The following is a 144,179-nucleotide window of genomic DNA, read 5'->3' as shown; positions in this document are numbered from 1 at the left end:
TCCATATGTGAGTCCAATTGAACCAAAATTCTAAGAAGGTCAAGATCTGTACCTAGTTTCATCATATGGGTCCATAACATCGATCTATCCACTTTATCAAATGCCATGAAAGAATCCATGAATGCCAAATCAAGATTTCCTTTCTTTACCCTGTAGTATTTCACAATCAGGAGCGATAACTTAACACATTGCATCTCTGTCCCCACACCGGCTCAAAAATCTTCAAGGACACATTGTTTAGTGATATGGGGCAGTATCAGCTAGAAACATCTCTAGGTTCCTTCTTAAATATAAGGATAATTGTGCTTATATGCCATGTATCAGGTAATTTACGAGACACCAGAACAGCTCTAATTACATAACATATCAGGGGGTCCAATAGCATTACATTAGACATCTATAGATCATCCGGCACCCCATCTGGACCAAGGCACTTTGAGGATAACCAGTTGCTTAATAGTATCAGTATTCTTAAGAAATGAAAAGTGATCAGCTAATTTCTACAGGCTATATAAATTGTTATAATCATCAGCCCACTTTTCTCCTACGTGGCCATATGACGAGCTGAAATATCTCAACCATTCCTCAACAGATATGTTACTATATCCCAGAAATGACTTCTGAAGAGTCATCCTTATGCCCCCTGCGTAACCATTCGCCAAACATTTTTGGAGTCATTAGAGTTAAAGTACCCCATCGTTCATACCATTTCTCCTCCTCATAAGCACACCTTGCTTAGTTCAGTAGTGTTTTATACTTCCTTTGCGCTGCCACAAGAGGCTCTATCGAGGTGTCTGCTTTTATAGGCCACTAGTAAATCATTCTTAGTGGGCCTAGAATCTTTTGAGTACCAACCGCTACCTACAGGCCTCACCCTGTGGGTAATACTATCTCTTTGTTGATGTCATTAAATACATTAAAATCCTCTACAATAACCATTAAATTAATATCAACTCATAAGCATGTCATCGATTGATCAATATATTGTTTTAAAATAGATTTGGATAGAAAGTTTCTATTCGAGTATTTGATCCTTATTCTCATAATAATGGTCTCAACATTCAGCTCCACCATGCTCCCATTCCTAGGAATATCCAGTGTCAGTCTGAACTGTAGAGATAATGGAGCATGATCACTTTCTAATCACTCATCCACCCTCATATCAATTACTCTCCACCAGTCACAGAATCTAATGAATAAGTAGTCTATAGGCACTGTTGCCACTCTATAAAAGGTACCTTTAGCTGGTCTGTCTGATACGGTTCTGCCATTAATACAACATAACATGTGTTCAGCACATATGTTAGGAGACAAACTCTTTGCATGTTTTGGAATTCATTGTTGCTTGCAATCTCTGGGATGCTCCACCTTTTCTCTTCATTAACACCTAAGACATCATCCCCCACATCTAACCCAACTCTAGCATTCATATACCTCCTATGGTGATGCACAAATTAGTCTCTGGTAGCATAACAAAATCACCCACTAGTTATGGTAATATATACAAAATGTGAAGGGCATACAAGGTGAAAGTACAGTTATTGTTGACAGCACAGTTGTTATACACATTAAAGATGTAACCAGGCTATTCAGTCAAAAACGATTTTTACATATAAGATGCAAATCCATTTTTACAGTTAAAAGCACACATCTGCACATTCAAAATGCACACTATTTTTCACCTGAAATGCCTATGTTGCAAGAGACACATTTGAAAATTAATAACTAACCTTATTAATAACTAACCTGACTAATAAAACTTCATTTAACATAACCCACTAATAGAAATGTGTCTCCAATGCAGAATTAGGCCTACTATGAAAGTGAACTTTTAAACGCACATTCATTTTTTTCTCTCTGCTGCTCTGTCCACATAACTACAGGAAGCAAAGAGCTCGAAGGAACAGGAAATCAGTTTGTTACAATTGCCACTGTAGAAGTGAGCCATTGTGTAGTGAGGGAGGAGATGACATGATTGATTCTGATTGGAGCAGCGTCATAGCAAGTATCATGCTAGAGGCTGTGATTAGGACTTTGCTGTTAGGACTTGCATACACAGACTGGAAAAGTTTACATTTCAAGCTGTGAAAATTGCCTGTAGATCCGGTATGTAAACTAAAACCTACAGCAATGTCCAATTCAATCAATATCACCAGTCCCCCCTTAGCCTGACATCTGACTATGGGAATAGCAGAATGGTGGGTTGTAAAACAAATGTCATAACTTGATATAACCCTGGACGCTCCGGTGGCCAGGTTTCCTGAAGTAAAATAATGTCATATTGGGATCTAAGAGCAGATCAATCATGGGCCTTCGGTTTGTGTCCCAACCTGCTATATTCCACGAGAGGAATGCCCACATATTTGCATTGGCACTTAACGTGCCAATGTTACAACATCGCTACTGTTGGGGTTTAGCACTGGCTCCATCTTAATTACAGAAACAGCCGCTGTTACCTCCCCCCTAACTCCACACCGACATGAATATCATCGGATTGGGACCCTTCTAAGGTATCTGTAGTTGACCTACAATTCCAATGAAAATCATTTGACCCTTCTACCTTTCTTGGTTTGTCTTCATTACCAAAATGCTCCTTTAGCTCATCACGAGCATCTGCCAGAATATCCTTAAGCAATACTGACAAATCCCTGTTAACTATTTTCGCTTTACTTTGGGTGGACTAATGAGAGACTGGTGACTACATCAATCAAAAGAAGTCAAATTCCTCTCCACTAGACCTTCATTATGTATACCATTCACCTTGGCAGGATTAGCACTGTTGGAATGTTCAAAGAAAATATGGGATGCTCTCAGATGAACAGAACAAATTCACAGGGGCACCCCTTTACCCTCATCTAGTGGGAACAACTTGATCACAGCTCTTGATTGAAACCCTTGTCTTGCTGAAGCTGCTGACTGTGCCACCAACGCTGAACCTAGAAGCTGATGCCAGTTCTCTGCCAGGACTCCAAAGACCCTCCCTGTCTATCAGACCGGGCAATCCTAACTGCAGGATATCAGGTAAGTTCTCTGGAATCATCTCTGTGAACTGGGAAGCTCCAGAGTCTTGTGCTGCCTTGACGCCTACAACCTCTCTGCTGAACTCGCCTTCCAACTCCACTTCCATGGCTGGCTCCTTTCTGGTGGGGCTCTACAAGAAAATCAGAAACAATCTTTCTTCCTGAGGATCTCCTCTTCATGACTCAAGCCTCAGACGCTGAATAATTTGCCTGTGGATGAAGTGGGAACCCGTCATCTTGGAGAACCGCAAGCAACTCACATTTCCACTCTCATAGGCCCAAACCCTGAGTTGAAAATCACTGGATCGAGAATAATTACACTTTCTAAAGGTTTTGACTTCCCTCCTGCAACTGTGAATTATTGCTGGATCCCTTGGTGGTCACTGAACAAGGTGTTCTGCAACAACATTTGGAAACTGCTGAGAGCGTGTTTCAGAACTGCTTCTTTGGTCGCAGTTTATTGCTCTCATGATCCTCTGGCACAGCTGGCATCTATTTTCTTCAGATCATCCTTTATTCCGGACCTCTTCTTCATCTTCAGACATTTTTGAGGGCAGAACTCCAGCAATTGTGCCCAAAATTAATGTTTGCCCGCCCAAGAGCACCTGACCCTATTCACACTACTGTGCTGTCTTTGTTACTGCCTTCCCCTTTCTACCAGGGACTCTAAGGGACTCTTGCTTAAATGTGTTTCTACTTATCTGTTATATTGTGAAACAGAATATGCAACAACCTTTATTTACCTGCGACTGCATTTTTTTCTCTTTTTGCTTTTTGCTTTTGCTTACACAAATATAATATTTGTATAACATATAATGTGTGGACCGTCTCTCAATTATGTATACATGAAATGTGCATTCTATACTTGTGAATCACCCCACTCCACTTCGTGAGACATGCACTCTCTGTCATAACTACCACTTAGAGAGCCTGATGAGCTTGAGGGAATCACTGGTAGAGCCTGAATGAGGAAGATATACTTGTGGCCCTGGCCCATAGGCCCTTAAGCAAAGTCCCCCTTACAGTCACACCATTACAGAAGAGGCTACATGCAAGGACTTCAAATCACTAAAATCAAGTGACATATAGTGCCAGATGACATCACAGGAAATGACATCATCCGAACCTTTGACCCAACTGGTGGCAGATGAATTTCGACCAGGTATCACAGGACAAAACATCACAACATTAATAAAATAAAAAGTTGCCAAAGCGGACAAAAGTTTATTTTGGTTACTAATCACATATTAGAGTGATGTATTGTATAGTCATGCCTTGCTAGGCAATCTTATTATTTAAATAAAAATGTAAGTGAAGCCTGAATATGAAGCCGCTATTTGACAGGTTCACACCCAGAAGAATGTGCATAGGCTACGCCCACTACAGTCTTAAATGCTAGCAAGCCATACAATGGAAGATGCAGCCTCACATGCTCGGTTGATGTAATTGAATGCCAGGTACAATCCCAAAAGTCAAAGTACTGCAATTTTGTTGACAGGCAATGCCTCATATCCACGTATTGTAATAACATGCAAGATACATCGTCGTAGGCAAGGTGTTGACTGCCATCATAATGCCTTAGTGCTGTCACCATACACCAGGTAAGGACTCCTGTGAAGGACACAGTTCTCATTATGCAAAGTAGAGCACTAGTGGTGTTGCCATGATATGCCATGGGCCACCTGAAGTGTCCAGGTGCCGACAGCCAGGTATAGTCATCTTATTTAGATGACACCCTTACAGGCCTAGTTGCTGCCATTATATGTAATTTGTCATGGAGAGCCTCAAAAGTCCAAGTGCTGCAATTTGTCAGGAACATCGTTAAATAAATGGGGTTCAAAATGTCCACTTCACCGTACCATTCCCCAAAGAAATAGACTTGAAAGCATAGGTTTCATAGGCATTTCTAAACAAGACGTTATGAGATATTCTCATACTTCAGGTCCTGACGTAGTAGCTATCTCTACCTGAAGCATCCAGTCAACGTTGGTGTATCAGAAAAGTATGTTCTCCATAAAACACTGATATGTGAGTGTCACAGGTTAAACAGTGCTTCTTTCATGTACTGTGTCACTTCATCATGGAGGGCAATAATAAATGGAATGCCAAAAGACACCACTATTGAAACCGGTACCCCTATTTGATGTTTGTTCTAGTCTCGAAACTACACCATTCAGGGCTAAGTGATTAGGCCCACCAGAGAAAAATATCAGGGTTTGAAAGAAGGGAATGTGGAAACCTCACTGTTCACCCCGCTCTTATCTGATGCATTCCATTCTACAACAAAATTACCATTATGGTACTGGGACCTGTGTGCAGCGCACCACAGACATAATTACATCACAACAAAGCAAAGTCAATGGACTGACTTCACCTCCCATCTTCTGACCTCTACTTCTAAACTCCTCCACCTTGGAGACTTCAACATCCACCTAGACTCCACTGTTCCTGCCTCCTCACCCTTCCGTGACCTCTGTACCTCTCCCTCGCTATTCTCCCTTCCGGCCCGACCCACTCTGCCGGACACACTCTTGATGCCTTCATCCCCGCTGATCTCCCGTTCTCCAACCCTCTCACTACCCCGCTCTCCTGGTCTGATCACTCTCTCCTCTCTTCTCATCTGGAACCTCTCAGCCCCCTGACCGAGCCTCTACCAGCACTGCCAGCCTCCTTCACGGTCATTCGACTAATGAAACGAGTGTCAGCAGCTGCGTTTGCCTCCACTTTCATCCCTCTTCATTCCCCTTCCCTTGACTCACTGAACCTGTCCTTGCCAATCTTCATCTTGCTATCACGAACACTCTTGGAATTCTTGCCCCTGTCATGAGGATCCCCCTGAAACCTGCCTCCAAGCATAACAGCTGGTACGACTTCGATCCGGCTGCCCTGAAATACAAGTACAGAGTGGCTGAATGGAAGTGACAGACCTTAGGCACATCCGCTGACAAACTGGCCTGTTGCCTACTCCAAAGGCAAAACAGACTCTCTATCCATTGTAAGAAGAGGGCCCACATCCAGGCCTGTATCTCTGGAGCCTCTAATAACATGGATGAACTGCAAGGAACTAGCCAATCTATCTACAGTCTCCACCTTACCTCTTCCTTTTCAGTCCGTCTATACTGCACTGGCCAACCATTTCAACAATAAAACTCAGGATATGCTGACCTCTCTCTTCTTCCCCTTCCACCACTCCTCCCCTGTACCCCTGCCTCCCTTGGCCTCTATTACACCCCCACCCACTCACCCAGCGTTTTAACCTATCACAACAGACAATATATCTAGAGATGTCTGCTCCATGAAGTTTTCATCCAAACAGGTGTCTCCCTGTTCTTCCAGAACCATTAAGGACAACATCTCCTCCCTCGCTCTGGCTCTTTCTGACTTCTGTAACCACTCCTTAACATCTGGCTCTTCCCCTTCTTCTCTCAAGCACTCCCTCGTGCATCCCCTCCCAAAGAATCCTTCAGCAGACCCCTCGTTTCTGGCCAACTACAGCCCTATTTCTACTACACCCTTCATTGGGAAAGTCCTGGTGAAGCTGGTCTTCCCCCAACTAACCCGACACACTGCGCTTGTTGGTTGATTACACAACCATCAGTCAGGATTCTGAGCATCCAGATGCATGAAATATGCTCTCCTGAATATCCACAAAGAACTGCTCGCAAAACCACTCTATACTCATAAATCAGCTCCAAGATACTCTTGTTATCTCACACCGGCCACTCGATTGGTTGACCTCCTTCCTCACTGACCAGCCTTCCCAGGTGCTCCAGGGCTTCTTCTCCTCCACCACCCCTCTCTCCACATGTAGCATCCCAGATGGCTCTATCCTCTTGCCCTGGCTTTTGAGCATATATCTTACACCTCTTGCTCAACTGATCTATGGCTTCTCTCCTCTTTTCCAGTGCTATGCAGATGACCCACAACTCTTCTTCAGGCTCCCCTCTACCTCTTCCTACTCTATCATCCCTCTTCAGCTAATCCAGAATAGGGCTGCAAGACTTATCCTTGGCCTCAAGCAAAGGGACCACATCTCTCCAACCCTAAAATCTCTCGACTGGCTCGTGGTTGTTGCAAGGATCAAATTCAAGACCATTTGCATCATTCACAAGGCTGTTTGGGGCCTCGGAACATGCTACATCCAACTCTCTCTGTGTAAATACCTCCATGGTCTTCAAGCTCTGATTCTCTGGAGATCAGACACTTCTCCAACCAGAGAGTGGGGGTAGATCTCTCTCTTCCCCTGGAGCCTCCCTCTGGAATGAACTCCCTGCCCTTCTCAGGCTTGAACCGGAGCTCCTTAAGTTCTGGAAGCTCCTCAAGACACGCCTTGTCTCTTCCTCCTTCCCTCTCCTCCTGCCCTGCTAATACCCCCATCTGCAGCAGTTGACTGGCTGCCTGGTTCCGTCTGAGTCCCACAAGGTACCAGGACCTACACGCCCTGTCCACCCCTGTCCTTGCACATATCATGTGATCCTCACTCCCTGCACTCCCTGCTTTCCCTGGCACTTGGCCACCTGGCCTTCTCTTAGCACTTGCCTAGCCCTAGACGCCCTCCCTCCCCATTCTCCTCTCCCTAGCACCTCTTGTTACTGCACTTGCACAATCCGATTGTCACAAGGCCTAATGGCACCATGATTGTTATTTTCATCCCTGTTCCCCCCTTTTTTTGTTTTGTAGCACCTTGAAACACCATTTGCTGTATTGTGTGCTTTATAAATAACCAATACATAAATAAATGGTACAAGAACCTACTCATCTAATTACCTACACATCTAAAAGCAGTGCCTGGGAAATGCTCAATACTTATTCACAAGCCAAATCTGTTGGTTTGCCAATGCTTGTTTTTCACAGGACTTCAGTGTTTATAAATTAAGTGGCTGAAGACAGACCTGGTGAAAAAAAAATGTATTACACCAGTACCGGTTTACAACGCCAATTAAGTCATTAACTCTCAGAAGACTGCTTTGAAAAAAACACTGCAGGCACTTTAAGTGCAACGTTTGATTGTAAGGCTTGATTAAAGCAAGTTCAACGAGTTCCCATGAGGAGGTGTTTTGGGAGGGAAGGGCAAGCACTGGGTGGGAATGGTCATAGTGATTAGCATGGCCATTGGTAGTCAATGGGTGGGCACATAACCAGAAACACCTGCAGGCTCTATCTCATTACTCCCTATCTGTACTCTCATGCAATAGTTTCAGTTTATAGGTGTCACAAGCCACACCTAAAAGCCCAAACTAAAAAGGCCATTGCCAGTTAGGTTTGGACAGTCACTCTGGTCTGTATGCCACCCAATTTGGTTACTTGGGGACACTGCTCTCAATACTCTCCAGACACTGCAGGGGTCCCACCACCCAGGGATTGTGGTGGCACTGATGGAAGCCTCAAGTCCATGTTGCCTTGCGACCACCGACAGGTAGCTCAACACTTCTATCCTTTGTGATGAGCACATGCTGCAGAAAAATGCTCCTCCACAGCCTCCTTAAATAAAGCAGGCTGCCTTGGGTTTTTGGCATTGCTGGCGCGTTTGCACTTACTTTGATGGCTGGCTGCCATGGACCTCGTCACACAGAAATGATTTAATCATAAAGAAGGTCTAGCACCCCAAGGCCCTGAGAGAACTTGAGACCCCAGGCTACTCTCTGCAAAGCGTACCAGGGATTGTGCACACAGACAGCACATGTGCAAGCTGAGCATTTAGGCGGAGTGCAAGGCCTCTGTATACACACGACCGTACTTGCAGAGATGCATTCCTCACTAATGGGCAGTACATGCATAAAAAGCCTTGAATGATTGATGTGTTTATTATCTTTGTCCAAAGCACCGCACGGTTGCCCTGCATTTCCCTACAGCAAACTGAGAAATATGTGCCACCATAAAGCAAAGTTAAACTGCATAAATGATGGTTTGGATATATTTGAAATTTGAGGTCTCATTTGAAGATCCAATCTGACCTAATATGGATTCTTATTTTGGATTAGATGAAGCTTCCTGGATGCACCAGCACATCCAGTGCTTTTCTAATTCACAAAGGAGTTGCTTTCTACCATTACTAACTATAGAGCCAGTAAATAGTGGTCATTGACTAACCCTAACTTGCCATTTCAGCCCAGACCACAAGCAGGTGTGCATATACATGGCAAGTAACTATGCCAGATGTGACCGACAAGGTCAACATTGCAATGGGCACATATATTTCAAGCCACTGCCACATCTTTCTGCCCCCATTTTCTCTTTCTATTCATTGCCATTACATTTATGTTACAACCCAACCTTGCATGAGCCTTTCATAGAAAAACACCCCACTGGATTTGGCAGTTCAGAAGGGAAGACGTGTGATAGAACTCCTGTGTGACTTGCATTACAGTTACAATTAGAAATTTGTGGACGACCCATTGGCTTTGTCAGTATGTGGCAGAGGTGAGTGGGAACTGCGCTCCTCCATTATTCTTCTTTGATTCTTCACAGTTTCCATACTAATGTTTTAAAAATAAATCATTCCAGAATGGTTTCTTTTTTAAATAAAATTAAACACATTTAGAACTCACTCATGAAACACGCGATACTGCCCTGCAAAGCCTTTGTGAAATTCCTGCCTCAGCCGTCATGTTACGTCAAGACTCCCTTGGGCCTAGGCAGGGGCTAGAATGCACATGCAGCCTGAACAGACATTGGTACTGCCATCATGGTGCCACTGGCCTGCTGAAAAGTGGAACATCTAGTTTCTGTTTGCAGGCCCCACAGAGGCAGCCTGGGCATTTGTAATAACATGTGCAGTTGTGCACCAACCAAACACCCCAGCAATGATATTTGCATTTACAAGTGCAAAGGTGACATTTCACACTTGTTGGATTGTGCAAATGTGAGTACCAAATACTTCAGCAATAATGCAAAACTCCATAGTTCCGCTACTATTCTTTTCACTTTGACCACTGATCATCACAATGATTTTCAAAATCTATTAACTAACCCAAAAAGCGCATAATCTCCGGACATCCTGCAGCGGTCACAGCCTTCTTCATTCTTTAGACGGACGTGAACCGTTATCGGGACACCGGCACGCTTTAAATCGGACCGGTTATTGGCTATGCTCTCATTTAAAAAAAATCCAATCTGCAGAATTAACCCAGGAGTTAAACAATCATAGCTGTGGACTGGCAGCAGTCACGCAAAAACACCACATTCTGCAACGTGATAAAGCAGAAAGTCAATGTAACGGAAAAGCGTGCTTTCACACATGGTTGATGCAGCTGGCTGGAAGGTGCCAGTGGTAAATGTTGCACACGGGAGGACGTCACAAGCGCTCATCAGGTTATGTGCCCAAAAAGAATTCTGGGTAGAAATGACGCTTTGGTGAAGGGACGGCTTCTGCAGCACAAACTTTTTCACACCAAATGAATAGTACATATATCTTAAGATCGGTAGATCAAACTGAATAGCCTTTTACAAAAATATAGGAGGGTTTATTTGCCTCCAACAAGCCCATGTCATGATCACAATCGTTAATAAAGTGATGAGATCATGTAATTTAAGGGATGTGGCATGCACGCAAGTGAATACGTATGAGGAGAAATGCATAGCGCATTACAGCAAAATGAACTGCATTTAGGCTCTTACACAATGAGGAAAAATGGGCACAAGTGCAACAAGGGTCATATTCTCCGTTTCTTTCTCAGATACAGGTGATTTGGCTCGGGAAAGGTGTAGTCACCTTTCAAAGTGTCAGCTCTAGTGTAGCTGAACAGGGGTTCAGCAGTTTGTTATATAACTGCTGAGTTACTCATGGCGCTTGCCAGTGGATACACTCAAGGGTGTAAACCTTGGCCGTTAATCTGAATCCCAGGGGACGTCATGATGGAGAATGGAAGTGATCAGGAACTAGGCTTTCCTACAGGATATAGATTTGGATGCATACAGCTTGGTGATTTCAAGGTGGGAGACTTGACTTTCCGTATTAAAAGCTACAGAGTTTCTGTAGATTTGTCTCTGGTCAGAAGTTCCGGAACTATTACTTAACCCTTTTCTCCAGCACCTGTTACTTCATATGACCTTGTCAGGAAGTTCTAATGCAACAGAGGTGACAGGTGTGAGGGGAATATTATCGTTTCTATCTTTTAGTATGGGTAGACATGCAAAGCTGAGCTACTATTAGCGCAACCATATACGACAAACATTCAGCAACTCTTGCATAACATTGCCAACTCATGAGTTGTGGCCTGTAGGGGTTTTTATCTTTTGGGGCAATTTCTGGATTTGGCAGTATTTTCTTACTTTAATAAGTTGGTGGTATATTGGCGGTAAACTGTTACTAACATTAGAGATAGTTCAGTATTACCCTATTTTGATGATAATATAGTATTATCTTATATTAGCGGTAATTTTAGTGGTATCTTATTTTTGGTGATATTTTTAGAATTACCTTATTTTTGTGGTATAGTGGTGAGCATGATTTTTATACTATTGCCCCATCATAGAACAAACTTTACCTCATTACAATTATGACCCACCTTTGGCTTATTGTAGGTACTGAGTGGACCTAACACCTTTAGGAAACCCAGTGAGTTCATTCAGAACGCTACCTATTGCATGTAACTGGTGTTACTTACTTATTTACATCCAGTAACCTATGTGTCTTCGATGACACCACTTTCTCTTCTGCATGCAGAGAAACACACACTCAAAACGCATACACACACCTTCGTACCTGGCAGATAGATATATCTATATACCTTTTCTTGTTTACTACTTTTAGCACTTGTGATAAAATGGCAAATGCTTTAGTGCCCCAGCATGAACATTAAACCCTTAAGGTTTCCCTTCCCCTTGGAAAAAAAAACAACAGACGCATGAAATGTTTTCAATTTTTCATAATTGGAAGTGTGTGCTGGTAAAATCTAGTGCTTCATGATTCCACCCAGAATTAAGATGCATGTTTGCGTCGCCCTAGTTGTGGTGGAACTCGTATTGTCTGTCCCTTTTACTTTATCTATATTTTCTGTTTTTCAGTGCACACTGAGAAATCTAATCAAACATTGATTCTTCCAAGGTCATGATTGATCAGGCCACTAAAGTTTCAATGTTGCTCAGGGCAACCATCTTCAAGGTTCATTCGCATACCCTACTTTGAACCCACTTTTTTTGCAATCAATAATTCTGAATGTGTCTTCTCCTGCTTTTTGGGCACACTTTTGGGGATTTTTGACTTACATTCAAATCACATGTTTGAGCAGGTGTCACACACTCATGATATGGTGCTGTTAAGAAAGATTTGGAGCAGTACCCTTTGGGTGCACTACAACAACCTTGACCTCCTGGCACTAGGGACCCAACCTTTGGTATAAGTCTGAACTACTCAGGTTTGTAGTGTGGCTGAGCAGCCGGGCTTATTTCAAGAGAGGTCAGTATGAGCTTTAGGGTAGTTACACAGAGATTCACATTGACAAGTATCCAAATAAACTCTTACACTCAAGGTTTCTTGATTAAACAATTATTTATTTATTTAACAGTCAGTTTGAATAAGTCTTCTTCAGAAGGGGCAATATAATAGTTACACACACATACACTCCAAAATACACACTCTTAGTTTCTCTAAATCAGCAAATACACTTTTGGGATGGCACACTGACACTTCCTACACCCTCAGGAGACTTATATAGCTAGGACACTGTGGACCTTAATATATCGCTGATACATTTCGAGCAATACTCAGATGAGTGTCAAAGTAAAGATATTTCAGAATAGAACAAGAGATCACACAAACATTCTGAAGTAGGTAAGTACTTTTGAAACCCCCAATGCAAAGTAAGTTTACCCTTTCCTGGAAGGAAGGTAATAAAACTCAATCAGAGTAGAGAAGAGTCATTCAGGGAGCCAGGTCAGCCAATGTCAAGTGGGCAAACGTCTAGGTGAGCGCAAGCACTTCTTGCAGGTAAGTAAAAGTCTTCCACAATGTTTTAGAAGTTCTTGTAGAAACAGTAGAATCAAAGTAGGGTCATAAACTGGGAGGCTTGTGAGAGGTACAAGATGCAAGCAACTCTACAGGGGTAACCAAGACAGGTCTCAACTGAGATCAAGTAAGGCTACAAGACAAGACGTAAGTTCTCTTAGACTGTACAGTACCTTTGGTTAGAATAAATGGTTCCAGCTGGCTTCTGTTCCTGTGTGGCTCTGTAGATCCTGTTGTTCCTGGGTCTCAGTCGTGGGGACAAGAGGGAGGATTTCTGGTGACTCCTACAACACAACGGGACGGTCAGTGGCAGAAAAGGACCAACTTCTAATCAGCGGCACTGCGTGGTTTCAGCTCCTCGCGTCTCAGCAAATATCACCACCACAGTCTCACAGATACTACTTTGGACTTTCCTCGCATCTGGGGTCCAGCACTCTGTTGAGATGGCTCAAGCTTTGTCAGTCCTGCTTACTGGTAGTCCGGAGAATCTTTCAGCAGCTTTGGTCTGTCTTAAAAGTGATGCACTCTGTTTGGTGTTCCTCTCTCTGGTACTTCAATTCCAGCAGCAGTAGCAGTGTAAGTACACCCAGCTCCGAGAAGATGTCCAAATGAGTTCACTTTGGAGTTGATTGTCCCACCAACTCAAGGGGAGAAGTCATCCTTGCAGGGCTTCTCTAGTCGAGGCGTATTTGGAGCTTCAGCACAGCAGCAGGGCTTCACCGGGCAACCAACGATCCAGAAGTTGCAGCAGGTGTCTCTTCCAAGTTCTTCTTCAGATTCCTTCAACCAGTGGTCGACTCTGCCTTCCAAGCCAAAAAGCCTTGCTTTTTGTGCAGGTTTCTCCCATTTATTCCAGCCTAGATGTCCATCACACAGCAGGGTGGCTGTCCTTGCCGGACAGCCAGCCAGCCAATCACCTTTGGGTGCATTCCTGTAACCAAGAGGATTAAGCACAGGGAGTTTTGGGCACCTACCTCACTTCCTGCCCCTGCCAGACATACTGGAGCCAAAGGCAGGCTTCACTCGTGAATCCTGCCAAAGACGAAATGAACAAAGGGACTAAACCTGGTTTGTCGCACAGAGAAAATCTCAAGAAGGACATTTTCAGCAATAAATGGTGAAAAAAGAAGACCGGGCCATTTTGACAAAATGGACATGCATGGGTGCATTACTGTAGACGTGATCAGCCCGTAATAAAAACACACAATGGTATTAAAACATAAACCACTACCACCAGCCATTAATTGTAGAAAGGGTAACATTAAAAATGTTACATGAGAAACTAGACAAAGGGGATACTAAGTAACCCCACCAGCACCCTAATTTAAGATAGTGTTTGCTGGCTCTAGAAAGTTACAAATGTAAGTAAAGTCAATTTCACTTTACTGCTCTTGTAAACAGAAGTTTATCCAAGAGAACGTATTTAAACCTTTGGGAAATCTAAGAGACTTCCCTGTGCCACTGCACTGAAGGTGCTGTGTGTCACAATGCAAAGATGATGCCTATGGAGTTTGTCAGACTCCAAAACCAAAAAGAAACACAGTGTTAAAATCACAGAAAAATACATGAGAGAGTGGTAAAAAATGCTCACTCTCTCCAGGTTGGAAATTCCTAGAGTCCAGCAAACGTGCTGGGGGTCTCTAAGCTAGAGAGTAATTAGCACATTTCTGAGAATAATCCCTAACAGGCCCGCTAACAGGAAGTATTTGAGCCAGCTGGGGATTAGCCTTCTAATTCAATTTTTCAGTAGCTGATACAGATTCATGTTCTTGAGTCTTTTTTTCACTGGAAATCAGTACCAACAGTGGGATTGGAGGTATGCAGCAGTGTGAAGGTGGTCTTGTACACTTGTGTGGTAAATTCAAAATGGAATAAAGGAATTGTAAAACAAATAACTTCTCACTCTGAGCCCCCAAACACATATCTTCTAATTCTTGCAACCTACTCACAAAATGGGGGGGGGCATAATAGGCTGTACGGAATCCATTGCAAGTCTTCAAAGTCATGCACTAAGTGGATAAAGTATAACATTATTTGAACTGTAAAAGCATCCCATTCCCTGTTAATTTGTAACATTCTTATTTAACAATAGTAGATTGTTGAGGTGATAAAGGCCCAGTTGAGAAAAAATGATAGATTACAATTTTGTTTTTCCAAATTTGGTTAATTTAATGTAACCAGAGCTGCTTCCATTTTTTTCAAGAAGTGAAATATCAATTTAATAAATTATTCAGAGTCATGCAAATAATGGTAAATTAAATAATGGTGAATTATTTTTAGGGTATACGGGTTACCTGCCACATATTTTGTCCTTATCCGCTCCTGGATTCCCCTCAAGTTGCAATGGAACTGTCACATTTTCATGGCAGGTTGTCTTTGAGGTCTGAAGATGGACATTGCATTATAGCTGGTTGTGAAATAGAGTGTAAAGTGGGTCTGCCTCTCTGGTAGTTGAATGAAACTCTTATAATTCAGCTAAAGCCACCTTAACTTCATGCCCCCTGTTGTGCAGCCTATGACCACAATGATGACATCACAGATGACATCTCTGATGGCATCACTGGTGACATCCCTGATGACATCACTAATTACATTATTTATGACATCACTGATGGCATTGCTGGTGGAATTGCAGATGACATCACTGGAGACATCACTAATTACATCATATTTGACTCCACTGATTACATCTGTGATGGAATCAGACATCACATCATGTATGACATTGCTAAATAAAGCTTTCATTAACTAAGTAACAATTTAGGCTGAGGGCTCTCGAGTGGGTACCTTCCCAAAGAACAGGCCAAAGAACAGGCCAATGGGCTGTGTTTGTTCTCGCAGGGGGGCACCTATGGACTATTTTTTTATTGTTTAAGAGATTTAGGTTTAGTCACACTATGTTTCCTAGGGACAGCCAGACATGGACCCCTTACTCACTGTGCTCAAAGAGGCACAGCTCCACCTCACTGATGAGGCCCAACAAGACTGGAACATGTGTAGGGGGTTGCTTTTGGTACTCTTGTTCAGAAGGGAATTGCCATAGCATTTCGGTGCTGGACTGCCCATGTGTGCGGGACAAAGACTGATATGCAAATGGATATTTCCCATCTGTGAAAGGCACAGTGACCTAAAGTGTGGCTGCAGACTCTTGAGTAGGTACCTTCGCAAAGAACAGGTCAATGGGCTGTGTTCGTTCTCGCAGATGGGTGCCTATGGACTATTTTTTGATTGTTTAAGGACTTGGGTTTAGTCACCCTAGGTTTCCTAGGGTCATCCAGAAGTGGACCCCTTGCTCACTGTGCTCAGAGAGGCAAAGCTCCACCTCACTGAAGAGGCTCAACAAAGCTGAAACACATGTATGGGGTTTCTGTTGGTACTCTTGTTCAAAAGTGAATTGTCATAGCATTTCGGTGCTGGACTACCCATGTGTGCAGGACAAAGACAGATATGCAAATGGCTATTTCCCATCTGTGAAAGGTACAGTGAGCTAAAGTGTGGTTGTGAACTTTCAAGTGTGTACCTTCCCAAAGAGCAGGTCAATGGGCTGTGTTTGTTCTTGCAGAGGGGCGCCTATGGACTATTTTTTTTATTGTTTAAGGGACTTAGGTTTAGTCACCCTAAGTTTCCTACGGTCATCCAGACGTGGACCCCTTGCTCATTGTGCTCAGAGAGGACTGCTCCACCTCACTGATGAGCCCAACACGGCTGAAACACATCTATGAGGTTGCTGTTGGTACTCTTTTTCAGAAGGGAATTGCCATAGCATTTCGGTGCTGGACAGCCCATGTGGGCGGGACAAAGAATGATATGCAAATGGATATTTCCCTTCTGTGAAAGGTACAGTGAGCTCAAGTGTTGCTGCGGACTCTCGAGTGGGTATCTTCTGAAAGGACAGGTCAATGGGCTGGGTTCGTTCACGCAGAGGGGCGCCTATGGACTGTTTTTCGATTGTTAAAGGGACTTAGGTTTAGTCACCCTAAGTTTCTTAGGGTCATCCACAGGTGGACCTCTTACTCACTGTGCTCAGAGAGACATATCTCCACCTCACTGACGAGGCCCAACAAGGCTGAAACATGTGTATGGGGTTGCTGTTGGTACTCTTGTTCAGAAGGGAATTGCCATAGCATTAGGGTGCTGAACTGCCCATGTGGGATGGACAAAGACTTATATGCAAATGGATATTTCCCATCTGTGAAAGGTACAGTGAGCTAAAGTGTGGCTGCAGACTCTCGAATGGGTACCTTCCCAAAGAACAAGTCAATGGACTGTGTTCATTCTGGCAGAGGGACGCCTTTGGACTATTTTTTGACTTGGCTGCATCCTCTGCTATGGCCAAGGATAAATGCCTTGGCTAGTGGCTACTTAGTGTTGTACAATGTACACCGGGCACAGCCGAAGGGCGTGACCACTGGTTATGGCTGAAGGCCATGGCTAGTGGCTGGTTAGTGTTGCAAAATCTACAGTGGGCACAGCCGAAGGTCATGGCTAGGTGTTTGTTAGTGTTAGAAAATATACAGTGAGTCTGGCCGAAGTCGCGCCCACTGGCCATGGCTGAAGGCCATGGATACTGCCCTTAATGTGTTCAAATATACATGGGGGATGGCCAAGGGCCATGGCAAGTGGCTGGTTTGTATTGTGAAATATACAGTGGGAACAGCCTAAGACCGTCACCAGTGGCCATGGATGAAGGCCATGGCTACTGGCCCCTTAATGTGTAAAAATATGCAGTGGGCATGGGTGAACACCATGGCCAGTGGCCCGTTAGTGTTTTACAATATACAGTGGGCACAGCCAAAGGTCGTGCCACTGGCCATGGCTGGTTATTGTTGTAATGTAATAAGTGATGCCATCAGTGATGTCATTTGTGATCATAGGCTGCGCAACAGGGGGCATCAAGTTAAGGTGGCATCCGCTGAATTTTGAAGGGTTTTGCTGCGTTAAGTTCTCACCTTAATGTCCCTTCGACTAACGTTTTTTCCCTGAATTTCAAAGGTTTTGTTACAATGTACTCCTCACTTTAACATCCCTGCATCTAAATGCTCTACCTGGATTTCAATGGTTTTATTATAGCATAGTGTAAACATTTTATTTGTTAAATATTGTGTAAAACTACTTAGAAAAAAAATAATGAATTTGCAAAAATATTAATTAAAAACAATTCACAACCCAAGCTATATTTTTGTCTCTATTTTGTCACCTGTCGAAGAAAATGGAAGTATAAAAAACAGTAGTAACACTTTTTTTTCCATACTCATACTATATGAATACTGAATGTATTTTTAGCACTCAACCAATTAAGGCAGTGACATCATGTTATTGTAGAGGAAAACACTTCTTGCTGGAGAGAAGAAAAACCTCTACTCACTGAAATAAAATATGGGCTAAATCTTACTTTTAATTCTAAACTGTTTTCTATCTGTACAATACTAATACTCTAAAACAATATCAGTAATACACATGAATTAATTATACAACATTTTCTAAAAAAAAATCAAGACTATATCCATAAACATTTGCTAATACATCCATTTTCTACATGATTCCCGTTAACAAAACAAATATTTACACACAAATTAAATTCACTCTGTGTTTGCAGGAACCACACTGGATACAATATTAACTTTATAATAAATCCACATTAGATGGCTACATCAACCATGTACAACATGGGGCACAAGTTACATGCCGAAGCAAAGGGAGGACCCTAACTTCAGTTCTTCCTGCTATTACTGGCTCAATGTGTTGTAAAATTAGCAAAAGCATGCGTATGTGCATAAACCAACTGAGCTAATAATATTAGGCCTATAGCCTGCTGCATTAGGGAATAGGACTGACAGCCTATTGGAAAAGAGTACTGAATGCTGCTAAAGTTGGATTATGCTTTTTTTATATGATAGCTTAGTAGCGCTTAAACACCTGGCACTCAGTGAGCTATATTCATCACAGATGACATGCGCCCTCATGAAGTTGCTCACAGAGGTTTAGTCGCAATACTTGTATTCAGCTTCCACTTTCGCACGAGGCTTCACCGTTCATTGTAAACAGACACAGAATTGCACAGGAAAAAACAGAGTTGAAGGCACGCTGACCCAGGCAGGTGCTGATAAGGCTGCATTCCCAAGAAACACTTTCCCAGCCATGGAGGTGGGAGGGGTAAGAGCAGGTTGGATACGTGTGGAATTGGATTTTTCAACTAAAACATGTTTTTCACCACACAAAGATTCTAGAAATGTGTGTCACTCTGACTGACATGTCTGCCTAGTAAAAGTATAAACCCATTAAACATGAGGGACTGTCTGTGGGCTTCTCTTTGTGCATGCTTGAAGCGACAGTAATTACCAGCTGCTCCAGTTGAAGAGGTTCCTAGCCAGTCAAATCCCACCTATGTACTGGTTCCAGTGAGGGGCAAGGCCAATCCCAGGGAAGGGGTGCCAGGCACAAGGGTGGCTTGGGTCCGAGATCTGACGGTGTTCCAGAATACCTGTTCCAGTATACCTAGGAACATAATCCTTTGTGGTCTAAGAACTTGTGATTCATAACTTGCATTCTTTCCATTTTACTAAAAGCGTTGTTCATTTATATTGCATGAGCATTATCAAAATAAATGCAAGTATACCATATGTTGGTTGAGTTTCTTCCAGAATGAGTTCATAGTGTGTCGCATTAAGTTCGAACCTGAGAGGGGAGGTGGGTGTATGTGTGCTGGCCGCAGAAGTGAACTCACACCCTTCATAATACACTTGGCATAGTCTTAGCAGATTTGTGAGCACTATGCAATTCTGGAAGAAACAGGGAAAAGTTGAGCACAATGCTGATGGTGGGCTGCTCTGTCACATGTTCGGGTGGCCAGTGTCAAATGCATGGTCATCGGTGGCAGACTTTCTGCATTTGCTCTCTGCCCCTATGGCATGGGGCATGCTGCAAAACAATGTTTCCCCTTTGGTAATCAGTGAATGCTTGGCTGAGTTACCACTTGGGAAAAGTAAAAGGGATCAGATTGCTGACGGAAATGAGTGTTGGTTGTTCTTACAGGCGCTCTATGAAATACATGGGAAATAATTAATTAAGGATGCCCAGATACAAAAATTAAGCAATGAGATTTCCCTGCTAAAAGAGTAAGAAATCATTATACATGCAGACACTCGAACCATCAGTAAAACGGGCTGACCTGATGAAAGATAAATGCGCTACCATAGCTATGCGTGTTGCTACACGCAAACGCCGGCAGAGGAAAAGTGCTCCTTCCAAGATAAGAATTTGAGCACTTATTAGGAAAGAACATTGGGACCCAAATGTATGATCGGGTGATATAAACGACAGTGATTCAGAACAGACTTTTGAATGAGATGAGCTGGTAGAGGTGAGATTAGTAGAAATTGAAGATTTTGAAGGGAAAGAACAGGAGAATTCTCAGAGAAAAGGGTGCTTTATTTACAAATAAATCAAAAGGCCAAGCCGGGGGAGAAAACTTTCAAAATACTCGAATCATCCAAGATTACACTCAGACGGAGCTTCTAGATATTGCTAAACTATTCAGACAATGATCAGGATAACTGATGTTTAAATGGTTGTTCAGAACATGGATACTGGGACTGATGGAATATCCCTGTCCCTAGACGAATTGTTAAAAACGGGATCAGAAACTACCAATGTAATGTTGGGGCAGACCATTTGAGGAGCGTTACGAGAGCAAGGAAAACATTCATTGTTTAGCTGGCTTCAGACTGCTTTAACAACGTTATGTGCAAGTCCAATGGAAATGGAGGAAATTTGGGGTGAATGGAATTCATTGCTAGAAGCTACAGATCAATTTAGGGAGATGAGATTACTGTGTGCAATATACAGTGCCAATTTTTCAGGACCTGATATGAAACTGTTTACAGCAGCCACGCAAGCCTGATTATTTTGCGAAATCTTCCTGGCCAAATGAAAGGGGCATTGCTATCATTGCTAGGTCTAGCACAATCAGTGAGGTCACACTGTTATTTGGGCAATAAGAAGGTTTGGATGAGAGAAAAGCTGTGTATTTAGTTGAATCAGGGGAAAATTCAGACAACAAATCTGGCAAAAGTACAAATAGCAAAGACAAAGCTCACACCATTGGAGTAACGCAAAGACAAATGTGGGTTGATTAGCTTAAAGCATGGATACCAAAATAAACATAGATGGTAAACCGACATCTGTGTTGCTTGAAAAATTGAAAAAGATGAAGAAGGGGGGCCAGGAAAAGACTAATCCTAGGGCGCCCCCTGAGGAAGAAGTGTTGAAGCCTAAAGTGTGAGCAAAAAGTGATCCTAATTTGTCAAAGGGGAAATGGTAAGTCCCTGGCCCTGTCTTTGATTGAAGAGGTGACTCTGTCATTGAGGTACAGTTAATAAAGAGAACTAGTCCCAGAGACAGGCACCCTTTAGTCCCACTCACATTATATTTGACAAAGTGAAACAGGTTTTAGCCCTGTTAGACACAGGGGCAGAAGTAACCAGACTTAATCATAATCCAAACAAGTTATCTGGCCCCAGAGTTCTGGTCAATCCATATGGTGGGGCAGAGACAGTCACAAAACCTTTCGAATGAAAATATCAATTGGCAAGGGTTTACCTTTTACTGCTGATGTTTAGATTGCTGATATCCCCAAATACATTTTGGTGATGGATGTGTTGTTAGGAAAAAGCGTAACTACTGACTTGTATGAATTTGTCTTTGGCAACCACAAAATCCATGAGAGAGTGGTGAATTCTGTTTTTGTTGGGCGTGCTAAATGGACTCTGTTACATTTAGCTCCACATGCAGTGCCAGTCTACATGAAACAGTACAGGTTGCCGGGAGGGTACAAAGAGATTGGTGAAACTATTGAATCACTAGAGAAATCTGGCATAATGAGACCAGCGGTCAGTCCATATAACTCACTGTTGTGGCCTTTGCACAAACCGGATGGCTCTTAGAGAATGGTTGTTGAATTTTGAGCATTTAACCAAAAGGTGGCACATTTGGCTTTGGCTGGCTGGCGGTAGCCGTGCCTGTAATACAGGCACAGCTGCTGCCGGTATTTTTTTTTTCAGCGCCCAGAAATGAGCAATTACCGGGTCATTACACCCTTGTGGCACCTAGTATTTGACCATTCCTGGGCACCAGAAAAAATTCTTCCCCATTCCCATTGAGTCCCATAGGGCTCAATGGGAATGGGGAAGCCGGATGCCCCAGCACTGTTATAAACACTGCCGTTGCATCCGACATGCTCTGCTCACTGGTGCCGTTACGGCCGACAGGTCAGACCTGCCGGACGCAATGGCACCCATGGGCAGAAACTGTAGTTTGCCGGTCCGGTAACTACGGTACTGGCATGCTTATCGGTACCATAGACCCCGGACCGGCAAACTTATAATGAGGCCCAATGTTACATTGCTTGAGAAAATCACCAGAGAAGTGGGTGAATGGCACGTAGTAATTGATTTGCCCAATTCATTTTTCTCTATTGATATTGATGCTGAAGCCCAGAACCAATTAGCCGTAACTTGGGGGGCAGACAATTTACATTCACTAACTTGCCTCAGGGGTACTTGCCCAGTCCCACTCTGTGTCATTGATTGGTTGCCAGAGACTTGGAAATGGTGTAGCTGAATGATGTGCATACAGCACACTACATGTTACTTCATGAGCAGATCCCTGCACTTTCTTGGAATGTATTACCCACCGTCTGTTCTGTATGTGTGTGATTTGTTTTTCAGCAGCATTTTCAACATACATATTCTCACTGCCTGTTAACCAATATAGTGGTTAATGCAGTGTGCTGGCAAGTCTGCATTCGTAAGAAACGTTTCCCAGCCATTTATTTATTTTTATTTTGTAAGACACTTATACAGCAAGTAAATTGTGTTTTAAAATGCCACACGGCAACAGGGAATGAAAATTCAATCAAAACAATGAAGGATCAATGCGGACCTACTAGGCCTTGTGAGCATTCAGAATGTACAAGTGCAGAGAGAGGAGAAGGGAAGAGGGAGTGGGGGATTGTGCTTGTTGTGCCCAGAGGGAAGTGCTTGGGAGTGAGCAGCTTTGCAATAAATAATTAAGTGCAGGTCTGTGGTGGCAAGGTTCCAGTGGTGCCCAAGGCAAGTGCTGTGAGCGGTGGAGGTGGGAAGGGTAATAGCAGGTTAGATTAGTGCGGAATTTGAATTTTCCATCAAAAACATGCTTTGCACCACACAAAGATTCTAGAAATGTGCATCACTCTGGCTGACAGGCCTGCCTAATGAAAGAATATACACACATTAATTGTGAGGGACTCGTCCGCATGCTTTGTTGTGTGCACATGTGAAGTTCCCGGAACTAACAGCTGCTCCAGTTACAGAGGTTCCCATCCAAACACAACCCACCTCTGCGCTGCCTCCAGTTAGGGGCAAGGCCAGTCCCAGGTAAGGGGCACCAGTCACAAGGGTGGCTTGGGACCTAGATGTGACAATCTTGTGCTATAAGTACTTGTGATTCATAAATTGCATTCTTTTCATTTTACTTAAAGTGTTGTTCATTTATAATACATGCACATTATCAAAATAAATGCAAGTATACCACATGTTGGTTGAGTTTCTTCCAGAATGACTTCCAAGTGTGTTGCATACCTTTTCGAACCTGAGAGGTGAGAGTGGTGTATTTGGGCTGGTTCAAGAAGTGAACTCAAACCCTTCATAATACACATTATAGCACATAGAATGTTTAATTATTGGAATTCGTATCCTAAAGCAAACTCTAAATACACTAATACCTCTCTCCAGCGCTGCTATGTCTGCAGCAGTGACTTGAGAAAGTCAGTATTGCCATAAAAAAGAAAATCAGGCATTCAAAAAATCAATTTTTATATCAGTGAATGAGAAAACTATAGGGCCTATATTTAACTGTAGTTAAACCTACATAAATGATGAGATTTCGATTCAATTTGGTGCACACTAATCCAGTAATAGCAGGCTGTAACTCAAACGGAAAAACAGATAAAATTTGCAGATTCTGTAAAAAAGATTCAGTAAAGGAGACCTTAAAACATATCTTAATTGAATGTGAAGCATTAATAAGTACTAGATATGAATATTTTATTAAATACTTTAGAGATTATAAACCAGTTACACAAGATGGTGTATGATTGATGTGCCATGCACAACACATTTCTCTAAATCTAGCGGTTAATAGATACTTAGCCGAACTAGGAATAGGCGGGGAGTAAGAGATGGAAACAGAACTAATAATCAGAATGAATAATTAACCTCCCTTGTGGAAAAGTCTTTACAATACAAATGCTAACTTTTTACACTCTGGTCTCTTTTTCTTTTTGTTTTACCTTTTGTTTTCATCTTTTGTTTCACAAGATGTGTTGTTGGTCAGCAATGATTTTATTTGGAAAAATGTTTATAGTGGAGAATATGCTATTCAAGTTAAATGTTTTTAGTGTTTGCTGTTAATGTATTAGTATATGTATACACGCTATGTAGGATGTTTGTAAAGTTGCATTTGCAACTAAATCAAATTAAATAAAACACATTTTTAAAAAAAAACTGTAGTTAATGTAAAGAGTGTTATATTTAGAATGAGGTGTGGTGTGGAAGGGCTACTTTATGGGAAAGAGTAATTAAAAGAAAGAAAACAACACTATTGGGGGTTCTAAGCACTTAACTTACTACAAACCGGGTATTCCCAACTTACTACAAACCTGGTCTTGCTTCAGCAAATTCCAAATGGGTTTACAGCATTGTCGATGGTTTATACACCTGGCAAAGGTAGCATTATAGACACACCTTATGAAAACTGTCCCCCTTTTTAAAATCCCACTTAACAATTCTTTTTTTTTTACTGGATCTTTGCTCGCTCTTAGTTTTTCCTGTCTTTCTGAAAGTGTGAGGAAGACAAAGGAGCTGTTTTGCTGCGTTGGTGTCAAAGGGTAATGATTCTCGTCCACTTGGGGAGTACTCAAGTACCCTCGAGTATTCCTCCTGCACTGATGATTCCTCTTCGATTTCACAATCAGGCACCTCATCCAGCTTCTCTATTCCAGAGTTTTCAATGATGTCCATGGGCTCACTTTTTTTGTGGACTTTATCCTGTATTACTTCAGCTGTGGATGTTATGGAGGACTTTTGGTGGAGGATTTCTGCTTCTTGTACAATAGGCTCCATTTAGAATCAAACCGTCCGTAGCTCTCAAAATCCTTTTGATTGTGAGGGTTCATCTCTTGTCCCATTTATGGTCACCTCTATTGGCACCCTTAAAATCAATTCTCCTTGGGTCCCTTTGATTGTTACTTGCTCGGTGCCATTCCTCTTCTTTGCGGCTTCAAAGGGCGGTCATAATTTGATTTGGCTCATAGTTAATTCATTATAGTTATCTGTTTTGTGTAAGCTTGATCTGGGTCTTTGCTAGCTCTTAGTTTTTCTGAAAGAGTGAGGAAGACAAAGGAGCTGTTTTGCTCCGTTGGTGTCAAAGGGTTCTGCTTCTCGGCCACTTGGGGAGATGTAACCTCAACTACCCTAGAGTATTCCTCCTGTATTGATGTTTCCTCTTCTTCATAGACTGATAAGTTCATCAAGTTTGCCACACTAGTTCCCATATCGCCTTGTTGGGCATTCATTATGTGCTTCTTTGATGGACATTCGGCCTGCATGATTTGACTCGTCGGCCCTGACTTGTCTTCTTTCCCCCTCCTTGCTGACCTCTGGCTGATTTTTCTGTAGATTGCGCCTTCAAGTTTCTCTAAAAACCACATGGTTTCCCCTTTGTTAGCTTTGTCTTGTTTTTAGATTTGTTTGGTTTTTACCCTCGGATTTGGATACTAGCCCCTTTTCTATATTACTTTGATCTTGATCAAAGATGGAAAAAGGATTTTGACTACGGATTTTCCTATCACGCACCTTATCCGGCTTCTCTATTCCAGAGTTTTCAATGATGTCTGCGGGCTCACTGTTTTTGTGGACTTGAACCTGTATTACTTCAGCTGTGGATGTTATAGATGATGATTGATGGAGCCTTCAGGTGTATGTTTGGCTTGGTCCGCTTCTTGCACCATAGGCTCACAGCCAGCGGTTTCCTGCCTCTTCTCCCCAACCCTTGTCGGGTCTATTGATTCAATTACCAGCACCCTTATTTCCGGACCGCCAGGCTTGTACTGAGGCCCTGATTGTGCTTAGGATTTGCCAGTTGGCAGTCATCAAAACCAGCACGTTGGCACGCATCCCCATTGGCAGCCACTTCCAAAAATTAAGAGAAAGTATACATTCCTTAACTAGTGTAAAACAAACAGTTTACCTAGGCAGCTAGAATCTACGAATGGCACAGCACACAAAGCTAGTTCCCGGTATATGTTGTCCTCCTTAAGGCTTTGTGGTGGTGTCATGAATCTCTGTGTCATTCTTTCAAAACAAATTGAAAATTCATTCAACTATTGGATTGAGTCCGAAGTGCACCTTTTCCCACAATCGATATATATGTTGAAAATAAATGTCATCATTCAGCAAGGAAGGATTCATACATACATTATGCAACACTAGTCCCTCTTAAAAGTCCATCTTCAAGTGCTCAGATCTAACTATGGGCTGCCTGTGCCGCCCAACTTTCCATCTCAGTATCCTGATATCCACCTACTACAACTATGCAAACTCAAGTCATCCTCATTTTTTCAGTGCCTTGCACTCCCTGCACCACCTCCCTCCTAGCTCCACGCCACTGGAATTCACCCCACATTGCCCAAAAAATATAAAGCTGTACCAATATCCAGGACATTAAAACATCTTCTCATGTCAATTAAAGGAGATCTAAAAATCCCAGTGTAACGACACCTGCCTCAATACTGCTGTCCCTATCCTTAAAATGCATGACTGCTCACTATGTATCTCTCTGCACATTTCTTATTTCTCTGGGCCCTTATTCTTATTGACTGTGCCCTTAATATGTATTGTATATACCGTCTTGTTGTGTTACGCATCCCTAACTCCATAGCCCCTCTCTCTCTTTCCCTCGCTCGCTCTGTCGCTCTCCTCTTTCTTTCTCTCTCTCTTAAGGTGTGGGAGGGTGGTGCTGTGTTTTTATATTTAAAAGTAAACTGTGAATTACAGAAATAATGTTTCCAAAGGTGGGAGACTTTAAACAAAGTACATTCGTTTTCAAGTAAGAAGCTGATTTAAAACAGCACCAGACAAATCAATGATATCACTTAATGCATATTATTATAACTACTCCTTTTTTAATAAAGTACATATTTTGAAACAAATCATCAATTTGTCGAACATATTTTCTTTAAATACCCACGACCCCCCATGTCACCCTTTTCTGTATCAGGGAGTCCATTGGGAGGCAAAAGGCTCCGGATTTAGCACAAACCTTGATAAGTGGGCAAGGACACTCTTTTTCCAAACCCCTTTGAAGGCAGGCTACTAGGAGTTCCTCAAAGCACTTTTGCAGTTTTTCTTTGAGACGTGTGAGCAGGGGTGTTGCTCGGTCTGGAAAAGACCCGGGACTACGCTGATGTTGGAACTGTCGGGATTGGGGGCTAGCTAGCCTTTTTGGTTGTAGATCCTGAGATTCTATCCGGGGCTACAACGAAAAGACCAGGGGCTATAGCCTTCTCAGACCCCCCGCCCCCTAGCAAAGCCTTTGAGTGTGAGTTTGTCGCCTGGACCATTACGTGGGAAAACGAGTGCGGCATGCAGTTTGGCTTTATGCTACTTTTCCAGATGTTATCATGTGTTGATTTGTACATGCCAACATGAGGTGGGCCATCTGACTTTCTCGCCTTGCAGAGCTCCAGACCATGTCCAGCATCTGTCTCAATGGTCCCCAGGATCCCGATGAACTGACGCAGCGCGTGGAAAAGGAGCGGGAGCCCTACATCCCGTATACATTGGCCAAAGCCTACATCACCAAGGTAACAGCTGCAAGCATTTCTCCCACTGAAGGGATACGGCTTTCAGGAATTTGCAGACTTGCCACGCATTCAAAGAAGTAAAGATTTGTTGATGATAGTCGATTTTTAAACTTTAAAAGCCAAACAGTTGTTCATATCTCAATAATCACATATCTTCAGTGGTACATCAAAGAAATAGATACTTCAGAAACGTATTGCTTCCTCCAGTCACTTCATTCATGAAAAATGAACTAAACGTTTGCATTTTACCATTAAAAACCAATGGCAGGCTGATATGCACAAGTATTGACACGAGTATTCTGTGCATTGTAGTATGGGTGTCTGTTCTTGAGAAAAGAAATGTCACTTATCTCTTGCATATGCGCAAGTAAGATAGTGTGCATTCAGCAAAACAAAACAACACATAAATACGGCTATATGCAAACTAAAAACACAAAAGCGGGTGGGGAGGCGAAAGGTCCAGTGAAATGTGTACCTCTCAGGGGAAAGACAAACCTAGAAAACTCTGCATACACGCAATCCACAAGGCATACGCACACGCCCATCAGTGCATGGCATCCAAGAAATAAAGGTGAAATCCCGTATGATATCTAGCAGGGATATGGGGACCAGATTTAAAAAGTAAAAAACCGAGACTGGGAAACTAACATAAAAGTAGGACTAACTCTTGAAAGTGGCTGCCAAGGCAATACACTTCAGTAGCATTTGGAGGAGAAGGGGGTTTAAGTGTTATTGTTCAAATAAACACATATTGTAATTAATTTATCACAAACTAACACTATCTTAATTTGTAAAATGCAGCATTCCTTCTGTGCGAGATTGTGCATTCCTTCCTGCAAGCTATGAAGACAGACTACAAAAAACCGGGACCACTGCAGTTTCCAATGGAAACATAATGTTGAGAAAGGGGGACAGAGCACCAAATTCCGGGACAGTCCCGGCAAAAATTAGGACCTCTGGTCACCCTAAGCAGGGGGCAATTCATATATTGCACAAACGCCAATCGTGGACTTCCTAAGAAAGAGCAATGAAGAAGTTCTGAAAAGGCTGTATCTCCCTGGGAGTATTGACCCAGATAGAGAACCCAACTAATGCCCCACTGCAGGCTGCCTAGGTTTCTAGGCTGACAAATGGCCACCCTTCCTCAAGGACAGCCGTCAGTGCCACGAAGGACAGCGCCTAACAGACTTCATGCTCACAAATCCTACAAGTTTGGAAAAACACAAAGCTGTGTCCTTTGATCAACTCCCTGTGAGTCCCTCTCTATAAGGGTATGTTAGGGTAGACACACATACCATGGTCTTCTTTATCATCTATCCCTTGAATGTTTTAAGGAAACCCTGAACAAACAAAACAATGGCACTAGAGCTGAAAAGGTACTATGAAAAATCGAGGCCTAGGAACTCGTTTAGATAGGAACAACCGCTGGTCGCCATGGGTGAGGTACCCATGTAGTCACTGGCTGTCATGTGGGTCTAGAGAGAGCAGATTCAAGAAGAGACTGAGCTGGGCATCCCAGAGCCTAGTATCTGTGCCTTCGGTGCAGGTCCTGCAGGCATCTTTCGGGAGGCGGTGTTTGGGGCAGGCGGGGGGGGGGGTGGAATTCCATGCTCTTTGCCTGATCTATGAAGGTGACCTGTGGATTTCTTGCCTTTTCCAGATTGAGAAGGACATGCAGTGCATGAAAAGTAATCACCTGAAAATTGTTGAAGACATGCAGTTAATTGCAAAGGAGAACCAGGTAGCAGTTCAATTGAACTTGTTGTTAATGTGCTTCTACCTGAAAGCTACACCATGCATGGCTATGTGCTTGCTTATGTAGTATTGGCTTACTAACAACTTTCCACATTGTCTCCTACATGATTAAATAAGGAACATATAAGTAACGGTTTACAGTGGTATAAACATGCTTGAGTACATTTCTAACAATCAATGACATGTTCATGCAAATAATACATCTAGCATCTCAGGAAAGCTCTTGTGGGCAGTGTTATGGCTCCCCATCTGACGATTCTTCCTTGGACCAGGGTTCAATGTATATCATGTATATCATGCTATCCCCCTTTTCATTAGCATGACTAGGTTCTGCAACATTTGGTTCTCCATATATTTTGGACTACAGTAAAAGTAAGTAAAGTAAAAGTAAAAAGCATCTGGGAAACCGCAGGTTGCAGACCACTAACATACAGTAGAGTGGCTATGTCTGCGGCTCTTGTTACAGGAATCAGCTTTTAGTCACATTTCTTTGCGTTTCAGGAAAAGGTTTTATTTCTTCGTTTTTGGTTTCCTGCTTGTACGTTTTCCATCTTTTGTTGCACATGTATCTTAACAATGTTCATACTTATTACATGCCTAAAGTGACTCTGATGCTGTACACGCAGGCGAAACAGAAGTCATGGTGGGATAGCTTGAGTGTGAGGGAACCCAGAGACGCAGCAAATGGACTGTTAATTTCAGGCTTCCTAGTAAGGTCCTTGCAGTGGGAAACGGGTGTGCCATGTTGGAGGGTGGTGACTGCTGGTCTTGAAACAGCATAGTGAAGACTAAGGAAAGACTTGTGTTTCTGTGGGTTGGTCAAAGCTCTCATGTTTCCCAGTTCCATCCTTGCGAAGGGAGCCATGTCGTCAGAGTTTGTTTTCTTGGAATGTTGGAGTTTGCAGTTGTGTCTTTTCCATTTTAAATTTAGGACTACAAATTCGGGATTTCTAAGAAAAAAACAGACTGGCTGACTATATTGTGCACAGTACTGAGAAACCTGAGCGCTCTGGCTGGATCCGTTTTCCAGTGTCTATGTTGTTGTGCCCAGGAGTCACGCACATATTAAGCACAACCAAAAACATGATATTCTTAGAAAGTTGTCTCCCTGTTTCTCCCTTCTCCGGCGTGCATGCTTCCCATGTCATTCCTCTTATCCCCGCCATGCTAATGTAGGAAAGTGTGACATCAGTTTCAAAGTGTCGTTCTAAGAGAATGCCTCGATTACTGTTTTACTCCTAGTCCTACTCTTCCTCGTCCCAGGGTAAATCACATGCTCGCACTTTGCTCGTGGCCCTTCTATGCCCTGCTCTGAGCATTCTAGCCAGGAGCCAGTGACAGCCAGTCTCACCCCCTTTCATGGCAGGTTGCATGAAAGAAAACTTCCAAGCAACGGGTGGCGAGCCTGCACCTCTACAGAGAGTGGTAGGGGATGGAGAGCGGATCAGCTCAGCAGGTCCATCCACTTGACTTTCCGGAAGGACAGAGAAATCAGGTGATGGCTTTTTTGTGCAGGGAGTGCAAGGGTGTTAGACTTAAACATTTCTAGAAACTTTTAATGGTTAATCTGTTGGAAGGATGGGACTGGTTCAGAGAGTAAAAATACTGGGACGAGGAAGATGGACATGGAGGCAATGTTAGACTTGAAGCTGATTTAATTGGCTGCTGCCCCATCTAGTGACTGAGAGGTCGGTGGTGAGCCCGTCCCGAATGAACTTCAGGCTGGTATTTAGAACATACATCCTATACAGATACCCACAGGTTTGCAAAACGCAAACAGTAACATATTAGCAACATCACACAATTGTAGATTCCTGATGGACTGCCCGGACTATTTATATTAAAATATGGGAACTGGGCGAATTCAACAACTGGTATACTGATGAAGCTCTATCTAAAATATGTATAGCTACCTAGCTTGTGTATGTGTTTGAGTGCAGGTGTTTGCTTATGGAAAAACATCTGTGTGCTTGACACTGTGTGACGCCTTTGGGATGTGAACTTTCATTTTCCTATTTAACCACTTAGTGGCAGAAGTGAGCTATGTTTATTATAACAATGTGTTTAAATGAAGCCTTCATGATGTACGAAGAAGTGTGATACAAAATCTGGTGTCATGTTTGTGGATGAAAGGTAGTGAGTGTTTGGGTAAGCCGAAGATCTCTTGCTACATGCCACATTCAGACTCTTCATGAACATCATGTTCATTCTTTTAAAACCTGTCTTTGTCTAGGTGGTTGAGATTGGTTTTCAGTAGAACCCGTTATACACCCCAAGAAACGTCCTGTAGCTCATGCAACATTACTCACAATAGAAAATGGTGTAGTATGGGCTACAACCCATGCACACATTTATAATATGAACCGTAATTGAGGGCTTTTTTTCTTATATGTTTTCTAGACACCTATCATTTTACATCAAAATTTATTTTTGCATTATCTTGAACTAGTGGTACTGTTGCTGACATGCACGTGGGAGTCTGCTATAGCCTTGTGTATGTTTTATTGTGACATAACTTCCTATTTTTGAAAAACCGCAAAATCGTCAATCTCCCTAAATCACCTATACTGATAGCACAGGGCCGGGATCTGCTCCATTCCTGTGCTGGGTAAATGCCACTATCGCCAGTACATCCCAGACTGGTAGGTTGACCTTGTGTCCTAACTTCCTGTTATTGGAAAAGTCGCAAAATCAGCAATCTCCTGAAATTGCCTATACTGATAGCACAGGGCTGGATCCCGCCCCCTCCGCAGGGTGAATGGGTGGGGTTGGCCAGATTTCACTAGCACCGGTGCACCTCCCACTGGTATGCCAACCGCACGCTAGAATATCAGCCCACCAACTGTTGTGCGGCTGTAGCCAACAATTGCAACATCAGCAATCTCCCAAAATCGCCTATACTGATAGCAGAGGGCCAGACCCCTCCCTGTGCAGGGCAAATGGGTGGGGTTGGTCAAATTTAGCGATTACCAGTACACCCCAGACTGGGGTGTCAAGAATTCGAACATCTGCATGGGGAGAGTGTGCTCGCCTGGGCTTTTTTGATTTTTTTTATAATGAAATGGAATGATGGGAGACCAACCTCCAAGGACTGTGTGAGGCCATTCCACACACAGTCCATCTGCTTCCCTCACAAATTGCATAGTCACATGTACTCTTGGAAGACACAGCCTATAGGGCACTGTCTTCCCCTGTCATATTCAGCTGGAATGTGACAGCCCTGGGTAGATCGAAGTATCTCAAGGAGGGGGAAGGCACATCTTCCTCCAGCATGGGCAGCCTACATTTAATATCAAAGGCCCCAGGGATCTACTCCGGCAGGTGGCAGTGCATGCTAATGAGAGCTAATTGAAGCAAGCCTGAAGGGTTGTTGGAACGGACAACAGAAAGGTGGGGCTAACACCTTTTTGGTATGCAATGTGACAACTTGAAGCTAGTTCAGACCCTCGCTTTAATCAAGTCACAGAGGGCTCAGTTAACCAGAGAGACACTTTGATATACAACAGATAGGGAGGTAAGTGGGATGTAGGTATATGTTGTCACCCCCTTGCCTGTCCTGTTGCAGAGCACTCTGGTCCTGACCTTATGCATAACAGAAGATTGTTGGTGGGGACCCAGGATTGGTTCATTAAGGTAAGGGTAGCCTGCACACATCAGTGGGGCCCGTTTAGCTTTAAAAGAGGGCTGAACCCCTCACTTAGGAGATCATCTGAACACTTTGAAAGGAGTAAGAAGAAGGACTAATTTGGACTCAAGCTGAAGGTACAGTCTACCTTACATCTTCCACCAGCAAAAGAAGGCCAGGAGTTCCAAGAGGGAAGCACAATCCCTCCCCTAAACATCTCCCAATGAATAGAGGGAGATCCCAGACTCAGAGGACCTGTCCAGTACAACACGTGCCCTGCTAGGTTCTGCCAGCAAGCTTCCTAGGTGGGAATTGCCAGAGAGTATCTGAACTAAGGACAAGGCCGTTGCCTGCAAACTCTCTCCTGAGCTTTGGGCCGCACGCCTTGAAAGGACACAAGCCCTGCGAAGAAGCTAGGATGAGTGCCACACAAGCATCATCCAGCGTCCATCTTTTAAGGACATTTTTGAGACAGTCGACTCCTCGAACTGCATCTGGCTGCACCGCTGACTGTTGTCACGTTACAGTCACCAGAGCCATCCGAGACACCATGACCAGCATTCCAGAACCACCTACCAGCTCAGAGTCAACAATTCTTGGCCCCAAGCTGCCACACCGGACCGCCTGCAGATTTCCATCCAGCCTCGCTTGGCAAACTGCCTGCCGCCTGATACCTGCAGCTGTCTACCGGCACTAACGGTGTCTCTAGGGCTGCAAAGCGCCCTGGAACCACCTCAACGCTATTGAGCACCAAAAACCTCTTCAGCACCAGGCACATTGTGGTTCTGCCCACCTGGTACTTCTCTGAAGGCCCCTATAGACAGTTACAACCCTTTGCCCCCTTGGTGCTGGAACCGAATAACCTTCAATAGTAAGACTGATTACTTTATTAACTACCCTCCTGTCAGTATCCATAGTGCATCCCTTTCCTTCATGAAACTGTCCTCTGTGTTCCTTTGCAGGGTGGGTCGTATTTGTAGTGTGCTAGAACTGTCTGTTCTAGTAATAATAAAGTAAATTTTTTTTAACACATCTTTGACTGAACAGTCCCTTTTATCATTGGGTAATAATTATATTTTCGTGGTGTTGAAACTAATCAATGATCCATGGCCTTGTGGAGATAAACCTGCCGTTCCGTTCATGTTACCAAAATTGGACAAGGAGGTATTCCAATCTGTTTGTATCCCTTCTGGTGTACTAGCGGTGTGGGGTTGATTGATGGTTTAGAAACCGATATTTATCCCTGGACCACTGGTGACCCAGAAATTGATTCGTCATACTGGTAGGCCGACCTTGGACTAGAATTTCAGCCCACCGAAAGTTTTTGGGTAGAAGCCAACCCCGAACATACAAGCACACTTTCACAAATATGCATATAGATTATGTTCTTCAATCACTTTGTCGCTGAGACTTGGGTGAGGGAATCTTATTTTTTAAAGCAGTACATTTCGCACAATGGTTTCCCATCTGGGAATAAATATTTTCTTTTTTAACAGGATGATGGTTTTTACATGTGCACTTTTACGTGTTGTCACAAACTGTAGCCAAAAACCCATTTGTTGTGTGTAAATGTAGGAGGGATTCTGAAGTGTGGTTGGGTTTGCTATGGAGAATTCTCCAGAATGGCTAATGTCCCTTACCTTTTGAGTCCCTCAGCAGCTTTGCTGGATTTCTAAGGTTACATTTTTTACCTGGTAAGAGTTTGAGCCTTTTTTTCCCCACTCTTACATGTGTTTTGCTGTGTGTTGTACATTTTTATGCTCATGGACAATGGAGTCTCACCCACTCCATAGGCATCATCTTTTTATTGTGTGTCACACAGCACCTTTGGTGCAGTGACACAGGGTTGTCTTTTCAGACTTCCCATTTTAAACTCCATTTTTTGGGACTGACTTCTGTCTCCCTGAACATGTAAAGTTACCATTGACTTTACTAGTCTTTTTAAATTTACAGACCCAGTACACCCTATCTTCCAATAGAGTAGTGGAGGGGTTAACAGTTATCGGGCCTCATTCCGAGGCTGGCGGTAAGGGTTAACGGTCACCGTTAATGGCAACGGTGACCGTTAACACTTACCACCATATTCCGAGTTCCCTTTTGCGGGTTGGCATTTAACGCCTGCTTTTAGCAGGCGTTAAAAATCCAACCCGCAAAGGGACCTTGGAGTAAATTACAGCACCGTAAGTTACGGTGCCGTAATTTACTCCTTCCCCATTCCCATTGAGCCCTATGGGGGCAGGAATGGGGATGGGGAACCGGTATGGTGAATGGGGAATTACCGGTCCCTCCAACCTTGGAATGGACCGGTAATTACTCCATTCACCATGCCGGATTTCCATGGAGTAAATAGCTCCATGGTTGCTTACCATGGTGCTATTTACTCCATGGATAGCGCCAGCCTCGGAATGAGGCCCATCCCCTTTTGTCTGATTCTCATGGAACATTATTATGTTCCCCTTTCTCTAAGATTTGGCTGGTGGCAGTGGTATCTACCATTTTTATTCTACCGCAGACTATGAATATAGCCTTTGGTACCGTTAGAGGCTATGGTGGTAGCCTCAAACTGAAACACAGTAATCCACTTTTATTTTAACTTGGTTCTGGTCGAGTTCTTTTGCCATATCTTTTAGTAAAGGTCTTTCTAGTATTTTACTCTGCGCGGCAAACCAAGTTTGCTTCCTTTGTTTGCCGTCCTTTGGCGGGCTTCTGCACATAAGCCCTCCTTAGGTGCCTAAGTGTCTGGTCGACAGGACGTGGGGGAGGGGTTTGAGGCCCCCTGCACAGGGTCTCCTTGGAGACCCAAGTCGCACTCTTGTTTGATTGGGTAGGCGGCTGCCCCGCCAGGACAGCCACGCTGCTGTGTGATTGACAGCCAGGCTGTGTGAATGGGGGATTTGGTGCATAAAAAGCCAGTCTTTGGGATTGGAAGGCAGAGTTGCCACTGGAACGAGAGAACCGAAGAGAAGCTGAAAGAAGACGACTGCTGCAACTACTGGACACCGGGTGAATCCCTGCTGCAGGTCTGAATCAACCTGAAACTTCGACGAAAAGGAGATCTGCAGGGAATCTTCTTCCCTTGAGCTTGGTGGGACCAACCAGCTCGCCAAACACCAGTCACTGGTCCTCATCCTGGTCGAATTTACTGTGCATCGCAGCAGTAGATCGGATAGCCAGTGGGAAGAGAACCAGTTTGGGTTTTAAGGAGCACACCTTTTATTTGTCGAAGGCTTTTCCTTCTCCTCTCCTTTAAGTAACTTTTCCTCTGAACAACTTCGTTTTGAACTCTTGGCAAAGACTTAACCGTAAACAACTTTGAACTGTGTGATCCTCTGAAAAGACTCTGAACCATTAACATTGGCCCAGGCCTATTGACTTGAATCCTAGTTGTAGTAGCCTTTTCTAGATTGCCCTGCCTATAACTTGTTGGTGTTATTGATTTTGAATAACCTTGTCTTTCTTCACTTTTAAATTGCTGGAGTGCTCACACTTCATTTTGAGCTTAACTTGTCCAGAATTGATTGGGTGTTATTGTAGTATATTAAGACTGTGATTTTCTTCTGCTTTATAATAGTGAACTGTTTTATAAATGATGGTGTAAATAAATGTATATTCTTTTACTCAGAAACTTTGAATCAGTGTTTGTTTGAACCATAGTAATTGTTGTCCTTTGTGTAACCTCTTGTATTGCTCACTTTACTCTTGAGATAAGTCTGGTTGCTCAGCCACCACTACCAAATACTGTGTAGTACGGGCTTGTACCAAAGGTGAATTTGTACTTACACTTGTGGTCTTAATTGTGTGTGGTGTTCCCAAAGGGCTGCAAATGATTCTGCCTAACAAGGGTTCACATAAGCCACTGCTTTAGCCATGTCTCCACCCTCTCCACACCCATAATGTATAGATGCTGGTGGCCAACATGACATGGCCTGGGCAACCTCTGCCATTGGTCCTATTGTGCAATCAGTCATAGTTTGCAAGTACAGGTTATAGAAGGAAGCTTATGGCTGACATTCACCTTGTGTCATATGAATACATGTATCATTACATTGATTTGTGTCAATCTGTTGGTATGCAGAAGTAACACAGGTAGTATTTGAGCTTAATTGTATAGCCTTCTATTTTAGCCAGTATTTACTGAGAAAAAAACATACATATTGAGGAAGAATATTCCCAATTCCTTGTTATGCTTTGGTTCATAGGTGTTGGTAAAGACCTGACAACACCATGGGCCTCATTATGACCCCGGCGCTAAACCATGGTGCTATTAGCACCATGGTCCATGCCGGGGTCCGCCATGGTGAATGGCGGAATTACCACCCCATTCCAAGGTTGGCGGGGCGGTAATTCCCCATTCACCATGGGCCCTTCCCAATTCCCATTTTTGCCCCATAGGGCTCAATGGGAATGGGGAAGGCGCTAAGTACGGTGCCGCAAATTGCGGCACCGTACTTAGCACCAAGGTCCCTTTGCGGCACCCTACTTTAACGCCTGTTAAAAGCAGGCGTTAAGGTTGGGTCCCGCAAAGGGACCTTGTAATCAGGCGTTAAGGGTTTAATGGCGCCGACACCTTTTACGGTGCCGTTAAACCCTTAATGCCAGGGTCGTAATGAGGCCCCATGTCATCAGGAATTTTATCTTGATGGAGTGAAATGCCCAAAGCTGGAGAGTCCATTAAGTAGGCAACTCCATTACGGCATATAAGGGCATCAGCAGAGAGGGGCACCCAGGCGTCCTTCTTTGTCATGGAATGGGCAGTGACCTTATATGTCATACCAGCAAACCAATTTGAAAGAAACCGCAGCCGAGCTACCCATGACCTGCTTGCAGGGCAACCCATCTCAAAAAGTTCAAAATACCTTCCGAGATCCGTGCAGCAATCAGAAGCAGCTATTACCACAGCACTCCAAAACAACCTCATACATGAGAGAACTAGTGAAGTAAGGGAGGAAATACCAACCTTCGATACTCATAGAATAGAGGCGTTCACCATGGGCCAGGAACATAGCATCCAAACCTCAACCTATTGGTACCCCATAACCCAAAGATACCTCCAGTGATTTATCTTGGAACCAATTTTGAATCAGCTTTGATCCATTGATCACCAAACACTGCTCTTAAACCAACCATCACTTGATTCAGTCTCAGTCCTCATGAGGACCTTCTCTGCCTCTTCAAAGATTAATCCAACAAACACGAGAGAACACACTGCATCATCCAAATTACCAAAGAACCCAAAAGGACTCCCCTGGAAGCAGCCACATGGACGTAAAGCAACGACTGAACTAGATGCATCCTCTCCAACACTCACTCCATATGCAAATGTAGGACAGATCTCTATTATGACATGTTTGGTGATGATAGCACAGATTCACTCTGTCTCACCAAACCCTGTTAAACAGATTATTACTCTGTTGTATTACCTGTGTCCATCCTGTCAGAATACACGATTACATTTGTCAGCCTCCCTAAGAAGAGGGGAGGACAAATAGCACTTGGACACAGAGACTACATTGATGAAAATGTATTAACCTATGACTCCATCCTGGACTGTGAATCCACGGTGTTAGACAGAGCAATCTCACTAATTTCACACTTACTTTTCTCTTTATCTAAAGATCACTCTCATGCAACCCTTTTCCTGTAGACTATGTTACGAATGTGCCAGCCAACTTATCAGTCAAACACCAACATCTAACACTCCCTGGAAATGTGATCCTTTAAATTTAGGAAAAATAAAGCACACCTACCATCACTCTGTCAGTTAATGTGGATGCCCTCCACCTTACACATTCAGTGGAAGTAACCACAGATGCAAATAAACACATTCTGGGAGGACATTTCTCTAGCACAATTCTTACTGCAGTGGCACTACACCTAACCTACCCTGGGGTGACCGCCTGCTATTTCGCTCTCTAGACTTTCCTCAGCTATTTCTCTACCAAAAAGCAACAGGACCCCATAAAAAACTATAAGACCATGCAGGAACACACAAACCCTACTACCCCATTAAATGGATGTCACAAACTCTGGATGTGCTGGGCCCAAAGATGCCAGACAAATGCTATAAACAACGCCATTAGATGTATACTGCTAGCCTCAAATGCCCTAATAAAGGAAACAAAATTCTGGACCAAATATGAAGTAAAAAATGCCTTGAGACAAACAAAGAAGGGTACCACCACAACTTTACATACACAAGGTAGCGATGGTAAAGGGTAATAATGGCCATTACTCATTCTGCGTTGATTGTTCTGTTATGTCAAGAAGCTTTATACTACTCCCATCACCACCGTAGTGGTCTTATGTTGCAGGGGGATATCTGGAAAATATCGCATTGTTCACCCACCCGGGATAACCAGATCCTGGTCTCTGGAGGAAGGAAAACGTGAGAGGGAAGAAATAATGCGAGGGAGGATAGGAATCAAACAGACTAACAATTGCAAACACACAAATGAGTCGAGGGAGAGGCAATGTGATTGTAGTAGTAGGGATGCTTTTGTATTAATTGGCCATTGATCATACTGAATGCTGATCAGACAGAGGGAACATAGAATATTTCATGATAACAAGCATTTTCCACTAATGAAAGTTTCTAGTACTTGAAGAATGGAGCTTGATTGTCAGTTAACAATTGTAGGCATCTCCTACCAATCCATAGGAAATTATTCTGGGCCTGCCAATACAACTACTGGAGGAGACAGTGCTAAGATTTGGCTGTGGCCATGTAGAGGTGAATGCAGGGAGCGCAAAGGGAAACATAAGCAATACATGTATGGCTTCTCACTTAGGGTGGGTACACTAATATGAATTGTGGGTATAGTGCTGTAACTTACATAGGTGTATATACCACCTTGACATGATGAGGACCTATCTATACCAATTGAGAGGCCCCAATGGGATAAGCAATATAATTATGAAGATCGATCTGCCACTCTGGGCCTCTATCTTACATTTATTGTTTCCGAACATAATGTCGGAAAGATTAATACTGCGCTTGTGGCAGAAATCAGTGATAATTCCAATTCATAAAAGAGGTGATATATCTGCACCCACAAACTGCCGTCCCATCTCCCTGCTTGACCCTGAGAGTAAGATCTTTGCATCTCTGCTTCTGGTAGAAATAGAGAACTGGGTCTCATCTGCCAGGATTCTAACTAGTACAGAAACTGGCTTTTGCAGAGGGATGGGAACTAACATAAACGGTTTGTAGTAAATTGGATGGAAGAAATGGATAAGATCGCTGGTGAGGCTCCAATTTATATGGCAGCGATTGATCTATCGCAAGCTTTTCGATACCATCAACTGGGATAGGCTGTGTGGATGGCACATCCCAGAAGATCTATTGACAATTGATATGCCCATCCATGCAAATCCTTCAGTCCAGGTGAGGTTGAATAGGCTGGGGCAGTTAAAACCTTTTGAGGCTTGTGCCAAGGTTGTGTACTGGCACTTTGCCTGTTCAACCTCTAACTGTCAGATGTATCTGATTATTTGGAAGCCACAGCCTTTGTCCTGTTTAAACTGGGAGATCTGGGGGTGTCTTACATGTCCTATGCATAGGACATCATTCTTCCAGACCGTACACAGGTTGGTCTGCAAAACGTTGATAAATGCTATGGTCTTGTAGGCAAAGGAGAACAAAATGGTAATCAATAGCAGACTATTACACTCAGGTTTTCTTCTTATTTAAACAATCCATTTAACTGCACGTGCACTGTAGGTGGTCTTGTTGTACCTCCTTCCTCAGACATTATATATATAGGGATATCTTTCAGAGCTAACCCAAGGAAATCTGACATTATTGATTATCTTAAAACTAAGCCGTCTCTCAGTTGAAATTGTTCTATGCAAGGCATTGCAGATTCACTATCAGGCCACTTCTGGATTACTATAAACAAAAATGTCCTGTCCCTCCACTACGCGAGACATAAGTTGGAATGAAATGGATTGACTCATTTGACGGAAGAACCTAGGGCTACCAACATGCGTCCCAATGGGCACTTTGCGGTTTGAATTGTGCATGATTTCTTTAGAGACTTGGTAACACTGTTGTGTTCTGTCATTTTTTGGAACATTGTTCAAGTCCTCCAGGGGCTCCCCATTCATAGATCTCCAGGGATATGTATTGGCAATGAATATGCTGACTCCAACTGGGTGATTTTGTCACTATTAATTTTATATCCTAAATACAAGTGTGCATTGACTTACTTATTACAATGGCTTTCCTGGTCAAGAAGCTGCTTTTTAGAGGGGATTGGATTGAAATTATCCAAAAATTAGATCATATACCCTTTATAAGAGCCTGACCTGGATTAAAAAGCCTTTGAATGTGCTACCAAACTATCGAGCACCTTTTCCCTACCTTTCTTGGTGTCAGCAATTCATGCGCTTCCGGTTGAATGTGCTCCTGACTTGTAAAATGTGGTTTATTAGATCAGGAATCACCCCAGCTTGAGAAGCGTGTGACTTTTGTCAGATCCCAGGTACCAGTCAGGCTAGACAGCACCTGATTATCGAATGTAATGTCATACAGGAGTGGAAATCTAAGCATTCTCTCAGGTTTGTGAAGAACAAAGAGTGCTTACAAATGGAGGAGTTACATTACAGAGTGGTGGGGGCCAGGAGGTGAGCCTAAGCATTGCTTTGTTGAAATTCCTTGGTGCAGTGGGCATATTGCCTATTAAAGATACGTACAATCTTCATGAACCCTGTCTAAGGGCCACAAACCCTATTATGTAAATGGAATTGAACAGATGCTTTTGATATAAAAAAAAAATAAAACTGACGTGAGGTAATGATTGGACACCATGTCCTACGGCCATGATGGCAGGGACACTTTCAAATTTAGTCTGATTTGCTTGCTTATAACGGGTTACACATTTGGAGTCCAACTTAAATCTGGTTTACTTATCCTTTTAAGTACTGGATTTAATATCGATGTATTTTTATTTGTTTGCTACTCTGTTTTTTATTGATTTTAGAGCTTACAGATTTTAGAGTTTATAGTGTTTGTGGAGTTTTATACATGTACTGTATGATGAACCATGAATGAATTATCAATATTATGTAAATGTCTGATTCATTTTATGGAAGGCCATCTTGTTTGGCCAATTTATAAATAGAAAAATAAAAAATTGAGAAGCCTGCAATATCCATTAATATGACTTGGCAAAGTAGTCAAGTAGAGATTATTGAAACATAACATTTCCTAGAATAGGGTGCATAGGCCCTGTTACACGGCCAAGGTGCAGAACAATGATACAGTGATTAGTGTTTAGCCTTTAGGCAGGCTTGTTGTAGGCCATGATTTCACAGCACCAGGCAGTTTGACATCCTGCAGAGAGCGAAACATGCAAGCTCGTCACACCCACCCAGACATTTTCAGAATTCTCAGAAAAGGGATATATTCAAGAAAGGGAAAATAATTATTCAGCACAACCTTCCGCCTACCAGTATGCACCCCGTGCAAATGGTCCACTAGCACTACACAATATCTGCATGAGCAATGCATAGGACAATACTAAGGTTGACCAAAACCAACCTGGAGTTAGCACCCAGACTTCATGTTATAATTCTAAGAAATATAGAGGCTACTCCAGGCATGGAGTGAGGATGAAGCCACCAACATCAAATAGTGTAATTATCTTATACTATGTTGTAATATGTTGCCTGGGAGTGTAGTTGCTGTACAAATGTGGGTACTTGCACAGAAGGCTGCATTTTCTCACGTTCACCCAGAAGCTCAATATTACCTGAGCTCTGGTTCTCTCTAGGCTTGACTACTGCAATAGCCTTCTCTTGAATCTACCCTCTTTCTCTCTTCGACCCCTCCAGCTAATCCAGAATATTATTTATCTTTGGTGTCAATCCCAGGGACCACATCTCTCCTGCCCTAAAATCTCTTCACTGGCTCCCGGTTGCTGCAAGGATTAAGTTTAAATTCCTCTGCATCATCAAAAAGGCTGTCTGGGGCCTGGGACCACACTATCTGCAACTTGCTCTTACTAAATACTCTCCCTATAGACCGCTAAGCTCCTCTGTTACCAACTCTTTGTGTGTCAAGCATTTTGCTAAACAGAGGGATGGAGGCCCATCTGTTTCCTCATCTGGCTCCCTCTTATGGAACAGCCTCCCCCTTCCTCTTCATATTGAGCCGGACCTGCTCAAATTCTGGAAGCTCCTCAAGACTTTCCTCTTCACCCCCCCTCCTTCTTTCCATACCCTGCTAATCTTACAGTCGATGTGATTGGTGACCAGGGCCCTTGTGTGTCCTTCGGGCCCTAGCCTCCCACACCCAATCGTCACTTGCCCTGGCACTTACTGGCCTCTACCTCTGTAGGCCTGCACTTACCCATTTATTTTATTTATTTCTTCTACAGATTAAACTTCCCAAGCACTTCCTACTCTGGGCTCTTACACCCGCTGTTCACTCACAAGCATGGGCAGTTCAGCACTTACCCCCTCTACTTCTTCCCCTCCCCTCTTTCTTCTGCGCTTGCACACTTTGAATGCTCACAAGTCCTAGTACGTTTGTGTTTATCTTCCAGTGCATTATTTATTTCTATCCCATGTTCCCTCCCTGTTGTCCTGTGGGCGCTTTGAAATGCAATGTACTTGTATAAGCGTCTAACAAATGCACAATAAATAAATAAATAAATACATTTTCTACTTTACTGTCACGAATAATACAATATGTGCATAGTGCTTTATGGCACAGTAAGGACACATCACAGTACTGAGGGTAAGGTGCCAGGAGGAAATCTTGGCGGTTTCAGGGCTACACTGTAAAGTTCCTGTGTGTCAAATTTCCAGTTCTATTGTAAGGATAGGTTATTGACCATCAAGTGGCATTTTGTATGTTGATATCCTGCTCTGACAACAAACCTGAGGCTGCTGCTTGAGGGGTCATTGGGTTTTGCCAACAAACCTAAAGGGATTCCTCGGACACAGTGGATACTTATTTTAGGGATTTGCTGGCCACCAGGGGGAATAAACTGCACATAGGCCACCCCTTTCTGTATTCTTCCCTGAACTGTGCTTGCCTAGCTTGATTAACTGGTGTCATTGGGGTAAACGCATAGAACTGTGTGAGAAAAGCTCAGTTTACTTGACTTCCTGCTTTTTATACAGCTTTGAAATGAATCAGCACAACTGTGGGACAGTGAGAAAGAAAGAAGTAAGGTGCGGTGCAGGTTGAGGGTGGACATGTGCCAAACTTACTTGACTACTATTGGAAAATAGGTTTCTCTGAAAGGGCTGTAGGTCAATTCCACTGAATCGCTGGAAGTTTATATTTCTGGTTGTGGCAGAATATACAGGTAGGCTGGGAACGTGCCATGAGTCTTTATGCCAAAAAAGTGGCGAAAATGTGATTGAATAAAAAATGAATACGCTATACAATGGACCCATTGGCAAGAAAACGTGTGATCTGGGAAGGGCATACACTTGGAAGCCCTTCCAAGCACAGGTAAGACAACATTTGCTCCAAAATAAACTCCCAGACTCGAACATTTACAAAACAACAGGTTAAGTTGTCATTTGGACAGCAGATAGGCTTGACAATCCTTCACAAAACCTCTAACAAACACAGGCACAATTACATTAAAGACTGTGGAAACACAAATTAATTTGCTCAAAATGTTACTCCCAGCATAGGCACCTTCCATAGAGGGAGGGGGGATGTTACGGTATAGAATGTGCATAATGTGCTTGAAAGGAAATATTCAAAATCACCAAAATATTCAAGAACCCAAAAGAATGTACGACCAAACTGAGCTCATCATGACAACTCTGAGAGAGTTTGGAATTTGTGTGTGTGTGATATGCGTGTGTGGTGGTTTAGTGAGGTCTGTTCAAGGGTGTGAATGTACAGTAAGTTCTGCTGCATTGTCTGTGTGCATTGTCTGTGTGAGACATACTTCCATTTACAAGCACCGATAGTGGGTGTGTAAGCTCATTCCATGTGTGTTGTTGATGGTTATGTGTCTGTGTCTGGGCTTTTGCATAGCTCATATGGGAACCCTTGGTTAACGTTATTCTAGGTTTACGTGCAGGTGTGAACTGTTGATCAATTTTTGGGATATTTAAAAGTGGCTATCTTGAGCTATAATGATGCGCTTCTAGAATGTATTGCTGTGTGCACACGTCAGCGGGACGTGGTAGTAGATGTGTGATAAATATATCAGAAATCAGAGCAGGCAATTTCAAAATATGCGTTACTGAACAGTGTTTTTGGTTGCATGGAAAACCCAATGCTAAAACACCTCTGTATAACATTCTTTCTTTGCATGAAAACATCATTAAACCTTCAACAAGTTTGGCTTGGTTGTTTGGATTGGGCCGGATCAGCTGCTTGCATAAGAGCTCCTGGCATAAGAGTGCATGTTGTACGAGCATAACAGTGACTGTAGTAAGAGTATAAGCGATATGTCGCAAGAGTACATGTTATAAATGCATATGTCGTAAGAGTGCATGGCATAAGAGTTATTAGGCATATGTCATATGTGTTTATGAGTGTGTGGCATAGAAGTGTATGAGCTTATGTCATAAGAGTGTTTTTTGTAAAATTGATGTCATAACAGTGTAAGAGTTTATGCCATGAAAATGTAGTGTAAGAGTGTGTGACTTAAGAATTTACATTGAAAACGTGTGTTTGCATGGGTGTATGTAATACGAGTGGGTGGCATATGAAAGTATGAGCTATGCCCCTACTGTATTGCATAAGAGTGTATGTCACAAGAGCATATGAGTGTATGCTGTATGGGCCTCATTACGACCCTGACGCTCCTGTAATGAAGGGTGCCGGTACGGGACCGGCACCGTTCATTACAGGATGCCTCATTACGAGGTCCCCTAGCAGGACCTGCACAGAATGTCTGGTCACACCAGACGTCCTTAGCGGGTCCCGCAAGGGGACCAGGGAGCTAATAACCAGCCCGTTATTAGCTCCTTCCCCATTCCCATTGAGCCCTATGGGGGCTCGAATGGGAATGGGGAAGGGTTTTTTCAATGAGGAATTACCGGGTCCTCCAATGTTGGAATGGCCCGGTTATTCCTCATTGAAGGAACCCGGAGCTGGAACTCGGTATGGGCATGGCTGTCAAGGGTATGGCTGCCTCCATACTCGTAATGAGGCCCTATGTCATACAAGTTTGTGGCCTAATAGCGTATGATCGAATGCCCAAAGTTTGTCGCATAAGAGAGTGTAGCATAACAGTGTGTGTGCATAAGAGTGAATGCATGTGTGCCATAAGAGTGTATGGGCCTCATTACACGGATGGCGGAGAACCATGGCACTATTAGCGCCATGGTTCATACCGGTAAAATACCGGCACCGCCTTGGCGGAAAGGGGAATTACCGCCCCATTCCAAGGTTGGCGGGGTGGTAATTCCCTCTTCCACCATTGCCCTTCCCCATTCCCATTTTTGGCCCATAGGGCTCAATGGGAATGGGGAAGGCGCTAATTACGGTACCGCAAATTGCGGTACCGTAATTAGCTCCCTGGGTCCCTTTGCGGGTTGGTTTTTAACGCCTGCAAAAAGCAGGCGTTAAATCCCCCAACCGGCAAAGGCACCTCGTAGTAAGGCGGTAAGGATTTACCGGTACCGGTATTTTACCGGTAAATCCTTACTGCCATCCGTGTAATGAGGCCCTATGTGTGTGTTTTCAAAGCAAATGAGCACATGAGCATATGTTGTAAGAGCGTATGTCAAAAGAGCATATGAGAATGTGTCATAACAGCATATGAGAGCCTATGTCATAGGAGTATGTATCATAAGCATGTAAGAGTGTAAGTTTTAAAAGTGTATGTTTTAAGAGCATATGAACATCTGTCATAAGAATATATGTCATAAGAGCGTATGATTATGTGTTGTAAGAGCACATATCATGCTGATGTCTTAATAACATATGTTTTCAAAGCCTATATCATAATAGCCTATGTCATAAGAGTGTAAGAATGTATGTCATACGTACGTATGAGTGTGTGTGGTGGGAGCATGTGTCATAAGACCATGTGCCATGAGTGCGTATGTCATAAAAGCATGAGGGCATATGTTGTAAGTGTGAATGCGATACGATTGTAAGGGAGTATGAGCATACGAGGTAAGAGCAGATGATCTAAGAGTGTAAGAGTGTATGTCATAAGAACATGAGTAGTAACATCATATGTTGTAAGAGTGAATGTCATAGGAGCGCATGTCATAAGTGTATGTTGTAAGCGATCATGTTGTAAGCGATTAAGAGCATTTGTCGTAATAGTGTCATAAGTGGGCTTGTCATAAGTGTGCTTGTCATAAGATTGTATGCCATAAGAGAGTATTTCATAAGAGTGTATGTCATCAGAACATAACACCACATGTCTTAAGAGCATAGGTCATAAGAGTGTATATTGTAAGAGCGCATGTAGCATGGGTACATGGCATAAGAGAGTATGAGTGTGTCTCGTAAATGTTTTAGTGCCCTCAGTGTTCTATCGAATAGGACTACATTTTCAGCATAAGCAAGGGTCGGTATTAAACACCTATCTACGAGATCACAGAAATGGATGGCCTAGTAATGAGAGGCGAACAAGTAATACCCACAAGAGGCATCCACAGAGTGATTCTATGCAGAGCTCATGCAGGTCATTTAGGCAGTAATATGACACGACGGAGAGTGCGTGACGCATACTGGTGGCCTTCATTGGCCCGTTGGACGGTATGTCAAGTGGCATCAAGTACAGGGTGGTCATGGTGGACTATCTTTCCGAGTTGGTGGAAGTTGAATTCGTGCCGGACATCACCACGGGCACAGTCATTGAAGTACTCAGTTCCGTCTTCCAAAGAGAAGGACTCCTCAAAGAGATTGTGACAGACAATGGAGTTTAGTTAGTTTCCGGAGACTTGGAAAGCTTTCTCAGGAAGTACAATATCCTGCAATTGAGAGCAAGCCTGTATCACCCAGAAGCCAATGGGCTGGTAGAAAGGGCGAACCAATTATTTAAAAGAGCCTTACAACTGGCAAGTGCATCAGGCATGAGCACCTGCAAAGCTGTCAAAGAGGCCGTGGCGGCACATCGATTGACGCCAAATGTCATAGCAGGCGTGTCTCCATTTCAGATGTTAAGAGCGAGAAGGGCCACATCCACACTGGTACCGCTGTGGCTATACAAGGTCAGACAAGACAACGACATCAACATGAGCGAGATCATGTTCACATTACAGAAGAGCAGAGATCATGAAATCTCAGAGAAACAAATGCAGAGCAGCAAATTGCATGGAGGTCAATGAAGGGGACTTGGTGAAGACATGCCTGCCCCACAAAGACACTTTAACAAGCTCAAAATACAGCCAAGCCATAGAAGTCACACAGAAAGTCACCAACCATATCTATACCAGTGAAGGGAAAAGGTGGAACCTTGCATTGGTGGCCGTGTACAAGAAAGGGGCGTCAACATAGGTCTAGGAGATGGAAATGACCCATGGGAATTAGACACAAGCCCTCAACAGCAAGAGACAGAGGTCAGGGAAGAAGAAACCCAAAGTGAGGGTATCCCCATGAGCCACACACCCTGTGCCAGAGAACCACATGAGAAGCAACCTCAGCAGACCAAACCCCAAGCAACACATCCCGCATAACCATCCATTCCAGAGCGCGACGAGGCAAGAGAGGGGAACAAGGGAGAACAAAAACAATGATCTTACTAGGCCCAATGACATTGAGAATACGCAAGTGTAGGGGAGAGGGAAGGGGGAAAGTGCATGGGGGTCAGGTGGAAGTGTAAAGTGCTGAGCATAGGAATGAGAAACAACAACAAATGGAAATGCAGCCAGCAAGTGCTAGGTTAAAGTTACAGACCAGGGGTGTCTGATAAGTGCAGGGAAAGGTGGGGACTGTAAGGTTACAGATACAGACCCAAAGTGCAAGGGTTGCGAGGGGGCAGTGCAGGTGCATGGCAGGGCAGGCAAGTACCTGGGCACAAAATCAGACGGTAGCCAAAGAGGAACAGATCAACAGGGGAGAGGAGGAGAGATGGCAGAAGAAAAGAGGAAAGTCTTGATGTGCTTCCAGAATCGGAGATGGTTCTCATTAATTTTCAGAGTTGCAGGTAGGCTGTTCCAGAGGGTGGACCCAACCGAAGACAGAGATCTACCCAGAGTATGTTTTCTTTGAGAAATGACTGACCCAGATGGAGTTGGAGGAGGAGGAGCAAAGAGCTTGAGAGGGAAGGTATTTGCGGAGGGAGAGTTGAAGGTATTTTGGACCCAGGCTCCAGAAAGCCTTGTGGACAATGCAAAGGGTCTTGAATTTAATCCTTGCAACCAGTGGGAGGCAATGAAGAGATTTCAGGGCTGGAGAGATACAATCCCAGGGCTTGAGGCCCAGGACAAGACTTACAGTCCTGTTCTGGATGAGTTGAAAAGGGCAGAGAGTAGAAGCAGGTAGATTTAAAAAGAGGCTGTTACAGTAGTCCAGCATAGAGAGAACCAGGGCTCGAGATACAGTGTGCTTCTGCGGGAAGGGGAGGAAAGGCAGAATACCTCTGAGGAGGTGCAGTTGGAAGTTTGACTTTTTAGAGAAGTTCTAAATGTGGACAGAAAAGAAAAGCGTGGAGTCGAAGATGACCCTGAGGTCCTTAGCCTTGCAGGTTTATGTATATGTTTATTTATTTATACCATGCACAATTGACCCATAGGCATGATGGTGCAACAAGACATACAATACAAAAAGTCATGCACAACAAATAAACATGAAAGGCACTATTACTATCCAGAAAAATACAGTCCAGAGCTAGTGGGGGGAACCAATAACAAATGGCTACATCTGAGAGATCAATTCAATACAATGTTCATCTTTGAGATCGATGATAGGTGGTTCATTTTAGAAAGTCTATGTAAAAACATAGGTAAGCTGCTCGATCAGCTTCCCACCATGATACAGTCAGTATTATCCACACTACAACAATCGTCAATATGAATTCTTGAGTGTGGGTGTAGGAGGAAGGCCAAAGGAGGCCAGCCAGAGATTAACAGGGAAGGATGATGAATGTGTGCCGATGAGGTGGATCTCTGTCTTACTGGCATTAAGGCAGAGATCATTGGCGGCACACCACTCCCGAATAGCAGACAGGCAATCAGAGATCAGAAATGAGAGAAGGAGATGAGGTGTTCCAGTGAAGCCTGAACATGAGTTGAGTGTCCCCCGAATAGCACTGAAAATTGGAGCAGAGAGAGGCAATGAGATGGGCGAGAGTTGTCAGGTATTGGGAGAGAGGTTATACCCCTGGGGAACACCGCAGGTAGAGAGGTGGACAGAGGAAAGGAAGAGAAGACGATACTGCTTTGCGTGAGGGTAAGGATGACAGCAGGTCAGCAGGAGAGAAGATCACGGAGAGGGCCGCCACCTCACTTGGAGCGGCATCTCCAGCATCCAGGAATTGCAGTGTCAGGAGTTCAGGGCTCGTGTTGCATGCAAGGGTAATGTCAAGCTACCCGAAAGCTGATAGATAGATCCATTCACTTTCGATTGACTTGCATTTGTGTGTGGGATATGAATGTTCTAGGATGAGGTGGAGGGTGTTATCGAGTTCTTAGGAACTGTCAGACGGTTGCAACCATGGCTTCTTCCCCATGGAACGTGACATGTTCCTGGTGTGTTCTTCAGAAAGGAGACATGAACTTTTCATTGTTTACAGTCGAGAGCACGCTCGCTCTGCAACAATGTGCCCACCGAGCAGGGACTGGATGCTATATACCACATGCATGTCATTGGCATACTACAAAACACCTTCTTCTGCTACCAAGGTGGGAGGAGGAAAGAAGAGACGCTGTAAACTAGGCATTGCGTAAAACCAGTTCCAAAGCTTGTGACGCATGTAGCCTGCAGTATTTGCTGAAGAACACCCATTTAATTTTAGTGATTGTTTTAAACAAACTTTGTTTAGTTTTGCGTACTAGTCCTTCCTAAGTGCTAGACTGCCTGGAAATTGCTGTTCATGAGAAATGTGCGCCAGTGGTGTTGAGGTGGGGATGGGGAGGATGAAGGGGGCGAGGGAGTAACCAGCACGAGAAATGAAAGCCTGTGGTATGTATTTGAATTAAATTGCATTACCGGAGTGCACACAAAAGTGCTGTTCAGCTGTGAGACTCTGCTCAATCCAAGAGAGATTTAGTGCTGCTTGGGATATTGTACTGTGGACTTTACTCAGATTTTTATTTAGTTGATTTTTAAGGCCACGCCCCCTTTGGCTGTATAATAACAGGCACCTGCGCGCACCCGCGTACCCCGGAGTGCACACACTAGTGCTGTTCAGCTGTTCAGCGGTTCAGCAAAAAGAGTGCAGCGGGTTGCTAAGGTTAACTCATTTATTTTATTTAGTTGAATCAGTATACCAGCTGCGTGCAGATCAAACACCTGGAAAGCACGAACGTGCTTGTAATTCCCGATGCAGGTCGAGCTTAATAACAAGTTATTGTTAAGCATCTCTTGCTGTCATGGGATATTTCATATTTGAATAGAAAGGAGGGGTGCTAAGTTGAGATGTACTGATGCTGTCTTATGCTTACACTCTAAAGACAATGACACCACAAAGAGAGGGGATGATAAGGAGAAGACTCCTGTGCTGAAGCACCATGGCATTAGGAAGCAGATACTCTCTCAACTAAAACCATGGCTTTTAGAGCACTGTGCAAAATCTTTGACCTCGGATATTAGAGGAAATTGGCCTAAGGCAAGGAAAGAGACAATACCTCCTACTCCCAAAACAAAAGACTTATCTTTGCATACTTCATTACAACATTCACTAGCTGTACCAGAGGTTCTTTTGATAAACTTTGAGGAAATACCTGACTCAGCCCTGGCAGTGGAAGTTAGACATATGGAGCAAAGGGACCAGGAGAAGGCCACAGAAAATGTGTTAACTGAAAAAAGCCCAGGGAAGGAGGTAAATGGGGGGGAACGGCATCCTCTCCCAACCACGGAAGATCAAGTCCATTTTAGAGAGAATTTTGAGAGGGTTACTCAATGCTCTCAAGATTTAATGGTGACTCCAAAGACTTCCATAAGGGAGGGAGGAAATGAGAAGGTCTCAATTGCTCAGGACATGATTTCATGCTCCCCGTTTGCCCCTGCCCAACTTCTATCTCCCTCTCTGTCAGAGGGAGTATTGGTTAAGAAAACAAAATGTATCGGGATCACTGATCTTATTCCCGGAATCTTTAAATTCCACATCAAACTTCTCCTCAAACTCCTCTATATCCTTTGCTATGCCTACCACAAGAAGGTAATTTGGTCTGAAACCAGTGGCTATCACGTTATTGGAAATATCATTACTACCCATGAATAACGGCATCATGGTGTTGACAAAACTATTTGAAACCATAGAAAACAAATCTGACACACAAACAATTCTATTGAATATGCTTTTGGGACAAATAAGCCAAATTGAGAATGACATCATTCAGCTGATAATTGAGCACACCGCCTGGAGGGAGATCTTAAGGAAGTAAATAGATTGATACCTACATTTACATAAATATGACTTACAACTGAGGTGAATCCAACCAGATCCCCTATTGTGGAGAATGTGCCCATAGAGGACAACGTTCCCCGATTTGTCCATGAGCATTCTATTAGTAAAGTAGAACATTGCGTTAGGCTTCAAGAATGTGCGGAAGATGATAGGGAGAATATGGTTGAAGCCCCTATTTCAAATATTTACAAATCAGAAGGGAGTTTTAAAATCTAAGCAACGTATAAACAATTGAGTGTACCCTTACTGGTGATGAAATGCTCTAGGAAAATGCTTAGTTGGACAGATACAGAGTTTTAGGCCTGTCCACAGGTATTTCCAAGGTATGGTCTCCTAAGTAGCAGATCCAAAAAGTGAAAATCAAAATGTACTAAACACTCACTGTGTTAAAAAATACAGAAAATAGGAAGCAATGATTTATTTGCTAATCATGAAGAAGAACATATAGTGCATAAAATGAAATCTAAAACTGGGAAATGCGACATACATGTGAAAAATAAAAAAAATGAACAAAGGCATCAAAAGACAAATGAAACATATAACATAAACAGTGAAGTAAGCATAAAACACTGTCAGGGTAATTCATGGAAATTCGCACAAAAGTGGCGCAGGCGGCTGGCGCACAGTGTTCCCGTGCGATAGACTGTGCCAGCCGCGTGCGATAAAATCCATTTCAGCGCACAGCGTATTCATGGATTTTAGCCTCCAAAACCAGCCGTGGCGCAGAGTGGCACAGCGACCCTGCAGCAGTGCCAGTTACGCCCCCAAGAACGCCCTCGCGCAAGGAAAAGGCATCAAAATCCCCAATCCAGCGCAAAGGTCTGCGACAACCCAAAACCAGTTTACCGGACTGCCAAACAGCAAACGCTAAGCGGGGAACGTGTATTACGGGTTTCGCGGTAACTTCCACACGCGAAACGGCCTGTGCGAGCGGGGTACATGTATAACTGGGGTCCGTGGGAAGTTTCACACGCGATTGGCCTGGGTACGTGTATTTCAGGGGTGCGCGGGAAGTTTCACACGCGAATGGGTTGGGTACGTGTATTTCAGGGGTGTGCAGGAAGTTGTACACGCGATTGGGCTGGGTACGTGTATTCCAGGGGTGTGCGGGAAGTTGTACACGCGATTGGGCTGGGTACGTGTATTCCAGGGGTGCACGGGAAGTTTCACACGCGAATGGGCTGGGTACGTGTATTTCAGGGGTGCGCGGGAAGTATTACATGCGATCGGGCCTGGGGGAGCGGTGTACATGTATTCCAGAGGTGCGCGGGAAGTTTTACATGCGATTGGGCTGGGTACGTGTATTTCAGGGGTGCACAGGAAGTTTCACACGCGAATGGGCTGGGTACGTGTATTTCAGGGGTGCGCGGGAAGTTTTACACGCGATCGGGCCTGGGGGAGCGGTGTACGTGTATTCCAGGGGTGCGCGGGAAGTTTTACACGCGATCGTGCCTGGGGGAGCGGTGTACATGTATTCCAGAGGTGCGCGGGAAGTTTCACACGCGATTGGGCTGGGTATGTGTATTTCAGGGGTGCGCGGGAAGTTTCACACGCAAATAGGCTGGGTATGTGGATTTCAGGGGTGCGCTGGAAGTATTACACGCGATCGGGCCTGGGGGAGCGGTGTACGTGTATTCCACGGGTGCGCGGGACATTTTACACGCGATTGGGCTGGGTACGTGTATTTCAGGGGTGCGCGGGAAGTTTCACACGCGAATGGGCTGGGTACGTGTATTTCAGGGGTGTGCGGGAAGTTTCACACGCGAATGGGCTGGGTACATGTATTCCAGGGGTGCGTGGGAAGTTTCACACGCGATTGGCCTGGTTACGTGTATTTCAGGTGTGCGCAGGCGTTTCTCTGTACACGGGTGCATGTTACACGTCCAAGAACTGCACGTCCGAGTGTCAGCTCGTGTAATTGGAGGATAGGGCCTTAGCGCGTACACGCGGCAGTGACGTGGGACGTGTGGGCTGGTGCAAAAGGCACGTGTAGGACGTCATTTCCTTGTACGTGCTTTCGTGGAGAACGAGTGGGTGAATTCTGTACTTCTTGTCGGTTCACACGCGATTTACTTCACAGCGTTTCTAGTTCGTATTCCCTGTTACCTCTGACAGCTTTTTTCTGATTTTCTGTTGGGCCTGTTTCCTCAAACAGTGTTCACTTCTTCGTTTGTCCTGTCTCCTCAGACAGTGTACAATTCTTCTTTTGGCGGGGGTGTTGCCAACGCGCACACGCACATATTTTTCACGCTCATTTTCCAGGCAGACGATGAGTCACGCACGTATTTACCAACTGTGCTTGCCCCGTGTGTCGCGTACCCCTTCAGAGGTCATTGTGGGCTGCGTGTAACATGCATACGTTCATTTTTGTGTTTCTGGGTGCCACAGCGTAGTGCGGGTTAATTTTTCCACGCACGTGGTCTATGAGGGGATGCGTGCACGTTATATTCTGTTTTTGGGGTGCCTGTGTGTTGTGTGACCCGTCATCTTTCCCCAGGGGTCACATACAGCCTTGCTAGAGCACTAGAATTCCATCTAGTACCCTACCCCTTTGACACACAATTGCCCACGACAATAGTTTACTGCAACTCCCATACGCACAACAACATCAGTGCCATGGTTGGGAGGTGACCAAGCGGTAAGGGTGGCAAAGGTGGCCGAGCCTCAAGAGGTGGCCGTGGTGGGTGCGGTAGGGGACGTGGCCGGGATTTGCAGGGTACCCCTAGGCCCCCATGTGTGGAGGACCAGTCAGGGACAACCATGCCCTCCCCATAGTTGAGGGAAACGTGGCTGACACCATCTCTGATCAGCCCTTGTTGGACCAGCCCATTGTGGCACCTGACCTGGCAGAGGGTGACTCCAAGGCTGACTTAAGGTTGCCAAGTCTAGGACACGTGTGGCGGTGCAAGTTGGTGTCACCAGGCCACGTGGATCAGGGGCAGCTATGTCATCTGCTGCCCCGAGTAGGCAGGGTGGGGAGGCTGCAGGGGCAGCTGCAGCTCCATCCACCCCAGCTCTGACTCTCCCAGCCAGGGCAGTGTTGGTCCCAGTCCATCTTGCTAACGTTCCCCCTGACTACGCAACACTTCAGCCAATGCCTGCACTAAGTCCCATGCTCAGTGTGCATTCCCACACTCCAACTCCCCAGTCCACTGGTGCTCCTGCCCCTAGTGGCCAGAGCGACATAGGCCACTCAGGATCCCCACCACCTTCCAAAAAAAAGAGGAAGAGTGCTCGTCCACTACAGGCTGATACCCCAGACACGGCTACGCAGTCCAGCACGCAAAGGAAGCCTAGCTTCAATGATGCCGAACGTGATGCACTTGTGCAGTATGCGTCCGCACACGACAGCGAAATGTTGAGCACTTCAGGGTGCAAGACCACACCTGCCCGATATCAGGCACACTGGCAGACCGTCGCAGACATCATAAGTGCCCTTGGATCAGTGAGGCGCACAGCTGGTGAGTGCTACAAGCGCTGGAATGACCTTAAGCGCAGGGCAAAGAAAAAGCTGGCCTCAAGTCATGCTGCTACTCTGGTGACTGGAGGTGGGTCTCCACAAGAGGACATTGAACTCACTGTACATGAGTCTGTTGCTGGGACCTACGCCACAGAGGAACAGATCCAAGGTGTGGGAGATCTGCCAGAATACAAGGCATTGACGGTGAGTGCACATGCATGTGTGTGTGATCCATGTGTATGTTGTGTGTGTGAGGGGTTCTGATTGAGTGCCAGGTGAGGGTGTGTGTGCCTTAGTGGTTTGGGTCACCCATGTGCTTCATCCAAAACATTCTGCGCCCCTGGAGTTGGGTATTACAGTATCCCTTCTGCCCACAGTAGACTTTTTATGCAACATCACGCCAGTTGCCCTTGAAGTGGCATCTTGCTACAACATTGTTCCGTATTTCTCATTGTTCATTCAGGCTGATTGTTTCAATTCCCCCACTTTCACTATGCATATCTGAGCCCTATTGTCAAACAATATGTGACATGCCTATGGTACATGCCATCTGTGTGATGGCATGGTCATGTATGTGGATTGGACATGCCACTCACAGGCCAATGTGTGATGGCTCTGCTAGCCAGCATGCAGCTAATGTGTTGCTCGTCCATCTTGGTGTCATCAGTGTGTGACATTTTCCTCCCCTTCAAACTCAGTGACAGTGCATGCATGGGAGGGTTATAGTCATGTGGGACATGTGTCAATCACGTACTGGTTCTGTACCTCGTGAGGCCTAATTGTGTGCCATGGTGCTAATGCCTGTTTCCATTTTTTGTCTTTCATGTTTCTGCAGGGGATGACGCAATTGATGCTGTTGAGGGTGAGGAGATGGTGCAGACCCAGGAGGGATCTCAGGCACGACCGTGCACCAGTGGGGGACGGGGTGTGGTGGTGGGTGAGAACCCACTCTTGCTGCAGACTGTTCTCTCCAGGGGTGTCTCTGGGTGCACCTCACCAGACCTCCTTTCGGGTGTTGGTTTGGATGATGAGTCCTATGTGGCTTCGCAGGTAGGTGTTTCTGGGAGGGATTCTGTTCTGTCTGACCCACCTGCACCAGGGGTACAGCCCACTATGGGGATGTCAGTGTTGGTAGGTCTGCCTTTGGTGGTTACGGATGCAGGGCCACACTCCGCAACATCTGATCCTGTTCTTGGGCCAGCAGATCAGAGGGGAAATGCAGTCCTGCAGCCTCAGGCAGTGCCGACACAGCAAGGCACAGTTCGCCTTGCCCCAGACAGGTGTGGTGCCCGCCAACGCGGTGGCCGTACGCCACCAGGCAATACCGCATGGGAGAGATCCATATACGGTATGGCAAACCAACAGGCAGCAGCATCTGAGATGATGGCTCAAGCTATGGAGAGGGTGGCCACTTCCATTGTCCCCCCAGAGAGGCAGATGGAGCAACTACAGCAGGCAACAGACTCCATTTGTCAATCACTCAGGGAGGACATGTTGGCGTCCAACAGGGACAGATGGGCGGCCCTGGACACTCTGCGGGAAGCCATTTCTTTAGAGTCCCAGGGCCAGAGGGAAGACCTGAGGGTAGAAGTCCGTCACCTCAGGCAGACTTTTGTGGAGCTTGAGGCTTCCACTGTCACAAGGACAGAACAGCTGCTGGAGCGTGTCACACGTACGCTCTCAGCAGAGATGCAGGCTACTCGGGAGGAGGTCCGGGCATCACGTCAGGTGGTGCATGGGGATCTACGCACTATAATCCACCAGAACGAGACCTTCCACACCCGCATGCTTGCTGCCATGGAGGACCAGACTAGGGCTTTGCGTGGGCTGCCTCCCATAGCACCACCACCTCCTGTGGCGGCAGCAGCACAGGGTGAGGAGAGCGAGCACAGCGATTCAGAATCTCTCACATTAGCGTAGCCGTGCAGGCCATGAGCCCATGGAGGTGTTTTTTTTTCGCAACATCCACACAGGTGGCTGTTGGTGTGCACCTTGTCCTCGGACCTCCTGGGTGGCCTCCCGCACCCCCCTGGCCCCCACATGGCCATTTTTGATTTCTGATTTTTGGATTTTTGTTTTTGATTTTTGATTTTTGCTTTTTTGTTACAGTGTGTTGCCTTGTGTGGCTCCCGTGGGCATCCACTGTATTGCGGCTGGGCACATGCAGGCTTGTCCTGAGTTTGGGTTAGATGCTTGGATTCCTGAGACACACACCCCTCCTGCTTCCCGTTACCATGGGCTTGCAAAGGGTGTGCCCAAGTGACAGCAACTTACACAGTGACGTTGGACTCCCATGACATGTGTGGGCAGTCTGTAGTCAATACTGTGTATACATTCCTAGTGCATATTGTTGTAGTATTGTACACTGCATGGTGTATTGATGTGTGCTTGTGCATCCATGTCTCCCTCCTAATTTGCAGGTTCATTCCACATGTCTTCACAAGGCCGTCTACTTTGTAGATGGAGTTCATGTTGTAAGCAGTGCACTTCCAGATTTGTGTGGCACCAACACTGTACAGTTAGGGGTGGTCGATGTGCTAGCATCACCAGGTTGTAAGTGTACGTATCCTTTTACTTAGTACTGTCATGTGAATGATATGTTTGGGGAGGCTAGCTGCATTGTATCGTGGTAAGTCTTTGGTCATGTGTGTTGTCAGTTCTACATTAATGGGAGCACATTGTGTGTGGCCATTTTCCCATCGGGACACTGTACTTTGTGACACTTGTGTCATGTTTTGGGGATTCCTTTGTTTGCTCTCACATGGCATGACATGCCATGGTGTGTTGGGGGGCGGTGCTGGGGAGGTGTTGGGTGACATCTCACTGTTTTCATGTTGTATCTTGCAAGGGGGTAATGATTTTAGCAGCATAGAAGTGTGTCTTTTGATGACACAGCATTTGTGGTGTTTGTGTAGGTAGGGATGCACACAATGGAACACTACCAGGTGAACAATCTCAGGCTGGTATGGTTGTGACAGTTGACTGTCAGTTGAATCATCATCATTGATAGTCAGCTGGTATGTGCCAGGGCTGTATGCACTCCACAGGGGTGTGATTTTAGGTGAAGTAATTAGCCACCAGCTGCGTACGGGCTGCCTCACCCCGTGCCCTTTCCCCTCCCATGCGCAGCGCGCGTGCATGTGGTTGGGGATGTGGGGGCACCACCATGTCCACGGGCAGGCCCCTGTGTGTTGCAACGTTGTGTAGGACACATGCTGCCACTATGATCCTGCACACTACTGGGGGAGCGTATAGCAGCTGCCCACCAGAGCGGTCAAGGGAGCGAAAGCTTGACTTGAGCACTCCGAATGTTTGCTCCACTATGCCCCGGGTTGCAATATGGGCTGTGTTGTATCTTACCTGGGGTGGCGTGGTGGGGTTCCGAATTGGTGTCATCATGTGGGTGCTCAGAGGGTAGGCACTGTCCCCTGGGGAGGTGGTGATGGGTATCATTAGTGGGGTTGTGACATTACTCAGTATCTGACATGCATGCATGTGCAGTGGCATTTATACTCACCAACCAGCCATGTATCGCCATGCCGCCCAGCTTCTAGGTCCCGGTTTAGGGTTGACATTCTGTAAATGAAACTGTCGTGGGTGGACCCTGGATAGTTGGCATATACTGAGTTGATGATTCCCTTGGCATCACATACTACCTGGACGTTGATGGAATGCCAGTGCTTGCGGTTTCTATAGATGTGCTCAGTTGCCCTGGGGGGACGTAGTGCCACATGGGTGCAGTCAATGGCACCTAGCACTTTGGGGAAGTGTGCCACCCCGTAGAAATCCTGGACGGCAGCCTGCCTTTCTGCAGGTGTTCTGGGCAGGTATATGTGCCTGCGTACTGATGGGCGTGCAGTCATGATGGCCGAGACCTGGTGTAGGCAGCGTGACTGCGTGGCCTGTGAGACGCCCCCAACTATGGCACTTGTCCGCTGAAATGAACCAGTGGCCAAGAAGTGCAGTACATTAAGGACCTTCAGCAGGGGGCTCAGTGCTTGGGAGCAGAGGGTGGGTGATGTGAGGTCATCCTCTCACTCACTGACCAGGTCGAGTATTATGTGAGGTGGAAACCTATACCTCCATACATGTGGTCATCAGGCATCCCAAAAAGGCTGGTTCTGGGTGTAAACATTCTGGCCCTGGCTATCCTCCTCCTCCTCCTCCTGCGGTATCCCACGGCCACTGCTGCTAGGAACGGTATATTCATCCTGGCGTCTGAGCTTGTTTGTTGTTTGCGCGCACTTTTAAGCTGCGCGGGTTGACGTACGCCTGCTTCCTGCTTGCGTACTTATTTCCGGATTAGCGTGACTTTTTTTGCGTGTGCGTGTGGGCGTTCCGTGCATTTCCCTCCTGTACTTCCACGCCCACCACAGTGATACACGTACCCAACTCGGCCAGGCCAAATCGCCTGTGAAACTTCACGTGAGCCCCTGAAGTACACGTACCCCGCTCGCCCAGGCCCAATCGCGTGTGAAACTTCCCGCGAGCCCCTGAAGTACACGCACCCCGCTCGCACAGGGCCTATCGCGTTTGAAACTTCTTGCGCACCCCTGAAATACACGTACCCAGGCCAATCGCGTGTAAAACTTCCCGCGCACCCCTGAAATACACGTACCCAGGACAATCGCGTGTGAAACTTCTCGCTCACCCCTGAAATACACGTACCCAGGCCAATCGCGTGTGAAACTTCTCACGCACCCGTGAAATACACGTACCCAGGCCAATCGCATGTAAAACTTCTCGCGCACCCCTGAAATACACGTACCAAGGCCAATCGCGTGTGAAACTTCTGCACCCCTGAAATACACGTACCCAGGACAATCGCGTGTGAAACTTCTCGCGCACCCCTGAAATACACGTACCCAGGCCAATCGCATGTGAAACTTCTCGCGCACCCCTGAAATACACGTACCCAGGCCAATCGCGTGTAAAACTTCTTGCGCACCCCTGAAATACACATACCCAGGCCAATCACGTGTGAAACTTCTCGCGCACCCCTAAAATACACGTACCCAGGCCAATCACGTGTAAAACTTCTCGCGCACCCCTGAAATACACGTACCCAGGACAATCGCGTGTGAAACTTCTCGCGCACCCCTGAAATACACGTACCCAGGCCAATCGCGTGTGAAACTTCTCACGCACCCCTGAAATACACGCACCCAGGCCAATCGCGTGTAAAACTTCTTGCGCACCCCTGAAATACACGTACCCAGGCCAATTGCGTGTGAAACTTCTCGCGCACCCCTGAAATACACGTACCCAGGCCAATCGCGTGTAAAACTTCTCGCGCACCCCTGAAATACACGTACCCCGCTCCCCCAGGACCGATCGCATGTTGAACTTCCCGCGAGCCCCTGAAATACACGTACCCCGCTCCCCCAGGCCCGATCGTGTGTAAAACTTCCCGCGCACCCACGAAATACATGCACATGCTATTATTCACACAGCGGGTGTCCGTGTTTGTCACATACCCCTCTGTGGCCCTCTAGGTCATTTGTCCTAGAGGGCCACAGTATGGGACATTCAACAGAGCTGTGTATATGTGCTTTTTGTTAGCGCACATTTTGGCGCACATTTTTTTCATGCGCAGGGACGCTACCGCCTGCTTTCGTCTGGCGGACGTGTATGGGCCTGTGCGCTGGTTTGCCCTATTCGATTCCATGAATACGTGTTGTAGGCGAGCGTGTGAGCGTTCCGCGCACTTGCCTCCTGTACTTCCCCCGTCACGCCCACATTTTCACGAGTTGTTCCCCATTCCGCGTGTCACGCCCCATGTTTCGCCTACTTTTGTTATGTGCGCCGCGCTATGTGCGCTTTCGCTGTGGCCTTAGCGCATGCCGTTAGATGACCTGTGCGCCGGCGTGCGCCGCGCACTTTTTCAGCGCACTTCCCTGATTTTACTCGCATACGGACTTCCATGAATCGGTGTGCGATGGTTTCCTTGCGATATTCGCACTTGCACTGTGATTTTCGCTCTTTCACTGCGAATCGCACGTTTTCGCACGCTTGCGCCGAAATGTTCACCGCACATTAATTCCATGAATCGGCCTGTGTATGGTTAATATATAGATAAAGCTCAATTGTTGTTTCATTAGCACAGTAGATATACATGCTTATATGGTCACATAAGTGCTTTGTGGTTGAATCCAAAGGAAAAAAAGAAAAATTAAACAGGGGGGCTATAGATTTGCCCAGGTAACAGAAGAAATCCTAATTATAGAATAATTTCCTATTCATATTGGGTATTTCTTTTGATTATAACAGTTAATGTTACAGGGTCTTAGGGAAAACAAGATATCTTTTTAGCAAGCCTTGAATAAAAAGAAATTTAAGAACCAAGCTTTGTTAATAAAATCATTGATGTATGGTTCAAGAAAGTTGCTAAGAGCGCTGACTACCCCTCCTTTTGTACAAGATGATGCTAAAATGATAATTAAAATTGGCTAACAAGCCAGACAACAAAAGAAAAACAACATACATAGTTTGAAATTGTGACAGAGGAAATAACAATGGAATATAACCAGAGTGAGATTAATTTGGGTGAGACTACAGTGCAATAGGATGATTTTGTAAATTTGACCACATATTCAATAACATGTGATAGAATTAGCCAAGATCCTACTGCGTACGTTCATAATGAATCCATTGAAGTAGCTCAACAGGTAAACTGTCAGATTGGGGAATCGAAGAAGGCAATTGAGAAACAGATGGGAATGTTCGATACATTAGAACAAAGAAGGTTGCACACAATTCAGGACCGTGTAGAGGATTTAGATCAGAAAAGAGATGACCCTTTTACGGGACGTGAGAAGCAGAGGTTAACACATAGGGCTAATTGAAGGTGTAGAGACTCCTCAAGTGAAGATTTGAGGGACTTGTATGAGCATAAGAAAAGAAGGAATGATTCAGCTTTCTCAAATCAAATACAGGTGTCAGGTCAGACATGCCAGCCAAAGATTCATGAAAATCATTGTCTATTTTTGTATAAGAAGGAAAGTCAACAAGAAGAACCAATCCCAAATAGAACAAACATCCTACGATTAATGGCAACTATCCAAGGCCTAAAGGCTAGCCAATCTAGTGATATTGATCATGTGGAATTTCTTGATGATAAGGTCCTGATGCAGTCAGATTGGTGATCCCCTCACAATTGGTTAGGGAAATTCTGTGGGGGTGGGTAAAAGAACATTTTAAAAATGCTAGCTTTAGGATAGATAAAGACAAGTATCATACTATAAGAAAAAACGATTCATACCCGATAGCACTGTCAAACGTGACAAAAGTATCTACCTTTTTGGCTTTAAAATTTCCTGTCAAGGGGGTTAGAGAAGTTGAGTTTCTGGAACTCTGAAGGAGCATTAAGGAACCAGTTTGGTCGTGGATACAGGATGCTCTAATGGGGGGACAGAAATTATCATCAAAACTAATGCCCGTCCATTAAGAAAAGTAGAGAGCTAACCTTGGCCTCCTGGAATACCTGAGGATTTAAGCATTTATGATCCAAAAGAATAACCCCTTAGCAACATTTGACATTGTATTATTACAGGAAACATGGCTCCTTCATCCACCTGTATTGGAGGGACATGCTATATGCTAGATTACGGCTATTATAGCTTTAAAGAGGAGGCTGGCTGCAAGCCTGTTTACAGCCAGTAAGCTAGATACAGGCCTAACGTTGAAACCATGGGTTTCCCCAAATCCATTTATTCAACTAACAAAGCTATCATTCCCTAAGATAAAGGATCAGCTGACAGGGCATTGTGCAATGTTATTTTAAATGTCTATTGGAATCCTCCAGCAATCAATGATGATAGGGCTATAGAGGCTGTTGAATCCATGCTTGCTTTATGTCTGGGTGATGTAAATATGAATACAATATTTATTCCAGGTGATTTGAATATTAAAGAGCATTTCGATGGTTAAATCTAATAAAGAATAGAGGATTTATAATGTTAAATTGAGCACTGAAAGGGGATATTCCTCCTCATCCAACATGGAGATGTTTATCCCTGGTTGCTATCATAGATTATGGGCCTCATTCTAAGTGTGGCGGTCTGGGAACACAGGTGCTGGTAGCAACGTACTGGCACCCTTTCCGGACTGCCATACTACAGCAGTGCCAGTAGGGGTCATGGATCCCCCTGCAGGCCTGACCTGCCGGGTTTTCAGTCTGCTACCGTCATGGCTGTCACTTAAGCAACAGCACCTTTAGCAATGGTGCTGGTGCTTCACCGATCCCCATTTCCATGGAGTCCTACGGGACTCCATGGAAATGGGGACTAACCCTTACTGCTGCTGCTTGTGATATCCCGTTGGCACAGGTATATCAGGTGGCGGTAGGGTGTTACAAGGTTACCGCCACCTCGGAATGAGGCTCAATGTCTTTGTATCAAGAAGCATTTTCTCTGACATGACTGAATTTTAGGTCATAACCCAGCATAGCAGTGATCACAACCTCCTAGTTTTAACTTAGGAACCTCCCGTGATTCCTTTTCGGGGATCATATTACAACCATAAATTGGACATTGGGGGGAATAGATTTAAATGGACTGTACCAAGGCTGGGAGGCTTGAATACCTGCCTAGAGTCAGGGATTTAAAGGGGCAAGGATAGAGAGGAAGTTAATTATGTGGTGGTACTTAGTCTATTTGTTCAAAAAATCCAGTCGGGAGCATGTCCATCATTTAAGCATAAACATGTCTTTGGTTTGGAGGTGAGATATAAAAAAATCAATGCAGGAAAGAGAAATGAGCTTTGGCGTTGCAGGAGCCCAGAATGAGAGGGATCTTGATAAAGAAATTGAAACAAAATAAGAAGAATTGAATAGGAATGCATCCAGCCAAAATGTTTCAACACGATGGAGAAACCATGATTCAAGCTATAGCGTCCAAGTCTACTGCTCAAGTCTGATCGCTGCTAAAAAGTGGGAGCAATGATATGCAATTACCATTGATGATTGACCCAATACAAGAAGAAGTTTGGATGGGCTACTTCACAAAGTTTTCCGGTCTGAACTTATCTGACTCTCAGATAGAGAATAATTGTGATAAGTGTGAGGGTATGATTTTTGATCAGATTAATATCCTAATAAAAATAAGATCGATGAGTTCTTCTAGAGCCCACGGACCTGATGGTCTGACCAATCTAATGTTAAAAGCTCATCCGGAAATATGGGCAAACATTTTGCACTCCATCTTTAGTCAGGTAATGAACTTGAAAAAAGTACCCTTAACTTGGAAAAAGATCAGTGAGTATTCCGATTTTTAAAAAGAGGGACAGAGAGAACCCGATAAACTATTGGTCAATAGCTCTACTGGACGCTCCGGGGAAAATCTTTGCATGATTACTATGAAAAATCTCATGAGATGGGTTAAAAACAAAGTTTATTTCAACATAAACCAATCAGGCTTTGTTCCAGGAATGGGGACGATGATACATTTGTTAATACTATCCTCAATAAAGAAGGGTACGTCAATTGGGCCAGCTAGTATACCTTGCCTTCATTGAATTTAAATTGGCATTCGACTCAATCCCAAGGGAGTTATTATGGAAAAAGTTGAGAGATGTGGACTGCTCGATCGATATTCTAGGGCTGATAGCACATGTGTATTCTCATACTTCCATCCAGGTGAAACTAAATCACAAGGGCCTTTTATCAAGACCAATTAATCCTTATCAAGGCCTAAAACAGGCCTGTATTCTGGTCCCAGCACTTTTTAATTTATTTATAACAGACACGGGGGAGTACCTGAATAATACCAACTCTTTCCCTCCAAAACTAGGGAACTACCCTGATTCCATGGCTATTATATGCTGATGGCTTGGTTTTATTTGACAAAATGCTGATAGGTCTCCAAAGGAAACTAACTGCTCTGGAAAAATATGCAAAGAAAAACTCTTTATTGATTAACGTGGAAAAATCTAACATACTAATTATCACCTAAAACAAGGTCCTTAAGAAAACATCATTGAAATGGTTTATATATAAACAACCCCTTGAGGTCCTGGGTGATACTTGGGAGTGAATATGAATGCCAGTATTCAGGAAGTTCCCTATAGATTGGGTATAAGACGCAAAATGGAGATAGCAGCAGCACGAGCCTCTATTGTACATTAGAAATATGGGAAATTCTCCTACTTGCCCGTTATCACATTCTATAAGCAAAAAGTAATCCCTACGGTCATCTACGCGGCTGAAACAAAGATGGTGTAACATAGGCCAGATTGGGAGAGATTAGAGGGTCTCTATTGGAAAAGGGTATTATCTCTTCTGCAGAGTTCACCGATTCAGATTATTCATTTTGAATTGGGTTCATTATCATTATCATTAAGAGTTATGATTAATTGGCACAGCTTGACATTGTTTAGAAAATGTGTTCTAAGCCATTATTCTACAAATAACAAACAAATAACTTGCGGGAGGCACTGAAGAAAGAGGGTCTGTGTTTGATGCTGGCTGCTGACATTATGCCTTTGGGCAACGTGAGCATAATACATATCTATAACATAGCATAACATATTACGCTAGAATTGTTAATGGCAAAATTGGATCGGGCAACATTGAAACTATGGTATTATGTCTGGAGGAGGACTTGCAAAGAATGTAATGAACATAAATTGTTTAAAACGGGATATGTTATAATGAAATCATTGAATCAAATCCCCATATACCTACAAACATTTCTCTGTCACAAATACCGTAAACTGTACTTAAGACTTTGTTTAAATTTAAGGTTGAGTAGAGAAGTAGAGGGTATTCGTTTAACTTGGTGTGAGGAAAAGATATTATGTAGATTCTGTCAGAATGGAAACGAAATAGAGACATTGAGACATATTTTAGCATCGTGCCTCAGAGGAACCTATTTTAGTATCAATATTTCACTGATTTTATATTGTTAACTGAAGATGTATTGTGGAATATGATTTCTAATGGACAACATATTTCTTTGATTCTAGCGGTGGTGAATCTTTTATTATATGTAAAGATTTTACCAATGGCCTCTGAGGAATCATCATATATATGTAAGTAGGAAAGGTTCTGAGTTGAAAAAGTCAGGAAGAATGAAATTGGTAAATGGTTTAATGTAAATGTGAAATGTAATTGTAAAGACATTGCTATTTGTTTTAAATGTTGAAAGGTTGAATTTTTCAGCCAGAACAATAAATATAAAAAAAAATAAAAAAATTACCTCGCAACAGTGACAAATGAGAAAAGTCATGTTTCATGGTAACAGGAATGTTTATGTGCTGCGGTGAGCTTGTGATGTATGTCCATCCTGGATGGCTTACAGAGGGCTGAGGCTATAACGTTTAAGACCATCGGGTGCATTGTAACAGAAGAGTGAACCGTTTTCATAACTAGCAATTTATTTGGGGCAGAAGTTGGGGGTTGCTGCTGAAGAAGGCGTTAGAATATCAAAGCCAAGCCGCTCGTTCTGAATGGTGGGCGCCTCAGGCTGCCTTTAGTCTGCTCCAAGTTGGGGCCCAAAGGGGTGGGGCGCTGCATAGGGGGGAGCTAGGTCCGTTCTGCTTCACACTTTGCCGCATGGTGATTCTGGCTGCTAGGAAAAGCGTTCCCCGTTTTCCGCATGTCCCTTGTAACGCTGGGCTCCCTTCGAATGATTCATCATGTGAGTGAAATTCACAGGACTGACCCTCTTTGACAGAGAATACTACAGTGGTCTTGCCAGTTTTAAGGTTCTTTGTCATCTCCCCCTTGTGGCCATATCAATAGAAGTTGAAATAAAACAAAGCTGTTTACGAAGTTCACATTGCGAAGTGCGGGGGCATGTGGGAAGGATGTGAAGAAGTAACAAGACAAAGTTGGCCAGAGATAGTTTGGTGGTGGTATGGGTGATTGGGGAGGGGCTGAATCTTGGGTTTTTTAGTCTCAATGCTGCCGGAAGCTGAAGTTTTGTAAGTTGCTCTCCTGCACTGTTCGAGCACTGATTTGTAAATGGGCCTTGTTTGCTTTCAATGTTAAGTTCTTGTTTTGACAATCGAGATGGCATCTACAAGTGTCAGTTCTCTGAATACAGACTTTGAAAGAGGGGCTATTTCTTGCGTGTTGCCGTGTCTAATGGCAATTAGTACCCGCCGGGGGTCAAAGAACTTGTTACAAGCAAGCTCATTGGCCCTCGCTGGGGCGTTACCCGACCGGGAATCCCTCACCCCACAACGTTTGTTCCCTTTTGTCCCCGCAAGGGGGGGGGGGCGGCAGCCACAAAGCCAATGAGGAGGCTCAGAACGGGCTAATCCCTGCTCCGAGCCACCACACAGCTGGAGGCTGTCATCTACCCCCACCGGGGAATCGCAGTTAGTGTTGTCCCTCTATTCAAAGAATCCCCTCCCCACCCTCCCAACTCCACTTACCTTCTTTTTTGTCAATTTCGGGAGCAGACGCACTGGGTCTCCAGCACGTTTGCTCCTGATCTGCGACAGATCGCCATGGAAAGGAAGAAGGGACTACACATAGTCCCTTCTTTCCTTTCCATGGCAGCAATATTATTTGTTTACATTTTTCCCTATTTTTTGAATGGCCGCCAAAGAAAGCGAGAAGGGACTACTTCTCCCTTTCTCCCTTTCCATGGCGGCCATTTTGTCCCTTCTACCTTCTCCGTTTCCATGGCGGCCATTTTGTTTGTTTACTTTTTCACATTCATTTTCAATGGCTGCCATGGAAAAGAAAAGGGGACTTTGTTTTCCCATCCCCAGCAGCCATTTTTTGGGAACAGAAAAAAAATGCATTTGGTTCCCCCGGTTTTACGGGCCGGGATACTAATAGCAATAGTCCTCGAGCAGGGGGTTATTACCACTTCAAGTGATGCCACGAGGATGAACTATTGTTTTTTTTCAGTTTTTCATCTTTCTTCTTGCAAACACATATTGGAAATTTCATTTAATTCCTGCAAAGTATGTTGGAACTATAGCACCTCCTTGTAGCCGGAACAATGCTACTGAAAGGAGTGATAGGAAGGAAAAGGGTGTTAAGCAGTGTTGCCAGGTTGGAAGGAAAAAATAAGCTGAATGTCCTTCCAAAACAAGCCCAAAACAAGCTGATTCCCATCCAAATAAGCTGAAAAAACAAGCGTGCACCTAAAAAGTTGTGGAAAGGTCTCAAAAGTAAGAAACATAACACAACAAGAAAAACATACATAGACAGAACACTACATAGTGTGTTAGAACAATATTTTATTGCATGGTGACTAGAAGTCCCAGATTGCAAAATAATACGGCCCTGAAATACATTGTATTTGTATTTATTGTTTTATATAGCGCCTTAATCCAAGGCACTATATAATATTGTAACATGGCCAATTGAAAGCTGAAAAGAAACATGGCCTTCCTGAATACATATCTCTGAGAAAATGTTGTATATAGATTCCAATAATCCTCTAACCCAGTATTGCAAAAAAAGTTTTCAAAAATAAATAAATAAATAAATGATTTTAGTGGATAATGCGTCAGCACTAGGGATATCACCAAGATAATATTGCTATGGAGTGACGCTTGCTAAACTAAAACAATCCCCTTCTTTACATGTCAGTGTGTCTGTCTGCACGACAAAACTCTTAAAGTGCGCTTTCTTTTTGCATATGTTTAGGCATTTGGCATTGATGGGCCACCTGGTGGGCAAGTAACGATCCCATCAGTGCCAAACACCTATGCATATGCAAAATACAGGGCGCACCGAGAGCAAGACAAAGCAGCAATTGCCATCAAGTGCTGCCAGCAGCCCAGTGCAGGACGCTCTGGGCGACGTGTAATGGGCTTAACTGCAATATAAACAAGCCCAATTACACGCGCACAGACGGTCCAACAAGCGGACAAAAACCGCGACAAGCGACCTCCAAATATTATAAGCGACTTTGGGAACACTGGTGTTGAGAAGCATAATGTATGATGGGGATTGGCGCATCACATATTGTTATTTTTGTGTAATGCCACCCTCCTTACTTTCTTCTGCCAGCATGTCGCAGTACGGGCATGAGAAATAAGAGAACTGCACAGTTTTGAAATGTATGGAGTCTAAATCAGTCACATTCTCTAATCGTAGGCCCTCATCCTAGTCCTTGTCGCTTATACTACATTAATCTTGTATTCTAATCTGTTATCTCTCATCCTAGTTGTCCTCATAGTCTCTAATTCTAGTCCTATGTTCATTTTGACATCTTAATCATAGTTCCTTATCCTTGTCTTGATCTCTAATCCCAGTGCTAGTCTCTTGTCCTACTCCCTCTTCCTAATCCTAGTTCACATTATATCCTCATGTCCTAATCCCTTTTCTAGTCTGCCACCCTTGTCCCTCATCCTAGCCTCTGGTCTCTCGCCCTAGTACTTCATTCCAAACCTTTGGTCTACCCCCTCATAATAGTCTCTAGTGCTAGTGTATAGTACTAGTTTGTTTCCTACAATCTCATTTTAGTGTTAGTCGATTGGCATATCCCCTTGTCTCTTATCCTATTCCTTCATCCTAGTCTCTCATCCTCGTCCAAACTTGTCATCCTAGTGTCTTGTTTTAGACACTTGTCTAAGTCCTAATCAAAGTCCATTCTCCTAATCACTTAAACTAATTTCACATCATAATCCTAGTCTCTTGTCCTAATTTCACAACCTAGTCCTAGCCCGTTGCTCTTGTCCCTCACCCTAGTCCTATGTCCTAGTCTATTGCTGGTAAAATGGCTCACCAAGTTAAACGCTTGTTGCTGTGATCTTTGTTCGATCTGCAGGTTAAAGGTTCATATCCCGGCAAGGCAAACTCAGTGTTTCATCCTTCCGAGGTTGATTAATGAATACCAATTTCGATGGTGTAATAATAGAAATTTATATAAATAGGTCCTATGTAAAGCGCTTTAGATTAAAGCACTAAATTAAAACCAAATTATTATTATTAGTCTCTAATCAATGTCCCTAGTCTCTTGTCCCAAATCTCTCACACCAATCTTTCATCCTACTCTATAATCCTCATGCTAGTCCCTTGCTCTATTCCCTGGTCCTAGAATCTCATTCTAGTCCCTGATTTGTGACTCTTCTCCTCGTGCCTCAGCCTGGTCCTAGTCTCTTACCCTAGATCTTGCACACCAATCTTTCATCCTACTCTGTAATCCTCATGCTAGTCCCTTGCTCTATTCCCTGGTCCTAGAACCTCATTATAGTCCCTAATTTGAGACCTTTCTCCTCGTGCCTCAGCCTGGTCCTAGTCTCTCACCCCAGTCCAGCTTTAATTCTAGTCCAGTTTTATCCAAATCTTTTGTCATCATCTTTCCTTCTTGTTTGTCCCAGTAGTCTGTCATCCTTGTCCTCTGTGCTAGAGTCTAGTCCTAATATCTAGTAGTATTCCTAGTTTCCAATCCTTGTCTCTCATCCTAGTGCTAGCCCACTGGTTCTGATTACTCTCCCTCATTCCAGTCCTTCCTTGTAGACCCTCATTGATTTAGTCTCTCATGCCTCATCCTAGTCTCTTGTCTTCATCCTGGCTTCTTATCCTAGTTCTAGCCTCTATTCCTAGTCTATTGTCCTAGTCCCTCATACTAGTCCCTCTTATCATTTTGACACCTTCACCCTCCTCCAAGTCCCTTATCCTAATCCCTTTTCCTAGTCCTTGTCTCTCATCCAAGTAGCATATCCTAGTAGCTGATGCTAATCCCTCATCATTTCTCCTCATCCTAGTCCCTCATCCTGGATATCATTTTAATTCCTGATCCTCGTAGGCTCTCCCACTAGTCTATCATCCTAGTACCTTGTCATTATATTAGTTTGTCATTTTAGTTTGCCATTATAGTTGTTTGTTCTAATCTCACATACTAAAATCTTATCCTATTCCCTCATAGTAGTCCTAGTCCCTGTGTCCTAGTCTTTGCTCCTAATTCCTTGTCCTAGTATCTAGTCTCCCATTCTAGACATAGTCTTGCTTCCTTATCTCTCATTTTAAACCATTGTTTGTCTCTCATTTTCAATGAAGTCTCTCATCCTAATCTCTGGTCCTAGTCTCTCTTCCTAGTCCCTCATCCCAATCCCTTGCCTTGTTTTTGGCCCATGCCCTAATTCCTAATTCTAATCCTCCATCCCACTCTTAGTCTCGTATCCTTGTCATTCGTCCTAGGCCTAGTCCTTGTTTAACATCCTACACCCTCATCATCATGCTAATATGTGCCATCATTTTAGTACTTTGTCTTCCTCGTAGCCTTTTATTCTAGTCTCTCCTCCTAGTCCCAACTCCTGGTTCTCTGCTTAGTGATATTCTCTGATTCCTCACCATAGTCTCGTTATCCTGATCTCTTATCTCAGTTCCTTGTTCCTTGACCTTTATCCTCATCCATAGCCCAAGTCTATCATCATTACTTCTTATCTCTCATTCTAATCCTAATCTCTTCCTAGTCCTATTCTCTCATTCAAATCCTCATCCCACTTTCTCGTTCTCATTCTAATCCTAGTCTCTCATTCTAGCCCCAGTGCAAATCTTCATTTTAACTTTAGACAGTTTCTCAGTCATAGTCTCTCCATCAGTGAGACTCTCTGGTCCCCCCCAGTCCATCACCCCACCCCTACTTTCCCACTCTATGTTTAGTTCTTCGTCTCTCTATTTTGGTCTATGATTCTCTCTTGTTTTGTCTCTCATGCTCTCTCTCTCTCTCTCTTGCCATCCCTCTCAATAGTCAGCATAGTGTTGTCTGGATAGAAATGGTGCAAAAGGAGGAGAAGAAAGAACTGATAGATACATGGAGAGCTTGTAAGGTGGCACAATGCTAAATGCTTAAAATGCTGTCTGCTTTATTACAGTTTTCCTATTATGCTGAAACACCACACACACCTTTGTGTGGCATTTCTCTATGTTGTGAGTGGGGCATCATTTGAGTGAATGGTTTCAAATATGCATGAACTTTAGATGTGTTAGTATGCATGAAACTTGCAGGCTAGCATCGCGCAGAGCAACTGTTTTAATTACCCTTGAGGTAAATGTTAAGCCATAAACACTTCTGAGATATTTCGCAGCTAGGTTTCGGCCCTGGATCTTCATTATATAAGGTGTACCTAGCATGTTTGCATTACTGTTGATGTCCTCTTTACATGGCCCTGGATCGTTAAACTGGTATAGCACACTAGTCTTATCTCGCTGCAAACCATAGTTATCAAGCAGTACATGCTGTCCTAACACATGAGGCCTCATTCCGAGATTGGTGGTAGTCATGGCGCTATTTGCGCCATAACTGCCACCAATAACGTGTCCAGCACCGGTCTCGTTCAATGGGGACTTATCTGTGTAGTCTGACCTTTGCAGGACTGGTAAGTACCCATTGGAAATGCCATTCCCCATTCCCAATTGAGCACCCATAGGGCTCAATGGGAATGGGGAAGGCGCTAATAACGGGTCCCGTCCATAACGCCTGGTCAGACCAGGCATTAAAGGAGGGACCGTCTAAGGGACCTCGGAATGGGGCGCAAAGGGATTACCGGCACCGGTGTCCTTACTGGTGCCGGTAATCCCTTTGCGCCCAACTCGGAATGAGGCCCATGGTCTGAGAAATCATGCCAGTCTGTATTCTAATTAGGAGTTTGTACGTTCCTACTTGTCAGCCCTGTTAAACTATTCTGTTGGACATGGTTTAAAACCCTGTGTAATTGGGGCTTGAAGGGGTGTATTATTGACTATGCCATGCTGGATGGTATGGAGATAATCAGCATTTGATGTGCTTCAGAAGCAGGCTGTGTATGCGGCTTGGCCTGTGCCCTAGCTGCTGATGCAAAGTCTTAGGATGACTTATGCAGACGGCAGAGGCCAGCAGCTCATGTAATAATAGCCCCATGATGACCGGCCCTTCACTTTGCATGTTCTGTGAGCTGGGCCTGTCGTTTACAAGGCTGACAAAAATGAATGCTTAAAAATATCAAATGCAAAGAATAACTGCAAAAGCCAAGAAAAATGGCTTTGCCAGTGTTTGTTATGCTTACCACAATGATGTGCCCATTTGTTTTTTGAATTTTCGTAAACTTTTTTTTATGAAGGAGCAGACTGTCATGGCTCTGAAGAATCACCACAGCAACAAAATGAGGATTCTGAAATCCAGGCTGCAGGACTATCAGCATCAGATGGAGAAGAAATACAGCCTTTGCCAAGATATGATTATGGTAAAAGACCCTCCGTTATTTTTTGTATTCATTTACCAATTCATGTGTGAGTCACACATACATCGGTTGAATTTGTTAGATGAGAATTGGCTGGGGAAATATAACTCGTCTAGTATGTGTGTATTGATAGGCCACACACGAGTTCTTAAAATGGGACCTCTATGAAATATTATGAGAACGTTTTCATTTTAACACATCTGTATTAATTTATATAAAATGTATACAGAACCTTATAGTGCTGTTCATGTGCTATAGGACGAGGGAGCCAAATATATTTTGCTCGTTAGGTAGACATTGGGCCTCATTACAGGTTCGCGGGTAACCCTGCCGGTGCTACCGGTGGGTTGCCGCCGGACTCGTAAAAAATTACTGGCGCTTGACTTCCTTGAAGCCACCGGCTATTCGAAGTCCAGCGCCCGGGAAGTCAGGCGCTGGTAATTTTGTTAATCCCCATTCCCATATAGTCCCATAGGACTCTATGGGTGTGGGGGCATGGAAGCACCTGCACCGTTTTTAACAGTGCCGGTGCTTCCGTGACGGCTTTGCCTACCGTGACCACTGTGCCCGGCAGGGTCAGACCTTTTGGCACAGCGGCTCCGGCCGGCAAACTCGTTGTTTGCCATTACGGAAACAAGGGTGCCAGTGAGGTTACCGGCACCCTTATTTTCAGACCGGCAAACTCGGCATGAGGCCCATTGTCAGCAACTCACCTGTTGTTGAGACTGCAAACGTGTTCCAATGTTTTCCATTGCCGCTTTGTGAGTGTACACGTCAAGTCATTGTAATGTTCTGTGTCTGCCAAGTACCAAACATGTATATCACCAAATACTACCAGGCTTCATGATCTGCTGCTATCTGTAAAGTGCGTATGATGCACCAACGTGGACCAGTGCACAATGCAACGTTTGTCCATCTTCAATAGATTCCTATCTCCATTGTTGGGCCATTTGTAGCTTTATCTTAATTAGGTTCAGTGAAACAGGTTGTAGCATAAAACCAAACAAGTGTTATGTGCATGTGTGAGGGAACTTAAGGTAAGAAACCTTTATTGCCAATGCTGGTGGCTCTAGCTATGTGAAGGTGTATGTTTGTGTTAATGTCACAAATATTGTTATTGGATAAACAATATTTCCTATTTCTCCTTTTCTTGTTGAAGACTAACATTACGTTCAGCGTATTCCCTGTATTGCTACTGTTCTCTATTTTGTAGATATGCTTTAGTTCATCGTTCTGAGTAATTGAAACATACTTAATCCATGTCCATTGTCTAATATTGCTGTTTTTGAAGCCAGTACACACGCTGTTTCATATCAGAGCTAGAAAAGTTCTCCTTGTGCACCTATTCCAAATATGCTTTTGGGCCATTGTCAGAAAACACTTGCAAGAGTTCTGGGTGATTGGCATTTTTCTTCTGCATTTAGTGGGCTCATTTTAATTCCCCATACTATTCGGCTTTATTTTCTTTGTAGGATTTTCCGCAGGGCCCAACTCAGGTATTGTAAAGACAGATGATCTCCCTTTAGCGCTTTTGTCTTCCACTTCAGCGAGCTTGACAGAGCACAAGGCAGTTCCTAGGCTATGCAGTAAACAACAGGTACAATGCAGAACGTTCAATAGATGGAGAATGTGAGGTCCGGACAAAGAAATTCAAAAAGTAATACAAATATACTTGCTTTGAACCACTAAAGGGATGGGCTGTAAATAGCAGGAAGCCCTGCGGGATCAAAAAAGGGCACTGTGGGGGAGCTGGTCTTGGAATACAGGTTGAAGTGTTGCCTTTCATTGCAAGGCATTATGTTGCATGTGTTTTAAGCAAGGAGGGGGGCAAGATCAAAGGGTTTGTTGGACTGTGCACAGGTGCCTCTATCCCCAATACTCATGTCTGATGCTCACTTCTTTAGGACCACCTCAAAGGGAGCACGGGCATAGAGTGGCCAGAAGAAAGCCACCAACAATGCTAACCGTCACAGTGCCCAGGAGTGAGTCCTGACCCCATGAAGACGTATACATTATAAAGGCTTCCACTGGCCCCCAGTAGAATGTCTCCTGTGCAGATATACTGCCTCTGGTACATTGACCCTGCTGGTGGTCAGGGTCCATGGTCTCCAGCTGGGCAGGCATAAGTCATGAGGCACTTGCAAAAGTTAATATTAGCGATATTTTCACTTTGAGAGGTAATGCTGTTCATAAGAAATGTCATTCATAACCTTGGTTGTTGTTTTCTCATTCCACCAAATAAGATATGTATTTGACGTATTTTTATTGAGGTCCTGCAAAAGGAAAATACTCAGCTGATCCAAGAAAACTCAGACCTTCACAATCAAGTAATGGAAATGCATGAGAAAAACAGACAGAAAAAGGTAATATTATCTGATGTAGGTGTGAGTCCTTGAAATACAATGCACATTATGCAATCCCGCATTTCTAATTAATTGTAATGTTTTATTTTTCTTTTATTGTGCATTCAGCTTTAAAACAAGTTAAAACTTTACACAAATCCATCATACAACAAATTAACCATTAGAAAAAGGGAAAGAAAAGAAGAGAACAAAATACATTTCCTTAAAACCATACAATAAAATTCTCCTCATTCGTCTAATATAATTTAAAACAGTGTAATCCAAAATGCAAAACTTCACATTTGTCTGTTTCTCCCCAACTCTATTCCACCAGTTGCATCATAGAAACACATTGGTACTTACTTACTCAATTGATAAGGCATCTTAGACCAGCACAGATTCCATATTACCATTCCTGTGTTACACCCATACAGATTATTATATTTTCTAAAACAGGTTTGATGTTGCACAGTCAGTTCATCACAGTACACAAGTAATGTTGTAATGTCTCACTATTCTCCGAGAAATCTGCATCTGTCAGATGGATATTCCAGCACCTTCCATCCAACACAATTTAACCTTGTAAGCAAAATGTCAAACCTAAACCCCATCAAAGCATATCTAATTATCCAAGAGAGGTATTTACAGAGATATTGCGCACACACTCCCATTTTTATCAACCCAGTTGTTAGATTCTGATAACGCTCATATCTACTTACAGAATCACATGTTCTGCACCAATCTGTGAGCCACAATCTTTGATTGTATACTCCCGGGATCTCTTCCAATTGTTCTCCTGTTTTATTGACAAAAATGTTTTCCTATTGGATATCCTTTTCTTTAAAGTCCTCAAACAGCATGTTTACTGAGGGAATTCGGAATTTATAACATAATATTATTCTCATCCAGACAATATGTGTTTTCAATAATATCAAACCAAGTTAAAATCTGATAACACGGGTATAGCCTGAGGTAGTCTTAAAACTATCTTTCATATAAAACCTTCTAAATGATTAAAATCCACATTAAACAAACCATGGTGAATCTCAGCTCCATTGATGAACATTGAACCATTTTCGATTTATAAAATGTTAGTAGTGGAATGATAGAAGATTTTGCATATTTAAAATTCTTCATCTGTGCAGCTGCCTTCAAATCATTTAGGTAAAAGCTTTACATTTATTGATTCTTACCGGGATTACTAAATATATCAAACCCTAAATATTTCATCTGAACAATTTTTTCACAGTCCAACCATAAGGAATTTTTCTTGCTTCTTTTTCCTGCGCCTAAGGTTAACAAATGAGTTCTCCGGATGTTTATTGCGAGGTTGGTTTTTATGCAATAAGAATAGAAATGATCCAGTATTCTTTGGATTCCCACCTTAGTGCAATCTAGCAAAATAATGTCATCAGCATATGTTAACTAGAAGATTTATATTCCTAAAACAGTTGGAGCTATGAATGACGCAGACTTGAGGTGTTTCCCCAAATTCGCCATATAAAAATTAAACAGGAATGGTCCTAATATGCAGCATTGTCGGAGAGCACTATTAGTCAGAATTTTGGAGGACAGCGTTCCCTCTAAATTTCCCTCTGCTTCCACACCGAACAGCACAAATGACTTTGACTTGCTCACCCAAAAAAAATAAAAAGTTAATTAGAACAGAATCACACGGCCAACTTCTGGTTGAGTACTTGAACGCCTGTGTGATTCCAGACGGTTTGCAGGTCAGAAAAAATCCCTGTGTGTTCCTGGACAATCCTTAATTCATGGGCAACTTCAGTGGGGTGGCCAATAAATGCTCTTGTGACTGGGTTATCCTCATCATCGAGAGGGTGGAGGAAGAATCCATAAAACAAAAAGAAGATCTCTTAATATTGGAAAAGAAAATTTCAGGAAGATTCAACAATATCTGATACAAAGGTACTTCTTGAAAAAATCGATGAGGTAATGAAAAAATTCGAAACCTTTACCCTTGAAAAGAAGATCTTGAAACTTAAGAAAGATATCTCTAACTACAAAGAGGAATGTACTACCCATATTTGAACCCTGGGTTTTTTCAACAACAAAATACAAACAAGGTTTATACAAAAGGCTATATGAGTAACACAGATCGTAGTAAAGAATATGTAAGTTTTTCAAACTCCTCAAAAAGTAGTGACTCTGCCTCCTCAGCAGCACAACCTTCTACAAGTAGAGGCGGTCAGACACAGAGGGTCCAGCAACCCCAATTCTTTCAAGGGCGAGGGAGATGAGGGAGGAACAAGCAGTGGCAACCCCCACAATCGAGCTGGCAATTCCAATCTTCAACTTAAGTTCACACCTCTTAAGTGACGTGGAAACCAGCGTTCTAAGCAAGGGTCTATCCTTTGCACCAACGAAAATAGCGGATCAATTCACCACCGAAATTGAGATGAAAAATGTCTTCAGATCCCTGAGGCTCAAATATTTTTTCCAAAGACGGAACCCGCCCTAATGACAACAAAACAGGACTTAAACTTCCGTCCTATTTTACACCGACATCGGTGATGACCTCTCCTGAAATTTTGACTTTTGAAAATAAAACATTGAGGGAATTTCAACAACTTCTCAAAACGAAAAATCAATCAGAGACAATTTGACCAAGGCAGAATGTGTGGCCCTTAAATAATTGGAAAATAACCCTGCATTTGTGGTTAAACCAGCGTACAAAGGGGGGGTATTGTCCTTTGGGACACCATGCCACACAACACCGAGGTGAATAAACAACTGGATGATCAGAAATTTTATAGAAGACTAGTGGGTACTCCAACCATGGGTGTAGCAGAGGAAATAATGAGCCTCATGAAACATGCACATGAACACAATTGGATCTGTAAGGATGAATTTGACCAGGCCAAACCCAACGACACCGGCCTTCTATGTACTACCAAAAGTACATAATAACGCATTAACACCGCCTGGCTGACCTATAGTGTCGGTGACTGGGTCACTGTTGGAACCCTTATCAATTTATGCAGATACTTTTCTAATACCTTTTGTCTTAAAGATGCGCTCTTATATTCAAGATACCACTGCTATGATTCATATCATCTCACATCTACATCAAGGCAGAAACAACATCTTAGTCACTCTTGATGTCGAGTCTTTATACACGAACATACCACAGGAACAATGTGTGGAGGTGATGCATCAATATCTTGAGAAAAGAGAAGACCTTTCTGTACCATCCAGCTTTATTACGGAATGTATCAGACTGGCACTCACAAAAAACTTTTTCTTGTGTAATAACATCTATTATCAACAACGACATGGCACATCCATGGGGCAACTTTTGCCCCCGATTTGGCTAATTTATTTATGGACCACTATGAAGAGAATGTGGCCTTCGCCTGGACTAACCCTTTCTCGGAGCAAATAACATTATGGCATCATTACATCAACAATGTTTTTATGATATGGAATGGTGATGACGAAGCACTTACTGTAACGCTCACCTGATTCTCGCAGAGGCGCCGGTCTTGACTGGGCGACTACCGTATCTTCAAAAGTGATGTGCACCACCCAGTTGGCTCTTTGGGCTGGACCTCTGTGCACTGTATGCCTGACTCGAAGAGTAAGATGTCTGCAGATAGAAAATATGGGATTAATGAACTGGGGTTATTGGGGTGTCCCTATCTCTTTCCTTTTCTCCTCTCCTGTAGAACCCCAAAGGTTAACGCTCTCACCTTAGGTAAGTGAACGCCAAGCTCTCCATCTGCCTCGGGGCAGGGTGCTGTAACCAGTTTCTTCACTGGATAGGTAGCGCAGGCCTCTTGACTTCAGAGGACTGCTGTCCGTCGTTTACTTCACGAACGGTGAGTTACGAATATTTCAAATGTCTTTAAAAGTCTTTTGTAATGCTGTCTCTTATTTTGCAGGGTTCCGGCGATGGCGGTTGACTGGCTGAAGTGAGTTGAGGATGGACCCGTATGCGGAATAGAAGCGCCTGGAAGCGCGTAAGTAAGCGCTTGTTGCTTGCTTCACGATGCGCACTAACTGTCCTTTTATTTTGCAGGTACCAGTTCGGAGCTGCTGAAGGATGCCGGAATGCCCACTGAGATCGGCATGGATGGAGTAATGGCACGTGAGTATTGAACGTTACCCAATGTCTTTAAACGCACCTTCTTTTGTCTTACAGATGCGGGATGCAGCGCCGAAGGCCTCCGGAGCGTGCGAAGAGTTGGTAAGCTTTTGTCTTTCAGATGCCGGAATGCAGTGTGATGACCTCCGGAGCGCGTGAAGAGTAGGTAAGCCTTTGTCTTTCAGATGCAGGAATGCTGCGCGAGGCGTTGATGACAGCCGATGGACCAGGTAAGAGATGCGCTGTCACTGAAGACCGTAGTGCTAACCTGTTCTTTCTTGTCTTTATAGATGTTGCTGAAGACTGGATTCAGGATGGTAAGCCTTTTTCCTTTAGGCCCAGGATCAGATGCAGAAGACACGATGAGCGTTCTGCTGCAGAGGATGCAGAATAACACAAAGCAAGATTCATCCATCGGGTGTGGTTTAAATAGCCTCCTGTAGTGCTTAGGTGTCTCCTTCCACAGCCACGCCTAGGTAAGAAAAGAGTTCCTGCTTTCCAGAAGAGTTCCAGTGTTCTGAACCTAGGGAGTGGCTCCTGCCCCACCCAACAGGAAAAGTATTCCCAAACAGAAGAGGATCAGGGGTTCAACTGGCAGGTAAGTAAGCAGCATGGTCTGCTGCAGGTGAGTCCACCCAAGCATTATGACCCCGGCGCTTGCAGTGCTGGGACTGGGCATATTTATGAGCCTGGCGCCACTGGCGCCAGGACAGGGTCCAAAAGGTCCCAATTGGGACTGGCTGGCACTCGGAACCTGGGTTATGGGTCTGCTTCCAATGGAGTTGGGTAAGTCCTGGCCTTTTGGAAGCAGAGATCATGACAGTACCCCCCCTCAAGGCCCCTCCCAAACCGGGCTTCCCCGGGGGTTTTGGCTTGTCAGGAAATGTTTGATGAAATCTTTTGATTAGACGAGGAGCGTGGACATATTCTGCAGGTTCCCAGGATCTTTCTTGAGGGCCGTAGCCTTTCCAGTCAATTAGGTAAAATAGCTTAGATTTGGAGATCTTGGAGTCCAGGATGCTTTTGACTTCAAACTCGAGTTCTCCATCAACTAGGATAGGTTTTGGGGATTTAGTTAGTCGGGTTTGAGGTTGCACGGGTTTTAAAAGAGAGACGTGGAAGACCGGATGTATCTTCATGTGAGGGGGCAAGTCCAACTTAACCGCTACTGGGTTTACTATGGTAGTGATGGAATAGGGACCAAGGTATCTTGGGTTGAATGTGCGTGGTCCTTTTAGAGGTAGATATTTGGTGGATAACCAGACTTGATCTCCTACTTGATATTGGGGGGCTTCCTTCCGATGTTGATCTGCTCCTTAATTGTATTGCTCCTTAGCCCTTTGAAGGTGAGAAACGGCTTCCTTAAAAGCTTGGGTGATTGTAGAGTGCAGGTAGTCTACTGCTGGTGTTCCAAGATCTTGGGGTGGATCCAACTCTGAGGTTCGAGGGTGACAGCCGTATAAAAGAAAAAACGGGGTTTTCCCAGTTCCTGAGTGGACAGAGTTGTTGTAGGCATATTCGGCTATCCAAAGGATATCTTTCCAAGTTTTTTCAGTTTGTTGCAGCATGCAGCGTAAATACTGTTCCAGAGTTTGATTGGTCCTCTCGGTTTGTCCATCGGTTTGAGGGTGGTGACTGGTCGATAATCTCACATCAATTTGAGCCGACCGACAACAACTTCGCTAAAAATGAGAAATAAATTGACTACCTCGATCCGAAATTAGCACTGAAGGAAAACCGTGCAGTCGGACAATGTTTTCGAGAAATTCTCGGGCCAGAGTTGTTGCTGTTGGCAAGCCTTTGAGTGGAATGAAATGCACCATCTTGGAGAATAAGTCCACGATTACCAGGATCGTATTGTATCCGGAGCATGGAGGTAGGTCGGTGATGAAGTCCATAGAAAGCGTATGCCAAGGGCGAGGTGGGATGTCAATAGGGCGTAAGAGGCCGGCTGGTCTTTCCTTTTGACTCTTGTTTTGGGCGCATACTCCACAGGACATTATAAAGTCTCTGATATCTTTTTTCCAAGACGGCCACCAGAAGTAGCGCTTGATCTTTTCTGAGGTTTTGGCCATACCGGGATGTACTTCCATTAGAGACTCGTGATAACAAGAGATCACCTTTTTCTGTAAATCTGTGCTGGGCAGGTATAATCGTTCTTGGAAATACAATAAGTTGTCCTTTACTGCAAAGTCCTTTCCCTGCAGATGCCAATTCTGTATTTCTGCTTGAGTTATAAGTTGCCTGGTTTTATCCTTAATTTCCTCTATGGATTGTGTGGTTATTACACCCAGAATTCTTTGTTCGGGAATGATAGGTACAGGTTTAGGGTTGGTCAAGTGTTCCTCCACTCCCATCCGAGAAAGGGCATCAGCTTTACCGTTTTTTGTACCAGGTCGATAGGTAATTATGAAGTCAAACTCGGCAAAGAATAGTGCCCAACGGAGTTGTCTAGAGGATTGGGCTTTTGCGGTTTTCAAATATTGCAGGTTTCGGTGATCCGTAATCACAGTAACGGTGTGTCGGGCCCCCAGAAGATAATACCGCCAAGCCTTAAAGGCAGACTTGATAGCCAGAAGTTCCTTATCAGTAATAGTGTAATTGATTAAAGGAGGCGAGAATTTGCGAGACCAGAATGCCACGGGATGTAACTGATTGGTTACTGGGTCCTTCTGTGATAGAACTGCCCCCATGGCAAGGCTCGAAGCATCAGTTTCAACGATGTAGGGGAGTTCGGGGCGAGGATGTTTTAGAATTGGTGCAGAGATAAATTTTGTCTTCAAATTCTGGAAAGCTTGTTCCGCCTCGGTAGACCATTCAAAACGTTTGTTTTTCTTTAACAAGGCGGTGATGGGCTGGACTATTCGAGAGAATTCGGGGATAAACCTGCGGTAAAAGTTGGCGAAGCCTAACATGCTTTGAACCCCTTTTACGGAGGATGGTGATGGCCATTTGAGAATTGCATCGACCTTCCTTGAATCCATACGCACTCCGCTAGGTGATAATATGAATCCCAAGAATTCAACTTCAGTCACGTTGAAAACACATTTTTCCAACTTAGCGAAAAGTCTGTGTTGACGCAACCTCTCGATGACCATTTTCACGTGTTTCCGATGTTCAGATTCCGATGAAGAATAAACGAGGATGTCGTCAATGTAAACGACAACACATACATCTATGAGTTCTCTGAGGACATCGTTCATAAAATATTGAAAGGCGGCCGGGGCATTGCAAAGCCCGAAGGGCATGACCTGATATTCAAATAGCCCATACTTGGTGCGGAAGGCCGTCTTCCATTCACCGCCCTCTTTTACTCGTACCAAGTGGTAGGCTCCTCTAAGATCCAGCTTTGTATATATGCATGCTCTTCTGACTTGGTCCAGGAGTTCAGGGATTAAAGGTAATGGATATCTATTCTTAACGGTGATCTGGTTCAGGGCGCGGTAATCTATACAAGTTCTAAGGTCCCCTTCTTTTTTTGGAACGAAGAACAAAGCTGAAGAAGCAGGGGACTTAGAAGGACGAATAAACCCATTCGCTAGGTATTGATCCAGGTATTGTCGGAGGTGAAGGTTCTCAGGCTCGGTGAGGGCATAAATTCTGCTACACGGAGGAGTAGATCCAGGTATCAGGTCTATCTGGCAGTCATAGGACCTATGAGGAGGTAGAGAGTTAGCCTGATCCTTCCTGAAAACATCTTGGAATTCTAGGTATTCGGGAGGTAACTGGGGAGTCTCCGAAGAAATTGCTGCTAGAGCAACACCAGGTGGAGGGTGACAAATAGAGACACATTCTGGGAACTGAACCGTTCTTGCTCGCCAATCGATCCGAGGATTGTGTTTCTCTAACCAAGGTATCCCTAGAATAATCTGGAACTGAGGGGCCTTGATCACATCGAACACGATCTTCTCATGGTGTCCATCTTGACTTACTAGCGTCACTTCTTGAGTGGTATGCGTTACTGGTCCGGAGGCTATCTCCGTACCATCCACCGTAGTAATGACGTCCTTTACAGCCTTGGGACAAAGAGTTAGATTCATCCTCAAAACCATTTCCTGATCCACATAATTGCCGATGGCACCGCTGTCGACGTAAGCTTCAATCGCATGTAATCGATCTGGATGATCAGGGCTAATGAGGACCATAGGTATCACGAAATGCGAGGTCACGGAACTGGTTTTTACGCTCGGCAAGAGGACCTCTATTCTTGTCGGGCGAGGTCGTTTCCCTGCTCAGAGTTTGTGACCTTGGTAACTGCAGCTCCTACCGCCTTCTTGGCTGGTTTCACCGGACAGTCTCGAAGAAAGTGCCCTGAGTTTCCGCAATAGAGGCATAATTGCAACTGTTTTCTCCTTTCCCGCTCCTTTTGTGTTAGTGGTCCTTTCAGGTGCCCTATTTGCATGGGTTCCCCGGAGTCTACTCCTTTGGAAGGAGTTGGTGGTTTGGAAAATACTCGAGCATCAAACTTGGAAGGATCGGCCTTCCTGTTCTGCAGTCTGTGATCTATTTGAACGACTAAGTCTATATAATCCGAACAGTCTTGTGGGGGATTCACTACTTGGGCTAAAACGTCTTTGAGCTCTCCACGTAGACCTCCATAAAACAGCGTAATCCTTTTGTCCTCAGGCCATTGAGTTTCCACTATTAGTCTGTTGAAAGATGCAATATAAGCCAAAAGGTCTTGATTACCCTGTCGCAACGAAAGAAGCTCATTGTCCAAGGCCTGCCCCTGTGAATGTCTTGCGAACAGTTTTTCCATACTAAGCTGAAAGGCTTGAAAATCATGGAGAACCGGATCATCTTGATTAACTAGAGGGATCGACCAGTCTGCCGCATTGCCACTAAGGTACGAAAGCACAAAAGCTACTTTAGCTTGATCAGTTGGAAAGACTGCTGGCCGGCATAAAAAATGCAACCGGCACTGATTGATAAATACTGCAAACCTCTTTGGGTCACCAGAAAATCGTTCGGGCAGAGCCAGAGGTACATTCCCAGGTAGGTTGATCTGCACTGGATTCATAGGGGATGTTGAAGGAAGATTTGCCCCTGATGCGGGTAACGGGGTCTGTCCGGCTTGTGACTGTAGCAATTGTCTAGCAAGATCGTCTGTTCGCTCCTTGGAAATAATTAGTTCCCTTTTTAGAGCATTCGTTTCCTGACGAGCTGCATGCACTTCTGCCCTTAGTTCCCCAAGTAACCGGGCTAGGTGGTCGGTATCCGAGGTTTCCATAGCGCCTGGGCGAGAGTTTTGCGGTAGGCTTTGTGTTCTGTAACGCTCACCTGATTCTCGCAGAGGCGCCGGTCTTGACTGGGCGACTACCGTATCTTCAAAAGTGATGTGCACCACCCGGTTGGCTCTTTGGGCTGGACCTCTGTGCACTGTATGCCTGACTCGTAGAGTAAGATGTCTGCAGATAGAAAATATGGGATTAATGAACTGGGGTTATTGGGGTGTCCCTATCTCTTTCCTTTTCTCCTCTCCTGTAGAACCCCAAAGGTTAACGCTCTCACCTTAGGTAAGTGAACGCCAAGCTCTCCATCTGCCTCGGGGCAGGGTGCTGTAACCAGTTTCTTCACTGGATAGGTAGCGCAGGCCTCTTCACTTCAGAGGACTGCTGTCCGTCGTTTACGTCACGAACGGTGAGTTCCGAATATTTCAAATGTCTTTAAAAGTCTTTTGTAATGCTGTCTCTTATTTTGCAGGGTTCCGGCGATGGCGGTTGACTGGCTGAAGTGAGTTGAGGATGGACCCGTATGCGGAATAGAAGCGCCTGGAAGCGCGTAAGTAAGCGCTTGTTGCTTGCTTCACGATGCGCACTAACTGTCCTTTTATTTTGCAGGTACCAGTTCGGAGCTGCTGAAGGATGCCGGAATGCCCACTGAGATCGGCGTGGATGGAGTAATGGCACGTGAGTATTGAACGTTACCCAATGTCTTTAAACGCACCTTCTTTTGTCTTACAGATGCGGGATGCAGTGCCGAAGGCCTCCGGAGCGTGCGAAGAGTTGGTAAGCTTTTGTCTTTCAGATGCCGGAATGCAGTGCGATGACCTCCGGAGCGCGTGAAGAGTAGGTAAGCCTTTGTCTTTCAGATGCAGGAATGCTGCGCGAGGCGTTGATGACAGCCGATGGACCAGGTAAGAGATGCGCTGTCACTGAAGACCGTAGTGCTAACCTGTTCTTTCTTGTCTTTATAGATGTTGCTGAAGACTGGATTCAGGATGGTAAGCCTTTTTCCTTTAGGCCCAGGATCAGATGCAGAAGACACGATGAGCGTTCTGCTGCAGATGATGCAGAATAACAGAAAGCAAGATTCATCCATCGGGTGTGGTTTAAATAGCCTCCTGTAGTGCTTAAGTGTCTCCTTCCACAGCCACGCCTAGGTAAGAAAAGAGTTCCTGCTTTCCAGAAGAGTTCCAGTGTTCTGAACCTAGGGAGTGGCTCCTGCCCCACCCAACAGGAAAAGTAGTCCCAAACAGAAGAGGATCAGGGGTTCAACTGGCAGGTAAGTAAGCAGCATGGTCTGCTGCAGGTAAGTCCACCCAAGCATTATGAGCCTGGCGCTTGCAGCGCTGGGACTGGGCATATTTATGAGCCTGGCGCCACTGGCGCCAGGACAGGGTCCAAAAGGTCCCAATTGGGACTGGCTGGCACTCGGAACCTGGGTTATGGGTCTGCTTCCAAGGGAGTTGGGTAAGTCCTGGCCTTTTGGAAGCAGAGATCATGACACTTACAGCCTTTCTGACATGGTTGAATAGAGAAGCGCCCACCATTAAATTCACCATGACTTTTGACACACACAGTATAGCTTTTCTAGACCTGAAGATTTTTAAGAAAGAAGACCTCATGTTGGGCACCACACTGTATAAAAAGCCCACGGATAAAAACACGCTGCTACTGTTTAGCAGCTTCCACCCTCAGAGTCTTCGGGAGAATTTGCCTTATGGGCAATTCCTAAGGATTTGCCGTAACTGTAGTAAGATCGAAGATTTTCGAGCCAACAGCAAAGAGCTTAGTGCAAAACTTCAGAATCGACAATATTCACGCAAGATCATAAAAAGATCTATGAAACGCACATGTGTAATATCAACCAAGAAACTAGTCTGATGAAACAAACACGATCACATGAAGAGAGAATAACGTGTATTTCTTCATTTTCACTTATAAGTAATGACCCAAGAAGGATCACACTTAAAAATTGGAAAATCATTCACTCAGAAGACTTTAAACCAAATTGCCCTAGATTTGCACTCAAAAGAATGCCCAATCCCCGCGACAAACTAGTACACACTTACCCTGTAAATGGAAACACAACATCTAACCAGAACCAACTGTGGGATTTGCCACCAGTCTATGATCATTTCAAGTGTGGATTGTGCTCTGTGTGTCACCTTACGAGTAATATTAAACACATTGACCTTAAAGGCTGACTCTGGAAATACAAGTCATTTTCTAACTGTCTAACCAAATGGGATGTATACGGGATAAAATGCCTGTGTGTGCTGATATAGATTGGCAAAACAGTAAGATCAGTAAAAAGCCGATAGGTGAACATCGTTCAGCAATCTGCAACGAGACAGCAGACAAGCCACTCGTGGCGCATTTTAAAGAAGCAAAACATACATGTGAGGACTTGTTTTGGTTTGTCATTCAGACCATGAGAGCACATCCACGTGGGGGGTGATAGAAACTTATCCCTAAAAAAGCTTGAACAGAAGTGGATATATGATTTTAAAACTGCACAAACCGGCTTAAACATCGCAGTAGAATGGAATCTGTTTGTCCATTAGCCTAATCCGGGATATGCACAACCACATTTTGGTTCCCATGGGAGAAGTTTGAACACACCCCGTTATTTTCCTTGGCAGCAATTATTGCGCTTTGATACATATCTTGGTTCGGCCCTCTCAGTAACTTAAGACATTAGTTGACTAAGGGCTGACTAAAGTTTGGTTCATTATTTCCGGAGCATGCGCTGCACTATGTAATATACCAGTCAAAGATGGCGATCGTGGTGGTTTGTTACCCCAGGGAATTCTAATGCGATTTGTCCATTGTCGACCTTTATTGACCAACAATAGGACCCGATTTCCGGTGGTCCTTCCTTCACTTCCGCACCTTGGTTTGTGGATTTCCTGCACACTGCGTATGGATCAGCAGATCGCACATCACGTGTGAATTAACAGACGGCACCCGAGGTAAGCGCTGTATATACCAGGGTCTCTCCTGGGGCACGCTTTATATTGGACAAACAGACTTACATTGGACTCCTCTGCTTTTGTTTACTTACAGACGAGTACGCGCTGAGAGTGACATTTTGGCCAGGCGGACACATTGTAATTGACGTCCAGCTTTCGGTTGTCTTCGATTAATGGCATTTTCTGTGTACAGACACATGGATAACCAGCATATGAGTTAACAAACAGTCTGATACCCCTCTGTAGGGACCCTGTGATTGCACACGGGGAATGACAAATTTTGTTTCTGTCTCTTCTCTGATTTTCTTAGGAGATATTGATGCATTATGGGCAACATAGTGAATTCCACATTTCCATTTGAGAACTGGTGTTTTGTAAACCGACATCAGAAGTACTACCATCCATCCCTGCATGTGATTGTATAATTCATCCACCTAAGACGTAATTCATTTTGAAAGACTCCTTCTTGGATTAATTTCCTTCTTGGACATATGGAAATTGGTGTAATTAACTCCCATATGTTCCTTGTTCTTTTTTGCTTATTCTTAGTAATGAATACATTTTGATGCCGAATCCCAGGATCGGGCCAATCTATGAAAAAATAATTTTGCCCTCCACACTTTAAATTAACAAAAACAGGTTAGTAGTATCTCTACTCTCTATGTATGGTGCTTTAGTCACCTAGTGTCCACCATAAAGGCATTCTTCACAATCTCTTATTAAGAGCTCTTTTTATTGACCCTAGGTCTTAACGAATGTGTACAGGGCCCCGTACACTGAACGTAGCCGACCTTTTTACCACTTAACCGCGTCCTGAAGACGGGCTTTGACACACCACTATCAAAATTGAGCTTATCTAAGTGGCCTGTCATCACCCAGAAACACAAATGCGTGTTGACGCTGTTCATCCATGTTTAACAGAAACACATACATGGGTTAAGTCACAATTTTTGTTACTAACATCACGTAACGTTATATGCACATTAGTTATGCATTGAACACTAGAAAATCTTTGGAAGTGACTGTTGCAATTTGTTGTGTTTTCCCGATGTCCCTCTTCTACATACGCTTAAGTTTGTATGTATTTGTTTTATACTTTTTGATATGTATTGTTATATACTGATTAAAATATGTTTTATTTGACATAATGCCTTTGGTAGGACACATTACTTGGTGAGATTAAATATCCTCCTGTAAGTAGTCTATCTACACCTGATACGTGGCTGAGGTAGGTATCTGGTGGTGATAGTGTTGCCTTTCCGCTCATACTTATTCCTCTCACACCTCATCCCCTTTCAAAAAAGAGGAACCCTTTTGCTCAAACACTTTTTTTCACATCTATCATGAGGGACCTTTTAAATGAGGCAATTCCATAATGTTGTTCTTAGGGGAAGCAGAGAATGCAAAATGAAACATGGTTATACACCTAAGAACCTTTGCTCGACATTCCAAGTTGGAATAATTTCAGTTCCTGTACTCTCGCTTTCAAAAAAGGACCGGATTCACCCATTTTCACTTTTACCAATTGCACACAGGCTTTCACACTCTGGTGTAATGCAAGAATATAAATTGCATGCACATTGCGAGCCACAAAGAATCCCATGCAAACACAAAGCAATTTCCTGCAACTAATTGTTACCATCAGAGCATCCATAGTTCCAACTCTCAGCGAGCTAGTCCCTGGTAGAAACCTTGGAAATGAATGGAGAAAAGTTACATAACATTGATTTACCTCAGACAAAATCCAATAGTTGATACCTTTTGTTAGACTAACTGAACATATTATGCTGAGATTGTACAATGCATTAGCTTTCAAAGTCTCAGACATCTTCGTTAGAAGGTGATTAAATCATAGAGAGTCAGGAGAAGGGAAAAAACACACTGCATATTTATTTGGCATAAAAAAAGACAGAATCTTCAGTTTGATATTCATTGGGTGAAGGAACAATATGGATGAAATGTAGGCTTATGACGGCCACCTTCTCCTCAGAGGTATTCATCTGGCACCAGTTCGGACACATAGTGGAACTCATTGTAATCTAGTTAAAATGTTTGCAGTGATCCAGATTTCATTTTAAGTAGGCAGTCATTATTTACACAAGCTTCACAAGGTCTTGGGTACTGATGTTATTGCTGGAATGTAAGTTCAAGACTGGCTCAGCTCTGAGCCCAATCTTCCAGAGTGGCAGCCGAGAAAGGTGGCTCGTTTGTAAGGCGGCTTGAAACCAGTTTCTTTCCAAGCTGATTGGTTCATGCATAATAGATTTGTGATGATTACCCACGAGTTACATTTTGATAGAATTGTGAAGATTAACCATGTGTCAGACTTAGATTTGTGATCATTGGCCATGCATCACACTTAGATAGATCAGTGAAGATTAGCCACGAGTCAGAGTTAGATTGTGAAATTTACCATGCATATCACTAGCTAGTATTGTGAAGATTAGTTGTGTGTCACATTAGATAGAAATGTGTAGATTAGCCACCTAGAAGAATTTAGAGGGTAGACAACACCAACACACCAACCAAGTACTATGCATGCCCACTGGGCTAGCCAAACTATACACAAACACACACCCAACTTAAGTAACACTTGCATGCAACAAACAATCCCAGACACTGGACCTTACCCATACGGATAGAAGCCAGTGCTCACAACCACAACCACCACCCTAAATAGCAGTGCATCTACACATAAAACACACAGACACACCCCCAACATGACAAACATTCACATAGACAAACAACCCAAGCATTGGCCTCGCCCTTACGAATACAACAACCCAGTATACGCAATCAACCATCTGTGAGCCAACATGCATAGACGCAAGTTTCTCCTGATTCTGGATCTATCTCATCACTATACCCTCACTAGCCAATCCCGTCCTATTCCTTGCAGAGCCACCTGAGCACCTGGAGACCACGCCTGGTAGCGGTGAACGGTATAAATCAACATAACATGACATAGCAACATAACAAGGCATTAAATCTAATATGTTAAGCCACAAGCAAGTGGGACTCATTAAGTTTGAATACTTGTTCATGTTGTTTTAGAAGCATCTTGAAATGGAATATAAATATGTGTTTTGCGGCCCCTCTGCTGTGGTAGGGCAGTGCAGTGATTTTAATACAGTTCCTTAAATGTATGTCGAGTTGTTTGCTATTTACAATTCTGGCAGTGCTGGAAATCACATTTTAAGACGGTAAACTTGTATTACCCATTGCACTGTATTGTAAGCTTGTTGGAATCTGTATTCCGAATACACTTTTCTAATGCTATATAATATGTTCACAAACTTAGGAAGCATCTATCTTGAAGTGAGCCCTATTAAATTTCAAAATGTATTCATGTTGTTTAAGAAATATCTTGGAATTAAAGACTTGATTTGAAAGAAGGATATTACATTACTGACACACGAGTCTGAATATATCTGTTAGCCACCACTATTCAGTGCCAGTGCCCGTGTAGTGATTTCAATACAATTCCTAAGCGTACTGGCTTTCAACCAATGTGACCACTTGGAAATATTTTCCTAAGTTTAATGGGTGCAATGGCTATTGTTGCATCAGTGTGCTCCAGGCTTGATAATGGCTTACAGGCTTCCATATAATGTGGAATATACTAAATATGTTACCCAAAGTTGAACAGTGCAGTGTCCACTGTTAAATAAATGTCTCATGCTCGATAATGGGTAGCAACCATTTAATCTTAGACACACAAGAGTGCCATTGTTGATAGTGTATGCCCTCACCCATTGGGTTTCGAGACAATTTTTCCTCACAGTTGTTGTTGAGAGCCGGTTCTTGCAACTCCTTATCTACTAGGGATTTTGAAAAGCTCCGTTCCCCACATGTTGATTACAACGAGGTTGTCTTCTGGCATGGTTGATGTGGTTGCCTCGTTAGGCCTGGACTCAAATTTGGTGATAGGGTATCATAAAACCTATATCTATGTTCAGACCTCTCTATTTCAGGTTGGCCATCTTGAAGTACTTGAGATATTGTATTTATCTGGGTGTGGTATTTTGGAGGACACTTTCAATATCATCACCGACAGATCCTGCAGTGTATGCACATTCTCTGTGAAGTGCTGACCTCCTGATGTTTCTGTTTTGTAGATTGAGATGGCATATCTATGTAGGTTCTTTCTTTCATTAAGCTATTGGCAAGTTCCAGCGTCATAGTATAAAGCTTTTCTAGGTGGCCATTCCTTGCAAAATGGATAGTGGTATCCTGTACGTTTATTAACTTCTTGTAGAATTGCATGGACAACTAAAAGTAGCAGTGGAAACCATTTTGTGATTCCAATAATTGTTTAAAATAATCTTCTTCTGTTCAAATCCAGAATATGTCATCAACATATTACGGAGATGTTAGCGTTTTATTGTGATTGCTGTTGTATTAACTCCTGTTAGAGCTCTAACATGAAAAGAGTGGCATATTTCTGATCCTTTCCCATGCCCATTTCTGTTACAGTCTTTTAAAGACAGAGTCTCCCATTGAAGCAAATATTATAGAGGTAGTCTGAATATCCCAAGACCTGTGGTGGCCGTTATAGGGGTGTTCACCTGACTGCTTGATTTTTGCAGGGATCTCCAGAATTCAGCTATACCATCTTCATGTATAAAGCTATCCTCCATTCTTATCCTTCTCAATATTTCTGTTACTTTCGGCACCGTTGATCACCTTATTCTCCCATGTTCTCTTTATTCCCTGGGTCACTCTGATTCTGTTCTGAGGTGGTTTGAATACTATCTTACTAACCGTTCTCACTCTTTTTTTCATGGGCTGGTCAACTTTCCTCCATATGTGAGTGTCTATTTGTGGTCCCTCAGGGTTCTGTCCTTAGCCCCCTTTTCACTGTATACAATTCCCCTCTCTGCACTTTTAATCTCTCTTGCCACTTTTATGCTGATGACACTCAAATTTCCTTTTCTTTTTCTTCTTTCTCCCCCCTTTCTCCAAGGCACTGTTTCTTCATCCCTCACTGCTGCCAAGGCTTGTATGGCCTGCCACCTCCTTTACCTTAACCCTTCCAAGATAAAGGTATTTTACTTTCCTTCCGCCTGCCCTCCCCCTCCACTTTCCATCTGGTATTTCTTTTCCTCCATCAAAGCTTCCTTTTGCCTAATCTCCCTCTCTTTCCTTCTCCCTTCATATCTCTGTAGCAGCTCACTCTGCCCCTTATCATCTTTATAATCCCTGCCGTGCCCAATCTTTTCTTTCCTTTAGGGCAACTAAGCTATTGTTATGCTTTCTGGTCTTATCTCAACACAATTACTGTTCTGTCCTCTTTCTTGGCCTCCCTTCCTCCCACTTTGTACCCTTGTGTCCTGTCTTTAACTCTGATGTTCGCTTATTTTGTCAGCACCCTCCTCATTTCTCCATTACCCCTACCCTCAACTTGGCTTCTCTTCTCTCCTTCGATCTTCATCTTCTCTTTCAGTTCTTTTGCTTCGCTTGCAAGTCTCTTTTAGGTCTCTCACCCTCCCTACCTTTGTTCTTTGGTCTCTTTGTCTACCCCTGCTCGTTCCCTTCATTCCTAGTCCCATTTTCTTCTTTCTGTTTCTAAACTACCCTGCGCCTCTTCTCATTTTCATTCTTTTACACTTCTTTCACCCAAACAGCGGAACACCCTCGCCTTACACTTTCGTTCCGCCTCCACTTACCATATTTTCCGGACTGCACTTAAATCTAATTTGCTTCAATCCCTTACTCATGCCTAATTTCTGCTGTTCATGTCTTCCATACACTTTATTTTGAGTTATACTGCTCTTTTGTTTTAATTGTGAAAGCACTGTGGCAAAAGATCTGTACACGTATAAATAAATACAAATACAAATGTTGGAATAAATTAGGTGAAATCCAAGAAGGCCGGGAGTGCATTCAGAAGTACACATTTTACTTTTTGAATCCTGCTGTTGTGTCCTGCACAATTCTTTTTATGTCCAAAACCAGGGGGATTAGAAATTATTCAATATATTCCAATATGAAATTGGTAAATTATTTGACCCCAGAGATGATTAGGCAATCAAGATTTGGTTTGCAGATGTTTGGGAGCATATGTAACATCCCAGGAGTTTGATTGTTTGGTATGAGATGAGGGAGGTAATCCTCATTACAATTAACCATAAACATGCTGGAAGTGGATTATTTTTATGGTCTCTACTCTTTAAAATAAAGTTTTCCAGAACATTGAAAATTTTTGCTATCTAAAAAAATCAGATCATAAGAATTGTCTTTGCATGAATTACATAAGAACTACATAACTATATTTATATTTTTCAACAAGAGATGAAAAGCTCAACTAAACAGCCAATACAAATTGAGCCCTTGATATTTTTAAAATTTAAATTGGATATCTCTGTCTGGCTTTCCAAACTTCAAAACATGTTTTGTCGTATTTGCAGGGAATTCCCATGAAGACCAGGCCATGGCATTACTGACTCCTTTCCTTAAGACCTCTGGTGTATTGGTGTATACCCCTGTCTGATCCAGTGCCTCGTTTTTCAAGGGTGCAGCCTGTATAGTTGCTGTGTGTCTCACAATACTGCTTGGCATGGACTCAATGATTTGGCCCAGAGTTTTTATTTTTAACTCCGTGGTGGAGTTATCACTAGGATCTAGGTGATAATTTGTGCCAAAGCTTTGTCTTTAGCGTCCCTTTGATATCACTATGTACCTGGAACATTTTGTTACAGGAGGAACATACTGTCTTTGAGTGACCATTTCCAAATGCTCTGTGACAGTTTGGACAGCCCTGGAGAATGAGTGCCCCCCTGTTTCTTTTTGTAATACGTACCCCGTAATGCTGTCTGTAAGGACCAGAATGATCTTCCCTTGTAGTTGTGTCAGATTGATATGTCTGTTTGCTACTGATTGTGACCATATGCCATGTGCTGTCTGGTGTAGGAGGTGTGCTCCCCATCCTGACAGGGATGCGTCTGTCTTCAGAGTGGCTTCTACTGTGGGGGTGATGAAGGATTTTCCTTTCAGAAGGTTCTCCTTCAACCACCACTGTAGAGACTGAACAAGGGCTGTCGAGACAACCACTAGATAGTCCCACTGACCGCTTGCCTGGAACCAGGAAGATGCAGGACGCCATCATCCCTAGCAGCCTTATGGCTTTCCATACTGTTACCTGATGCCTGGCCACATATCAAGGTATCTGGAACAACATGTTTTGAGCTCTGTCATTGGAGAGGAAGAGGAGTCCATCTTCTGTCCGAATTAGGGCCCCAGAAATTGTTTGACTTGGCAGGGGACCAAACTTGACTTTTTCTTGTTGATGGAACCCCAGGTTGGAAAGAAGATTTATTGTCTTTTGGGTGGTCTCTATACCCGCCTGGTGCGAATCTCCAGTTATGAGCCAGTCATCGAGGTAAGGGTACACTGGAAAGGACTGCCTGCACAGGTGAGCCCCCGCCACTTCCAGTACCTTGGTAATCACTCCCAGGGCTGAGACAATGCCGAAGGGTAATAGTTTGAACTGATAGTGAGTGTACTCTATCTTGAACCTGAGTTACTTTCTGTGAGCTGCATATTTCATATCCAAGGTAGCCATGTAATCCCCTTGCTTTAGCAAGGGGATTACTTCGGGCAGTGTTGTCATCCTGAACATTTGAGGTGTGACATGCTTGTTCGCAGGTTGCAGGTCTAATACAGGGCACATGGTTAGATCCTTTTTGGGTAAAAGGAAGTATATTGAATACATACCTCATTTACCTGAAGATCTGGGATGACCTTGATCGCTCCCTTCTGCAGCAGGGTCTGTACTTCTTCCAGGAGCATGGGGAGATGTTCTGGCGATAGTCTTCTGTTTTTCTGCAGATGGTACTGGGGTGGATGGAGAAACTTGATACAATAGCAGATGCGTACAGTCCGGAGCACCCACTGCTCTGAGGTTATTCCCTCCCATGCATGGGTGAAGTGGGTGCGTGGGTGAAGCATGTTAATGCTCCCCTAATGGGGAAGCATGGGAGGGGACTTGAATCATCGAGGCATTTGCTGGCAAGGGAGCCTCTGGCTGCTGCATTTCTCCCCCTACCTTTGCCACGGCATAATCCTTTGAGGGATCTGAAAGTTGATGAATGTTCCCTGGCCGGAATACCAGTGAGATCCTCCAGTCCCATAGGCAACTTGAGCTGGGCAGGGAAAAGGCTGCCTGTGAAAGGACCAGTGGGTATACAAGACCCCACGTTGTACACACGTTGTACACATGGCTTGGCCAAGATCTGATTAAGAGACTTCAAAGTCTCATGCTCCTTCTTCACTGTTTCAAGGACGTCGTCCACGGCCTTACCAAAGAGGACTGATTCCTCGATGGATTTATTAATGAGCGAGGCCTGTGTCTCAGTTTAAACCCGGAATTTGTAAGCCATGCATGGTGTTTCAAAACACCGCCTTCAGCCAACATCCTACCCGCAGAGTCAAGGGTGTTCTTCAATATGTTCTGTGTCACTTTACGTCCCTAGTGCACTACTACCAGAAGCTGTTACCTACTAGTCTCTGGTATATTGTGCAGACCCCCCTGCATAAGTCCCCAATGGATATCACTATAGCTAGCAAGGGCAGTTGTATTGTTAGCTGTGCGGGTACTGTAGGTAGCAGAAGAAGTGATAGGCTTGCCCACGGCATAACGTCTTTTGCAGTGTTTATCGGGGGGAGATTACAACGAAGACAGTGGAACACCTGGATGTTTTCTAGTCATGATAATGACTAGGGATTCTGGGATGGAATGGCCCCAGATATAGAGTGGATCAGAAGGCACGGGGCAAAATGTGGATTGACAGCTCCAGTAAGGGCGGGCGAAAGCAAGGAGTGGGCAACATACTTTTTAATAGAATTAAGAAGCGGGATGGCTTTACTGACAGGAATTATTTCCTTGAGGATATCCTCAACGAAGTCTGAATCAGGCACCGCCTCCTGCCTGAGAATTTTAAAATGGTCCGCTTCTTCCTAAGTATAGTGTTAAACAGCATTTGATAATCTATCAGGGAAGCCTCCCTGGGCTGAGATACTGCAGTGGCATTGAAAAATATATTATCTGTCTCAACGTCATGAGCAGGGATAGTGGGCAAATTCCACTAGTCATCTGGAGGGGACCAAGTATATAGATCTTTAGAAACAGTGTCCTGGCAGCCATTGTCCTGATCCTGGACATAGTAGACATCATTGTCTTGATCATCTTGAAAAATATTTGCAGGGGTTCAGGTAACAGTTGTCTAGGAGAAGAAGAACTAGCCTCAGGAGAGTGAAGCCTAAAGAGACTTTAAGGGTCTAGGACATACATCAAAGTGACATGATCTATTTAGGATGTCATCAAACTTCCCTGAAAAATCAATACATTTTGACATTTTATTCATACAGTCTTCAAATCTTTTTCTAGTCCAGGCAGAGGAAGAGGCATCTTCTGGAAGAGGGAAAATTGAATCAGAGGGAACAGAGTCCTTCTGTAGAGCCTGTGACAAGGAAGAGGAGGCTGGGGAATACCCTAAAGGCAAATGAGAGACATTTTGGGGCCCTGAACCATGACAAGTGGCCTGGGAACTCTTTTCCAGGAGTTTGGGGTGAGTTTTCGCTAGGGAAGTGTGTTTCGGTGCCTCTTTCGATGCCCCTGAAATATGCATGGAAAGTTTAGGGACAGCTCCCTTTAAGACCAAAGCCTTGGGACCCTGTGCTGGCCGTGACAGCAGGGGCAAAGCATGTCCTGAACCCGTAGGTTCAGTAGGCCTTACCAAATTTTCCACAGGCCTATGGGCAGCAATCACATTTTCAACGAGTCCGTCGAAAGAGGACAAGGGGTTGAGTGTTTGGCCTTTGAGAAAGAATGTGTACCCTTGACGCCAGGGTGTGATTTCCCCATCGCACTGTCAAAGGCATGCTTAGTGGGGCTGGGGACAGGCATGCAGGAGCTGGCAGACTCCACAGGAACGTCTTCGGAGTCTGAAACTGAGCCGTGGCTGCTTGAGGAATCTTCATCCAAGGAGTTGGTGCCATCGGGAAAGGGACTCCCGGCCTGCATGGCATCGGCTGCCAACCGCTTGGTGAGCCTGTCCTTAAGCATTTTGGGCTAAAGAGTTTACAGACCTTGCAACGCTGTTCGTCGTGGTCAAGAGGTAGACAACGGTTGCACTCCTTCTGAGTGTCTTTCCACCGAAACTTGCCGTTGCATGAAGGGCACAATGTAAAAGGTGTTCTCTCCATAATAGCGTGGAAAATCAGCCAGACGAGAAAAGGAAGAGGAGGAGGGAAAGGAAAGAAAAGGCATTGTCATAAGAGAAGAAGCTAGAGAAAACAGGTCCCTGCTCTCCTTACTGTAAAGCCAAAGCCTGAAGGCAAAGGCCGACAACAGCCGTTGAGTCGCCAGAGGCAGCAAATGTTTGCAGAATGGCAAAATAGCAACAGCAGTCGAAGAGGTTTATTGAACAGTCATCAAAGAAGTCCATCGATGGATGCACCAAAAACATAGGAAACAGCAATTATTTCTCGAAAAACAAGCTCCACATAAAGCGACGAACCAGACACAATCTGGGGGACCTCAACGTGTGAATGGTGATGGGCACACTACACATCATGATAGGGATAGTGTTACAGTCACGCCTATTTCGACTTCCCTTTTCAATATTCATAAAAAAGATGAAACACTCTGCGATTACCACTAGATGTCAGACTGTATGCACAACATGTGAATCTAAGCAGATACAAGCCAGAGCAGAACATATTGGCACGGCCAGTTTGATGTGGGCCGATTCGGCATTAACGCTTTGGCGCAGCAGCCATTTTGGCACTCCCACTTTGGTGCACCCAGTTCGGTGCCAGAACATTTCACTGCCGGAATCTTTTGGCATGAGGGAGGGATGCGCCAAAGCGGTCGCGCTGAATCGCCCTGTGCCAAACTGTTGCTAACTGGACTTTATAAATGCAGAACCTACATTTTTGCATGTAGCTTTTTAAAGTTCTGGGTTCTACCGTGCCTCCCGATGAGCCCTGTGGAAGAAACTCGGATGCACTCGTATTGCAACCAATTAAAAAAATATAACAAATGAATATATATCTTATTGTTTTTATGTGGTGCTAGGAGAAAAGATAGACTTCTAACAAAAACCCTAATCTTTCTTATTTATCAGAAAATGAACACCACAGCTCCTGGAGATTGTTCCTTTGCACCTTCGGAGAGCTCTACGCTCTTCTATATGTTGACCTAGCTTTTCTCAAGAAAGCTCACTATTGCCCTGGCGCTGCATCCCTATAGCACCCCCATCATGCATTTCCATGGCTGTATATTCAAGTAAGTTCTGTATTGTCCTAGCTTTCTTTTCCAATAGTAATTCTCCTTCTTCGAAAGGGCTGAGCACTCTCTCTGTAATCGATTGGCTGCAGATTATTGTAAAAACAAGGAAATATCGAGGCTGAGTACCACAAAAGGAAATACACCAAACACGGGCTGTAAAAGGGCTGTAAAGATTCACAGATCTTTATTCTGCGCAGTTACAAAGAAACACAGATAGCTATCTGGCTCTCAACACCCCACAATGAGAACCAGCCCGTCAAAGAGAGGAGAGAGAGAGCTGGACATCTAAACATTCAGGTTTTTATACAGTTTCGGCAATATTGTCCAGCCCCTCTACATGTTAATAATCTGTGGTCTAGAGTTTGTGCCGAGTTCACATACAGCTTATACAATTATATGCAAAAGGATTACATGAGTTTGCATTTCCATCAAGTTACAATGGCAATGTATATTCTTGGATCCCGCAGTAAGCCTTATTCTATATCCCTTCACAATGTAGTTCAGCCTGTGTCTACGCTTGGCGTTTGCACATCATTGTCGCGGATGTGTATTCGCGGATGAGGCTTGTTAGCGTAGACAATACTGGGACAACAGTTCATACACGGTACAAGGTCTCATTACCTAGTCTAAACATTCGGCCCTCGGACAGTCTAACCATTAACAGAACTAAAAGGTCGGGAGGCTTGGTTGCAAGTTAGAAACACAGTCCACCATTTTAGAACAGAGAATCATACGAACAGAAATCAAAATGGCGGCGAAGTCGATCCAAAATCAGAACTTTGCAACACGGTTTTCTTCATAGAGCGACTAGGCTTAGGCCAATATAAATCAAAAGGAGGTACTAATATGATTTCCGTTTAACAATCCCTCCTTTTGGCCTTAGCCAAGTGCTAAACTAAAACTAGTCGCTTTACAAGTAACTCCACGTCTCAATGTCCATACAACCTGAATCACAATCATCAATTGCCATAAGATCTGTGGCGGAAATTTCCTTCAAAACTAATTTGTTGGTCATTCTTTCCGGTGCGTGTACCTTTGGCCCTAACGTTCCCGTAGTCTGTGCACAACATCCCCCTAACATTGAACATATGGAAGGAAGACATTGTATACAGCAACAACAGAACAACAGAATACCCAGAATAATCTATAAGACTGAGAGAAGCTTCCATCCCCAAGATCGTAAGAAGTCCCAGAACCAAGCACTAAGATCCCAATTTCCCTCCGGAACATGCACTTCTGAACTTAGGAAGTGCAGATTTTGTATTGCCTTAAAGATGGTTGGGGAGGAATCTGGTACGAAAACACAGCAAGCGGACCCCACTAATTTGCATACTCCACCACGCTCAGCCAAGATGATGTCTAATACCATCCTGTTTTGTAGCGCCACTAATCTGATTGCCTTTTGCTCCAGAGTCATGTAATACAGTATGTCAGTGGTTCGGTTGATGGTTTTCTCCAGTACTCTCGATAGTCTCCTGATATCCTCAGAATTCATAATTTGCCCCCAAAAAGGTACAAAAGATTTTGCTACGTCACCCAGAATTTGTGGAGGAGTATCATCATTCTCGTCCCGCCTCGGACGAGCCCTAGAGATTTCACTGGTATCAGCTATAAATACCCCTGGCAGCAGAATCCCCAAATAACCAGTTCCCTGCCAATCCCTAGGTAGCCATGGAAAAGCTTCATTACCGCAAATGAAGTAGACATGTTCGCCTACATACAAAGGTCTGTCCTCACTGGTCAAGTCTGCAACACTGGTAGAACCTTTGAAATCACCCCTTGACTGAGTACCATTCCTTTGTATGCAGAAAGAAACTGAGGTGGGGCTATGGTTAACCGTGTAAGAAGGTGGCCTGGCATCCCTATTGCCTATAGGAACCATCTTGAAAGAAATCAGAGATTGAAAAGATCGGCACAGCCTATCAGAAGGCCTAATAGAAGCAACATTAAGCTTGCTCCTATTTGCAAAGAGTGAGCATCCCAGAGGCATTAGGTCTCGCCTTTCAAATTTGTTCAAATTCGTTCCATCGAAGTTCCCCGAGATGCTATCATGCCATTGGCCAAAGAATAGTGCCTGTAGAGAAGCATAAGATGCAGTACTTAAAGGATGAATATACCAGCCCAACCCCTTTTCCCCATGTTGCGGTAAATGCGAGTAAACCTAACAGTCTGTCTTATTCAAAATGGCATGAGTTGCATACATTATAAGAAGTAATGTATTATTATGATAGCTTTGTCTATGTTGAGAGTCTCTAGGAGATAGAGTGTGCAGGTGCCCGAAAGGTGTAGACACAGTAGGAATATTCTCAGTAGGCAAGAATGTTTCAAGTGGGCGTACTTCTTCCATATACCAAAATCCTAAGGAAACTAATATTGTGAAACCGGTTAATGCAATTACAAGAAAATAATACTTCCTGAAAGACCATGGGCCTCATTATAAGGCTGGCGCTCCCATAATGAAGGGAGCGGTACGGGTCCGGCCCCCTTCATTCCGGGAGCGCCAATTATGAGCTTCCCATTGCGGGACCTGGATCAGACGTCTGGTTAAACCATACGTCTTTTCCGGGTCCTGCGAGGGGAAGAGGGAGGCAACAACGGCACACTCGTAATGTGCCCGTTGTTACCTCCCTCCCCATTCCCATTGAGTCCTATGGGGGCTCAAATGGGCATGGGGATGGGTTCCTGCAAGGAGGACTTACCGGGTCCACCTATGTCAGAGTGACCCGGTAATTCCCCATTGCAGGAACCCGGTAATGGAGCCCGATATGGAGGCAGCCATGGAGCTAATAGCTCCATGGCTGCCTCCATACTCGTAATGAGGCCCCATGTATTTGATCGTACATTGTCATTGTTGGCCACACAGTCACTTGTTTGTTCCAGTAGGGGTGATAACAGGCATTGTTCCTTTGAAACGAAAACTCCCCATTCCATTTGCTGTTGATCTCCTGATCACGTGTTTTTTTAGTCTTTCCCTATCCCCAGCCACCTACTTTCCTTCAGATGCAAAAGATGGGGCGAAGGACAAGGCCTGTGATTATTTTCCTTGTGGGCACAGCCGAACCGTGCAGTAAGTCTAGCTTCGTGGACGCAGATTGTACCTTGTGACTCCTGGTACAGTGTGATCTGTGAACAGTGCGTTGTTGCTTCATGATGGAAGTGATGCATTTGCAGCAGAACCAGACAAAGATGCAAAAGGATCTGCAGGAGAGTGTTGAGATGAAGCAGCTGTTTCCCCAGGCTCCATGGGCTCAGGGAGTGTCTCCGAAGCACTCTCAGTACTGCTCCATGCTGAATGATCACTGGGAGCAGAGCAAGTAAGTTTCTCCTTATCTTCTTCGTCATGTGGCAAAGGGAAAGGTATCCTTTTGACGTGCGAAGCGTGTATCCAGTGTTTCTTTTCAGTTACTCGTATAGCAGTCTGTGTGGCCAGGCGGACATGGTAGGGCCCTCCCCACCTCGGTGCGAGACAGGATGCTCTCTCAAATGCTTTGGTTAGCACCCACTCTCCAGGTCGGATGCTATGACCTGGCCCTTCATATTTAGCTGGGAGGGCTTCTCGCACCTGTTGATGAATCAAATACAGATTTTTAGTCAACCGTTCACAATACTCAGAAACAAGTACATGTTCAATATCCCTCAACGCCCTAGGTTTAGGAAGATTCCAAATGTTAGCTGGCCTCCCCATCACCACCTCATATGGGGAGAGCGCAGTCCTAGTCTGTGAGGTTGTTCGCATCGAGAGTAACACTCTCGGTAAGGCGTCCGGCCATTTCAAATTGGTGCCGGCACACGTCTTAGTGAGCTTGTTCTTCAAGTTTCCATTGTGCCTCTCTACCAATCCAGCAATCTGAGCATGTCTGGCCGAAAGGGGCCATTTATCGATCTGTAATCCCGCACATATCTGTAGAATTACAGCGGCGATAAAATGTGCACCATTGTCTGACCAGATGACCTTGGCAAACCAAACCTAGGAAAATATTCCTTAAGCATGGCTTTCACCGCTGTCATTGCTGTTGCATCTTTTACAGGAAAGGCTTTAACCCATTTACTAAAAGCGCAAATAACAACCAGGACGTATTTCAAATTGTTGCAATGCTCCATTTCAATAAAGTCAAAGTGAATTACTTCGAAAGGGACAGAAGGTGGACCAAAACTACCCCTTGGTGTCGATGTGCCCTTCCCCATATTGTGCTGTAGACAGACCATGCAACTCTGGATAAAACGCTCAGCAGTTTTCGGGATGTTAATATTTACCCAGACAGTTTCTAACATTTTGCACATTTTCTTAGCGCATATGTGAGTGGGACCATGAGCCATTGAAACCACCATAGTGATGTACGCGTCTGGCAGCATCCATTTTCCTTACAAGATATCCACCCAACACCCATCATCATCCAACCTCGCCAAGCCCTCAGCCCATTGCTTAGTTTCTTCTAGAGTGGCATCGGCTGGGATATTCTTTATAGAATCAATTCCTTCATCTATGGTACAGCACAATGTCTTCCCTTGTACTGTACATATCTGAATAGAGATCAGTAGCAGTCTGTTTGGCTATCTGTTCAGAGAAAGCATTCCCTTTTCTTACATCATTATGATTTTCTGATGTGCTGTGCACTTCATGATTGCTAGCTGAGTGGGAAGTGCAAGCACTGAGAGTAGCTGAACTATCAAGGTGCCATATTGGATCTTCGTTCCATGTGAGGTCAAGAAACCTTGTTCTGTCCAAAGTCTACCGAAGTTGTGAACTACCCCAAAAGCATACTGACTATCAGTATATATGTTTACCCTAAGCCCTTCGGAAAGTTCACAAGCTCGAGTCAATGCAATAACCTCTGAGGCCTGCCCGGAGTTATGAGAAATTCTTTTGGTTTCCACAATCGTGCTTAGTGTAGTGATGGCATAAGCAGCAGTGGATGTACCATGCGGAAGTTTGAAACAGGAGCCATCACAAAACAGCTCCCCTTGTGGATCGTTCAAAGGTGTATCTTTCAAATCAATCCTGCCTTTAGTTTCTTGTTCTGTGGTATAAAGGCAGTTATGTGACATTTCGTCACTGCAAGCAGTATCTTGTGGGAGAGGTAATAATTCAGCCGGATTCAGTAAACAACACCTCTTAATATTAATATGCGGTACAAACAAGATCAATTTGTGTCTTGTTAATCGTGCGGAAGTGAGATGTTGTGTTTGCGTTCTATTTAATAGAACGTCTACAGAGTGAGGTACAAACAAGGTTAAAGCATGGCCTAGGACCATACCCTGGCTCTGTTTTACAGACGCAGCAGCAGCAGCGACAGCTCTCAGACATCTCAGCAAAGCGCATGCAACAGGATAAAGGGTGTAGGAAAAGTAACTTCACGGCCAATTCTTCCCCCCACGTTCCTACGTTAACACAGCCAAAGCACATCCATCACATTCACGCACATACAACTCGAAGGCCATTTCATAATTTGATGTGGCCAAAACTGGTGCTGAACACAATGCAGTCTTGAGCAGATCAAAAGCTTTCTGGTGTTCCAAGTTCCATGGCAATGGCAAAGAAATGCCCTTCTTTGTCAAAGTCAACATTGGTTTGATCACTAGCGAAAAGTTTGGGATCCACTGCCTACAGTAAGAAGCCATTCCTATCAAGGCTCTGACTTTCTTCTGTGTATTTGGGACAGACATGCCAGAAATGATTTTAATCCATTGAGGCGTCAATCTTCTTCCGTCCTTTGCAGGAGATAGCCTAAATAGGCGAACTCCTGTCAACAATATTGAAGCTTTTTCAGTGAAGCACCATGCTTTGCTAGGCGAATGAGCAACAATACAGTGCCCTCCTTGCAAGCACTTTCTGAATCTGCAGCTAAAAGAAGGTTGTCAACATACTGAAGCAATTTACAAGTAGCAGGCAACTCGAGTGTATCAAGCTGTTCTTTCAAAGCCCTACTGTAAATGCTCAGACTTTCTGTGTACCCCTGTGGCGCACGGGTGAATGTAAACAAGCATCCCCCGAGGGTGAATGCGAACAGGTATCTTCTATCTTTGTGTATAGGAATGCTAAAGAAAGCATTCTTAAGATCTACGACACTAAAATGAGTAGCAGAAGCTGGGATCATCGTTAAAATCATTGTTACATCAGGCACAATAGGAAATTGTGGAGCAACAATCTTGTTGATAGCGCGTAAATCGATAATAAAATGAAAAGGAATTGCATTATCTCCTTTCTTATACACCGGTAAAATTGGACTAGTGCACAAACTACCTGCAATTTCTTCAATTACCCCACAGTGTACAAAATTGGAAACTATACACTTTAAAGCTTGCTCACCATCAATCGAAATCTTATACTGAGGAATACGTGGCAACTTTATTCCTGGGTTAAAGACTATTTTAATAGGCTCAATTTGTAAAACACCGACATCATTGTCATCAATCGCCCATAAACACTCCGGAACGTCACTAAATTCTAGTGGCAAAGGTCTAGTCAGAAACTGTGAGGCAGAAAATTGCTGTGGTGAAATCGTCAAACGCACTCCATCCGAAGAACAATGAATTACCACATTAAATTCCTTCAACAGATTCAATCCCAACAAATTCTCACCACAGTTTGATGTCAAAAGAAATGGACAATGATCCATGAATGGACCCAGTGAAATCGGTTCCGGCAAAGAAACCGGACTAACCACTGGCGTACCAGAAAACCCTACAGAAACATTGGTTTGCCCTGAGAGTGGAATGTCTGTAACCCGTGAATGGTCAATGGAACATTTCTGTGCTCCTGTATCTATCAAAAATAGCTGTTTCCTATTTCCCACTATCATCTCAACGTAGGGACCTTTTCTGATTAACGGGAATAGACGTAGGTTCCAAACCCTGCTTTGGGCAATCCTAGCAAAACAATATATCATCAAAGGGAAGGTCTTCAGAGAGATAAACAGTAGAAGGATGATCAAAAGTTTTTCTATTATCCATACTCAGTGACTGAGTGTCTTGCGCAAAAGACTGTGAATTCTGAGAAAACTGGCTTCTACGAGGACGCCCTGCCCCAGGGCGTCCTCTGCATCATCTACCCATGATACCAAATGTGTTATTCAACCTCTGCTAGAGGATCGGGCATTGTGCTCGCCAGTGACCCTCTTGTCTGCAATAAGCACATTGGTTCACATGTACAGGATCCAATGGCACATTACCTTGTGGAACATACTGTCCCCTAAACTGTGTACTACCCCCTCTAGGACCTCTAAAAGTCTGTTGCAACAAAACCTTAGTTTTCAATTCTTCCTTTGTCTTCTCAATTCTTTCGTTCTCATTATTGACTCGGTTTTGTTAATACTGAGCCATATGCAACACTTCAGACTGAGACTCTCAGAAGTCATAATTTGCAACTGGATGTCAGGTAACAATCCACACACAAATCTGTCTACAAATATTCGTTTTCCAGACTCTGTGCTTAAATCTTGTCCACTGAAATCTGAAAATACTTGTTCAACCCGATTAAAGAATTCGGTAGCACCCTCAGACTTTCCTTGGATACAAGCAGTAAGTTTGTCCCAAACAATCCTTCTATCAGGAATTAAGGCTTTCAATTTCATCACTATTTTATAAGGCAAAGTCAGTATTACCTGCGGTGGTCTCTAACCAGCTGGTCTATCTCTATCTTGTCTAGCCAAATTATCCCATGTGTCACCTAACCCTGGTATATTGTCTACTGTCCTAATCTGTTTCCACAAATCTGCAGGTAGGAGCACAGGAAATAGCAAATCTATGTCACCCAAAGTGAATACTGACGACTGCAAGACAGAGTCTATCTCTTTATAGAACCCTGTCGGATTCTTCCTAATATCTGGGATGGATTGTCTGATGGTATTCACCTCCTGGCTTGAGAACGGGAAGTGAACAAACTTTGATACATAATGAGCATCAATGTCATAGGCGGCTACACCTGTAGCGGCATTAGCCGGAACCTCAACTTTAGGGACAAATGTCAGAGGAACCTCTCTCATAGTCAACTGAGAAGTAGGCAACTCCGAACGCTTACTGAGTAACAGAGCTAAATCGAGCGCTAAAGCAGCTGAAGGAGTATCAGGCGAAAAAGCTCTCTTATAGATATTCAATAATTCTGTGGGACAACAAATCTTTCTTTTTATATATTCATCCTGCAGGTATTCTACCATAACCTGTATCACTTTCTTCTGCATTTCTGGCGTATACTGACTATACGTGTCATGTACTTCTATGGGAGATATCGACATGTCTGAAATCCATCTAAGTGCATCTCTCGTGCAAATTTGCGTTTCTTCACTCATCGACATACTATGAGGAAGGAACCGTTTCTGTACAAAAATAGCGCCCAAACTATCACCATCTATTTCCTCATTCCGTAACTTTTCTAACTCCCTTTTATACTCAAAAACCCTCGCGACGTGCTCATATACTTTCACCGCAGTATCTCTTGAATAAGCTAAAACATTCAGATCCCTCAACCCTTGTGGGAGATCTACATCATTCCGTCTGTTCCACATAACAGATAAATGAATTCCCAGTCCTTCAATAAAAACATTTTTCTCAGGAAAACTTTCTAGATTAGAGAGTCTAGCAAGAACATCAGATTGTTCACCTTTCTCCATGCACTGTCTAGCCCATGCATTCAGATCTCGCTTTCTTTCTTTAGACACTGTATTACGAGTTACAATCTTTGATTCCACTCCCTTATCAATTATACGCGGAACAGAACCACGTGGGAGAGAAAGAGTAGACAAATCTTGTACAATAGGGAACGAAGGTGCTATTACTGGTGGAAGAGACAAATCTACCAAACCTATGGCAGTCGGCAAAGGTGGAGGTACAGGTGGAGGAGCAACAATAGGAGGAGGAGCAATAACTGGAGGAAGAGGAGCAACAGGAGAAACGATGGGAGGAGCAGGAATTGCTACAGGAGGAGGAACAACAGCAGGAAGAGGTAAAGCAACAGGAATATGTACATACAGAGGTGGCGCAGTGGCACCAGGCCTTCGTTCATTTAGAAGCTTGTCAATTAATTCATCTGATGCATGAATATCTTTAGTTGAAAAGCCCTGTCCATGTTCCTAACTGACTCTGACTGTTTTTGTTGATCATACAATAACGCTTTCTCGGCATTTGAAATATTTCGGCGCGCATGTTTCTCTCTACTGTTAATTTGATGCATAGCTTCTTTTTTCCAATTTTGCAATATATCAAATGCTGCAGGTCTAGCTTTTTTCTTTAACAATATAGATTCTAAAAATTCTATGCGAGAAATCTCAAAGCTACCATGGATTGATTGGCCACTGAAGTTCGGAAGCATGTCGAGTTTGTCTGTGCCAAATATCATTAAACACTATACTACCAATGCCGTACTTACAGTACATAGTATATGCTGGTGACCACTCCTGTGGTGCCGGACGGCCAAATTCCAAAGATGTCTGTCTCTGCGGAATAATGCCCTGAAACAGGCAGACAATTTCTCAGGCATGTCAGATTTCGGGTGTTACCTGGTCAATAATTGTGCTTGCGAGGACAATGCGCCAAATCAAATATCAGCATACTTAGGAATCGGGGCACGACTCACCTGATCAAAGGACTAAGGGAGGTCCGATCGGATTACTAAGGACAACAAAGGACCCTTGTGGTTGGTAATTTTGGCAAAACTGCCCGCCTCGATATATGGACCCTCGTCAAGATGCCGTCTCGGACCTCGAGCTCACCGTCCAGGGATCGGGTTGTGCAGTACTGTTGAGGTGTCGCATCTCATCCAAGAAGGGGCCCCGTTTCTCACCGTCTGATCCCAGTCCGATAGCCGAGTCAACACTTCAACGAGATGGCATCAATCTTGAGGGTCCATATTCAGACTCCATCTGTAAAAACAAGGAAATATCGAGGCTGAGTACCACAAAAGGAAATACACCAAACACGGGCTATAAAGATTCCCAGATCTTTATTCTGCGCATTTATAAAGAAACACAGATAGCTATCTGGCTCTCAACACCCCGCAATGAGTACCAGACCGTCAAAGAGAGGAGAGAGAGTGCTGAACATCTAAACATTTGGGTTTTTATACAGTTTTGGCAATATTGTCCAGACCCTCTACATGTTAATAATCTATGGTCTAGAGTTTGTGCCGAGTTCACATACAGCTTATACAATAATATGCAAAAGGATTACATGAGTTTGCATTTCCATCAAGTTACAATGGCGATGTATATTCTTGGATCCCGCAGTAAGCCTTAGTCTATATCCCTTCACAATGTAGTTCAGCTGTTACGCTCACCTGGTATCCACGGGGATGCCACCCAGCCCTGGTTGGATGATTTGCACTCTCGAGCCCTCTCCCAGTCCCTTGGTAAGGCCTCTGGTTAAAGATGGGTCTGCAATATTGGAGAGCTAGATTCAATACCAGATTGTCTTTATGTTTTCTCACCTCCCTTGGCCTCAACTCCTTCCTCACCCTTGTGCCCTCTCCTCACCTTAAAATTGTAGAAGGTGGATTCTCCGTCCTGCTCCTCGTGGCAGGGGCGCGTAGATGTGGGGGGGCGAACAGCGACCAAGTTACTTCACTGGTGCAAGCCCCCCCTGTGGGAATCCAGGCCTGCTGCGACTCCGTAGGTCTGCTGCTTTACAGTCTTTATATGCAGTTCTTATGTTCCTCTTAGTTCGAATAATAATGTCTTGCTTCTTTCCTTTTAGGTTTGGAAAGGTATTTTGGAGTTGTCATGCAGCTTGAAGATAAGCATGGGCCGGTAGGCGAAAGCGCAGTGTGCGCGATGCTGTCCGGTGAGTAATGCATGATGCACGGCGCTGTTTCACCTTTTATATTGCTAACCTGTGTCTTTTCTCTCCTTGCACGTTGCGATGTTCCTCACTGAGCGCTGTAATGTTCCAGCAATGATACTGACCAGGAGATGACTACCCAGGTAAGAATTGTGTGGCTTTCTTCATTCGGAAGGAAACGTGAGCAAACGCTTACTAATGCTGTCTTTCTTTCTCCTCTTTCCAGGTTATGGTATTCCAGGATGCATGCGTTGCCGGATGATGGAGTTCGTACCTTCAGATGAGTGGAACTGAAGTCGACGATGGATTGAAGACAGTATACTGTTCCAGGTAAATTTCGTAGTGTTCTTTCTCTCTCTGCACGTCCTTGGTTTCAGGTAAACTGGCATCAAAGAACTGGACACGGTGAGCATTACGCTGCCCACAGCAGAATAACGCAAAGCATGTTCTGCTGTTTGGGTGTGGTTTAAATAGTCTCAGGTAAAGTAGTCCAGTTAAAATAGCCCCAGGCCTGCCACGCCCAAAGTAGTCCAGGTAAAGTAGTCCCAGGCCTGCCACACCCAAAAGACTAGACCACATAGCTCAGTTCCTTGTAACTGAGCTATGTGTGTGCCTCCATGTTGGATGAACCCCCCCCAAGTTAAATAGTCCCAAGTAAATAGTCCCATTCTAATGTTGGTCTTCATGATGGTTATGAGCCTGGCGCCAGAGGCGCCAGGACTGACTCCAAGAGAGCCTTGGATGAGATTTTAAGGCCGTTGACCTGGCACTAACTGGAAGGCTGACTTGACAGTGAGGGCCAAGGGCAAGGGCCATGACATCAGCCTGTGTCCACGCTTGGCGTTTGCACATCATTGTCGCTGAAGTGTATTCGCGGATGAGGCTTGTTAGCGTTGACAATACTGGGACAACAGTTCATACACAGTACAAGGTCTCATTACCTAGTCTAAACAGTCGGCCCTCGGACAGTCTAACCATTAACAGAACTCAAAGGTCGGGAAGCTTGGTTGCAAGTTAGAAACACAGTCCACCATTTTAGAACAGAGAATCATACGAACAGAAATCAAAATGGTGAATGATTCTAAAATGGTGGCGAAGTCGATACAAAATCGGAACGTTGCAATGTGGTTTTCTTCATAGAGCGACTAGGGTTAGGCCAATATAAATCAAAAGGCGGTACTAATATGATTTCCGTTTAACAAAATAATGGGGTTCTGAATATGCATCTCTCCGAATTTTTTTTAGAATCAAAATATGTTAGTATTTGGAGATGTGTCCGGCAAACGATGTGTCTGGATTTAACGATATGTGCCCGGGGCACACGCATCCTCTTTATGCCTGCAAAAAGTAGCTAGCCTGCATTAAGTGCTGCTCTGAACTGGTATTCACTCCAAACCTCCTTCTTGTGTTCGTGTGCGTGAAGTACACTAGCAGTGCTGTGCAGTGCTGTAACCCTGCATAGCCCCCAATGTGTAATTTTACAGCATTGTAGGTCACTGCATTCATGGTGTGCGCTCTGCTAGATGCCAAACGGACGCTTCAGGGTGCTAAACACAATCCCCTCACTTTAAACTGCAGATATACAAAAGGCAAAGGTTTTGGCACTCTGAAAAAGTTACCATAATGAATCCAGAATACACAATAAAGACAGGAGAATAACTGCGCCCAACGTCTCTTTGAAAGTTTACATTGTAGGTGGTGCTTTCGTATTAGTGAAAATGCTGGTTACCAGCAGTAACATCAATAATCCGATTCCTGATTGCCCATGCCAATCAAAAGCAATCAAGGCCTGGACCTCCTACTCCTCCCTGTAATAGACGATCACCATCTTCACGTTTAGGACGTCTTGGCGATAAAGGGAGAGAAAGAGGGAGAACACAGTCTAAACCCACGACACCCACAATTCTTTTCAAATGCAACTCGTTAACAGTACCTGTCAACGTGCTGCATTAATTATGCTTTTGTATTTGGTCTGAGGGAGTTTAGATGTGGCTGCAATGTCAGCCAAGTCCAAACGTCCCTCGCGCCAAATCGCCCGCGCCAGAAAGACTCCTACGCCAAAATGGGTGCACTAAATAGGGCGCTGCGGTGAAGTGGTTGCGCCGAAACGGCCCGCGCTGAAACGGCAGCGCCAAAAGGGGGTCTACCGGATATAAGCATCAGAAATACGATTACAGTGAGTAATGTATGTCATTATTGACCACAACAGCACCAACTTTGTCTCCTAGTTTTATTATAATTTCTTGGTTTGGAGTTTTCCTATTGCCTTTCTCTCTTGAGGGTAAGGTTTGTTTAATTATCTGTTGCTTTTTAACATGTCGGATCATACATATTTTCTGATGCAGTCAATGTAAGTGTCAAGTTTCAGACTAGAGCCTGTCAAAGAAACAGCAACCCAAACAACGAAAGATAAAAATAATCCAAAAGGCCAAATAATCACTGCACCTCTTTTCAAGGGAAAACAAGGTTTTTTACATGCAAAAAGGTCTCAGACTGTCCAGTAGAACCAAACTGACACAGAACTCATCAAACATCAAGAAATCACAGATTATACAGTGAAAAACTACAACATCTGAATACGTAAGTTACAATGTTATCCCATCACCCTACTTTTCTACCACCTATAGAACATGCTAATATCCCCCTATATTCCCTTGACCGTTTGGCTACTCCTTAGCTAAACCCATTCCCCTTGACATGTAGCCCACTACATCATCACTACCAAATCTAGGTATGAGATTGGTCACTTCCACTTATTGATACACTAATAAATCGAGACATCACGTGATGTGCACTGCTCTGATCCTGACATGTTCAAAGTAAACTGGCGAGGCCAACTCTGCTTTGATAAGACAATAGGCATTCTCATTATACCAGACACTGCAGTGCACACAAGCTGTACCTCAGACTTTGTACTAAATGTATTGGCATCATGTCTGCTCCTCCTATCCCAAAAAACAGAACATTCCAGACAGGCCCCCCCCCCCCTTATCTTACCAGGTGCCCAATAATGACCCGACCAGGGAACCGTTCGTGAGTCTGAATTTCAGGGGTTTATTGTTTTTGTTATTGGTTTTTGTTATACGTGTGATTGTAATTCAAATGGTGTGACCGCTCTTGGGTGGGGACAGTAGTGCTATAAATCTTCGCCTGGCCCATTGGCATCACAGAACCTTATGCCCTATTCTCATGAATCTGTCCTTCATAGGGTACATCCCTTCCTGCTCTTCTTTCAACTAACATTTCGTCTCCACCACATTCAGACCATGCAGCTGGATACAATTAGCACTTTTCTGCGCAACATGGGTGCCTCTGACCTCGACTTCTCTCCTGGGGAACAGAAAAGGTATTTGTTTTGGGCCTGAGCTAAACAAAACTGCAGCTCCACATCAAGGCCTACCCTCTATTCTGTTCATTGTGTTTTAGGCCTTAACTTCCAATGTGGTGACACTTTTGCCATGTTACACGCTGACCTCGCTCCTACCACGATACCTTTCTGACTAAATATGCCACCTATTCGGGCACTCGTCTAACTTCACACTGAAAACATAACTTTGCATATTACTTCTGAACACACGGCCTATACTGCACTGCCCTATCTATAACCTGTTCAACATTAATAAATGTATTGCTCTGTTTGTGTTGCTCTCGGTGGGTATCCAATATGTGTCAAACCTAACTAAAAACAATACATGCGCATACTGCCCCACACAACTCACTCTGCTCGCATGATGATACGTGCTAATAGGTATTTCTCAACTTGGACCTTTTTGCCTGGCTGGCAGGGGCGTTGCTAGGGGGGGGCTAAAGGGGCTATAGCCCCTGATCTTTTGGTTGTAGCCCCGGATAGAATCTCAGGAGCTACAGCCAAAAGACTAGCTAGCCCCCAGTCCCAACAGTTCTGACATCAACTTAGCCCCGGGTCTTTTCCAGACCTAGCAACTCCCCTGCTGGCTGGGACGCTGCATGCACATCCCAGCAAGCCACAAGGGGGCGTCCAGCTTGAGCATGTTTGTGCTGTTATGATCTGGGGCAGCCCTCTTTTCATTCTTCTTCATGTGGAGATCATTTGTGAGATATGTGCACCATCTGTAGTCTTCAGTTGTCCCGCAAAGGTCAATTTTGGATTCTAACCACATGAACGTAGACATCTAAGGATGCAATTGTTGATGTCTTATGTGCCCACCCACTAGGGGGTTTGAACAGTTGTGTTCCAGATCTCATGGTGTGAAATGTGTTGCAAGGACGTATGACAAAACACAACCAGAAACATTTGTAAATATTTTAAAAAGAAAGATTTATTTTGGCACTGCACATCAAAAAAGATGGTCAGAGTACAGGAGATTTCCTCACAAGCCAGATATCAAATTAGCAAAAATCCGGACGACTACTCTCTGCTTCCCTGTGGTTTGGAGTGCCAATTAATTCCATATTTATGTATGATACAATGGAATACAAAATGAAGAATGTCCAGTTTCCCTTCTGGGTGTAACGATGAGTCCTGGCCTGAAGGAAACTGCTTGGTGGGAAGGGACCTTGGGTTTCTCCTTCCGGCAACAGAGATCCCCACATATCGCTCCATCTGCTCAGGGTGGACAGAGATGACACACAAGAAAACCAGTTGAGCAAGTTTACGAGTGGGTGATGCATCTGGCTATAAGACATGGCATTATTCGACTGCATTATCTATAGTAGTCTCTAACGGTCTCTCCCCAGCGTCATTGACAGCTGCTGGGCTCACGATGAAAGGATTCGCCAAAAGCGGGATCTCTACTACCCCTGCAGCCCTGATTTGAGAACCATCTTTCAAATGGTTTATACACGTCTGTTGAATCTTAAGACTATGATGTAGCAAAGTCTCGGAGCATGGTCAACTGCTAAGGTGCTTCCTTGTCGCAGGGGGTTAATCCTGTCAATGCCATCCCACCCTACATTCATGCTCTCCTGCTCGCTTTACTTGAGTCGACTATTTGCATTTGCCTTTTGTATTTGCAATGTTTCGCCTTTTGATAGCATTTGCACCTTTATCGCGTGTCTTTAGCGCACTCTAGTGTCGAGTGCTAGTGGTTGCACTGTTGAATGAGGTGCGCATGTATTTTATTTCAGCGAAAGTTAATTGAGTGGTTGTTTGTATGCACAGTTTAGTGGACTAAGTCCTCACGTACTAGTCCGCTTGCCATTATCAAGGTGAACATTTTTGTTTATTCTCAGTACGAATTAGTTTATGTCTCTTCATTAAAATGCATGTAGTAATGTTTTCTATTAAAACGGGTTCATTTTCCATTGATTGAAGTTTCGACTTATATCCATGCTACGCATGTTAGACATATTATGTATTCAAGGGATTTGCTATGCTACACTGCATCTCTGCTGCTCACCCAGGCCTCTTACCTCTGACCGTTTGTTGACGAGCCTCCCTGCTCTTCACCATAAACTCATTCTTTCTGGCACTCCTTTGAAACAGCTTGTCGTTGAATGTTGTCTTACAGCCTGGCGCTTTCTTGCAGGGAAATGTAACCTCTACTTCTTCCTGTTCCCTGCTTCCATGGATTCAGTGCGTTGGTCTTGTACTTTCTGATTCTTCCCTCGTTCATTCCCCTTTCCCCCCTTCTCTTCCACATCTTCACCGATGTATTCTATGGGGTTAACGTGGGATTGGGCTTCTCCCAACAGCCTTTGTGTTCGCCTCCCCCAATGGCTTATGTATCTTCTTCACAATTTTAGCTCTTTCTCGTTCCCAGTACTGTGCTTTCTCTACTTTCTTAGTCTCTCACTTGATCTTTTCTCCTCCGACCACTCTCCTCATTCCTTATCATTGCTCTTCTATTGTTGCACCTCCCCTACTGCAAGATTCTGTCACCGCAGCATTTCCTGTGCCGCAAACTGCCTCTGCCCCCTCAGGTCCACATCATCCCCTCCCCCTCCACTTCCTCTACTCTCTCAGTTCTAGCTGCACCTTCACCTTCTGGACCATCACCTTGCCCTTCTCTCATTCTCGCCTCCAAAGTCTGCAATTTCATTTCTCTCCTGTCCTTGAATCTTCACCCCTGTCTTCTCCTCTTCCACCTCCTGCACCTTCAGACATCTTCTTACACCTTTTATCTCTTGCACCTTCAGCTCTCCTCACATTTCTTCCTTCCCCGGGAACCTTCAGTCTTGCTGCACCTCCACTTTATGCACTTCCATTCTCTCTGTGTTCCCTGTCTGCTACTCCAATCATCTACAATCACTCCTCTCCCTCACATGCTTTTATAGGATGTATAACCCTCCCTCTGAGCTGGCCCCTGCTCCATAGGCTGTACCCATGGCAGGTGATTGTTCTGGGATTGGTTGGCAGTGAAGCATCTGGTGTTTTCACACTCCTGCTGTCTGTCCTTCCTGTCCCCCCCCCCATGGGCTGAGCCTTAAATAGGACGGTGCACCGGCTTGGAGTCTTTATTCCCACACATGCCCATTAGGGTACATTTATGAGGCATTACAGAGAGTGAGGGGGTGATTATGGATGCCGCAACTGTATCTTGGCTCCTCATTTGCATCCATTGTGTTATTCTTGTTTTCCTAGTCCTTCCTTATTGATGTGCTTGGTTCTTCCAAGAAGCAGGCTGCAAAGCGTGTATCCTGCGTATCTAGGTGAGATTTAAGGGCTAGCACAGGAAGTTGTATCTCCTGCCACTAGACCCAGGTGCTGTTGGAGGGGACAGGGGAACCTCTCCATTCTGTTCCCAGATTTCAATCATGTTTCAGGTGGTGAATCCAGAGCCTCAGTGTAGCCCTCCAAAAGCTCCCAAGCAAAAGCACACAGACACACTGACACACACACAGACTCACTCTCTCTCTCTCTTTCTCACACACACACAAACTCACACCCACACTAGGGGGCAGGAAAGGATTTTGTCACATAACACTGCCCCTCCTTCAGGATCCCCCTGGAGGTTTTTGTCAGTGACTCATCTGCGGCCAATTATCGGTTTTGCTTCTCCCCTTCTTTTCCTGAGAAGACAACTTGGAGCCATTCCGAACCATCCCCAGCAGTTGGCCCTCCTTCTCTGTACCAGTCAAAGAAAGGTTCCTGTGGATTGGGTGATGGGGATTGCTCTAATCCTGAGTGGTCAAACCAGGACATACCAAACAATCAAGCTACCCTTTTCTCTCCTTCTCTCACCAAGCCTCGGTGCTTTGGCCTCGTTCCTTCCTTCTCTCTCTCCTTCCTTCACTTTCACTCCCCTTACCCTGCTTCTACTATGCACCTTCACTGCTGCATTCTCTGGGGTAAACTTACTCAGACCTCTGATGGTTATGTGGGTGTTTCCCCTCCTCTGTGTCTGTCTGTATCTCATCCTACAGTTTTGCTCTATGATTTTTCTACCTCCTTGGTGACTTCATTGATGATGTCATATTCCAACATTTGTGCTTGTTCCTCCTCCTTATTATTCTGTTGCTCCACCTTCTTTGCTCTTACCTTCTGTCACCTCACCATGTCTGTGCCTCATTCTCTTTCTGCTCACTCAGGTCGTTCATCCCTGTGACCTCTTCCAGCTCTCTGTTGTCTGTCCCTGCGCCCCCACTGCACCTCGGATGTCTCCAGACCTCCACATTCCATGGCTTTCCCTTCCTCCCCTCCACCTCATGCACCCACAGCTCTCACCTCTCCCCCTCTTCCTCCTCCACCTTCAGTACTCTTTTCCCCTACTTCACCTACAACACGTTCAGATCTTTCCACTACTGCTCATCCTTCTGACTCTTCTGCTCTCTCTTTACCTCCTCCAGCTCCTGCACCTTCAGATCTCCCCAATGTCATTTCCGTCTGCACCTTCAGTTGTCTCCACACCTCCTCCTTTTATGACACCTCACCATCACCTATCTCTGCAGCTCCTCTCGTGTACCTCCTTCTCTTTCCACCTTGTCTCTCCTCCACCCCAAACACTGCACCTAAGACTTCTCACGCTCCCTCCTGAACGTTTAGAGGTTTCAGAACACACTCTCAGGGCTGGGACATGCAATATTGGTGTCACCTGTGGTGGGTGATTGCTTTGGGCTTTCAATTGGTTGGTCAGTAAGCATTGGGTGTTATTGTTGCTGTTCGTAGATGTCTGTATTGCCACAGAACAAACCTTCAAGTTGATGTTTCGCAATCTTTGATTTTTCCTTGTGTATGTGCATAAGTGTGTATTTGTGGATACTGACCGCGACCACTGGCAGAGCCAGCAACTGAAGCACAGTTTGCCCATGGACTGACGTAGCCATGGGAACCAGCTCCTGATGTTCATTCAATTCAGTAACCTTTCTTCCCCTTCCTTTCTTGCCAATTTTCATGGCTGTGCCCAGGATTCAGGCACAGAAATTATCTCCTGCATGTCTAGGGTTAGATTTAGAGGGCCAGCAGCAGAATTTGCAATACTGTGGCTGTCGCCGGCCCATGGCCCCCAATGTTGTGGGGTGTCATGAGATCACATACCCTCCTGTCCCACATCCCATAGTGAATGGTGAAGCCCATCCACTTGTATCACCCTAAGGGACAGGCAGGTAACATTGTCAGAGTTAGCAATGGTGAGTCCTCACCCATTAGGTTTTATGAGAGGTTGTCTTTTGGTAATGTTGATGTTCCTCAAAATTACGTTGGCTATAGTTATGTTATGTTACATTACTTAACTTAGAAGCTGTGTCAGTGCCCAGCATAGTTGTCTTAAAGCACTGTAGCTTGTCAAAAGTGTGGCATATATTGCTCCTGCCAGGGTTCTCCAGCCAGTCTCCAGACGGTTGTTTGAAGAGGAATAGAAAAGAGAATAGGTGGAGAGCAAGGGTGACGGGTGAAAAGATTTTAGACAAACATAAGAAATTGGTAATCTCCAGAGATGGAATGAAAGAAGGTCTTGGGGCCTCATTCAGAGTTTGCCGGTCCAGAAACAAGGGTACCCGTAAGCTCACTGGCACCCTTGTTTCTGGAGGAGCAAATTCTGAGTCTGCCTGCCGTGGCCCCTGTGCAGGCAGAGGGACTCTATGGGAATGGGGACTTACATTTTACTGGTGTCTGACTTCCCGGGCCGCCGGAGTTGTAATCTCCCGGTGGCACCAGGGAGTCAGGCGCTGGTAAAATACTTGCGGGTCCAGCAGCAACCCGCCGGTAGCAGCAGCAGGATAACTACCGGACCCGCAATGAGGCCCAGTGTTTCAAAGCGGCACAAGGGAAGGGAAAAAGGGAGCAAATACACAATGAAAATGAATACATTGAAAAGAACAGCGCTCTTACTAGGCCTTGTGACATTCAATGCGTGCAAATGCAGTGGTAAAAAAAGGAAAAAAGGGGGTGGTGGTAAGTGCTACTAGGGTCCACTAGTGGAGGAAGTGCCAGAGGGCCCATTGGGGAGGCAACAGGTAAGTGCAAGTGCAGAGACATCCCAGGCGAAGAGGGAGGTCTACCGCCCAAACAGGTAAGGGCAGGGCGGAGGTAAACCACTTGACAGGCGGGTGTGGGCCCAGAGGGTAGTGCAGGGTAGTTGGTTGGGGTGATTAGGCAGACATCCAGGACCCTATTTGACTCTTGAGGGACCAGGCAGCCAATCTAAGTGACAGAGGGGATTGTTAGCAGGGGAGGGGGAGAGGGGAGGAGGAGGAGAAGGGAAAGATTTTGAGTTGTTTGTGGAACTTGAGGTGGTCAGGTTCAAGACAGAGAGAGAGGGAGACTGTTGCATAGGAGGGGGCCAGCTGAGGAGAGAGATCTACCCCTGCTCTCTGCTTGGAGAATCGTTTGATCAGCAGAGAGTTGGAGCATGAAGATTGAAGTGATCTGGAAGGAGAGTATCTAGTAAGAGAGAGTTGCAGGTAGTGTGGTCCCAGGCCCCAGACAACCTTGCGGATGATGCAATGCGTCTTGCATTTCATCCTTGCAACAACTGGGAACCATTGGAGAGAATCTAGAGCTGGAGAGATATGGTCTCAGGGCTTGAGGCCAAGGAGAAGTCTTGCAGCTTATTCTGGATTCGTTGTTGAGGACGGTTGAGGAAGATGCTGTTACAGCAATCTAGCCTGGAGAGGACCAGAGCTCTAGAGACATTGAGCATCTGGCGGAAGGTGAGGAAAGCGAGAATGCCTTTAAGGAGGTGAATTTGAAAGTGGGCCTTTTTGGCAAGGTCCAAGATGTGAGGAGTAAAGGAGAGAGAGGAGTTGACGATGACCCCAAGATTTCTGGTGTCAGTGGAAGGAGAGGGAGGTGAGCCAATAGAAGCCGGACAGAGTGCTGGAGGGAAACGGAGAGTAGGTGTCCTGATAGGAAGGATCTTGGTCTTACTGGTATTAAGACAGAGATCATGATAGGTGCACCAAGACTGAATAGCAGAAAGGCAGCCAGGGATGGTAGAGGAGGAATAGGAGGAGGAAGAGGAGAGCTTGAAGAAGAGTTGTGTGTCATCTGTCTAACACTGGAAATGAGACGAGAAGGCAGAGATCAGGTGAGCAAGAGGTGCAAGGCAGATGTTGAAAAGCCAAGGTGGGAGGATAGAGCCCCGGACAACATCACATGTAGAGAGAGTGGTGGAGTGATGGAGAAGGAGAAGGAGCCCAGGAGCACCTGCAAAGCATGGTCAGTGAGGAAGATGGTCAACCAGTCCAGTGCCCGGTCTGAGAAACCAAGAGTATCTTGGAGCCACTTTATGAGGATAGCATAGTTGACCATGTCAAAGGCAGAAGAGATGTCACAGAGAATGAGAACAGCAGTTAGAGCCAAGATTTGGTAGCAGTTCTTCATGGGTGTTCAGGATAGCAGTTTCTGTGCCTGTGGATGCTCGGAATCCAGATTGATGGTCATGTAAACAACCAGTGAGCTGGGTCAGTTGGGGAAAGACCGATTTCTACAGGAGCTTTTCAAGGAAGAGAGTAGTACAGATAGGAAGGTAGTTGGCCGGACATGAGGGATCGGCACAAGGCTTTTTTTAGGAAGGGGCACACAAGGGAATGCTTGAGAGAAGAAAGGAAAGAGCCAGATGCTAGGGAGTGGTTGCACAAGTCAGCGACATCTGTTTGGATGAGACCTTCATAGAGCGGACTCCTCTAGAGATCTCATCTGTTGTGAAAGGTGAGTGGGTGCGGGTGGAAGAGAGGCAAAGGGAGGCAGGTGGACAGGGGGAGAAAAGGAGGAAGGGGAAGAAGAGAGAGGGGTCAGATTATGACCCATGTTTCAGAGGTGAAATGGGTGTCCAGTGCAGGACAGAGGGCCTGAGAGAGAAGAGGTGAGGTAGAGACTGCAGGTGGATTGTTTAGTTACATGCAGATTTTGAACAGTTTAGCCGTTTTGCTAGAAGCTCCAGAGATATGGGCCTGGATGTGGGCCCTCTTCTTGGAGCAGATAGAGAGACAGTATTGCATTTGGAGTAGGTGACAAGCCAGTTTGTCAGATGTTGAGACCGATGCCGGTAGCATTTCCTCATTTGTACGATCGAGTGCAAATATACAGGGCAAAAGGTGGCATAGATGTGGGTACGCCACCTTTTGCAATGCATATTTGCACTCAACCGTGCAAATGACAAGAATTTGCTAGATGTAGCTGCATAAATTTATGTCTACATGTAAAGGCTCCCCACTGCCAATTTAGGCCCTGTAGCAAAATTAGCTCCTATGTATCATAAATTCTATAAATATGTGCATAGCTCTGTTTTTAGTTGAGCATCTTCAAGTATTTGTTCTCCCACCTTCTTCTCTGAGTCATGAGAGGTCCTCTTTCAGTACTATCATTGAGAAATACTGCAGAATGTGACCATCCTGTATGTAGTGGTGACCTGCCAGACTTTCTGTTTTGCGATGTGATATGGTGTAGCTTCATTTTATCATGCAGCTCCTGGCAAGTCTCATCTGCATATGTTCATTGTAGTCATATATTGCAATGGTTGAGGTAATCAATATTAAGTGATTTTAGGTATGTCCCAAAGCACTAAAAACATGGATTTTCATCATAACCTCCACATGTTTTCACCCTTCTGCCAACAGTACTGTACTACTCTCCAAAAAAAACACTGCTGACTTCCACACATTGTGAAGTGCTCCACTGCTCAAGATCTATGTTTGTACTATAAACAATTAAATAAAATAATAAAATAAAGACAAATCAAGTTCCTGATAACGGGGTGACGAAAGAAGAAGGTGGGTTATAGTATAGATGTAACATCAAATGTAAAAAATGTGTAGGAAAGGTTACACATAGAGGGGAGATACTAGAGAGGCTTGGTAAGTGAAATGGTGAGAGTAAAGACTGTGTAGACAATCTAAGGGGATAATGTGTCAAAAGAAGATGTGACAGGTGTTGTAGAGGAGAGGAGAATGGGAGGAAGGAACAAAGTAGCTCAGAGGTGTTAAGGAGGCCAGATGTCAGATGTCAGAAAGTTTTAATATAGAAACGGATGGTTGGTATGAAGGGGGTCCGATGGATGGATACTACAGGTAAGAGATTAAAGCATAAAGCATAGACAAAAGAGTAAGCAACATGAGACAGTATACAAAAAATGCAGTTAGATGGACTAAATGATATCACATAGAAGTAAGGGGTATTCATAAATGGAATGAAAATGTGAATGAAAAAGAAATGCTAAATAACACTTATGAAAAGTGACCTTGCACAAGCCTGTGCCTGGGCTAAAGGCATTCAATAAAACTATAGCATCTATCTGGAAGTCATCTAGGGTCAAGTCAAGCTGCCTTGACATTATATTCCCTAGAAAGCACACACCTTCTGCAGAACCTTTAACAGTTCTATATTTATTTTTTACGGTTCATAGAAAATGGCATGCGGTAGTTCCACCAAGACTGTCAAAAATCAAATGGATGACAAATGTGAATAGAGCATTGACCCACAAACTTTGCACAGTAAAGCAAAGTGCTAGAGGGAATGCCTACATGTAATGAGCCCAATGCATTGCAAAGCCTGAATGCAAACTGGAATCTGTCTCCTCGCTACCAGTGTGCAAAGTTGTGCTTGTGTGGTATGTATATTTGATATGATTTTACACAAGGAATGCTGACCAGATGTCACCTACCTGGTCTCCAAGACTCACTCTTTTGTGATGCAGGACCGATGCCTCCCTAGTGGGTATGCATGGGAAGGACTCAACTTGTAGTGCACTTTTTTGGGAACCCTACACCCACCCTCAACCCCTCTTCATCCAATGGACTCCCCGACACCGAGAACTTTTTCCTGGTCACCAAATCAGACTCCGAAGTGCAGTCTGCCTTTTCTGGCACATTGGAGTAAGGAGGCTGATGAGGTTTTCATTTTTGGTTACAAACTTGTATTGATTAAGGTAACAAACCTATCTCTCCTGACTTCTAGAGGGGGGGGGGGGCTTCCTGCCTAAACCTAGAATCACTCGATTGCTCGTCAGGATCTAAGTCAACCAAAAATCTATAAACCATCCTCTGTCCCGAATCAACTACTCTATCCCTGCCACTACAACAGTAAATAATACAATGTTCAATAATGTTCCTCTTTAAACACCAGAAGAATTACTCCTTTGTCCAGGTGACGTATTCCACTCTCCGGTTGCTTCAACAGCAGTCTCTTGCAATAGGGTCTGATTTACCAATTGTCTCAGGATGAGGAGAAAGACTCCCTTCACCTGGTCTGCTTGGAAAAGTTCCTTAAACTGGTTCTTACCACTTCTTCTCATAAGCCCTACAAAGTTGCTTTAGTTCTTTCCATGAGCTTTTAAACAACAATGTCACCCTTTTCCTGGTTGTTAATGCTTCATCAACTAAATTACTTGTATCCATTTCTTTACTGGTATCACTACTGTGACGCAGGAGATTACTCCCCAGTACTTCTTGACTTTTGTTTCTCTGGGTATTACTAATGTGACAATGGAGACTACTCCCTGGTGCCTCTTGACTCTTGGTTCGCTGGGTCTCGCTACTATGATGAGGGAGATTACTCCAGAGTGTTTCTTGATTCTTCCCTACACACCGTTACCGGGTCTACTGTGGCCCCCATGACCCTTCTCTTGGAGTAACCACATCGACAGCCCTTCATGGGGTCTCATACTCTGCTGCTCAGCTTGGCTGCTGCTTCTTCTGCTTATCCCCTGTCCAGGGCTCTGTGCTGGGTCTGCTGAGTGCTTGGTCCTTCAGTTCTGGTGGACCAAACGGACCACCTCAGTGAAGTCATGCAACTGATGACCCTCTTCCAACTGCTGGTTGCCTCAACACTCCAGGCTCCTTCAAAGTGCCCTGCCAACCTCAATGTGGCATCCTCTTTACTGAGGACTAACCTCTGCAGCTTGTCTTGGTGCTCTGGCGTACTCCTTTCTCTAATTCTTTCTCTCTCTTTATATTCTGAAGCTGGTTTCCTCCCCAGAGGACGGTCCAAGTATTTCATTGATTGCATTGTAGTGATCTTCAGGCCTTCTTGGGGCTTCTTCTTCTCAGTATGGTCTAGCTTTAACCAGGGAGTAATTGGCATCACTCATTTCATCTTCTTCTTTCCAGTACTATTACACTGTACATCTGAGACATTAGTACATTTACAATAACACACAGTAGTATCCTCTAGGGAGGAAAGAGGAGGAGTCAACAATGGTAAGATTACTTGGGGCAAGGGTTTAGGGAGGTCTTTAACCAGATGGGAGCCCTTGTCCCTATGGGGGGAGTCTCTGTGTATGTAGTCCTCCCTCGTTTTACCACACCTAGGGGGATTATTTGATAGCAGCCTCTCCTCCACAGCCTCATAGGGAAGGGCACCCCCCTGGGGAGAAGGGACAATACCTGGTAAACCATCACACTTGGTATAGAACACCTTACAGCACTTACTGAGCTTGATGCTTAATTATACTCGTCTGTGGGTGTACACCACCATGCTGTAATAGATAGCAAACTATACGAGGTAAATTTGCGAATAAAGAGGCATTCCTGGATTCTGTTCATGGTATAAAGGCACAAAAGGAGGGGAACCTGGATAAACCAAAATGACAAGGGAATACCAGGGAATGATAATGCTGGGCTACACAAGGCCCCTTTTTATAGGAGAGTGATGAATCACAATTGTTTGAGGTATGCATGTCAATACAGCCTACACATGTTGAACACAAAAGAAAGGGTTGGTCAAACAATCACTCTTTTCTTGAAAACAGTTTTTGATACTTCTCGTTTAATAAAATAGTAAAATACATCTTAGGACCGCCAGTGTAAAATGAAAACTTGCAATACAAACGCAACTAGTACACAAGTGTGACAGTTACAGTCAAAGTAAACAAAATACAAATGACAAACAAAATTAATACAGATGTGTACATTCTGTGAATTTTGTACAGAGCATGAAACATTTTCATTTTAGTAAAGCTCATTTATTATCTTGTATTGTACATCACACAACTGCAACATATTTCAGACCTTGGTTGGCAGGGACATTTTCAGGGGGGCGAAGTCACCCATATTGATGTCTGAAAAAATCAGAGAGTAGGAATAAAAAAAAATGTATGGTAATAAAGAAGACTGATCCATGATAAGTATTTAGGATAAAATGGACCTTTTGACTAACCATTTCTTTTGTGGTTAATAAGTGCAAGCTTTACTGACATGCCATACCTCAACAAAATGTGATTCGTTTTACATCCCTTTGACAATGGCCTTATGTGTCCCACTACTAAGGTGCTACAGTGTTCTAACATATAAAGCGCAATTATGTTCATAGCTTACTGGGATGACTACAGCAATGTAGAATTGGTACATCAAACATTAGGTCCACTTCAGCTTCACATTCTGCTGGATAGGAATCGCTAACCTGAATGATGCAACTTTGTATATTTCAAGATGCTAGATGCTGCAGAATCCTAATGTAGTACTGTGCTCTTTGCAGCATGTTCAAATATGATTCCATATGAGTATGTTGCCGCAATTTGACTTACAATAGTGTGCGTGAGAACAATATTAGCACAATGCAATCCACCTCTTAGACAACACATGCCACTGACGGATCTCACATGACATGGGGGCCATCCTTATGACAATCAAACCATTAGCACCTAGCAGAGAGGTTTCAGACCATCTCCAATGGTTGCTGCCTTTTAGTGCTTCCATTGAGCCAACATCTTATTTTATATATAGTTTTATTTGCGCACCATTTTAGTTCATAACATTTAACGTTTAACTTATTGGACATCTTAAATGGGTAGTTCGGACAGAAATTGTATTGGCCCAGCCTATCGGGCATGTATTTTAGAGCACACATCGATGTGCAATTTACTTGAATTTTTCTCACTTTATCACATGTGAAAATGACAGGTCGGGTACCGCCATCTTGTGATAATCTTATCCGTTGATCCATCACCCTAGGTTTGCGGCACTAATTCAGGTCACCCACCCCTCAAGCTGACATCACAAGATGCTCATGCCCCTTTTCACAATGCCAATGCACGTCGCATGTCAACGTCCTCAGTGTGCAATCTATTGACATTTCTCCATGGAAATGGCAAGATGTCTCGTTCCTTGACAAGTGTAAGCAAACCCTTTCTGATCACACAACATTGGAGTTTATTTTTCCTTGGTGTCAGCGCATTTCATTTTGAGCATCCGTGACTTGTCTCTGCTCTGTTCAGCTATCTGCCAAGTATGACATACTGAAACCTGGTACTTGTACTGCCTAAAATTCATTAACTCAGTAGTTGCTTTTAATTTATTATATTATGGACAAATGTCCTTGCAAACTTTTAAAGTTTGAGCCTATTTATCTTGTCTTTTCACAAAGTGTTTTTGTAAAATGGCTGTTTCTTCCATTGTCTTTTTTTAACGTTTAATGTTAATAGGAAACCTCTTTTCTTTACTATATACAAACAAAACCTTTTTTATTTACCTTGCTGTTGAATCTATGCTTCTTCAGTATTCAGGAACTATGGCAGCAATTCAGCCCTACCTGTACAAGCCCGAATATTCATAACAGGAAATCCTTGGAAGAGAAAAAACTTGAGACAACGAGGAATCAGATGAAAGTCATGAGGATCAATCACCGGAGCCTGAACTCAGTCGCATGCAACACATTTCCACCTGGTGTTCCTGCCATCATTGTGAGCTTATGCCTACTCTGGTGGAGAACTGCGGTTGCAGAGAAAACTCTGGCTGCTTGGCCTACATTGCCAAAGAAGACACACCACCGCTATGTGTTAACGAGCTGCATGACTACAGGGCCGCGTGCATGCAAAGATCCAAGATGCAAATGGTGATGGTCCTTATGCACAAACTTTGAGATACAGCTCGTCCTCATAATCCAAGTAACAAGTAAGTTCACTCTATATATGTTGTGTGTTTGACGACCGAAGCGGCTAAGATAATATGTTGTTTCACTACATCAAAATAACTTTGATGGATCACTGACTAAATAATGTTTCTGTAAACTGAATAAATGACTCATTCTAATCTGAAACCAAAGTGTTCATCTTTAGATTTATCGTGCAAAAAATTACGTTTCTTTCACTTGGAAGTATCTCCCAAGCTGTTTTTGTTGGAATATGCATTCACATTTCTAATTGAGCCGTATTTGAAATCACCAGTACTGTCAGTACTTTGCACAAAAAGGTACTTTTTAAAGCATAACAATGCCTTACATTTTACAGGGTAGTGCAAAAGAAATGCAATTATTGGGTTAATTGAAGTAAACTATTTCTGTATTTCTTACACAGGTGGCACAGACTTGTGGCATATCATGCCTTCAAAGGGTGGAGTTATGGAAGACTGAGATGTTGCTTTCCACAAGTAATACCTCTGTGTGTGGTTTGGTCTGTTCATTATGAATTCCCCAGTGACCACAGACAATACTGTGGATTTATAAAGATAATACCTCAACCGCAGCAGTATAATTTGTAGTCTCATTGGCATTAACTTTACCAAACTAAATTTAAAAAAATACAAAATTAGTTAATCTGAACAGCTGTTAGAAATCTTTTGTAAGTCCACAACACATCCAAACATCTAAGAATATCATAAATAATTGGTGTGCTTTAACAAGTTTACTGGCCTATCACTCTCACTTCATGCACATCCATTCCCCCTCCGCTATCAATGACAGTTTGCACCTGTGGGCATGCAGTCGCAAGGGTGCTGGGAGGATTGGAACGCTCAGGTGCTGAATACCATGTACACCACAAATGCTTCTTTTGCATTGGCCACCCTAAACCCAGTTTCCCCCGACTCCCCTTTGAAGACCCTATCCCTGCAATCAACATATGTCTGTGTCCTTAGACTGTTTTGCAGGGCTATTGCGTTTGCCTCATTCACATCCATCAACCTCCGCTATCAATGACCGTCACACCTGTGGGCGTGTGCTCGCAATGGGGCTGGGAGAATTGGAACGCTCAAGGTGCTGAATACCATGTACACCACAAAGGGTTCTTTCGCATGGGCACCCTTATCCAAATTGCCACCCCAGACCCGGTGTCTGCAGACACTCCTTTGAAGACCCTGTCCCTGCAATCAACTTTTGTCTGTGTCCTTTGACTATCTTCCAAGTTTATTGCGCTCAGCTCATTCACATCCATCCCCCTCCGCTATCAATGACAGTTCAAACCTGTGGGCGTGCGCACGCGAGGGGGATGGGATGATGGGAATGCTCAAGGTGCCGGATACCATGTACACCATTTTTAAATGGAGCAATGTGAATCTGTGTTTGGAAAGGCTTGCATTACACTGACCTATTGGAGTATCTCTAAAGTAGGGATGCACAAAGTAATCCAAAGTTCATAATGTTCAAACCACAGTACATGGTGTCACAAAGGAAACTTGTGTAATAAAATATCAATGAAAATATTCCCCCAAAACTGAAAATCTTCAATATGTTAACTGTCCACAGACTATTTCAATATATTCAGTGGTCATGTATACGGCATATTATACAAGCAGATTTTGAAAATGGCAAAATATATTAAAATATTCACTGTCCACTACACACCTGGATCAGCGTGTGCTGAAATTCAGTTGGAACTGCATTGGGAAGTAATTTGCTAAGGAGTCTGGGGTGAAGCTTTTTAGTGTACTGTGATTATTCATACATATCATCAAAGAAGTGCATGCTGCAGACGCGGAATCGATTAACCCTCATGTCATCCAAGACATCCTTGGCTCTGCTTTCAATTTTGGACACTGGAAATCCAATGCTCAAGAGCCATTTTCTTATTAAATTTAAATCCTTCGGCAAGGCATGTAGGACTGTACTCTGACTGTTAGCATGGCTGTTATTAGTGCAACGCAAAATGATACAAGAAGGCATTGTTGGATTGCCTCCATGATTTGTTAAATAAATATAAATAAATATTGCTGTTAAAAAAAGTATCAGAAGAAACAGACAACACAGACAATGTTTCAGAGTTGATTACAGAACCACTCACACAATCGTCACCCTCTAAAAAAATACTATCTAAGAAACAGAATGTTTTACCTGTTTCCCCAATACATGTGGACAAATCAGAAATATCACACACATAAATAACCAAAGCATCTTTGCTAATGATTGACGATTGTGCTCATGATGTGAACTTCACTCTTCCTAGTGTTGAGGACTTATCCACTACCATGGAATCGCAAACCACTGTACATCTCGACTATTGGCTATTAAAGGAACCAACATACATTGTGTTTGACTACTGCCTGATAAAGATTATGAAAATGAATAAATGTGATCATAAAATGCCTAGGAGGTTTTGTGGGGAGCCATTGGTGAAGTTTACCTGTTTAGTAAGGCACTAACCTGAGGATCAAAGGTAGCTGTGTACACCACCACGACTCAATTTCATTGTCTGCTCAAACTATACTTGGAAACATCCCTGCTGGAAATGCACTTTGTTCATCTGCTTTGTTGTTTAGCGGATCAATGTACAATATAATTTCAAGTTTTTCCAACTTTATGGGACTCAAGTTCCTTTCAAAAACACAGTACTACAAATATCAGAAGGATTTCTTGTTCACCACTACTAGCCAGGCATGGACACTTGAAATGTTGTAAATGACAGTGATCTCACGGGCAAAAGGTTCTGGCTTGCTGGTGATTGGCACTGTGACAGTCCAGGTTTTTCTGCTAACTACTGGATTTACCACTTCTAAGACATGTGAACCAAAAATCGGTTGCCAAGGACAGATATGGTTTCATTAAATCCATTCAACTTCTGTAATCCAGAGGAATGCAAATATACTTGGTAGCTGCTGACAGGCATTTTGCAATAACCAAGGACATGCAAGAACATTTCCCAGACATAAAGCATGAATATGATTTCTAGCACATCGCAAAATCAATTTAGAAAAATATTACAGCTGCTGGAAAAAAGGCAATAGAAAACATTTAAAATTGGTCACAGTCTATCAGCAAACATCTTTTGTTTAGCTCAAAAACGTGTGATGGATCTGTAGATATTTTGCTTGAAAAGAGACATTCATTGATACACCATTGTTCTAACATACACTCTTGGACAGAAAACAAGCTTTATCAAAAATGTGCACATGGACCATTGAGCAAGGAACATGAGCTTAAGAAAAGGTGCTTGGTTCCAGGCTCTCATCCTCACACAGCATGTGAGAAGATTGTGTACAACAAAACACTTTCAAGAGACATGAGGTGACTCTCCGAGATCTGCCACACTGGAGATTTGGAGATGTTCCATAATATGTGCCTAAAGTACAGGCCTTAAACGTTGCATTTTGGCATAGACGGTATGAAGGCCAGAACAAGACTGGTTGTACTTGCACACAATAAGAATGTTGGAAGGGAACAAGCAAAAACAGCAGGAGTTTTTGGGATGCCTTGTTACAACAAGGAGTTTACCAAAAGAAGCAAACAGTGGGTGGCAAAGCCATTCTTTCAGCAGATGGATTTTGAATTTGTGAAAGATCTGACATTAAATGTGCTGGCCTGGCAAATGCATGGAATAGCTCCAGATTTTGTTTCAAGGGCCCAGTCTATGCCAAAGGACATTGCAAAAGAAGGTTGCCCTCCTAAACTTGCACTCATTGAAAGGTTGGCTTCAAGATTGAAATGATATGCGGCTTTCTTCACAATGTTTAACAAAGCCAGTAACAAGCTTTTGTACAGTGTTTGGAAACTGTTTTCATTGTACAATAAATAGAATAGTATATCATTTGAGATGTAATTGTTAAATACTTGATTTTTATTTAATTGCAGTTTGTGAGGTAATGTTACTAGATAGACCTTTACATTTCTATTTTTCTTTGATTTGTGTAGTTAATAACAACAATATAATTGATGTATATTAGAACAATAAATGCCAGTCTGATTATTTCAAGTATGTGACTGAAATCAAATGTAAAAGAGACTGGTAAGCTTAAAACCAACAGTCACCAGGAGCTACTTTTGGCTCTCCCAGGCCAACTGATGTAATGCTATAAAATAGTTCCTTGCTGCATAGTGGTAGCTCCTGGTGACCATTTACTGCTGGATACCAATGCACAGCTTGTAATTGCAGCTTATCCAATCCTTTTTTAGCCCTGCTTTTAATGAACACACAATAAGAAGAAAATTGGAGAAGCAGATAAACAGAAACCCAATATCTCCAGAGCTCTGGTCCTCTCCAGACTGGACTACTGCAACAGCATCTTCCTCAATCTGCCTAAATCCTCCCTTTGCCCCCTTCAACTAATCCAGAATAGGACTGCAAAACGTATCCTTGGCCTCAAGCCCAGGGACTGCAACTCTGAAGCCCAAATATATCTCCACTAGCTCCCGGTAGCTGTCAGGATCAAGTACAAGACTCGCCTCATCATCCACAAAGCTTTGTGGGGCCAGGGACCCCACTATATATGAATCTATCCCTAAATACCTCCCTCTGTAATGGCCTACCTGCCCCTCTCAGGCTTCTGCCTGATCTCCTAAAGTTCCAGAACATTCTCAAGACCCAACGTTTCTTTTCTTCATTCCCTTCCCCCTACAAATGCCCCTCTCTGTCGCATTGACTGGCAAGCCTGGCATAGTGTGCATCCCTACCGAGCCTGGTCCACCCCCGTCTTTGTGCTTCTCATGTGCTCCTCACTCTGTGTTGGCACTTGCCCACTTGGCCTCCTATTGGCACTTGCATAGCCCCATTGGCCCTCTTCTTGCCCTCTTCCCCCTGCACTTGTATACCTACTCTTGCCCCACACCTCCCTCCCACCCTAGCAGTTTTCCTTCTGCCCTGCACCCCCCCACTTTCTCCGCCTACACTTTTTGTTACTGCTCTTGCATGATCCAAATGAAACAAGGCCCTCCCCCCGCTTTTTGTCTTGTTGCACCTTGACACACCATTTTTTGTATAGGCACTTTACAAACAACAAATAAATAAATAAAATACATGAAGTCTAACCTCACTGGATAGTACGAATCATGATAAGGGGCTGCAGATGGCAACAGACAAAAGGTTTCTGCGCCAAAGTGGAGCCAACATTGAAACAACGAGCAAAGGAAAATGGCTTGCCAATGTGTACTATAAAAATGCACCTGTGGCCTTTGCACATTTACATCTTACTGTGGAGGCCCACTTGTGGAGGACAACCAGGCGTGCATGCATCAATGCAGAAATCAATATGATTGCTGGAATATATTAACACAGAAGACAGTAAGCCAAAACTGCACTCATTCGAGTCACGCTGGAATTTTAGTGATGTAAACTTTTTTTTCTTTTTATTGTTGCTCATTGCACATGTTTCCCTGATTGCAACAGTCCTCCCTGCCTGGTGCGAAATCGACCCTTCCCCACCTCCCTTCCAGGTCCATCCGTGCTGCCTCTATGTATTAACCCACTGCTTTTGTATTCAAATTCTGTTTATTTCAGAAAGGTAGTGACCCACTTTGGCCAATAAAAGCCCCCACACAGTTTTTATTTTCCTCTTGCATTACCTTATAGATGTAGAGGGAAATCAGAGCCTGTCTGCACCTCGCCTAGTGTCATCTTTAAAAGAATGTGTAAGTCTTGTGCGACCAGGCGTATTGATAACGGTCAAATGGAAGTAAATATTTTCATCTGTGGGATGCTTGAAATAGTTTATTGGTTTTCAATGGTTGGTCATCCGTCACATAGGGATAATTGAAACCCAAGACACAATGTAAGCAAAGTTTAAAAAAATATTTATGCAAGTGAGGATGGTAAGTATGCTTTATGCTACATGATCTACCTTGTGACGGATGAATGTTCAATTTGACGCAAATAGTAAACATTGTATGTGTTAATTATAACTTAAATTGATAGTTAACATACATATTTACTGTGTATATACAATTATAAATTGGGTACTGAAATATATTTTTGCATTCTCGATTTTCCATATTTATATTATACTGATGTGCGCCTGTCATGAGTACAGTTTACCGGTCGACAGCTTCTTTAACCGCAATTGGACAATAATCATCAACAACGCATCTGTTATAACCATTATCGGGGACCATGCTCCAATGCCTGCTAAGTGCTCATGCCCAGGGTCCATTTCTTTAAACTATGAATGTCATGGTCATAATGCACCTACAAGGTTATATAAGCTTAAACACAGCATCACTGTACACCAGGACATTTTATGTGGTGACTTTGAGTGTTTACATTGCAGAATCATACATATTTTGACATGGGAATGCCTAATCCTTTCATGTGGACAGTGCAGTCTGTGTCTAGCACCACACCGTGGAGTGTGTGGCGACGTTCACTCACTTATATTTCAGGCCTCTCGACAATGGGGACAAAATAAATACATATGTGGGAGGTGGCCCACTCAGTATCGTGTTGCAGCAACACATTAATTATGTGTAAGTTGATGTTACAAATGTCGATGACAAGTACTGTAAACTCTCATATACCGAGTCACTGACATCTGATGCCAGGTAAAGATTGCTGTACAAGGTACAGTAATCATATGCTACAGATTAACATGCCCCAGTAGTGATATCACTTCACATCACAGCTTCATATACCCACATATTTTCATTATAACCTATGCACACCCTTGTGTGTCCACATTCTGCCCCTTTATGCCATGTATAGACTCATATGTCAGGTACAGCAATGATGTGCTACATAGAGACTTTCCTGCATTTGTCTTGATATCAATTACCACATGGGGTGTTATACAGATGGCCAGCTACTTTAGATAGATTTTTAGTTCAGGGTTTTCAGTAAACATCACGCACATCACGCCGTTTCTGTACATGAGCGGTAGGCCAAACCAATCAACACATCAGAATCAGCTATATAAGAAATAAGAATGTTTTGAGAAGTGACCACAATTCAAATGATTGTGTGCTGTCTATGATTTGATGCCATTGGTTTCCATATGAGTGTGGGGGGGCAGAACATAGAAGCGCATCCCCACTTCCCCTCTTATTTCAATCCCTCTTCACCTTTGGGAAAATTTGGTTGGAAGAATGGAGTGCTCGTGAGGGACAACAGAAATGTGGTTTTTCACTAAACAAAAAAGGAAACGATCTAACAGTGCATTGATGTTCTATCCACAGCTCTTAAACTTCCATCTATTACTCAACTAGCAACATGTGCAGTTCATTTAGAGCAAGAGAAAAATTCCTACATAAGTTGGGAGGACTTATTTTGAATACACTGGTCCTGGTTGAGAATATATTTAATAAGGTAGATGTAAGGCATTTGCTTGTTCCAGAAAATGGGATCCTAATATAGTGACAAAAGCTGTTGCATTATTTTCCTAAAAGAGATTGTGTATGAACTTTCTTTCGTTTGAGAGCATAGACCCATGTGATCTAATCAGAATGTGGGGTCGCAAAGTTTGTCGCAAAATTTCACAGCCATAATGTAAGCCTTCCCATTCGTTCCTTATTCTCTACCAGGCATTGTTTAAACTGGGTTGCCATGGTACCTACATCTCAGGAATATCTGCTTGTCATCAGTAGATGTGTTAACAATCTATGGAGATGAATGAACTTAGTCGAAGGCTGTTCTCAGACAATGGAAAGAATAACGAGGTGGATGTAGTCATGGGTCCAACTCACAGCTCACCTGTCGAGGATGCAAGAGAAATGGTGTCAGATCCTGCCTTCGTTCACAGTGGTATTTCCAGTTTTGCCAGCCCAATAGCATGTGGGTAACCAATAAGGATGTTAGGTAAAATTGTGTGAAATGTTACAGAAACATTTGGCAAATGAGCTGAGGCATCACTGGAGATGGTAAACATGCAACTATCTTCCAAAATGAACAACAATACATTGAACACTGGAAACGGTGTGACAGGTCTAGGTTGGAGGGAAAAATTAAGTATTTTAATGTGCACAGGTACAAAACGAGTACTACTGATGAATTGAGAGCTGAAGGTGCATTGACAACTGGGATATGGAATTGTCATGCCCCATATCAGGATAGGATTAAAAGGCTAGTGTTAGGGAAGGCAGTGAAGGTTCAATGAGGGAGCTGTGCGTTATTCAGGTAAGCCTTCTTTGTTGCTTAGATGCTGGAACAGTCCATACATTGATAAGCGGGGACACCCAGGCAGCTGCACTGGTGCCCACCACCACCCAGGCACTTCACACTCTCGCCAACTCCAGTGAACTCCAGTTCACACCATAACATTCCATCCTCCAGCATTCTCCCTTCCTGAGATCACTAGTGCTGATTTCATCACATCCTATGCAAACACCCATAAGGAAACCAGACCACAACAAATAGGACCAGTGGAGATTTTTCATAGGAAAGCTGCAGCTGAGGTGTGGTCATCATCATGCAACACACTGCATATGAAAGCTGCCAACAGGAATGAAAAAAGGAGGAAGGCTAAGAGGGTGTAAGAGAAATGGTGCATCTGACCAGTGTCGAAATTAAAATGTACCTTTAGGGGATGCAATCTTGTGGTGTGTTTGAGCCCCTGGAGTGCTGCTGGCACCCTACGCTACTACATAGGGGGTGCACAATTGCAAACCCATCCCCCAAAAACTTCAATCCACTGCCGCCACTGCTGTGGTAGAGTGGAGCCTGAGGAGAATATGCGGGAGCTTTGAGGTGTGGCTTGCAGGAGTGATACATTTGGCCACTCCTTTTCGACATTGCTTTTATTTGCCCAACTGCACATCCTTTACCCTTACAAGTTAAGGTGTGAACATTGGAAGAAGGTTTTCCACCCTATGAGTTTTACGAATGCCATCTCCATTAAAAAGGAAACTTTTGAGAGGCCTGTGGACCGACATGAGGTAGGAAATTCAGCAGGTTACAATTAGGCTCATTCTGAGGTCGGTGTTATTTCCTGATGAAATACTGTCAAATTCGAATACTATTACCGCCACCTGTTCTGGCGTATTAACTACCAAATTACAAGTGGGATGATGGTGGTATTAGTGCTCCATTTATGGGATTCTATGGGGATTTGGAGAAATTGCTGAAGGCGGTAATTTCAGTCTGCAGTAATTCCTTCCCTCTACCACCAAACCTATATTTGGTGGTTCAAAAAAGTGGTTTTAAAATAGCAGCAACAGAATTCTTGCCAGTTTATGGCCTCTTTTTAAGACATTGTGAATTCATAATGATCCTCATTGTCTATTAAGAGCCCTAACTCCACTTTTGTAAGAAATTGCATTCTGGCAAGGGTGTTAAAGCACAGGCCTTTTTTTTAAAAAAAAAAAGTATATTAGAATGATGCGGGTAATTCCACCTCAGAAAGGGTGGTCTGCTAACCAGAACCCCCTTTCATTAAGTCCATGCCAAAAGTAAAGTGACACATGCGTCCTGTTGCATCAGTCTCCTGATCTGCAGAACGTGCTCTCCAGTGGCACAGAGCAGGCTCGAAGGTCACATGTGCTCATTTTACAGCTGCTGTAGCAGCCAAGTCACTGCAGTGGAGAGGCATTTAAAATGTACACCTCTGTTCAAATACCACATAATTATGAGGAATGACTGGTGGCAATTTACTCTTTAAACATAAGCCATATCTGAGTGTGCGGTATGTTGGCTGCTAAGTCACAAAATTGTTAAAGTGACATCTGATCTGTATCATACATTTGTCAACACAGAGAGCCCTGGACAGCTGTGGAAGGATTGTGTATTCTAGTCAGGCAGCCTGTCCCCGACAGCCAACAGGACAAGAGACTGAAAGATCATGCCTCTATGTTGATCATTAGTGAGGCCAGGTAACAGCCCCCTCCAGAAAAGACATTCCCCCAGCAGGAGATGTGCTTGGAAACAAGAATCAAAGTGGACATTGTAAACAAAAGGATCAGCCTCACACCATGGTGTTGCACACCAAAGGGCCTTCAATGCTTTGGGTCATAGAAGGGAAGGGGCTAGTGTTATCAGAGGGAGCTAAGCACAGTTGGGAAATGCAGTGGTCGAAGTGGGCAGGATCGATTGGAAGCAGTGCTCCTCTACTTTTTTAAATTAGGTTTTACTGTTGCTTATATTGTAAAAAGAAACCGTTCAGAAATGGTTTGGTTTTAAAATAAATGTGTAGGGAGAAGTTGAAACTTGCACTTTCAGTGCACTGCACTAAACATTCCCTTAAACTGCAGGCACATTTGTTTGGGGTTTGTATTGTGCATGAGAGGGGGTGTGGTGATGGGGATTGTGCGGGGCGGGGGCAGACCAGTATGGAACAAAGTTCCACTGCTTCTTTTCCTACACTTTGACCACTGGGTAAATGATTTCACCATCTTGTTTCACTCTGTACCTCTCCTTCCTTCCTGTCTCCTCCACTTCATTTAACACAAAGCACTTTGGATAAGATACAAGAAGGCCAAGATCACTTTTCACAAGAACAGGGATCCGATCCCTTAAAGAAGGCTTGCTTTTGGCCAATGTCCAATGACCTGTGAACAGTTTGCCTCTAAAAGAGGGGGTTTCCCACTACTTCTTTGATTCATTCATGACTGCAAGAAGAATTAATTCAGACCTATTTTGGGAAAGCTGACCTTTCCAGAGGCCTCCACCAGTGAAGTGAATATTGAGTGTTCCAGGACAGAGTCAAGCTCTGCCCCCTAATAACTCTCAGGGCACATGGGGGGGAGGGGGTGACCTGCTGCTGCAGCAAGACCTGCCTCACTGCCAGCTACACCGGTTCCCAGGACCTCACTGTAAATGAAGGACTCCTGAAGGTGTTTTCCCATTTCTCATGTGTTGGGAGAATGGGAACAAGGACCATATCATGTACCTGACCCTCTGGATTTGGTCACGCAGCATCCTGGGAGCAAGATCAGTCAGGATCCCTGTTTTCACTGTCAAACCACTTTGAACCATCTTCAAACCCTATTGGTCACTTCTCAAAGCAACATCACCTGGAAAGGCTGCCTTTGGCATTATCTTGATCTTTGAATGGCTGTCATTACATCTTCAAACCAGTTCACTGCTGTGTCTGGCCACCTGAGTGCATATTTGCCTTGGTTCAAACCAGACACTCATCGCTATGGGAAGACCTTTAACCGCTGCATCTTGACTTTGAGTCACCAGTATCTTTATCTTCAACTCATGATCGAACATCAAACTGACCCCGGTGGCCCCATCAACCCACTTCATTAGAATAATGCAACAAACTTCAATGAGCCTCTCTTTAAACCCAGCTCGATGCCTCCTCCCCGTCTGGATCACCAGAACTCAATGCATTCAAACCTGATTCGAAGCCGGGGTGAACGCTGTTGAACCACCAAGAACTGACTAAGGAACTGTTGGAGGGCATCTGTAACCCAGCTCTATTTGTTTGACCCTAGTAAGCCCCTTTTGCACCTTTTTTACACTGCGATATATACTTTCTGAACAGAGTGATATGTTGTTGCCCTTTACCTCCCTGTTAAATATCCAGAGTGCTTGCATCTTTTCATTTTGCATTTCTCTGTCTCCCTTTACAGTATGGGTTTTTGATACTGTTTTAATAGTTAGTTATAAACTGGTGTGTTTTAATTTAAGTATATAAATAATCTATAGAACCTTGAATGGACATGTACTGGGGTACTATTTCTGTATGGGTTGCTACTGTTTCACTCCCCCCAATAACCCTCCCACTCTTGAGAGTATAGCCTGTCCTCGGCACATGTTAACACAGACGTCAAAGGAGTTATATCTCGTACCTGTGCCTGTTTCACCTTTGTGGTTGAGATCACGCTTGCTGTGTTGAAATGTAAGGGCATTACAACCCCGGTGGTCCGGTAAATCCAGCGCCGGCATTCTGTTAATCCCCATTCCCGTGGTGGGACCGCGGAAACACCGGCACCTTGTTGTAATGGTGCCAGTGCTTCTTCGTGCGTCGTCGGGCGGTGCCGTTCCGCCCGCCAGGGCAGGGGGGCGGGACGGCACCCGCTCACAGAACTCGTAGTCTGCCGGTCCAGAAAACAGTGCTGATCCGGTTTTACCAGCACCGTTAATTCCGGGCCGGCAAACTTGTAATGAGGCCCAATGCCATTTTTTGCTGGGGAGCTACTAGAGATCCAAGAAATGCACCAAATCACACCTAATCCATTCCCATATATAAATGTGAGATTTTATATAAGTGGTGTTTGTTTATTTGTTTTTTTTGTATTGTCTTATGCATTATATAGAGGTGTCAAAGATGGTATTGCATTGTGAAGCTGGCACACCCTTACCTGCAAAGCTTAATCAATGGACTCTCAATTTAAATAATCCACTCAAAAACAGAATCATTATGGCTAAACCCATTCTTGCAAATAATAAAACGAGCATAGCAGGATGGAAATGATCAATTCAAATATATTTGTAAACAAACAGGTTAGGCCAATAGTATCTAAAACCATAAGAAACGTAAAGCTGAATCTGAATATATGATGAGTTGTACAAAGAAACACCCCGTTAGGTACGATTTTCATTTCAATGATACATCTTCCTGACTTGTGTCAACCCCAGCACTTTTTGCTAGCCTTTGTGATTATTTTTTCCTCATCCCTAGGTGAGTCGACATCTTTTTCCCCTCTCACCTGGTCTTTTACTCTTTGTATGGGTGACCTTTTTATGTCTCTCCATAGTGTTTAATTGGAATTACAGTTTCCTATAACTTTGGACTGGCTGTAAAATACTACGGTAGCACACAGCATTTTAAATGAGTGGCTTCCTTTTATTTCTCTTATTTCTTGGGTGAACTACTGTTTCCAAGAGGTAAAATGAGATTCACATCCCCTTTACATTTATTTTAGTGAGCCAGCACACGCCACCTTAAGAGGAGTGCTGTGGGGGATTCAATGTATCCCCTTCCTTACTTACCTGGTAACATGTATGTTACAATTGCAAGTTTACTGCAGGTGGCGGTTAAACTACTTTTATGAATTTTAGCCATTATTACTCGCAGGATGTCAAATCAGCCTCAGTAATGCACAGGAGGATCACCATTCTGCTAGAATGGTGGACTACTTCTTTTTTCATAATTTCTCATTTGATTATTGTTTTCTCGTTCTTCTTCTGCCATTATAGGTGGGAAAGACCACAGTTGAAGTTTTGTATTTGGTACGAATCCTTTGTATTACCTGCAGAGACGCAAGAGTGTCTGAGAAGGCAGGAAGCGAGGGAGGAGTCCAAAACTCTGCAGCTCTTTGTCTTTCACCTGGCGTGAAAGGAACCAGTTCCAACTGGGATGCTGGCTGTCCTGATTGGATAGCCATCCTGCCCTTTTTCATAAACTGCAGGTAGAGTTTGCAGATGTTGCACTGAAGTTCCTGATAAAGACTCTGATTCTGAAAGCTTCTGACAAGTCAACCACTGGATCCAAATCTGAAGAGGAAGCTAAAGAAAAGATGGCTATAACGATTTCCAGTGACCAAAGAGACTGCTGTGCAACCAGAATCTGATGTAACCCTTTCTTCCAATTGGACGGGGGGGCCCGAATGCTAGAACTGCTACCCAGAGGCTAGTGAGATCCACTAGTTTCAGGAAGACCTTCAAAACGAGTCATCCCTCAACATGCTGTGACGATTCTGGGCTGCAAACCTCTAATACCAGAGGAACTCGAGCCTGAGTGTAGTGCATGGTCTTTCGAAGTCTGAATCCTGGTGAAACATTGGTGGACTCCTGGTGGACCTCCAGAGACACAATTCAAATCCCTGAAGCCCCCTCACTAGAGTGCAGGACCGAGAGAGTGAGGAGAATCCAACCAGTGATATTCATCCTTCATCTGGTTCCTGTAAAAAGGCATCAAATCTACTGAGTCGTGAGAAATTGGGAAGAATCCTTTGCTGGAAGCCTCCTCTGGCAACTGCTGCTGCAAGTTCCTATCCAGTGTCCATTTCTTTAGTCTGCAGACCAAGAATGCAGATACCATATCCTGTGCTGCTGCATCCTGAAGGCATCCACCCACAAGCTCTTCTTTTTACCTACGGTACTGTGTTGGCTTGGGTAATACTTATCTTAAGCCTTGTGCGAATCCTGTGAGGCTAATTGGGTCATTTGTGTGGTTGGGAGTTTGCCCATACCATTTACCCAGGCCTGTTGCTGGAACGCATATAGGGAGCCTTTTAACTAAATCTAAAGCTAATACTTACTTGTTGAAGAATATATCCAATCATATATTTCCTGCAACTGAACCCTATACTGACCTGCCTAGAGCTGGCTCCTAGACCACGAAGGCCCCTCTTCTGCCTCTGAGAAAACTCATTCTATAGGCTAGAGAAGTACTACAAAAGACAAGGCTTCTATCTTGAAAACTATAAAGAGTGTAAAAGTACTAACTTGTAAATGAGTTAGTGTTGTAACTATGTCTCTGAAATAGAATAAGTGTTACAAAAGTTATTACTTACCTTTAAATTGCTGGTTGCTCCTTTAGAAAGTATGTACATTTCTTACTTTGAATAGTGTTCCACTCTTCTTAAAAGTAATTGTGTTGGTACTTTTTTATTATTCCTAACTCTGAAAGAGTGTACATTCTTACCAATAGGATTTACCTACCCTGAATAACTGTGTGTTCTTCTTAAAGTGTACTATTGGGGTTTGCTTTCCCTGATCTGCCTAGTGCATTTCTAAAACAGTCTTGTAGTTATTACTTACCTATGAATTGCTGTAAAGTATACTAGGTTACTTACCTTGAAATCAATTGTGTCTTTCTAGAAGTGTATAACTGGGTTATACTTTCCCTGAACTGCTCCAGAGAACTTCTAAAATAGTCATAAAAGTTCTTTATTGCCTTAGAATTGTACTACACACTTCTGAAAAGTATCAATAGTTAAACTTTCAATTCCTATGCTTAGAAATAGTGTAATCGTTTAAATACCAATAGGATATGCTGAGCTTGAATAGTTGCTGCTCTTCTTAAACTGTATTATTAAGTTGTGCTTTCCCTGAAGTGCTCTAGGGCACTTTTAAAATAGTTTCACTAGTTCTATACCCATCCTTGAGTAGCCTTAGGCCTCTAGGTAGTATACAAGTTAAGTTATTCCCTTTGAACTGTGTTCTTAAAAGTGACATTGGTCTGGTAACTGTACTCATTCTTGGTAGAAGAAAAGATACATGGGCTGCAAGAGATACGTGTAACCACTGTTGGTATAACTAAGTGACTCTTTTTTTTAAAAGAAATATAATTGTTATTTTGTAACGCGCTTAATACCAGAGACCAGTTTCTAAGCACAAGACCAGGATTTGAACCTGTGTTGTCATGTGTTGTTTTGCTTCCACAACAAACGCGTTGCCCCTGACCTATTCTCCCAGCTCTGAAAGTGACTAACTCTGTAGGTTATAACCCTTGATTTACTAAATGTAATCTAAAAGTAACTAACTGTAGTTTTACTCACCACGTATAGCTGAATGTCTTCTGAATGTATTATAGGTTTGACATCACCCTGGACTGCTGATTGCTATTCTTAATGAGGGTATACTTTGGTTTGTGTACCGTAAATATCGATTTGGTTTTTATAATTGTGTTTATATGATATGTTATATTACTTAATTGCTCAAGATTTATCTAGGCCTACTTGTATTTAAATAAACCATTGATTTTGACAATAATAGTCTTTCAGTGTTTCTTTGGACCATATGTATGCTACAATGTCTTTTTACCAAACTACAGCCCTCTTTCCCTCCTAAAATAAGCCTGGCTGCTCTGTCTACGCTACCAGATGTTCTCAGGTGGTATGGCCTTGAACTAAGAATGGAATTTTGTACTGCCTCAGATATGGTTTTATGAAGCCCTTAGTTGGACTTTAGAAAACCTTTCCCTAACACACCCTGGAACCACAACTGTAGAAAACAGCACTTAAGATTGATGTGAGACA

This window comes from Ambystoma mexicanum, chromosome 6p, assembly GCF_040938575.1.
Source record: "Ambystoma mexicanum isolate Mex_15411 chromosome 6p, UKY_AmexF1_1, whole genome shotgun sequence".
Classification (NCBI taxonomy): domain Eukaryota; kingdom Metazoa; phylum Chordata; class Amphibia; order Caudata; family Ambystomatidae; genus Ambystoma; species Ambystoma mexicanum.
This window is presented reverse-complemented; position numbering follows the sequence as displayed.